Below are 144179 nucleotides of genomic sequence, written 5' to 3'. Positions count from 1 at the left end.
GTACGGGAATTGGTCAGCGCTGAGCGGTATGCTGATGTACAGGCAACCCTGCATCAGCCACATAGGCAACAGAATGCTGGTCACTCTGCGCAGGTACGGCGACGACACCAGTGACTTGAAGCGGGACAAGAACGTAGAAGACTGCTTCTCCTCACAATTTTTCTGTGGTTTAGGTATTGAGCTTCTTTAAATCGCAAGTTAAACCTGAATTTTAAAACACAGGAAACACAAGTAAATTCACCATATGATCATTGAAAACATTTTGCAGCCAACTCAATCATTAAGTGAAATATATAGAGGATACACGTAAAATCAAAACAGGGAAGGCACATTTATGCGAATAAGATTACAATTTACGTATCTAAAGAACGTACCAAGGAACATAAAAACTATTGATAATAGCAGAAGTTACTTGGCGCATAATTGGTTATTAAATTCATTTGATGTTTAGGAATTTGCTGGGATCCTTTTGATGATCATTGAGAAGGGAACATGATTATTTTCTTATTTTTCGTGTGATCACTATCCGACAAATATACGCTGAATCGATAAAATGCTATACCAATAGACAAAAATTATATTCTTAGTTAGTAAAAACACCTTACACTGTATCGCTAACACTCGTGATACTGTAAGCTAAGAAACAATTTTAAAATTGGCGACCGTGTTCACCCCTTAAATGATTACCGCATAAATGCCTTCCAGGACGCCCATCAAATTGTCCGGCCAGTTGTACGTCGTTTTGTTCCACTTCGCGACTCGGAGCAGCGATGCTTCGGCTTCTTTAAGCCGTCCCCGACTAACTAGCCAACGTGGAGATTCTTTCAGTAAACTGCGCATAGAATGGAAAATAATGAAATTGAGATACAGTTTGATCATATCTATCTATGTTTTTCCATAAATAATTGATGTCATTGAGTTTTGGATGTTTTTGAAGTTTGCCAACTTGTGAGCATGAGAAAATACGTTAATCATGGGCCTTCGTGAAGAATGGATACTAATATTAGTAACGTGAAGGTTGACAGGAATAGTATAACACATGCATTTACTCACAGATGATTACTTAAAAGAAGCAGCAATACAGTGGGGAAGGAACCAGCTAGTTGGAACGTCCGCCAGTCCGGACATGCATAACCTAGTCCGGCTAACAGACTGATCATTATGGCCCACGGCAAAGATACGCACACACCATAGGTGGACCGCAAGGGCATCGGGCAGAATTCTAAACCTGCATAACAACCCGGATTGAGAGAAGAACAATTACATCGCAATAACGGTCAGTAAACATTTTATACAACATAACTCATAATAATAATATTAAGTGATCTAGTGGTGTCAGCATTTCTTAGAGTAAGTTGGCCTATTGTCGATCCTTTACCACCCGGCCACCTTGCTGATTTCGACCAGAATTGTTCACAACCAATTGCGGGTTTCAAACCCACAACTCGCTGCTTCAAATTCAGTAATAATAATCATTCGCGCACCTCTAGTTTGGAACTCCTCTATAGAAGTGACTCAAAGTTCCAAATATTAAGAAAGTTTGAACAGGTTCTTTGTGTATGCTAAACAACGTAGCAATTTATGTGCTGTAAAGTAATACATCCCATCAACACCTTGGAGGTTAAGGGCATTGTCACATTGACAGCCCTCTCTACATGATGAGCGCATGCAGTAACTTACCTATGATGTATACAGGCGAAGTTATAAACATTGTGAAGAAACCGATGAAGAATCGGCAGACGAGGATGCTTGTCAAGTTCGGTATAGCGACTAGGAGTGTGGTGAAAAATGCCACCAGTGCCGAGCCGTACCACACGGTTGGTTGTCGGCCGAGCCTAGCGAAACACGTGCATTATGAAGCGACATCTTGTAACTCCTACTGCAATTTTGAATAGCATTCCATGTCGATTAAAGGACATCTAAAATTTTAGCTGTAATATCTATTTCTATGATATTGGGATTAATATGGGTTCATTTGATAGTTAGTCTAGGAGAATGTCAGAGTGTATTTTCTGCGATAAATTGAATCGCTCCATCTACCGACAAAAGGAAAGGTAACGACGAGTTGAAATGCTATCGATAAATTGAATGACTATGGAATGACAAGAGCAAAATAAAATGACTACGATATTGTTTTTGTGACTTGTTTATCTTTTAGCAAGACCTCAATTATTATTATACTTCAATTACAAGACCTCAGGATGAAGTATGTATGGAAGTCTAACTTTCTCATTAAATTCAGACCTATGCATACGGCGACTTTTGCTCCTGCTGTGTAATATGACATAGTATAAAATAATTATGCACGACTGGGTTCAAATTTATACATTAGTTCAATGAATGTAATCAGTATTTGAATTACATGAAGTATTCAGTCTTGGATTCAGAATTTGACTATTGTTCATAAAGTGTTCGCGATCGCTGTGTATGCCTTACCATTTTTGGCGTTCATCCTTCCTTATTATAAATCAAACCAGAACTATGGGCTATGAGCCATAGAGCACCACATAGATCAATTAATATAATTCAGAATAATGTGAATTGATTGCACGGATATTTTCGACAGATCAGCCATCATAATATGTCAAAAAGCAGGTTTTTTTTATATAAGGCTATAATCTCTTTGACCTTCATGACGCACAAAAATCCATGAACTTCTTGGCTGAAACTAATCAATGCTAGTCCCAAATTCGCCATACTTCCACCGACCTATACGGCAATGTACCATCAGTCTAATTAATGAAGTCTCATAATGCCCTCTACTGACTTACCGATGAATCACGAATGATTCAATGATTTGCAGCAGAGTTTGTCTGCACATGTCATACAATACCCGGACCTTAAGGGGGGTATTGAGAACCGCCCGAACTCCAGAGCGAGCTTGCGCGAGTTTGCTTCCGAGATGCGTGAGGGCGGACCACAGTCCACCCTCACAACAGTGCACATGTCATCAATGAGCTTTGACTACTGCCAGCAAATTCTTTGCTATTTACAGCGCGATTTGAAAAAACAAATAAACATGAAACAATATGATGTGGCGTTAATTTTAAATATTTTCCATGTTATGAATTTCATTTGTCTGGTTCAAGCAAGGACGGGATTATTGCAAAGTTCATCCTGCAGAAAAATTAATTTAGGCTTTGATACCCATTCTTTCAACTAAATAACATATTTTATTCAACTTCTGATAAATAAAGTGAACAAATTATATTAATAGAATACAACTTGGATGTGCATACACCTGGGCAGAGGCGCCACGGAACAAAAGGTGCTAGGCAGCTGAGCTGATCCCTCACACCCCTCCCCTCTCCCCCCACCACCGATGAGCGGGTATCCCTTTTGGGGGCCGCCTGCCGACCCCCAAATGTAACGCCCTGTACTGCCCTGGATGTAATGGACCATCATGATTCCTGCCTTCCGGAACGTAGCCTTCAACACTTCTGGACAATCATATCTAGGCCGTGCGTCGAACCAGCCCTAGATCGAACGGCCACTCGTCGAAGGACGATAAATTTTGGAACAGAACTGTGCATAATGCTATCTGAATCCTAACCTCAAATGCGCTGAACGTAAAATTACTTAGTTTAACCATGCCCGGAAGTCATATTCGATCAGTGGCTTTGGTGGTGCGCGGCAGGTTTTATGAAAGGCCGGAGGAGGACAAAGCCGAGTGGTTCACGGCTGATTGGTGGATGTCCGGAAAGATCCAAGGCGTTCTATTCAGGGCTTATTGGTGCACACAATTGGTGGTGCTCCCCCTTTTGGTAATATGAGCCGATGCTTCAGGCCAAGAAGACTATTTTCTAGCAGTTATATTCTCATCTCCAGTATATAAATGCATAATATTCAATACCGAAATTATGTCGATGATATTTAATTTAGATAGTATGAATTTTTTAACGAAAGACAAATTGTCGCTAGATTATTAAATATTTTTCTTGGTAACGTAAATACTATACGCACGTAAAAAGAAGGTTACAGAAACGCGTCGAAATTCTAACGTTAACTGATATCTGTGTGATATTAACTAATATTAACTGTGATGTTGGTATTATTGTTGTTGATTTTGAACCGATGTTTTGGCTCAAGCGAATGGAAGTGCAGCTTACGAATTTCTACTCAAACAACATGTTACCTTGCATTGTCAATGATGATGTTGAATATTGAATAGCTATTGAATATTCGTTATACGGGTCATTGTATATTCAGTCGAGCGAGCCTTGACCATATGAGAACAAAGAGCCTCACAATATTTTCACCTCACCCCTCCCCCTCCTATAACCCCTAAAGCGGTTTCACAGCTTCCCCTTCCGTCTCCTACCCCATGGAAACAGATACTGCGCTGCAGTGCTGTTGTTATGCCGGCGACAGCCAGTTTCGCTGTTGTTATGAGTAATCTCTTGGTCTGTACAGTCTGAACTTGTACAGTCTGAACTGTACGGTCTCTGTAGTTTGATAGATCTTGATTAACAGCAAAAGTCAAAATTTTGTCGCCTTGCAGTAACCTTCCCTTGACATGCCTATATCAAGAACAAATAATTAATAGTCTAGTGACAACATGTCTTTCGTTCAGAAATTTGTACTCTATGAATTAAATATAATCGAAATGATTTAGGTATTGAATTTGATGCATTTATATCATGAAGATGAGCATTACACTGTGTGAAAACAGCCTATTTGGCTTGAAGTCTAAGCTCATATTACAGTGAAAAACACCGGCATATCTTAGACGAGGGGGAGAGAGGAGGTGTTTCAGACACTAGGGTGTGAGGTGTAAGGCTGCCCGCTGTTCCGTAGCGTCTCTTCTAAAGTTGTGTTATATTAATATAATTAGATCATTTATTTTGTAAAATTAAATAATATATGCCATTTATTTGAGAAAATGGGCATCAAAAATTGCACTACTTTTTGCACAAAAAACTATCATAATTACGTCTTTTAACCGGATATATGAAATCCATAAAATAGAAAAATAAAAAAGTTGAAATTGACAGCACATCATAATGTATTATGTTTATTTCCATGAGGTCGCGCTGTAAATAGCAGAGAGTTTGCTGGTAGTAGTCAAAGTTCATTGATGACATGTGCACTGTTGTGAGGGGTGTAGGGTAGTGCAGCGTGGCGCAGGCTTGCTCTCGCCTGACATTCCTGTGGCACCACGCCGGCCAGACGTAAGATAGGTAGACCTTACAAGACACGGCAGTAAACAAGGGCTAGCTCGCTCTGGAGGTTGGGCGGTTCTCAATATCCCCCTTAATTAAGAGGCAGAACATTCCATTCCCTCACTTGTCGGCCAGCAGCCCTCCGACCAGACAGCCCACCACGCAGCCAATTGTGAACATCATTTGAAAGATCTCTCGGACGTAGGCTTTCGAACACACCAACTCGAACTGTAGTGAGATATTCCATACGTTACAATGGCAATTAAAATAAGATCATAATATTCTATTAATTTCTCAAGATCCTATTAAACTACTTTTGGATACATTGACTCACAACATCCATCCAAAAACGTCTACAGTTTACAATGTTGGTATTTTAAACATATTAAATGCCATTTAAAATATGCAATTTTATTTGATCAATTATAATGGCTCTAATGTTGAAGTGTTTAGGTTAAAATGTTAAAATTATAAAATTCAAGTATTTAACAATTCACTCTCATCTTCGACGAATCTAAAACTATTTATAATGTTAAACTTCTGACATTCCACTGAAGGCCATGAAATTACTTGCCTCTTCTGTCAGAGTGAAGTGATAAATTTCATGCGAAAATTGATAAAGTTTGCAGCTCCGTGTTTCGTTTGACTCTCCTCCTGCCGACGCCACGACGCATTCCGAACTGAACTTAGGAATAAATAAGATTATTTTACTCATTCAATTAGAGATTTATTTTGGGGTGAAGAATATAAGATAATATAACTCACTCAAGTTGTGATTTATTTTGGAGTAGGACTATGATCATGAAAATTCTCGCTTAGCACCTTTGAATTGATTTACGTAACGGGTTTGTTAAGCTAATTTGCGTATCTGTCCTGCGCAGCGGACTCCATCGTAAGACTTGGGTAGAGTGAAGTGGACTTGGGCATGGGACTTAATGTGAAAGAATTTGTAAGTAGCTCTTACAAAATTTACATTTAACATGAACTCGCAAGCAGGACCTATCTAATTCTTTTGTGTAGTTATATGCTAAAATTCGATTATCTCAAATACTGAGAGCTTGTTTCTCATCAAGTGCCTTTCATAATTTTGTATTGCTACGAGATCAAATAAGGCATAGAGTCATTATCTCAATCAACACGTTCATATTACAAATATCGTGTAACGGTCTAAAAAAACGATCAATTAACGAGTGATTGCCCGTTTTATTCCGTGATTACTTTTATTACATCCAGACTATTTTGACCCTTCAGGGCTCCGTATTCGAATACCTAGTCAACTTACACAAAATTCAATTAATTGTTGGAGGATTCTTCTGAATTTTACACTACCCCCTTATATATATAATGATTTATCTTAATAGTTCACGAATCTCCTGAACGAAGCATAACATCTAATTCAACATTATGTCTTATACACAGTAATGTAAAACTTTACTAAATGTTGCCTGAGAATTCCATTGATTAGGCCACTCGATCCCGCATCGCTGCTCTATCAGCGTGAAGTTGTAAACTTAAAAGTGTAATTTTATTACACTATAAATTATGACATGGTAACTTCCCTCTGCCTTTGCCATGCTTCAATAATTTATAGGGCGGACTCACGTGTTGGTTACAATGACGTCCGATTGATGGAGGTCGAGACAAGTAAACTGAACTGGCGGAGATATGAACTGGGATCCCATGAGATTGACCACCTGCGACACTGGTCCTGTATGGTGCCCATTAATGCTTTAGATTCGTAGATGTTTATGTTAAATTCGTGAAATGGGTTGAATTACTGTGCAGAAAAGCAGAAATATAATGGATGGGATATATTATTTTATATAATTATATATAATGGATTATAGTAGTTCCATTAGAAGTTGAAACATGATAATGGAATGACTTTTTTTTCAAATCGGGCTGAATTTTTTGCATGAACCAAGTAATTCAGTCAAGCAACAACATAGATATTTTTGTTACACAGTCATCTTTTGGGCGATTACGGCTGAACAAATTAAACTGAACTTGAGAAAATTAAACAGATTTAATTGAAGTTTGAGTTTCCACGACTCCCAAGTAAAGTCAGGTTCCGGGTATACTCGGCCGCACTCTCATGCAGCTGCATCAGGATGCTCAATGTGTACAAAGCAACCTAGACACTTGGTTTCCATTTCGTAATTTTTGGTGTAGAATTTTACGGTAGTAAAAAATTTGACTTGACCGATCATACTCTTTTTATTTTTATTTATATTATCAGTGAAAAGAATTTAGCTTTAGAAATTTATTGAATAAGTTATTCATAGCCACTCGGCCACCTAGCCGATTTCGCATCGAATTTTCACAGTTATTTGCGGGTTTTTAACCCCAACTCGCTGTCCATCTTTGTAATCTTAACCACTCAACACGCAACTGTGTATCCAATAAAATATGTATATTGAATTGGACATGTTTCCTACTGCTTATGAATGTTTATCATGTCAATGATACTTAAGTAGAACATTTATTCATTTATTCCAAGTCGGCAAAATTGCATGTTGGGAATGATTTAAGATTTTATGGCTGGAGATCAGTTGCAATCTGCATGGGAATGGTGCGAAAATCTCAGGGTAAACAATCATTCAAAATAATATAACCACTGTAATATTCATTGCGAAGTACTTACTGTACACGGGAAACAAGGAATTCAATTTCCGCTGTAAAACACGTGACTCGATCAAGTGCATATTGCATTTTGAAAGGGTTAAATGAGCGATTCGGATATTTACATGCTGACGGGCTACCCATGGGTTAGTCATGGTTAGTCATGAACTAATGATTTTTCCATCCACTGCCATAACAATCATCAAGACTGTCATCAATAATATCGTAAATCATATTTTTAACAGTTGTGTCAATATGCAATTGCCTAACATCAGTTTATCACTCAATCGATCAACTAATTAAAGGTCTGAAATTGTATGAATATGACGTATAATAAATTCCTCACAAAGAATTGATACTCACCCAAGGACGCGACTGCGAAGTATAGGTATGTTGCTGGACCCACACCCAGCGAGGTGATGATCTCGTCCATGTCACTGAATCACAGTCTGTCGCCCCCGCCGGCCTTGTTGAACAGTTGTGTCTCTTGATATGGATCTGTCTGTTCATTGACTCGTTCTAAGAGTCGGGATGTATGATCGTCAATAAATTTTGCAAGCTGGTCAGTCCAATAGCATTTACTTATGGCAAATAGCGGGTAACGACAGAACTTATTTCCTGAGCTTCTTCTAAAAATAGTACTGGAAATAAGAAAATTAACCATATGAATCTTGATGCATAGCTCTCTGTTGAGCAGCTTTTGATTATTGTTATCCTGTTCCGGTTATGTCCCACTGCTCTCGCGAATAGTCCTAAAAATTATAGGGAAAATCAGTAGATTCATATTTTACCACGTTTTTCTTAGCTCGCTTTCGTGACCTTCTGTCTGTGATGATCAAATCTTGCAATCGATATTTCACCAACTTTCCCGCTAGCTAGCGCTCTGAAACTTTTAGGGAAGCTCAGCTCCCGATGACAATACAATACTCAATAATTTGTTGCACGTTTCCAGGCGTATTTATTCAATGCAATGTATGAAATGGAGTACGGGAACAACAATGTGTCCCCTCGAATACAATTTTCTACAGAACTTCGAAAAGAATTTTCTTTCGTGCATTTGCGTGGCCAACTGAAATAAAATGAACTGAAATTTTCATGTGTAGCAACGGACTAAAAAGGAGAACATAAAATACTTAAAAAAAAAACTTTTCAAAAAACCACGTTTTTCTTGTGGACTAAAAAGTAGAAAATAAATTATGGCTCGCCCCAAAAAACGAGGGTCGGGCTGTACGTTCACCATCAAATTTCCAAAATTCGTGTGTAGTGTGCTTTTCGCTTTAATCATAAATCTGCCCGACCCACGTTTTTAAGTATTTTATTTCTTTATCAAATACCAGACATTACCGCGTTTGCCGTATTGGATGAGTCATAGGACATGACTGAATTTTACTGTAAGTTGACTTATTAGTCGCGTAACTGTCACCAAAATTGAATCAGTAGCGCAAGAGACGTGGTATTTTCTGGTATGAAATTAATGGAAAAAAATATAACTCGGTACTCACTGCACTGAGTGACAGAGCGCATTTCTCAAAATCGACGAAAGCGTGGAGTCACGGACAGACGGACGGACATGACGAGCACAATAGGGCATTTTTTCCATAAATGAGAAAATGCGCTAAAAATATCAGATTTCTGGTAACCTTTCGGTTCTGGTATGAACCCTCAAAAACCCCGACAGGTGGATTTTTTATCTAAAATAATAGTTTTACACAGTTAAGAAAACACGTAAAAGGTTATTTTACATGTAAAATTCATACGTTAGGATTTGAAAAGGTTAGGTTAAGTTCGGTAAAGTTTCTCTACAATTTAATATTGCAAAAAATAACTATGCTGCATTAACCTAACCTGTGAAGATAGTTGATGTAAAAACTAACTTTGTAAAACACTATATAGGCTGGTGTAAACTTAACTTTGTAAATAAGAACGAACCTCGTGGGCCTGGAGGAGAGAATATTTTGAACCTCGTACCCGACTGGTAGGGTTGAGGAGGGAACGATCTGACTGGAAGACTTAATTAAAAAGTTGCGAGTTCGAGACCCAGATAGCGGTGGCATTTATGGTACTGCTGTGTCTAGAATCGGCAATACACCTGACATAGCCTAGTCTTTACTTTTTATCGGCAGGGTGCCAAAGTGCTTATAAGCTAAAAGCACCATGTTTGAAGCAGTGAGTTTTTGGTTTAATCTTGTCTACCTGCAAAAATTATGATCGAATACAGCTCGTTGGCTTTTTGCTGATGTGGCCGGCTAATTAAGAACAGCAAGATTCAAATTAATCATTTGATTAATCTATTTAAAAAGATCTTAAATTTCACATTGGTGACATGCCTGAGATGGCATATCCAACTCGATGCCTATATAACAATTTAGAAAACATGATATACCGTATATTTCCAGCCAATTTTGAACAGGAACCATTCAAATTGTGGAACATTAATTTATACATTAATCCCTACTGGGGATTTATAAATAATTTATTGCAAACGATTTTAATAGCGGTTTTTCTATCTAATCTCAAAAATTAGTGTGCGCAAAGTGGAGTCAACAAGTGATGCGATCATGCAAATTAACATTCTTCATTGTCCTGCATTCGTTTCAGTGCACCATACCTTGGGGGCAATTTTGAACCTTAAATAATTTTCCAGTTCGAAGATCTCGTGCAGAGTTTTTAATGCATATATACTCTTTATTGTGATTCACTTTCCATTTTTCAAACATTTTATTCTGAAAATGTTATCAACCATATACGGCACAAACTTTGCACCGAATAATGTATAATAACATCTTTTATTTTTTTTCATACTGTATATGCCTCAAATATATAGGGCGGTCACCCAGAGGGGCAGAGACCATGCGAAAGGAGGCGTGGGAGGGCTGGAGGGCGCTGGCGAGGAACTGGGCGCAGGCCAGGTCCAGGTGCTCGGGCAAAGGGAGGACGCCGGTCTCCTGGTGCAGATGGGAGATCGGGGCCATTTTGAGGCAGCCGGTGGCTAGTCTCAATGCGGAATTCTGTATAGTCTGCAGGCTGGCAACTGCTGTACGGGAGGCAACAGGATACCAGATGGGGGCCGCGTAATTGAGAATTGGGCGCGTGATGGCACGGTAGGTGGCAACTATGTCCTCCTTGGAGAAGCCCCAGTTGGTGCCAGCAAGGGCTTTTAATATGCGGAGAGAGCCCGTCGCTTTCGTGGCTATTCCTCTTGCATGAGGGGAGAAAGTGAAGTGTGTATCCCAGGTGACGCCTAGGATTTGGGGGGTTTTGTCCAGTGGGATGATGCCGTTGCAGATGGTGGCAGCTGGGTGGTAACGGGATTGGTGCGTATCGATCTGGGGTGAAGAGCGTGACCGAGGACTTGCCAGGAGCCACGGCCAGTTTCTTGACTTCCGACCAGTCTGAGACGTTACGGAGGAGCGAGGCAAGCTCGGCCTCTGCAGCGTCAAGTCTCGGGGACGACACGAAGATGGTTAGGTCGTCCGCGTATGAGGCAATATTGGGGGTAGGCACTGGGATGTCGGAAATGAAGTGATTAAAGAGGGCAGGCGAGATCACCGAGCCCTGGAGAACGCCTGAGTGAATGGCTCTGAAAGGCGATTGGATCCTGAGATAGAGGCATGATGCCTGCCTGCCTCGGAGGTAGCAGCACAGCCAGCGGACCAAGTTGTGATTTAGGTCCGAGGCCGCGATCATGCTCAGGAGGAGGGGGTGGTCGACACTGTCGAATGCCTTCGAGAGGTCGACCGACGCGGCGACTGTGCGGGCTGGAGGGCGCCGCGAGTTAAAGCCCGTCGTTATCTGGTGCGCGAGCGGGAGGAGGGCGGTGACAGTGGAGTGTCCCGGCTTGAAACCATGTTGCGAGGGGACGGTGGTGAGAGAGCCCGAGATGTAAGGAAGCACAAGTCGCTCTAGGATCTTGGCTACAGGGCAGAGGAGGGAGATAGGGCGGTATGAAGAGCTCTGGTTACCGGGTTTACCCGGTTTGAGGATTGGAATAATTATTGAATTTTTCCAAATGGATGGAATAGAGGCTGTGGCGACGGAGATATTAAAAATGTGGGTGAGGAATTGGATACCGCGTGGTCCGAGGTGCTTAAAATGCAGGACCGTGAGCCTGTCCGGGCCTCGAGCGGAGGAGCTCTTGGCAGCCGCGATAGCGAGCTTCACCATGTCGGGTGTGAACGGGGAGAAGTCCCTGTCAAGGGGATGTTCCGCCCGGATTCTGCGTATGAGGCGGCGGGTGGAGGGGCTCTGGGAGTGGGGGGCAAGCGAGGTGAATAACTTGCAGAAGGCTACATGATCAGTCGACACAAGTGTGGACATCGCTCGGTCGACACAAGTGTTAGATAAATTTCAACAGTTGATAAAATTAATTCTATTATTGACCAAGAGGTGTTTCATCATTGCTCTCTCACATGTGCTGGCATTTGTTTTATTTAGTTTAAAGGAGTTCCCTAATTGGAAATTATCCAAGTTTGGGCTTCATTCATCTTTCGATATTTGCTGGTCATCTATACTCTCAATGTGCGAAAAAGGCAAGCTAGGGAGGCAAATTAACAGCTGGAAATATATGTTACCACGAGCCAATTCTAAATATTTATCTAACTAATAACTCAGCCATATTTATTCGAAAAATTAACAGCGCTACTTGTGGGTGGTCTACTGTTGGAATTGGCTATCTTTTAGGTTTGAGATTTTCATTTTTTTCATCATAGTTTTCCTTAACAATCCAATAATGTGATGGTAATTCCTATAACAATCTTGAACAGTTATAAACAAAGAATGTTGTTCTTTGCCACCAGCTTGATTTTCATTTTGATCTTGATATATTTTGGGAAATATATTTATGCTTGATAGTCTCGACTAGTAGTCAGAAATGACAGTTTTTTTTAAATGTCGTTTATTTTCATACATAACCGACTCAACAGAGGCCATTATGGATACATCATCGATTTGAACATGTGAAGACATATGCACAGTCGATAGAGGGAATATATAAAACACGTCTTTGGAAAAAAAATGAATGAAACGCATCAGTTGGGAGAATGAATGAAACGGACAATTGGGGGAGAATGTATAGAACACTTTTTTGCATAGAATGAATGGAACGCGGTTTGGGGTAGAATGAATGGAACGCGTCGGTACAATTGGAACGTGTCTTTAGTGGAATGATTGAAATGCATCTTTGGTGGAATGAATGAAACAAGTCATTAGGTTGAATGAATGAAACACGCCTGAGCGGAAATCTTTTTGGCAACGAGATTATTTTTCAATGAAAATTTTCGTCGTCCTCGCGTTCACAAACAATTATGACTGGAATTCATTCGTTCTCATTCTTTTTCAAGCGTTTTGTAGAATTCATAATATTCTTTCCGTACAGTTAATTGGTTCTACTGCAGTCAGGCTATTCATTGGCATTCATGGTAATTCCATCATTAACAATATTTATGCAAACACCGAATGCTATTTGTGAGACCTCTGCAGACAAATCCCTCATTTGCATAAAATTATTACAAAATTTTGTTAAATTAATCATAACTCGAATGCATGAATAGCATCAAAATACAAATTAAAATTAAAACTGTACAATATGTTTGTTTATACCGTCTAATGAATAATTTCTAAGCCTATCTATGGAACTGTATCTTAAGTTCTTCATTCCATATAATTAGTTCAGCTTTTCCTGGTCTAAATAAGAAACTACGAATATTTTACCCAGGTAAATTTCACATGTTCATCAAGTAAGTTGATCATGAAATACTATGCTTAAATCTTATTTCTGATAAGCAAATTGCTTTCCATTACTGCATAGACGTTATGAGGCATAAAATATTAAATTACTGACGCTAGTAATTAATTTAAATAATTTCTAAGCTTAAATTGTATCGCCTTTTGGTACAATATTCTTCCTGCAATCTCTCAATTTGCACTTTTCTTTTACTAAATCAATTGCTTATCAGCTCGAAATAATTGCTTCAAAATTTCACCATTTCATGACTTGCGTTACACATATGTACTCGTTTTGAATTAATTCATTATTCCGGTGCTGCGGTTGAATTTTATTACATTTCACATTCACAAGTTCGGTTTTTCGTTTGGACAGCGAAGAATTGCAGTAAACATTAGAAATAAATTTATCTTGCCTTTCTAACGAAATCTTATTGCATTAATAAAATATTTGAATACTTTGACCGATGCTATTTCTGCTTTCGCCACCACTCAAAAAAGCAAAAAAGTAAGCTTTTAGTTTACTTAGAATTTTTTGTGCATTTCAGAATTTTTCCATGATATAATCACATCTCTTATCAGCCACTATAATCTTCAATTAAAACAACCAACAATGATTTACTTTCGAATGAGTAAATGTTCGAGTAGTCATAAAATAATGTGTTGAAGTAAATCAATCTTGACAGGCCACTGTAGCTGTGAATTTTCTTCGAATGACTTTCAATGTTTCGATTGTTACGGGGGATCTTATTGAATAAATTTTCAGTCGCATTGAATTAACATCAAGAAAATCTCAGATGTTTGAATGAATTCATCAATGCAAATGGTTCTTGTATTCCAAGGGGTACTTGCCAGGAAAATATTTAAGTTAATATTTTCTTCAGTTACCACGTAAAGTTTCTTTGCCAGATAAGTTCGTTCACCACCAACCTATACCAAGCAGAGAGAGTGGACGACTGCAGAGCTTGCCGAGCACAAGCAAATGAACACACGACGAGATGTTAGATGCCACCGTTCCCCTGTCTCATTTTTTTTCACCAGAAATTATGAAAATTTTATTTTATTTCATAATCATTTATTTCGGCATTTGGATTATTCATGAGCCGATATTGGCTTCATTCCATTAATATTGTGACTATTTATTCTGTTGTTACGTGTACTCTTCAATTTCTTCCTTCACTATACGAGTATACATCCGATTTTAATTCTCGCTCAGAGTACAGATAGTGAAATTATTCGCCAATACAATCAGCGTCATAACTCAGGCGGATGGGATTGTATGGCAAATTTTTTATTTTGTTTTCGAAATAATCATGCAACAAAATGTGATGAAGTGCATTTGGGCATCTCAGAAATTTCAGCTCTTCTGCATATGATTTTTATCTGTAATACTTACCTTGAACTAAATGTAATACTTACCTTGAACATTAACTAAATGAACTTACCTTGAAGAGACGAACTCACTTCGTCTCTTTGAGATGCTAACGCTGCTTCTTTCGAGCCAGCTTCAGCGGACTGGACAATTTAGACCTTTGGCCCCTTGTGGATGATAATTAATTTGAGACTTCGAATAATCGAGACCTTCTGCCTTGCTGGCGATGTTATTTTTGGACCTCCAGTGCGGAATAGCTTGCTAAGCTGAAGCGCTAGTGAACCATATTCTACTACTACTACTCAAGTTCAAACTGCAGCACAATTAATAATAAAAATTGGATAGTAACCGATTACTATATAATATACCCTTACAGTCACAGCATTATTATTATTTTTCTTTCAAGCACAGAGTAATTTTATGTATCCAGTGGATGAAGCTGTGAAATTTTTATCGGCTTTCGGCATGGACAAGTTTAAATCTTGAATTCGGATGCAAAAAATTAATTTGCACGACTGCCACACGTTATGCTTCACATGTGCACTGCGTTATTGGGACTTTCCTAAAGCGGGTTTTAATCACTCATTAGGACGGAATCGGACCAAAGACATTAACTTCTACTTGTCCATAAAGGGTGCTCGTAGAGATAAGATTGCATATCACTAATTGCATAGATTAACTGCCTAGACGATTGCGATTTTTTATTGTACAGTATTTACCCATGGTTGGTTGCCAATCCAATCCAAGTTGAAAAGATAACAAATACACTTGAGTATTGTTTCTATTTTTCAAACTATTTTAAGCCCGTATGGGATCATTTCAGTTAGTTGTTTCTTCGAATTAATGTAAGAGACAACTGGAAAATCGCCACCGCAACTGAATTGGTACTGCAAATCTTTTCACAAGACTTGGGCTTAGAAAGCGGTAGCTATAGCAACCGCAGGAGCTTGACCTGAATATGAATTCAAGATGCCACATCAGTGAACCTGAAAGCTTATAAAGAAAAAAAATAAACTAATTAGCTGAAAGCAATCCCGAATAACTCCGGTAAAAGTTGATTAATCAACAAGAAATTGCATCTCAGGAAACTATAACAGAAGCAGCTTCCTCATAAATCATAATTAGCGAGGGTGTTAGTGACAGGGCTCTTTTACAGTCTAACTTAACTGCTCACTGTGTCTATGACTTACATAATGTAATCAATTGCGGAATTTGGATGTCCTCAAAACCATTGCCGAAGGCCAACATCAAAATCTGTATTATGTGCGGTATTTTATGAATGGTAACTTTTGAAATGATGGGATTTTAATAGTGTTAGGGTTTATAGTCGAAATTAATTCAAATGATCGTTAGAAAAAGTGTTTAAGTAATGCGAAAGCTAAGATCCGTCAAGATTATTAGTATGATAGTATGGTGCTGGAATATTGGAAAATGGCTTAAAATTGGAAACAGGAATATAAAGGAAAAAGATGGAGCATTTAAAGCAAAGCCATGTGTATTTATTAGGTGATTGCAACTAAGCAGTAACTTTGCAAACTAATTTGCAACAGGACAGGTAGAAACTGGAATTACTATGGGGAAGACTGCATGGAGTGTCGGTGTGTATAAAGTGTGGTATACTGAAAAGTGTTTTGTATAAATGAACATTCATGACTTTCTTTAGTTGGTTATTTTACTTATTTATGCAGAGTTTGCAATGCTAGTTCAAGAGGTGAACTTTACTTCATGACATGGCTCATAAAACTACGTGCATCTTTTGACACTATATGGCTGAAAATTCTGTCTACCAGGCTGGAAAATATCTGCTCATTAGCATTATTTTCAATCTTACCGCGAATGGTAAGAAGTATAGGCTGAAATTAACCTTTGCATGAAGTAGCGTAAACGGCTGAAGAAGATAAAACTTAGTTAACGGCTACTTGAGCATTCCAAAAAGTATCTGTCGTTTTTCCTGTCTAAATAATAGCGTTAGGAGGTTAGTACACTATGTTTTACATGCTAATATTATTTTTTATCTAATAGTTTGAATAATAAATATCTTCTTTCATTCTCTTGAGAATTTTTGATGATAATCTCCACGTATAATTTAGAGCCTGAATATATAATGGATGTTAAATGGGATTTACTTTTGATTGCTCATGTATTCCTCGTGTGTAGCTGAACCTAAAAACTCGTTTCATTTAATCTGAAACCCTCTCTGATATCTGATGAACAATGTGCGTAAGCTTTAAAGAGACCGGCTTGGTCCCGGGAAAACTTTTACATTTACTAACCGATCTATCTGAAATTTCACACATATACGTGAAAGGTAAAATAAAAAACAATTTGCTCGTATGAATTTTTCCAAATGAGAATAGAAAACGTGAAATTAACAGAAAACGGCAAAAAGGGGCGTACTCTAAAAAGTTTATAACTTTTGCAAATCACACGCTACAATATCGAGACACATTTCATTCGATTCCTAACAAAATTATCTAGCGGCTCTGGAGCCCCGATTTTCAATTTTCCTCATCGTTTTTCTTTTTTGCGCGTTTGTCCATTTTTCCACATTTTCACCCCCCCTCACCCCCAATCCCCCCATATATAATTCAAACCCTGCACAAATACAAAAAAAGGCTCCTAGAGTCGCTAGGTAAGGTTTTTACGAATCGAATGATATCTCTTTCATTGCTGTAGCTTGAATAGTGACCAAGAAATTCCTTCCAAACTATTGAACATATTTGAACGAAACTTTGAATATATCTACATACAAACCTGACTTGCCAACGGTGATGTTTAGCGCCTGAAATTTTTTTCCATTTCACCTTCATCCCTCAGTTATAAAGCAATTCGGGCCGAAATTTGCAGTGACCAAGAAATTCCTTCTAAACTATTGAACAGATTTGAATGAAACTTTGAATATACTAACCTAACCAGCCCAACGGTGATATTTAGCTCGTGATAATTTTTTTTTATTTTGCCTTCGTTCGCGAGTTATACGGAGAAACGACCGGCATTTCTGAGACAGATTTTTAAAGTTTAATTGACAAAAAGCCGTATACGTAAAGCCGTATAACTTGCAAACGAAGGCAAAATCGAAAAAATTGTCGCGAGCTAAACATCACCGTTGGACGGTTAGCTTTGTATATTCAAAGTTTCGTTCAAATCTGTTCAGATTTTCAAAAGCATGGACGAGATCATAACCTTGCTGGGTGTGAGACCATCAACTTATTTGATCTTTACTGTCGCATCACTAGGTGAGAATTTATAATTCTTTGTCCTCTTTCGTTTTTCGTTTGATGCTTAATGACGGACAAAGATTGATTGTTGGAAATTGCAGTTGTTAATATTAGTGATGATGATAGCTGAATTATTTGCCGAGTGACTGTTTCGTTAATTGGTAATGATATGCTTGGTGAGACGGTAAAATCATTTGTTAAATGATAATCTTGACTAACCCTTCAATTGTCTCTTTACGATCCTCTTTCAATATGCGATGTGTCTTTGAATCAAAGCTTTCCTAATGAAAAAACTTTACAGTTTTTTGCGGGGAAATCAATCATTGCATAGTAAATAATACGATGTATAAGCAAATAAGTTGTATTCTAGGGTTTACACGTCCTATCCTCATTGCGATTGCAACCGATCTCTACCCGTATCATTTTATACGAATAGAGATCGGGTAGCTAGCCGTGTACACGGCTCTACACCCCATATACGGGCAGAGAGCCGTGTGCGATCCATTTAATTAATGGATCGCACACGGCTGTGCAAAAGAAAACTTCCGATGTATATTTATTTAAATCTCTGATTAAGCATTTCTTTGTATGCTTGGTAATCAGAAGTTAGTTTATTAAAAAGAAATTTAGGCTCGGCATTTTTTCTGCGATACTATAAGTAAATTTAAGGCTCCATTGTTGCTGGCTCTTTATTAGTAAGGCAATTATGTCAATTAAATTGCATTCGTAGATTCGTACAGTGCATGAAAACTCAAAAATTAAATGGTTTGACAAAGTCTAGATTTTTTGTCTAAGAATTTACGCCTGAATTGATATGTAGCCATTAGTAACTATAAGTAAAAAAATCCTAAGAAGCCAAAATAACTACTTTTTCAAAATCGAGTACTTCCTATATGATCTGATGAAAAATTAAAATACTTGTAATATAAAATTGTATTCGTGCCACGCCGAAAGTTTCAGCGATTCCGCACCGTAATTTCACTCCTATCGCATAGTAAGTATATATTATATCTCTTGACAGATATAAATCATTCTTATCAATGGACATCACACAGGACCGATGTCGCATGTGATCAATCTTCTTGGATCCAAGTTCATAGCTCCACCTGTGCAGTTTACTTGTATCAACGCACATCAACCGGACGTCATTGCAACAAATTCGTGAGTGATTAGCATGGCTTTCACTCAGTTCCGCTGAATTGCCAAATTGTTCGATTGCTAGGGGGTCTTCGATGATCACGATGCTACTTTGGATGGATTTTTCGAGTCAATGCCTTTAATTTCAGTTTAAAATTAGCTTGAGATTTAATAATACTAAAGTTCTACGACTTCACAGCAATTGTCGTTGTAACGTATGTTACGCTGCACTACAGTTCGAGTTGGTTTGTTCCAAAGCCAACATTCGGGAGCTCTTTCAAATGCTGTTCACAATTGGCTGCTTGGTGGGCTGTCCTGCTGTCGGGGGGCTGCTGGCCGACAAGTGAGTGGGTGGAATAATCTTGATCCTCAACCACACAATTCGTGAGTATTACGCATATTAATTAGAATTGAATCAAAATCTTGCTACAAAGCTGGGTTGTCTGACGGTATTTTTTTCCGGACAAATTACGCGATTTAGTTTTTTCAATTGCGTTTGCCGGCTGAAATTTATGAAAGGAGTACTTCATAGTTAAATGTAAAAAATTGAATTTTTACACAGGAACCTACAAATATTCAAGTATATATTGTGTTTTAGGCCTTTTTCAACCTTCTTTGTTCGCAGACAATTGGCCGTTTTTTAGGCCATCTGGCAACCCTGCTACAAATCATGGGTGGTTCATCGCTAACATTCGGCAGGCACTGAGGATCATGTATCGGTCAAGGCAGCCTCATCAAGGAATTGCATGAGCCAACCTTCTGAGTGGAAGACACCTCAGATTTGTGTTTATTTTTTTAATATTACAAGAAACTATCAATGTAATCAACCGATACAACATTTTAAATAAATTACCAAGCTTTGAAGTAAAGTTACGAAGTTAGTAACGTATTATTCTGAAATTTTCGTTTTGAAGAACGAAAATTAAAGTTCAAACTTTATGAGAACGCTGAAAAAAGGCGTAACATTGAATTTACAATCACAGTAAAATTTCAAGATGTCGCTTCACAATGTACCTCTTTGCCAGGCTCGGTCGACAACCCACCGTGTGGTATGATTCGGTCGACAACCCATCGGCACTGGTGGCATTTTTCGACTTATATAGTCAAGGTATGAAGTGATGATTCGATGCTACGTTCAGTGGTTGACGATCATTACACTCTAGGCTGTTTGTTCCAGTATATGGTGATGTAAAGCTCTCAATATTTAAAACAAGATGACATCGCAGACTGATGGTTACTGATGGCACGCTGATTGCTGGTCATTCGGAAATATGCTAGGCGTTCCATTAAGCTGATTGGCGCACAGAATTGGAAGTGCGCGGCTTGCGGCTGATACGTGCCACTGTCCTTGATCACTTCTAAATTTATTCGTGCTTAACGCTATAGCATCACAGTGCAATCAACTTCTAGTTAATAGTTAATTTACTTTCAATCCTTTGTGAAAATTCTAATGAACGGAACTTATTCAGAATAGAGAAGTTTCCATTCTAGAGACATTTGGTTTTTCTGAACTGCCTTTCTTGCAATGGTTAATAATTGTTAGAAGTTAGTGAAAGCATTTATCTTGATGCGTTGGGACGTTTACCTAACACTATTCCGCGAATTATCACGAATCCTGTAGTTTTCAACTATTTTGAAAATCAATATAAAATTAGGCACACTTACGCTTTAAACACAGATGTACTATTTTAGCAACTGGAATTTCAGAAATTTGAGAACATCCAATTTTTTAAGATTTGGAAACTCTTATGAAAACATGCTATTATTGTGAAGAGGTCGGTGATTTTCCTCAAAAATTTTATTATTTTTCTATCCAAAAGCTGTATTTTATTTGGTTTATTTATTCATTTTATTTATTCTCACGAAATGACTTCCATCGATAGTAATGTGATGGACATACCAGGAATAATTCTGTATGAAATATCACCTTGGTTTTTTATCAAGATCTTGAATCGCACTTTAGCTATTATTTTCTATTTTATCTTCATTTTGTATCGCAATTGGAACACGGCATGCCATTGTTTTGAATGTCCATTCGTTCCTTAACTGCTTGCGTATTCATCCTGTAAATTCGTTATTTTCCGTGAACGTTTTTCCCTAGTTAGGCTGTCTAAAGTTGAAAGCTTGGTTCAGTTTTAAATTTCGCAGGTGCGTATTTCGCACGAAATGAAAACCATACTCACTCAACAAGCTTTTATTTCGCGTTTTAGTTTAAGTGGCAATTTATAACCAATTAAGCATTCAAGCAGGTTGAAGTCGATTTGGTTTATAATTCAAAAATTTCCACGCAACGTTCCACGTTCTTCTGTTAATTGTTAAACAACTCTGGAAATTCGTCATCATCATGATTTTACTCTATTTTCGTATATAGCGAGCAGGGCCGGTGCAGCAGACGTAAGGGTGCACTTCGGCCTTTTGTCAATGAAGCCATGGACTTCGCGTGAGTCGTCGATGCTGCTTCTCCAAGGATTTCCTTACTTGGTTAATAATTCCAAGAAATGACGCTGAAGCGAAGAAAAATCGAAGATCAACTAACCGCAAGTTATCGAAATCACACCATGCAGCAGCAGTTGGCCAGTCGGGGAGTCGCAGGACAAGTAAATAAGGAAAGTCGTGAACGCAAATTCAGGGTTGTAAATATTCATTACAATAGTTTTGTAAGTCCCAACTGTAGACAAAACGTTGCAGATTGATTGCATGCAAAATCTGATTTTGTTTGGTATAGAGGATCGATCTTCCAACTGTAATGGAGAACAATTGTCCAGACATTCTACATAAAGTTGAAACTCGAGCTAAATAATTGTTGGAGAGGATTATATTATTTGAATTTCAATTCTTTGGTTTGAACTGTTCACACAATTTGAGCTGGGATCAGTGCATCTGAGCGGCAACTTTCGGGGTGCAGCTTCATGGGGCTTAATTTTTCAAGGTACCCACGTGCAGAGGGCTGGTAAACTCGAATCGATTTGGTGTGAATTGTATCACCCAATAGTATTATAGATAACGTACACATTCAACTGTCTCCCCGAGCTTTACTTCAAGCATGTCGCATCCGTTGATTGTTATTGAATAAAATGGTGTTCATGCAATCATTGATAATACCAATTAATAGTTTCCAGAGATAAAAATCACCGTGTTCATGTCTGCAAATCTGCTAAGGTCCAGCATGTTTCACAGCTATCACCAGTCATTTCGTTTCCCTAATAAATGCTAAGCCGAGAGAAATTCTTGAAGCAAAACCGTTTGAAATTACTAATGTTGGTGTAGTGTAGAGCATGGAATCAGTTAATGAGTAGCTGCTGTGTAGACATTGTGAAGAATGTCAAAAAGAATTCGAAAGTCTTCTGGGCTTGATCGATCTCTACGACAAAAGACTGTTTGTCTTATCTAACGTAGATCAACGTAAAATGTTCTCTACTGTAGGCTAAATTTTCTTGAATATAACCTAATTTTCATCGACAGAGGGCAGTGTCTTGTGTAATACTGGCAGTGTAAGTTATCCTTGCGACGACATTTTTTCCTCGTTAATTGTCACTAAGAGGAACAGACTTTCTGCCGCCGTCGCTGACTCTCCGATTATAATTGCGTTTAAGAACCTATTATGATATACATTGTCTGTGCAGCTTAGTCTTCGTTTCAGTGAGACATCTTCAATAGAATAATTTTCTTACTAGTTGAAACAAATCTAGATCAATACAATTATCGATGGAAGACTGAGAATTCCGAACATTCAACTGTACTTAATAGTTTTACTCGGAAATCATTGACTGATCAATGATTTCCTGCTTCTTAGCTTATACATCCTTACTCATAATACAGTGAACCCTCAAGATTATCTATTCAGGCAAACAATACCGTAAAACGAATTTGTTTTATTTGATAAATTCTATCAATATTTTACCCAATTAACATGGTCTCGCGATGAATTAAATGTATAGCACGTATAAATGTGTACTTTACCACGAGAGAGCACCATATCTATATACCATCCCTACATGTAACGTGAGGCATGGCGGCGGGAGCTTCAAAATCTCTATACTGAGATCGAGTATGTAGCGTCATCTTGTGGACGAGTTAGAAGCTTTTAGTTGGATATTTAATTCAGCAAGAGATGGCGCCACAGTCGCTTCATGTGACGTGACGACGCTGAGATCCAGTATGTGGCGCCATCTTGTGGGTAAGTTAAAAGCTTCTCGATAGATATTTAATTTAGCAAGAGATGGCGCCACCGTCGCTTCATGTGACGTGACGACGCTGAGATCCAGTATGTGGCGCCATCTTGTGGGGTAAGTTGAAAGCTTTTTGATAGATATTTAATTTAGCAAGAGATGGCGCCACAGTCGCTTCATGTGACGTGACGACGCTGAGATCCAGTATGTAGCGCCATCTTGTGGGTAAGTTAAAAGCTTCTCGATATATATTTAATTTAGCAAGAGATGGCGCCACCGTCGCTTCATGTGAAGTGACAACGTTGAGATCCGGTATGTGGCGCCATCTTGTGGGGTAAGTTTAAAGTTTTTTGATAGATATTTAATTTAGCAAGAGATGGCGCCACCGTCGCTTCATTTGACTTGGAGACGCTGAGATCCGGTATGTGGCGCCATCTTGTGGGCAAGTTAAAAGCTGCTCGATATTTATTTAATTCCGCAAGAGATGGCGCCACCGTCGCTGCAGGTGACGTGATGTATCCTGGGGAGCGCCTAAACCACCATCGAGCTTTTGTCTCATTTTTAGCAGTTTTTTTTTGCAGAAACCTTAAAATAGGTTAAACTTTACACGATGATTTATTGAAAATTCATCCGTATTTCCCGTTCATTTCACAATCATCGACATAACTAAATTACTGATACAGTTGATGGGAAGAAACTTATCAAACTAATGTGGATCATGTGCTTTAACGCATTTATTGGGATTGCGATTTCCTTCCGTACGGGAATTTAAGGATATGTCAAACAAATTCATTGAGGCTATAAATTAAAAATCCTTTCTAAGAGATTTTTAATTTAATTTCGACTTATTTTTATTGGATAAGCTGGGGCCGTCATAAGACGATCAGCAGCTCCTCCGTCAAAGTCTAGAGCGAAGGCCGTCACAGGTTAATGTTCGCACCGGACCGCGAAGTCATTAAATATTAATCATTAGTTAAGGCTAAAAAACGCGAAATGGTGGAAAAATCATTGTTATACGAACATTCACTACAACATTTATCCTATCACTTGACTTCCTTGGAGTCAAATTGCAAACCTCTGGCCTAGAGAAATCTTAGAAGGACTTACGAAAAATTGGTAACGGGAAACGCTTCTCACCATATATTCCGATACATGTAAAATCTCAATAATTTTCGAAGCACTACTTTCAGTTAGGTAACCGATTACTGCTTCACAAGCGATTATTATATCCAGCAGAGTTTTGATCTTTCTTAAAAATCAAAATTTTAATGCAGAATTGACGTCTCTTGATCCTTTTTTCTTGAAGATAGTTGAATGCCTTCCTTCTGCGCCAGGCTTGAATTCTCCTGACTTCAATACGTAAGCTGTAGTGGCTTTTTTCTTCTCCGCGCAAAACTTATATTTTCGGACGAGTTTATAAAGGTTAGAAGTGTTGAAAATTCTCTTTATAATCATCAGGGACCAAGGCAAGCATTTTCTGGATATTCGGAATCTGTCAGGACGTAAAGAACGGCCAAATAATATGGTTTATTTGGTGATCGATAAATCAGTTGCATTCTCAAGCTACTACGCCACATTTTCCGCATCAACTTATAATGTATAATCATGTTGTTTAAAATAGTTATAACTATTTTAAAATAAAATAAATAAAAAGTTAAATAATTAAAAATAGCTAAATAGTTAACAAATAAATGATTAAAATAGTTATAACTATTTATATAGGATACCTATTTTTCTAACAGTTACACAGAAAACTATTGTTATGCAATTTTTTTAACACCGCAAAAATATCGAAAGTCAATGCACAAATAACCCAAACAAATATTTGACAATAGTTACAGGTAGCAGAGACGCTTAATTGTGAAGGCAAGGCACAACTCTGTGGAATACGATGATAATCAACGTAAATAATAAAATTAATTCAGCCAGATAGACAACGTAATACATTGTCTATGTGTCCGAGGAAATTTGATTGCATAAGTCACTGAATGCCAGTTTGCACGCTTACGAAGTTCATTTGAAATAATAATAGCTATAAATTCTTACAGGGTAGCCAGTTGAGACTAATACAGTAATACATCGATTAAACCTCATGCGCTGGTTGCTATACAAAGAAGGGAAAACTCAACAAATCTCTCACGAGATGAATTTTACCTTATAAATTCTCTGCAGGAGTATAAATATCAACAAACGAAAAATGTATGAAACACCAATTGATCGTTCTAAATATTTAATCAAATAATATAATGTTCATCCGAACTAATAAAATTGGGGAAAATTTATACAAACTGAAATTAGTGCGCAATAGCGAAAAAATTACTTCAAATAAAATTTAATACAAATTAATAACATGAAGGCAAATAACTGGAAAGACATGCATTACTGCTATGTACGGTTTAACTTACCATGATATGAAACACTATTGATAGTTAAATTGTTCTTTGATTATATTGCCAATGTCTCCACTCAGTAAAACATATGGACTTCTCAATAGTTGTATATTTTCATACCCTCGCATCATTTTGATAAAATCATTCATACCATCTGGCGACGGCAAAAAAATAACGATCTTTGAAAACGTTAGGGTTAGCAAATGACCAGAATGAAAATTCTGAAGCCAAAATTCTCTCGATAAAATCGACATTATACATGAAGATTTCATTGTTTTTTTATACCAACCTCATTGGTTAAACTAAAGATTTTGTGTCATGAGTGAGTAAAGTGTTAATATTAATATATAAAAAATATTTGAAACACTAAAAAGAGCTGAGAATAGAGCGTGACGAGAAGAATTGGATTGACTATTTAACGCAAATGGTTGGCTGTTGGGAGTAAAATAGTGCAAGAAGGAATTTTAAGGATAATTTTAAAAATATCTCCTCTACTCGACCACCTGCGAATGTTATTTGCATGTGATCTTCAATTGGATTTCCTCTGGGCAAACGATACTACAATAACATTGATTACGAATAGATTATGTCGAAACAACTTTTAATATACGTTTACTCAGCGTCAGATGCTATCATGCTAGATGGGAATCTGTATTAGATAAACTATCACGCACGCTCTTCATACGATGACACATATGTTGTAAAATCTCTATTACACGAGTGCGATTATTATTCATCAAATATAGAGAGTTCAGAAGGTTATTTACAGGTAAGAACAAATTATGAAGGACAATAATTTTTTATGTGAAGCTCCTTGAAGGCACAAGTGAATACTATGCTAAAATGAACTACTGATTGGACTAATAGCTATTATCATAGTTAATTCTAACGAATCGTATTTCTAACAAATTGCATTACAGGAGTTGTTCAGGGCAGGCTGTGGAAATTCCGCTGAATAAATCAAACGAGTTTCGCAACTCTGCTTTACCATTTCTACACTGCATGGCTTCCAGTAAATGCCTGTACCAAGTCCATGTTCGGATCAAAACAGGGACACAAAATTAGCGGAATGGAAAATCTTCATAACGCAAACCGACACATTGATGTTAATCTAGGTAGTAAAGTGATTTTTTACGCATGCAAGCAGTGAAATCACAGGACAAATTGACATAATTAACAATTACCGGACAAATAAAGGAGCTTGTAGGTAATTAGGAGCAGACATGCTGCATTTCTCGCTCTTCACTAATAACATAACATAGTGATGTCGGCGCTGAAGTGTAGGCTTGATGTGGCCTGTCGCCGATTCTTGTACTTTTCGTGCCTGGTTCACAGAAGATCTAAAATCGTGTCATTTGACCGGATCTTTTCAGGACTGACGATAGTTTGAAGTAGCTACCAGACTTCAACCGGGTTCGATATGGTGCTTAGCATTTCAAATCTGAACACATATATTTACATAGCTTTATCTAGTCTTCTTGAACGCTTTCATTCATATTCGGAGCGCCAACGATGTCATCGGGGAGGCTGTTCACTAATGATCAAACTGACTGGACTAATGAATCATTCTTGTCTGCTTGAGATATTTAGGTGTTGACCTGTTGCATATCTTGTTCGTTGCCAAAATGACAGTTTCAAATTACTAGGCATGACTATTACATACGTAACGAAGCATAAAATATTATGGCTTGCTTGAACACATATAGGGTTGCTAATGAACTATGGCAGTTAAACAATGAATTTATCATTAAACAGGATAGCATAGGTATAATTAGGCCTAGTTTCAAAACATGTTCCATTCGTAATAAAATATTTCAAAAGATTTAAACCTTGTGAGCAAGAATAATATGCCTACCACACCACCAACCCATTACATTAATGGTTAAGCCATTGTGTAATTCCTATTTTATTCGCATGTGGATTCAGTACTAACCTAAATTCCAAGTCCAAATTTAGGCAACTTGAATGACTTCTGATGCCATTCATGCAAGATATTGAATATCCAGAGAGCAAAGAATTGACACAAATAACAATCATTCTCTTAGGAACAATTACAAAACTGTTCAGTCAGTAGACCCCTTTACTTTCCCAACAGTGACGCTTTCACTATTCGACTGCAAAGACTCTGATATCTAAAAGTTACTTTTTAAATCATAATACTTTTAGAAATGGAAACGCAAAATTGCACTCCACAGTTATTTTAGTATTCGTTAATTTAATAAGCAGATACACATAAAATTTTTTAGTTCACCATTCTTGCCACAATCTAGATTCTAGACCGCAACCCAGGGAACTGTGAAATTGCTCGAACTAATTTTTTTTTCTTCGTCGTCCAAAATGAGTATGTTGCGGATCCATTGAAAAAATATAATTGATAAATCAGCTTAACTGCGCTAATTATTCGATGAATGGATTAAATTATTTTGTGTGCATTCAAAAAATGCTAGGTTTAAAAATATAATTCGTTACAATATCGTTTTTATATGTAATCTAATCTTGTCATTCAAACTATACTGGGATGCAAGCTAGAGGCCAGCACAGCCAAAGACTGTACTCCACTACATACAGGGTAATTCACAGAAACTTCATGATTTTAAAGCTCAATAAAAAAGAATTCGTAGAAATATCATTATAATAAATGTTATTGAAAAAACATTACCTGAATTTTTGTGAACGTACGGTACGCCTGGCCTATAGAGGGTTAATACAGTGGGGGGAAATAAATATTCGTACACTTGAAAAATCGTATTTTAATGTATGTAAGTACACAAACTTAACAGGAAAAGTGATTTAAATTTTCCTGTTAAGTTTGTGTACTTACATACATTAAAATACGATTTTTCAAGTGTACGAATATTTATTTCCCCCCACTGTATGTTTCAGCTTAGTTCATGCAATACGTATAAAGTTTTCTACACTTTTGTGGAAACACGCAATTCTAATCACTCGCTAACATGAAACGGTTTCGTAAACGGATCCAACGTATCTACCTTTAGTCATCGAATAACAGAAAACTGAATTCTAATTTCTAGCCTTACAGATCAAACCATATATCTACTCCGATTATGGAATCGTAAACTACAGCCACTGCAACACTCGTGCATGATGTCGTTCACGTCGTCTGCCGGCTTTTGCGACATCATAGGAAAATCCATGGATTGCCACGATTGAAATACCATTGGATGCTGAGGTTCGCAGCCCTCCATGCAACACGAAGTTCCATGAGTGGAGGCATGCATCTATTAAACTTCAACCGCCTGACATGAGTAACCGGAGCAATATTGTCACAAGGTTACTTACCAAGATGGATACGTTCTAGTGAGTAGTAGTAGTATAATGGGTTGCTAGGGCTTCTACAGCTATCAAGCTATTTCGCACGGAGGTCAAAATATAATATCGCCAGCAAGGCGGAAGGTCTCAATTATTCAAAATCTCTAGGTAATCATCACCCACAAGGGGCGGAAGGTCTCAGATGTCCAGCCCGCTGAAGCTGGCTCGAAAGAAGTAGCGTTAGCATCTCAAAGAGACGAAGTGACAAGGAGGGTCAGGTGACAAGCAACAGATGCCAAGACACTCGAACATGAGGTCGCTTGCACGGGACGTCGGCCGCCCGCACGAGAGAGACAGAGAAAGGAAATGTAAGGAATCCTACCTACATAATAACTTAATGTAAGGAATCCTACCTACATTATAACTTAACCCCGCAACTGAGACCTGCAGTCAGGCACCGCGAGCTCAGCGGTGGGGCGCTCAGGAACAATCCCCTAGGAGCGCGAAATCCCATAGAACTTTTGACGAGCACAGACACGAGTCAGAAGTCCCTCCTGAGGGGACGTTCTAGTGAGTGCAAAATGACTTGCACTGATTGTTGCCGCCACGTACAACAACTGTAAAATGTTTTCTGTTGCGTACAAACGTCCTATAGCCCGCTACACTCAATAATTTACGTGTAATTCAAGTTAAAAATTATGTTCCCGGAGAGCAACATAGAGGGTTAAATCCGTACAACCATGCTAACTTTTCGCTTGATGTATGAACCATACCTTAAATTATTGAATAATTCAAATGAATAATCAATAGACATTCGTTTTATTATACGTAAATAATACTGCCGTGCATAATGTACCACTAGATGAAAATGAAGAAGTTGAAAACACACAGAATGATCAACTTTTTAGCCCATTTTTAACAAATTTTTTAGTTCCTTAAAACGGCATCGTAGAGCTGGACGGTGAAAACACTAATGGACAAGCCTGAAATGTTATCAGAGCAACGTCAAATGTAAATATATATCCAATTCAATTATAATAGTAAACGCTAAGTAGTGAAAAATCCAGTCTGAGAACAGAGATGCCCGGATTTGAATCGCATGTTATAATATGTCTTTAGCGGAGAGCAACAAAAAGAATGGAACGAAGGTAAAAAAATTGCACGAAAAATTTACAAAAAAAATAATGGGACAAAGATCAATGAAAATCACACTTAAATATTTACTGCGGACTAGTATTAAAAAGTATAAAGGATAGTGTGGCGGTATTTCTTGCGTACAACAAATTTTAATATTTGTTCCTGCCATTTCCATCGAACGCCCCCCAAGGGTTGGTTGGAGTATATGAAGAATAAGTAATGAATACGGTAATATTTAAATTACACAAGCGAAAATTAAGTCGTCTTCAAGAGTTTCATCATCACAATAAATATACTTTTAACCATTATCCTAAGCGACTACATTTCGATATTATATAGCATATAATTCGATAGATATTTAGAAGCAAATTCGATCTAACTAAAAACACATGAATATTTTTTAGAACTAAAAAGTACAGGAACATAACGTAAGATCCGCACAGCAACAGTAAAATATACAACTAAAAGCTAAGTTACCAAGTGAACACACATCACCATGAGAGGAAAAGCAAACCATGAAATTTTATAATAAATTGCAACAGTGATAAGGTGATATCTCTTACTATTTCTTTCATTACAATTACCACACTAATGATGGAAAAATAATGTTCAATAGCAAAATAACAGAAGCTGTTGAAACCGTTGACAATGCAATGATGAGACATATTATGCAAGAATTTTACTAGCAAATTTATATGTCGTGTGCCTAATGGTACTCAAGTTAAACATCTTGGAACATTCCACGTAAAACCTTGAAATTACAAGCTTTCTAAATGTACCGGATCGTTTTTATATTATTAAAAGCATGCGTCATTATTAGTTGATTTTGTATCATTAATAGTATTAATAATAAATGTATCCAAGACTTTTGATTCAACCTTTATAGCTCGATGGAGCCATAAATGAAAATAAATTGCGAACAATCATTGGCAAATAATGACTGGTACAGATAATGACTGGTAGATAATGATACAGATAATTACTGGTAGGGACGAACTTTTTCCTATTTGTTAACCAGTGAATTTCTGGGACAGCCTTCAAATCACCCGTATTTGCAATGCGCAATAATATTCAGCTAATGAGTGCAAATATGCGGCCCAATGTCTGTTTAATTCTAATTGTATACATGGAATATTGGTCTCCTGACCATGTTAGAAGAAGGCTTCCAGGATTAGAAGAAGGCTTCCAGGAAGGCTAATTCTAATTTTATACATGGAATATTGGTCTCCTGACCATGTTAGAAGAAGCCTTCCAGGATTCCTCAAACGATACGATAAAATGGCGACTCTGTAGCAAAATAATCCATCTAAGAAGTAACAAAAGTCAGGCAGAAGAACTGTATATCTACAATATATTACATTAATACAAAAGAACTAATAATCTACTCAAAATTTAACGTTTTTCACGAAAAATGCAAATAACACTGATAAAATTACAAACGTCGAAAGCTAGACTAGATCATTGATGGTCAAGCGATTCCCGAATCGTTTCTTAAGGAACCAAATCAAAATCATAGCTAAATAACTTGAACAAATATATAATGGGTTAAGGAACTACAGTCTAGAAACGGCTGTGTATGCGATTCAATACGACAATAATCAATAGTAACAATGAATTGTTTTTGATCAAATAATTACAACATTCAACATAAAAAATTTTCAGAAACGTGACTTTGCATTCATAGTTATGAACGAAAACCATTCAACTGTTTCACTACACTGAAAAATCAACTAGTGAATAAATCAAAATCCAGGTAAGGCTGGTAAACAGGCTACGAAAATTGATTCAATAACCAACGCAGACTAAACTACGAACACTCATTTATCCCTCTAAAAAGAAAGGCTTCAGAAGTTGACTAACAAGGAAGCCTCAAAGTTGAAATAGCGTCAATATTACTTTCGATAAATAATATCGGTCAAGAAGACTTGAATAAACACGCTTACAAATCAAAACAATATGTCTATCTACCTGTTTTGGAGTCCTGTTGTTTTATGCAGTATACTACGATAAAAATTACCCATACTAATTTCGCAATGATCTACCCATTAGCTTTGTAAACACATTAGACAGTAACTATTAGGTTAACTCTATCATTGCACAACTCTTATAATAAAATAACCAATTCCACATAGGAGGCATCAGCGACATTAACCAAATGAAGGTATGAAACAATTTATGGCATTACGGTTCCTTTATCATTTCTTTGAATATTTCTTCATTAAAATTAGCATAAATTTAGGCAGAAAAGACACCGGCCACGTTGACGAGCAGGAAGGCCACGAGCGCCCCGATGAAGGACCCAGTCTGAGTGGACACGCCTGACCAGAAGAGCACGCGACTGCCTTTCTGCCCGCCCGTCATGCGTAGCAGGTTGTTCACTTCCACGCGTACGAAGCTCAGAAGATATGTGAACACCACCCACGACAGCACCTGAACAGCATTAAGGTAAATGTTAATATTTGAGAATTATTAACGAACATTACTAACTATTAAGCTTATTTTCTTTTTATGTGGGGTTTATATTGGGCGTAAAATTGGTTCAATTGATTTATTAGCCCTGCGAGTCCAACAAATATGTTGCTTAGGTCTGAATTTTTTATTTATTCTTATTTTATTAACAATCGGATCAGTCTGATGGCAACCCCTGAAAACCTTTCAAGTTTTAAGCATTAAAATTCACCCGATATGGATTTTAACTCAACTATGATAGTAAATGATGAATTACATAAAAATATGCAAATCACTCGAGTTCATGTTGGAAAAGGGCAATCCAGTTTGAAAATATAATTAATTTAGTATTGGGTCTTTATTTAGTTGACCATGCAGACCCCATCACGCGTCCTCAGATAATATAAGCGAGATTGCAGTTATGTTGGAGAAATAATGCCTCGATTTAGCTTGGTCATCAATATTATCACGCGCCGATGTTTGTTCTCGCATTGCAAACCAAAGAATGAAATTAATTATCACTTGCGTCATGAGATTTCTCACTCCATCACACAGTGTGACACATCACCCACGAGTAGACGATTAGGTGAAAGAAATTGCACTATCAATCACAATCGTGTCAACACTCTGGCATCGATATAATATCCTCTGTCAGGGCACACAGATATCAAAACAATTTCACAAAGGCTTTTTAGGTGTCTTTCTAAAAGATTTCTGATAAAGTGTCACAAAGGCTCTTTCCACTACAAAGAATTGTAATTGTTGTGATTCGCTCTTGAGGTTTCAAAGAAACCACTTTAATAAATCTGTATTCATTTAACCGAAAGATAGATACTAGTTCATCGATTGACAATTATATATCAAAATTTTATGCTTATTATATCACATTATCAGTTCTTCATAACACATGAATCTGAGATAAAAATAGTAATGAGGTACTCTACAGAAGTAGGCCAATATTGTGCGCAGAATTACCAGCCAGATAGATAACTTTTATCACCCAATAAAGTATTCATACATATAATTGGAAAAGTTCAACAGTCAGGCGAGTTCAAATAGCAAGCTCCGTAGAATCTCAGGTTACAGAAAGCGTTATCGTTCAGTGAAATAATAGATGGGATAATTTTCAAAAGAGAAATTTCAACATGACAGATTCAGTTCTTCGAAAAATTATCATGAGAAGTCTGTGCACAAAGAGGTCACCTCACTTAGTCCAGCGCAGTGATTTACCAACTGACATTGAAATTGAGCACCGATAAACTCCGGACCGAGACTGAAAAACTAACACAGGAGTGCAAAGGGTTCCGTGGGGCAGGGAACTCTGTAATCCGATTAACCCAGCCTCTGAATGTCATTTCATTGCCCACAATCTTTACTGATATCAATAACCTTTAAAACTGAAAGCAACAAAGAGATACCAAAGAATATATTACAGAGAGCGTTCTGTGGTGAAAGAAAGGCTGACATTAGGATTGACAAATTCGTTACGCACAAAGCAGAGGTGTTGGACGTGGTGGCACGCAAGCATTAAGCGATTCCGTGACTTGAATCATACCTGTGGAATCACTTCACAAAGGAGTCCAGCATTGCGTTTTACTAGGAATGACGAAAGCCTTTTAAATTCTATTCATCGGGTATACATAGGGATATTTTTTCGTCGTCATAAGTTCTATATAAATCTATTAAAAGGTCCCGTCAACCCTCGTAACTCTAACTCCTAAATTTTGTAACTAAAATTTAACTGAAAAAACTTCACATAGTGAAACTCGCGGAAAATACTGTTGATTCAGTAATTAAACAAAAAGGGTGTTCGTGGTATCTGAGTTATAAAAATTTAACTCATTAAAAAAATATCACAATTGACGCTGAGTACAGGAAACAGCCACACTGTCCGCCGATTGTTCATATAAATAATTATTCTAACAGAAGTGGCAACTAGGTATAGCGGGTACAAACTTCAGTACATCTCATTTCATGGGCTAGAACTGAAACGAGATTTTAATACAAAATTGCATTACGTCTCGCAAATCATCTGGCATTAGGAGATTGAAGGTTAAGAAACTGTCGCGAAATAAATTTTCATTCTCGGCAGATTAAAAAATGTCATCCTTGCCTAGAAATTATAATGGATTAGTTCATACTATTCAATGAAAGTTGTCGTAGCTTGTTAGCGAGTTCCAACTAAAATCCTCAGAAACCTTCACTATTGCTACTTTTAGAATTTTTGTTAGTAGAAACGAAAAATGAATGAAGAGTACGCCGTTTTCATTGAAAGCAGCTTTGCAAGGATATCAACTATAATGAAGATTCTGTAAGTGATCACCTCTAATAAATTTTTATTATATTGTGTTATATGAAGACTATCAATTCAATATGTAGTTTAATCTCTCAAGATGCAAGAAAAAGCGTTTCATTTTGCGATTAAGTATGATTTGGTGGAATATATAAATTTGGAATGCGAATCTAACATTGCAAGATTTGATAAAGCAAAGTAATTCGTGGAAATTAAATGAAAATATAAGAATTGGTTATTCAAAAATATTTTCAAGTATTGAAAAAAAACTATAAGCATGTTAAAAAGTTTGTGAATATGGAAGATCAGCAAACTATCAATATTAGAGAAAACAAATAAAAGTTATTAAAATTAAAAGAAAATAAACTTACGACTATGATGGATCCCGCCAGCGTGCCGACGAGAGGGGGGATGGGGCTCATGGCAGCGGTGGTGATGGCGTAGGCAGCGAAGGCCGCACCCACCGCCAGCATCACCGCCACGACGCTCAGCTTGGACCGCCTCACGAGCGCGGTGGTGAAGGCAGCGCAGGGGTTGGCGAAGGCCGAAAGAGCGGCTGCGAGGTGGTAGGTTGTGGTGCCGTACGGGGCGCACGAGTACGACTGTATGGACGGTAGGAAGCCGTTCATGAGGAGACTAGCGAAGAACTGCGCGGCTAACAAGAACGAGAACAACGGAAGAGACCACTCGAAGGTGCCGTTTTCATCGACCAGTAAACTGTTGGTGCCGTCAGAACTGTTGCTTGGCAAGTCAGACGAAGTTTCGTGCGTTTGTTCGACGTTCTGTTGGTCATCAAAAGGTGAGGGCTGTTTTCTGATGTCGTGTTGGCCGTTTCGGTAACCGTTATTCGAACTACCGTGACCTGATGCTATCGTTGGCAGCGTTTTGCAGCTTGCGTGCTTATAGTTAATGGATCTCTCGTCTTGAATGCTAGGAAGCAAGTCGAGTGTAGAAAAGGCAATGGAGCTCACAAGCATCATGAAGAATAGTATCAAAAAGAACACAGAAACGGAAAAATTGGGACCGGTGTTGGAAGCGCTGTCCGCTTTTTTGTACACTCCAGTAAGTAGAGAAACGCTTGCAACAGTTGTGCTCGAGTTCGGAGTTATTTCTCCACCGCCGTCATCTGAAGACCCAACGCCCTGTGATAAAGCAACTACAGCTGGCAAGAAGCCCGAAAGTCCTTCCCCTACAGAATAATAAGGCAGGTACAGGCTCTTCCAAGACGCCATGTATGGTAAATAGAGCACGGATGAAGTACAATCTACGGTGGCCAAGAAGAATATGAGGATGAACAAGGCGGTGGAGTGTTCTTCTCCGTTGATGTAAGTCGTGGTGTCCCAGAAGAAGAACAGGAGAAGGGAAGCAATGCATCCAATCGTCAATAAAAAGTAGACAAAAGCTGACAATCTCTTGACAGGTCGCAACAATTGCAGAACGGAGTATGATATGGGACCGATGTTGGCGATCTGAAAGAAAATGAACATTAATAAAAGAATTTTCTTTATAGATACGTACGTAAGAGTTAATGTACTTACAGCGACACCATGAGTGGAAGTGGCAACGTGCTTTATCACAACTAATGAAACCTACATCATCAATATTATAACCACGTCTGAAAATCAGTGTTATATTGTCTCCAAAAAATTGTTGTTTAAGAAAAGTATTGTTCTAGATAATGCTAAACGAAAATAATAAAATGCATACGTAACATTTTTTACTGCATTTATGCCCTTTCAGACTTCCTCCCATAAAAAATCAATTTAAAACCATGCATGGAAAATAAATGGTTCAACATTTTTTTTATAGCGGAAGAAATCCTGCTCCCAATTACTCATTTAGATGGTCAGTTTACAGGTTGTGTTATATAATCATCATGCTGTTTGGAATAGATCCAAGAAAAAACGTATTCGATGAACGACTTGTTTGTAATCATTATAATAAATTATAAATAATTTGTGGCACGGACTGAATTAAATTTCTTTATTCTAGACACATATATCACAGAAATTTATTTATTTTACGTATCACAAAGAATCAGTTTAAGGAATGTGCGCTCCAATGCACTCTAATTATTTTTTTATTCCTCTTTATGGATTCATTAAATTTAATTAAATTGGTCAATTAAATAAATTCAACGAATTATTAACAAAATTCAGCGAAATTATGGTATTAGTAATATCATAATTTATCACGAGTCAGAAATTTGAAGAATGTGAGAGACTTTGAATACCTTAGGCGTAAACGTCTAGCGGATGAATTTTCACGATAGCATTATGCACGGCTGAACTTTCTGTATCAAAAATGTATAATTTTTAACAAATTGTACACCCAGACCTCACAAATAGAGATAAATAGGAGAAGATGGAAGAAACTAACCTTCAGGCAACAAAAAAAAATATTTTTCGCTAATTTCGCGTCCAAACTTCTCCTATATTACGATGGTCAGATGATAACAAAGTAAAGCCCAGCCCTCGTCAGTAACTTTCTACAATAAGAAAGTATATTTTTTACCATTTTTTGCACATATTTCACCTGTATTATGACAAAGAGATGAAATGGAAGATCGCAAGCTTTTAACAGTCACTTTCTAAAATTACCAAGAGAGTAATTTTTCACAAATTTCACGCCCATGTCTCACCTGTATTATGACAGAGAGATAAGATGGAAGAGCCCAGCCTTCAAGTAGTAACTTTAAACAATGAAAGAGTAATTTTCTACTAATTTTATGCTCTGATCTCACCTGTATTATAACTGAGAGATACGATGGAAGATCGCAGCCTTCAGGCAGTCACTTTCTACAATAAAAGAGTAATTTTTCCACCAATTTCACGCCCATATCTCACCTGTATTATGACGGAAAGATAAGATGAAAGATCGCAGCCTTCAAGCAGTCACTTTCTACAATAAAAATAGTAATTTTTCACCTATTTCACGCCCATATCTCACCTGTATTATGACGGAAAGATAAGATGGAAGAGCCCAGCCCTCCGGCAGACTGTCCACCATGAGAGGCAGTTCCACCCAGATCCCATTGACTGACACCCAAGCTCCCACGCCGAAGAGTATGGCGAGTGTGTTGATTAAGTGGCGTTTCGACATTGTGGTTGCCTGCTTGAGTTCAACGGCAACCTACCTACTAATATTGTTTTAATATTACTGTTTATTTAGGGTATACAAATTAGTTCAGTCTGAACATGAAAATTTCTATACTTTATAAACGTTAGTAAAAGTTTATAATCTTGAAGTTCTGTTCCAGCTTCGAAGAGAGAAATTTTATCTCGAAGAAAATATAGCAATTTTTTGGAAGGTTTGCATAATATCTGTAGAACATATATATAAATAAAATCGGAAAATAATAAGGAACAATTTTCACACTCACCTCTCCATTCCTGCAATCACATGGTTTTTTATATTAATCTTCATGAACGACATTATTTCGTATACATAAGTAATCCAACTGAAATTACGTTCTTATATAGAAAGCAGGAAACAATATTTCAGACAAATTCAGGAACAATACAACAAATTGGCAAATACTCAAAGAAATAAGTGAGACTTTGTCAGAATAGCGATGCAGTTTATTACACCCTTGTGCCGGTCATCCCAAACCCAGTTTGGCATGACAAAATAACGTATCTGTGCTACGTCTGGTTTTCGCTGTGCGTGAAAAAATTCGACACTATTAGGGCAGTTTTACCCATTCATTTCTCTAAGTGTAACCTAGCAATGAAATTAATACTGTATTACGAATGAAGAAAGCCATTCTCGGCAACGTACTGCATAGCGCATGATAGCGCAACCTCTCAATGGATGAGCTTGTATGAAGTAAGATTATCTGTTGCAGTTGCATTACAAGAAGTTATTCATTGGCTAAATACTGACGATCATTCATAGGAAAAACAGATCAATGAACCTTTTGCAAGAATTTGGCTGCGAAAATTATTGAAGTGAAAATGCAAATCCTGTTCCTATCATATAAGCGGCCGCTGTCGCTTGAGACCAAGAAAAATGGACTAAAAATTAGTTTGTTGGGCATAAAATTGTAGGGTTTCCAGCATTAATTATCGAAAGCTTTATTTATTGTAGAAAAGGTGAACGTAAATAATTAAAGGCAGCTAGGCGCATTATCTGACAAATATGAACTTTTTTACGATGAATCAATCGGAGGGTTGCGTCGTAACTTTATATTTATATATACAAACTAAACAAATGAAAAATTCAAAATCGCCTGAAAATGGAAAAATTTGAAAATGAAAAATCGCTTGATCAGGCTAAAATATATTTTCGCCAACTGCAAATTTTTTTCATATTATGAAATGTTGTCATTCATTGAAATCAATCTCAGATTTTGATAAAAATAGCTCTACATTCAAAACCATGAAAAATGCATACCCCAAGACAACCCAAGTAAAAATAAAATTATCGCCTAGACATTTCCATCTCAAAAGAATCCGTATATGTGTCGCGCATGTTACGCAACTGCTCCTGTTACAGCAGCGCAACATCTACCAACTAGCCCGTCTGACACAGCGTCGTCAACCTTCACCCAAGTACATTCAGCCGGCAGCGCCATGAACTTGTAAGAACACTTTTACAATATTATTTGTACGGCAACATTGATAATAATATTTGTACGGCAACTTTGATAATAATATTTCTATAGCAACTTTGATTATAATGATTGTACGGCAACATTGATAATAATATTTGTACGGCAACATTGATAATATTTGTATGGCAACTTTGATAATAATATTTGTACGGCTACTTCGATAATAGTATTTGTTCTACAACAATGATAATAATATTTCTACGGCAACTTTGATTATAATGATTGTACCGCAACTTTGATAATAATATTTGTACGGCAACATTGATAATAATTTTTGTATGGCAGCTTTTATAATAATATTTGAACGGCTACTTCGATAATAGTATTTGTTCTACAACTTTGATAATATTTCTACTGCAACTTTGATTATAATGATTGTACGGCAACTTTGATAATAATATTTGTACGGCAACTTTAAAAATAATATTTGTACTGCAACTTTGATAATAATATTTCTAGGTTAGCTGACAATAATATTAGAAATCCCGTGCCATCAATGAACTTTGAACAGCCACCAATAATGTAATGTGATCAGATTATTATAATTTTCTGGGCAAGAAGGAATCGTATTTTATTTATTAAGTACTCTTGTCTCCATAATCATTGGGAAAAAAGTGTGCCTTCAGCAACCCTAACATGTTGACATTGAAAAAAAAAAACATTCGATAACGAGCGGCATATAAATCGAAAAATAGCAGGAATGACTATTCATCTACTGAGCCATCACACACCTAGTTAATGTTATGTTTACTAGAATTTATCAATATAATACGTATTTAGCATTAAAATTTAGATTTTTTTTTTTTGCTAAAACTTATCCCGTGTATCCGGCGTTTACTTTAAAACTGTACGAAAACATCGCATAAACTCGTTAAAACAATGCAACATCGTTAGGCTGCGGGTTCTATGCGGAAGATGTTGCGAATATTCAGGGGAATTTCCACACAAATTGCTGCTTTTCCCGCTACATTCAGTAAAACTCGACGAACAAAAAAATTGAGTGCGTTACAACACAAATTTCTAGTCTATGAATGAAGAGATTCAAGTCAGTCTAGCAGTTAATTGTCACTGAAATGATGAAAAATTTTTAAATAGTAACAGGACAATTATTAACTTAAAAATAACCTTGCATATAGCTTTATATACCTTCCCTCAGCGGTGCACAAGTTCAAATCAAGGTCCAGGATATTGTCAATCACAGAAAACAATGTGATTGTTTTCTGTGATTGGCAATAACAGATTTCAAAATCACCATTACAATCTAAACGACTAGAAGGCTATAGGGCAGCATTCATCGTTGACGCTTCACCTGTGCTTCTCAAATTGTATTATAGAAACTTAAAAGCACATCCGTCAATGCATAATTTGGCCTTGTCATGCTGATTATAAGTATTTTCCACACCATAGAGACGCTTCTGATTATTAGAGATAAGTTTGCCATAGCTATAAACGACAAAAGAGATCACATGTCGGGTAATTTCTCCCTACATATCGTTTGTTAGGTGGTGTCTGAAAAGTGTCTGAAAATTGATAAGGTTAATCAATGAACCGTGGGACCAAGAATTTATATCATTGTTGCAGATGAAAATCGTTAAATTTTCTCGAAGCATCTGCCGATACAGGTTATATGATATTTTATCATATTTCATATTATCATATAACTTGTATTGGTTATTGGTTCATATAACCTTCATATTTATGATATGAAGAGACAGCAACAGCTGTCACTCCTGGTAATTTGTAATAAGTCCAACTACAATGCAATCCGTTGGGCTAAAGACGGAAGAAGAACTGAAATGTTTGAATATTTCGGAAAAAAATTGCAAATGAATGCTGAATAAATAGTTATAAACAATTTAAGAGTTAAAAAATATTTTTCACCGCGTTTTTTATTCATTCACATATTATAATACCTATAATAAAGAAGAAGTCTCTCTTGATTTGCATATCTTTTTTGTCTACAAACTCCTGACGAGCGGTCAATACAAGAGAGATGAGCTGACACCTGCGCAGCTGTACAAGTGTCCGCACTTGTGCCGCTGCTCAGTGAACATGACTCGAGAAAATCAAATAAATTCCCAAAGATAACAGGTATACTAGTAAGAGGCACGAAATTCATCGGAAGACCTAGTTTTGCCTCGCAACTCATGTTTCATATTGTATGTTCATATGAAATCTATTTCTATGTCCCGAAATAAATTTTTAACGAAAAAACATTGAAGGATTAATGCATTTTACGAGCGCCCACCCCAAAATGAGTTCAACCATAGTCATGCACTTGAGTTGAAGCAGAAGTTGAACGAGATAAATTTTGGTTCATAGTGTATGACTAAAAATCTGAATTAATTTCACAGGAATTGTGCGAAGTAGGATTAATATTTATCAAGCATGGAAACCTAGCAATCTACAATCTAGTAATCTACAGACAATCCACAGCTCAAACCACAACAATATGCCTCTCAAATCGACATATTAATTGATATGTAATGAACAAAAAACTAACCACGAATTGATCGCAAGTTCTTGTGGCCGTATTGTTTTTTGATTATTTTGATATATTTTACCCCTGTCCTGGATTACACGTGTTCCACAACCATTCAGATTGCACGTGTTTCTCCTCATCTACATTACACGTGTTCCCCTCGCCTACATTACACGTGTTCCCCTCACCTACATTACACGTGTCCCCCTCACCTACATTACACGTGTCCCCCTCACCTACATTACACGTGTTCCCCTCACCTACATTACACGTGTCCCCCTCACCTACATTACACGTGTCCCCCTCACCTACATTACACGTGTTCCCCTCGCCTACATTACGCGTGTTCCCCTCACCTACATTACACGTGTTCCCCTCGCCTATATTACACGTGTCCCCCTCGCCTACATTACACGTGTCCCCCTCACCTACATTACACGTGTTCCCCTCACTTAATCCGGTGACGATTAACTTTATGTTCTTAATATGACTTAATAACTTAATAACTTAACTTAATTATAGAAATAAATATTGGCGGCGCCGCTACGCGTAACGGGCTCCGTTGAGGAAGGTCAAGGCGACGCAAACACTTCCTGATAACTGTGCTCCTCAGATGCCGTAATTTAAGTATTTCTGCTTTATCATTTGAAAAATTCACACAATTATGTAAGAATACAAGTATTTGTGTAGTTTGGCAGAAGCTGTTCTTTTATGCAGGTTTCATTGAAGACTAGAGAGTATTTCTTGTTGACAATTTTCTTGTTGTTTTTCTCTATTGGGCGAATTCGGCTCTTGATACAAGTATGTACATATATATACCACGGGCATCCTAGAGTGCATCAACATAGAAATATAGACACAGAAAATCAAAAGTTCATTTTCCCTTTCAATGAATTTAACACACACGGGAAAAAGTGGTTATGCAAGTCATTTTGAAAAATATATTTCAATCGCGAAAGATACCCTCATAGATCTGAATTGTATGCGGTATTTTATGCCCTATGGTTCAACATTCTAATATTTTCAGACACGCCACCTGTTTACGAATATTGAGAGAAAATTTAAACTGCAATAACAATTCAGTGTAAAAATAAAACTATTATTCCTTTCATTAGTTCTACGCGAACAAATTCATGTTAAATTCAGTTCTGAAATCAATACCCTGATACTGAATTGCCACTAGAAACTTATGAACTTATTCCTGCAACTAAATAGAGACATATGCTAATAAAAAGTTCAATGTCTGATAAGCCTGGTAATCTTTATCATAGAAATGTACAGAGATATTATAGAAATAAATCACGCCTGCAGCCAAACACGTGCGTTTTGTGCGTTTTATCGTTCCCTGCAAGCAGTCTGCTTTAAATAATGGAAAAAAGCCTCTCTCTGTAATTAATTTGCAGTACAACGTGCGCTTGTTATTTTCAAGGGAGATATTTCCACTACGTAACATTATGGTTCTCATTTAAATATATTGTAAGATCACTTCCTATTAAAAAAATTGACAATCCCGGAACCCCTAAGGAATATAAACAGTTCATTTGGCCGTAATAGTTCGTTATGAAGATCGTATTTTGGAAGTTTTTAAATCATTTTTCGGAAGACGCTAATGATCAGAATGTCATTCCAATCAGCCGCAGCAGAAACATTTAAGAAACAGAAAAAAGAGAAGTTCTTTTTATGAAATATACCATACTAAATGACACGATATTAGTTTTAACACCAATAGACTTTGTCATCAACTAACCTATGTGCGAACTTTATGAATAGTTTGATTGTGAGTTCTATGATTGCGATGAAAATAATGTTAGAAGATGCATTAATATACATTGTATCTTCAACGCGCTTGGTAGGAATGTTTTCAACTTTCTATTAGCTATGGAACTATTTACTTAAGGAATTAGACCTTGCCGAGCGCATTCATGTTACTCATGCAGAATAATCAACAGGCAATGAAGGCCACGTGTGCGTGCGTATCACAATGATAGGTTAGCGTACGTTAGTAAACGCACCGAGTTATCGGCAGAAACTGTTGGCAATTGAAAAACAGGATGGCAATTGATAACAAACTGGATGCCTTCCCCACAATATAACCACGCGTAGCCAAGTTTCACCGTCAGGTAAATATTTTTATCTTAACAATGCTATCTCTAGAATATAGATGGCTTTATCATTTGCGTCAAGTGCACCATGTTACCAATCTTATTGCATTGCTACTCGACTCCAAAGGCTTCAACGTCACAGACTCTGAAATCTTTCATCGTCACCGAGACTGTCACCGAGTAATCTTGTCGCCGAGCTATCGTAACGGTAATCGTAAAAATACTTAACAAAGATAGCGGGATAACACATTTGTTCTCTTGACACAGGTTCTACACACTAGGCAGAACTCAACAGGGTACGATGAATGCAAGTGACGAGGTTGAGCATCTTTCTTGTCAGTTTTTTGTACTATAAGGTCATGGACGCTGTTGTGGTTTGAAATATACAACACGCAATTGAACCTGTTCTACGGAACTTGGGCAGTCAAAGCCGTCAAAAAAATGTACATGTACATAATTTAGGTCTAAATGAGATGATCTAAAATCCGACAAATGAGTTGCAGTTGTTTTCTGAAGAAGTTATAAATATCACAGTGTACTATTTACTAATAAATTTACCACCTCGAAATGATGATCTGGTAAAAATTGCTAGAAAGGTTTTTACGAATAAATTAAATTGGCACGGCAGGTCAATTCTGAGTTCAATTTATTTCTCACATATTAATGGTAGGTGTAATTTGTCAGTAAGGTTCCTGAATCAAGGTACAAAGTCCAAGCATGTGTAAATTTCTTAGCTCACGTTTGCCCAACTTGTTGGGCTGAGATAACGGAAAAAATGATTAGCCGTCGGGAATTTCTAGACACCTCTTGATATGATTGCCCAAATAAGTAAGTATCTTTGCAGCTAAGGTTCTGTTCCTTAGCTTAGCTGTTAGAATGTTACTACTAATACTAAATAGTGCAAACTTCTTCCTTAGTTTTTCTTAGCTTCATGGAAGGCTTCAACGTAATGTAATTTTACGATAAATTATATTATATTTAATTCAATTTTACACAGGAGCACCGAACTAAATTCTTGCATAAAAATCATAATTATATTTAGGAAACTAAACTATTTCAAATTGACACAAGCAAGGTCTAAAGGGAGGAATGTGAAATTAGTATCTACGGGCCTATGTGAATAGTGTTCACTCGAATTCAATTTGCAAAACTAAGAGATTGCCGGAAATAATTCGAGGTTCGCACTATCATATAAAAATGAAAACGACTAAACTACGCCATGGGCTTGGTCGTATACATGAAATATTCGTATAATGGATATAAGATGAAAGGTAAGCTTTTGCAAATTCACAGTTAAATCGTACGTAAAACGAATTTAAGTTCATGTCTCACATACAATAACGTTTAACACTTCACCATACAACATTTTAATATCAGGTTAGACATGCTGTGGCATTGAATCTACGCAATTCACTGGTACAATTCACACTATGTATATGCTGGACACTAGCACGAAGTGTGTAAGAACAAGCAAACATTATAGGGTATAAGTACATTCTGCGCTCAAGCAACGCAACATAGTCTCTAAATTAATGCGCTTAGAAAGAGAACCCTCGTAATTTATTAAAATTCATTATAAATTTCACTCTCTGTACACTTTCCTAGCGAATCGCAGCTTGTCCAGACTCCCAGTGACGCACAGGATCGGAGACAGCGTAGCACACCTCACCTCACAACCTCTGCTCCACAACTGACATCCCAGGGTATAAATTAAGTGAATAAATGCGCACCGCGTACAGCATCCCTACACTGCGGTGCTTCCATGCTAGTGTTGGGTTGTCGAAGTTAAACAAATATATAAACATGTCGGACAAAATTTCCTGCCAGTGGCTTGAATCACAAGACACTGCTGACTACATCTCGTTGCCGCGTATCGTTCGGTAATTTAATTATTTTTATAAGCAATTTCTTTAATAATATAAAAGTTGAATTTGTAGGTTAATCGCTATAATAGGCTTAGAATAATAGAAAGCTCGACAAAATTTATTGAAAAAATATTACTCGCTCCAATGATTAAAAATTATGGCTCTGCGTATATTAATATTCGGTGTATGACGGATAGGAAAACACGTTCAATTTCTAATCTTTGTTTACTCTCAACAAGAAGAGAATATTTCAAGATTCTAGTATATTTTAGAGATCACAAGAGAGGAATGAAACACTATTTAAAAATCTTCCACACAGTAGAACATTTTTCACCTCAATCACCACTCGACAGCGAGCAGCAGGCGATTGCGAACAGCCTTGTACAAATTGCCGAGGATAAACGATAACTGACGCATTCGAATACAAATTAAAACATAAACTTACGCCATTTCATCTACGCTTTTTCATTTCACCGTCCTGAGACAGTAACATTCAGACTTTATTCATCAAAGTACACCTGTATTATCTAGCACTAGAAGATGATGATTTTAAAATTTGAAAGTGCAGCTATGATGGCATTAATTCCTTTTTAATTGATATATTTGGTAGAGAATGAGATCTTGAGGAATAAATACTGTAGAATCCTGTAGACACCTCTCCTGTATAGGTTTCTCTTTAAATCAGGACGCTGTATAGAGAACAATTAAATCGCAACAATATGCATGTTCCTATTAATTTGTTCCCAGTTTGATGAACGTTCGTTTTGGTGTGAAGGCTCTCACCACACCACCCGGCAAGCCTTTGAACAATGTTCACCTGAACTAATTTTGACAAATTTTGGTGAACACACTTTGCATGAATATTTTATAAAAAAGCTGCTGCATCCCAAGTTACTAAAATCTCCGGCATTTGATTTAGAAGCATTTGGTGACTTTACAAGCAATATTCTAATATGAATAAAATTATTTCTTTTTGCACTCCATAAACGAACTCTCGTCAAGTTGCCAGATTTAACAATAGAGGCTATGGTTTTTTACAGGTACGTAGAATCATCAACAGACATTTTCATTATATAAGTAATACTCATCACTTATCAATATTAATGGCACTTTCAGACAACAATGAAACGAGAACAATATTTTCCATATGAGATTCTAAAGACGCAATACTAAGTGTAGTTATAATTAACGGATGTGACGCCATTAGCAGAAGAATTCGACATTTGTAGAGACAAAAACATTCATTTCATATGTACGTAGATGGAGCGCAACACGGGACGGGCTCTTCACTGTTCACTTCAAAGTGCACTTGTTCATTATTATTCATGATTATGTTTCGTAGTGAAGGCAACGCGATAATATTTTAGAAAAGACAGCGAAAATTTTTGAAGCTTTCTCCGAGATAGATTTAATGACGGTAGATTTATGACGGTAGATTTAATTGAAGAAACAGCTGTAGTTCAGTTTGAAGGATGACTATCGTATTATTGCACCCGAATTTATTTATGTATTACAGTAATCGAACTATCGTCAACATTGGTCCACCAGCTAGTTTTTTTACATTATAAGCATATTAAAAAATGGTGAACACGCGAGCCCTCGAATTTTCCCCTTGGTTCAATCCACATTCACTTCTCTCATGTTGAATTCACACTTTCATTCAGCACCAAAGCGGCATAAATATCATAGAAGATATAAGATGAAGCTAACCACTTATACCTCTGGATTAAAAAGTTCCAAAATTCCAACAATCATGAAAACTGCAAGTCTTTGGAAACTTCACTAGCTTGAAGGTCCGTCCTTCGAATTCAATATCAGTGAAATGTTTCTCTTAAATTCTGATCCCTTTACAGAACCAAGTGATAATAATATAAAAATTATTATTATTGAATTAAGGCAGCTCAAAATTTTCGTGAAAATTGTCGATGAAAGTTTTCATCAATAAGTCTTCAAAGCATTCATGATCATTAAAATATTCATAGTCTGCAAAAAAAACACGAATTAATTTTAAGCATGAAGTTTTCGCAAAAAAATATTAATATTGAAGTTAGTAGACAAATTATGATTTATTTGAAACCTAATTAATGCCTTAATAGACACAAGTTTATGATGTGAGTAAGTATATAGAACTCGCAATTGGATGAATATTAGCTGGAAAGTAATAATAACTCTTGTTCAATATTTGAAAATTCAGAGAACATACGAATAGAATTAATTTTAATCTATGTTCGGAAATTTTAAGTAAATTTATCATTTTGCTCAGTACGGTTCTTGAAACTATAATAAAAAAAAACGTTGGAGGAGCTACAGGCTAAAAATAACTATTCATCAGAGAATGACGCATTGATCAAGACAAGGTCTCATACAACGCACATATAATGAATGAAAAATGCTCTACAACCACGACTAATAGATTCTCGAGACGAGCTAAAGAGCAACTACTATACTAAGAGTACTAATAAATTGTACATACCGTCTGAAGAGAGATGATTGCCGCCTCAACAAATGCAAACATGGTAAATATTCCCTTGGGTTCAACATTGTCTACCAGAAGGAAGTATATATAGAGGATCTTAACAAGTGCAAACAACGGACAGCAACGCCGACACGTAAATAGAAGATATGTTGGTCGGTTCAGTGAAGATAACATGCACAAGAATTAAGTAAGAGGCGAGATTTGAATCTTTAAACTCATTTTTATTTTGATGTTTAGTAGGAAGCTAGATTTGCATATTTAAATTCACTAGGATGTTTACGAAACTCTGACATAAGTTGACAAACGGGAAATCTAGAGTCATCGTAATGCTTATCATGGAATCCCTACTTTCCAGAACTGATCTGATGTTAGTATTCGATTATTTGCACTAACGTCATTAAGGAGATTATTTTTATTACGAGATTACTTCATCGGTTGTCAGAGATGAAGGTCGCAGATCATGTCAAATTGATATAACAGATAGGTTCATATGAGTAGTGAAAGTATTAGAAAAAAAGACTTCACTACATATGAGTAGTGAAAGTATTAGTAAATTTTCGGCAGAGACTTGAAATTTGTACGGAAAGTTAATGTAATATCTCAAATAAAGATTTTCATTCGTTACTGAATAATACTGAATAAATATTTTCGTTGGTTTTAATTTAAAAATCCATTTGACAATGGCCATCTCCAAAGAAGGTGAGAAAATTCTTCGTTTTGTTTCCTCTACTGACACGCCACACCTTGAAACCCTTATTTAATAATTTACATCAGAGCATTTAAATATTTTCTTCTTCGTAACTAAAGAAGATCATTGTCAGATACCATGCGCTGGTCCTGCAAATATATGAGCACAAGGAAACACAGCGTCCAGTTAACATGAACATTCTTCATGTTTGTCTTCCAAATTCACCTTCAAGAATAAACATATGCTAAAATTAAGCAAATGATTACAGTTAATTTATTTATATAATAAAAGATATTTATAATAAGGCATTTGCTGCCGATTAGTCGCTGTAGTAACGAGAACATAAAGTTAGATATCATGCACACAATACGAATAATTTTAATAAGATATTTAATGAATAATAATTTTATAGCAATGAATAATTTTAATTTCAGGTTTAAAAAATGCAAATTATAACATTTTTTAAGATTAAATATTGGTTGCCTTGATACCTATAATGACGCGGGAAAAATCAATCATAACAGTGTTTACTTCTCGGTAGCTATGGCTTAGGGTCTTAATAAAATAACTTAAAATTGAAACGTCTTTGGATGTGAAGGTTACTTTTGGAGCAAGCTTACGTTGGTATCTCAACTCAAGTACTCGATATAATTAAATCTACATCGAAATATATTCACAGGCGATACAACAATCAAGGGCATGAAAGAGGAAAACTTTTGAACAGAGGCGAAAAATTCGCACCATAAATCGACAATGTGACGGCAACTTAACGATAAGTTCTTATATAAACGCGAGATATGTCATTGAAGACGTGCAGTAGTCGAAATAGAGCAAATTAGAGATATCACTATTACATTTTCCTTGATATAAGTAGCCCTAATTAATCAAGTCTAAATCAAAGTAGAATTATTTAGAATAATCGTAATTAAAGTAGTTAAAAAAAAGATTTCCTAATTCATGACGACCCAAGGAGCAGAGCAGGATCGAGATAGTTTCAGTTATTTGGTCTCATGATATTATTTATTTAACCGTTAGCCCCTCATTAATAATTTGGAATAGTTTCGAGGTAGGAATGGCACTACAACAGAAGACAATAAAATGTTTTGCCTTTGGTCATAAAGATTAATTCTCAGACGACACGTACTGTGTAAAAGTAGGAATGAAGCATGACATCACGCTTATAAGATGATATACGTGGTTACATTTCAGAATAAGCATGCAAAGAAGAACATATCACAGCACGTTACTATTACAAATATAGTGCATGACATAACAAGGCGAAGAATAGGTGTGATATAGGATTTAGTGTAACGAGATTATTTTATGCTATATTTTAAATATTTCGTAAAATTTAGTTAAAAACTCACTGCGCTAGGCAAAATGATTATTCTTAATGGGATGTTTTCATTAATAACTTCTCTCTATCATTGCTTAATATTTACAGGAATGATAAATTGCGCTTACGCTATTATAATATTTACTTCGGTAAGATAAGCGCTAATTTTCTACTTGAAAACATAATTTAAAATTTGCGAGTCTTTATTTATCGCTACATTAAATTGTTAGCTTCTGCAAATTATTAAACATTAATTCCGTTTACTTCTTTAAAAATTGATCATTCGCCAATTGTAAATAATTTTTAGATGCTAAAATTATTAGCAATAGCTGGACCATCGAAGCCTCGAACAAAGCTGGTTGAACATAATATACTTATCGCTGCTTGAATTCAAAAGTTGAACTCGTATATATGCTTTCAGTATCAAAGAGCATCATAGTTCCGCAAGTACATATAAATGAAATTTTTATTTAACAATTTGAAAAAAAGAAAGTCAATAACAGTAACAATAATTGATCCCATCATTTCGACTTCATGGAAACCAGGTATAATCAAGAATAGTTATAAGTAAAGTTAAGTGACTACAAAAGACAATGGTTAAAAAATATTAGAAAAATAAACAGTTGGCATCACTAATGCCTCCTATTTAAGTCTTAGGGCTGAACCAAGTGCAAAATATCACTGAAATACCAATAACTTGATATTCAGAATAGAATTGATATGAAGAAGCTCTTTCATCGTAAGAAATTCACTACATTTACAATTCTTAAATTCTGGAGACTATGCGTGCGAAGCTAAGTATCGTAGATACACGGATTAATATGTTTGGCTTAACATCGGTCACCAAAACCCTAACACAAGCAAAATTCACACAATTGAAAAACTTTGTTCACTTCTATAACAAACTATGCGGTTTAAAACATCGTGGGAACGTCCGACTTGCTGAACGATAACAAATGCGGTTTAAATACTGAGCAAACCTTCGAACAACTGGGAAATATAGTATAATAAAAAATACGATTTAAAAATCCTTAATGCTTGAATCAAAATTAAGGATTTAACAATTTTATTTCTGGTACGGAAGATAGGTCTGGTGTAAATTTAAGAATAATATGAATTCAAAAGCAATTACCAAACTTTTGGGACATTAGAATGAAGTTATTTAATTAAAATGCGAACATCGTTTTCATGTATTTTTATGATGCGAACAAGAATTATGAGAAACCGGAAACAATTTTTCACTCGCAACATTAAAAATATTCCACTGCGTTTCATGCAGTCATAGTTGAGGGAAAGAGTTGACCCTGTAATAGATCAAACATTCCTGCCGTCTATTCTACTTACTTGACAGAAGGCCGTAAAAGATTTCTCCTGGGAGATACGAGGAAAAACTACAATAATAACTAGCCGAGAAGTTATATAGATAAAATTTCGATAGATAAAGACACCCAAACAATCAGTGTTGGGACATGGTCTTACTGAGTCTAGGAGGAGGGGGAGGAGCGACTGCACTGACTCTCCTCAAAGGTCGTTGAGTTCGGTTGCCAGTAAGTTGATTGTCTAGTAAGGTTTCAGGGACTTTACTAGACATTGTAGTAGGTGGAAGCCGTGCTTGGACAATGTCAGGCGACTCATGATCAAGGACTGGTAAAATGGCACTGGTGGACGTAGTAGAGGGATTCGTCAACACGGAAGAATTCAGGGTTGGTACTTTTGGTAGTCTTGGTAGAATTCTTCTTGGAGGTACAGGCACGGTTGTCGTTGCGGTTGTTACGTTAGTAGGGTAAATAACTTCATTGAGGTTATCAGTCACAAACTTGGTACAAATATCGTCTTGAGATACTCTATTTTTCTCATGTTCTGTCTGCTGCTGTGAAGTTCCAGCGAAATAACCCGGGCTTATCTTCTCTTCTGTAAGAGGGTGACGTAGACTTTCACGGTTTCCCGTATTCGGCGAATCGTCATCAAAACTATAAGCATACTTAAGTTTTCTCTTAGGTACTTTCGGAGGAATAGGATTAACATTGTGGCTGTGGCGAACTTGTGTCTCAGTGATGCCAGGAACATGATTATCGGGAATATTATCGTTTATAAGGCGTTTTGTGACCAAGCTGTCTACAACTTCACAACCAACATAAGCGTTTGAGGCATTTATGGAATCTTTTGGGCGAGAAGTTTCAGAACAACTCTCATTAGATTGTGCATCAATAGTACATCGCCGACCGAGTCTCGTTGCCGATAAGTCTTTGGTGCGTTCTTTATCCACAGAACGTGAGGTACGGAGAGGCGGCTTAGGAGGGTTGCATGTCTCCCACCGTATTGAAGAATCAGGCATATTCTGCTGGTGGCTTTGACTGCCAGAGTTACCCTCCATGATTTTATCGGAAGATCTTTGGGCAACTTCGTGATCTGCGGTTACTTCAGCAACTACAGGGAGCTTCGAACTCGCGTCAGAAAGACCATATGGTCTATTTCTAAAGATTTCATTTTCAATATCTTCTGTAAGCACGTCATCATATTTTGCTTCCGAGTGAGGGTTATTCGCGGATCTGGCTGGATGTGATGCAGCAGTTTTCTCAGAATAGTTGGAAAGCTCTAGGGCATCTGTGAGATTTTCCTGTGGAGATTCTTCAGACAAACGGGGATACAGACAACTAGATTTGCGACTACTACAAGCAGACTTCTGGCGCGTATTTTCTTCGGTAGCATGACCACTCCTTATAGAAGGTTCGTTTTTAGAAATATCTTCTGAACGGAGATGACGACTAGCTTCAAATGCCATTATTTCAGGTATGGAAGAAGTTAAGCTAATTGCCTTCATGAGAGGATTGGGACCTTTCAATGTTCCCATCAGAGCTCCCAATCCGGGGTAGTTGCCACTGGCCTCGGAAGAGGGGGACATAAAATTGTGGCTAAGCGAGGAACTCACAGAAGAATCATGGTACATTTTCATAGAAGTGGAAGGAGATACAGAAAGTTTTTGCTGAGAGAAACAGTTAGGAAACATAAGGTTTGAAAAGCCGGCATATTCACTTCCTTTTCCAGGTGAAGCTTCCATGAGCTTATCTGAGTCTGAATGGTCAGGCTCTCCTTCTTTTACCACACAGTTTACAGTCGAGCCATCGTTAAGCAGCATGGAGTACAACGACGTTTGTTTCTGAACCTTGGTCGTCGTAGGAGATTCTTTTTCTTTAGCCATGGGGGAGCTCTTGTATTTTATGGAGGAATTCGGAGTGTAGAGTTGCGGGTAGGATGGTATGAGCGGGTCCAGACCGTTCTTACCGTCACCGGGATTGCCTGAGGTGCCATCAAAGGGCTCATCTACGGCACCCTGAGCCACCTGCCGAGCAAGGGTCGTGGAATCACTGGAGAATTTAGACATAAAACAAAAAAACTGCAACACAGAGTCGCACTGACAGGAAATAATAGAGTTCTGTATCAACAAATAAATAAATGCACACAAAAATACTTGAAAATTTTAAGCTTTCCTGATCAACAAAATTTCCTGAACAAAATACAAAATTTTAAGCGTGTACGATAAACGAGACGGAAACAAATACTTTTAATTTTGGCCAGGAAAAAGTATTAATTATTATTTTAGTTTATTGTTTAAATTAATTGCACTGTCGAGAATAGCTAAAATTTTCGAAATGGTCGGAGCTGATTTTTATACTTATTTGAACCACTGTTCATTTCACGTAAATAATTCAGCTGACAAATAAGTCAAAGAGCTACAGAAGAAAGAATATAAACGGCACTTGAAAAGATTTAGACATAATATTCTGCCTATGCTCCTTTAGGTTCGGCAGTGTGAATTAAACTTTCGTTATTCTCAAAAGGTTCTTAATTAGACCTATTTAATTCATGTGTCTGATTATGTCTTTTCCAGATTTGAATCGGAAATCACTCTGTGAAAAATAATTATGCGTTAGGGTAGTGTTCATTGAGTGAAGGCATTAATTTAAGGGGAGCGTCTACCCTAAAATTGAAAAATTTTACTTTTTCGGTTTTCATACTAATTTTAAAGCTGACATTCTGCCCTATCCAACGGTACCACTGCCATCTCTCTACGTTGATTTATGATTTCACTATTAGATAGGAACTAATTAGCTGGTGAGCTCTTTATATATAGTGTCTACTTGAGTTGTGCTGCAGTTACGTGTTTAGTCTCATCTTAAAGCTGACATTCTGGCCTATCCAACGGTACCATTACCATCTCTGTACGTCGATTTTTACGTACACGACACTTCATGAAAGGGGGGTGGGGGGGGGAGTTCTTTCAGTAATTAGATATGAGATAATTCGCTGTCCACCACTACAAATATAGTATTTTTGTGAGGTCTGACTCAGTGTGCCTCCGGGCTTTGTAGGGAGAGATGCGCATGTAGTTGCTCCCATCATCCTTGAGTGGAATCAAGCTCCAGAAACGTTTAGTTTGGTATCTATGCTACATTGAGCGCATATTGTGGTGCGCGCGGGACTTTGTCGCGCTCTCCTCACCATTCACACTTATTGTCACGGAAAACCTATCTCCTCCTAGAGTTTTAAAGCTACAACAATGAGACATATACCATTCGATTCGCAAAGAATAGATCTACAGAACGACCTAGCCGTTTTTTCAATTTCGTCATAGTTTGGATTTTATTCCTGAAGAAGGGGGGTGGAAAGGGGTAAAATCGAAAAATTTCCGAAAACTTTACGAAAAATGCTCCCACACCCGCAAAAATTAGAAATTCAAAAAACGGCTAGGTCGTTTTATAGATAAAGATTTTGCGCATCGAATGATATGTGTCTCGATGTCGTAGCTTTAAAATCCTAGGAGGAGATAGATTTGAAAAGTACCCCCTTTTTTGACCGTTTTCTATGAATTTCACGTTTTCTTTCAATTTTTTCGAAAAAATTCACAGGAACAAAATGTGAGTTTTTTTCCATTTTACATATGTGTACCAAGTTTCAGAGTGATCCGTTTGTAAATAGCCGAGATGATTTTTGGGGTTGACGCTCCCCTTAAAGAGTTTCATAAAAGTGCAGTCTAGACAGCCTTATCCTTATTTTCCTAAAAGAGAAGAAAAAGTGATTTGAAAATTTTATCGATTATGATCAAAAATAGACGAAGCCTAGAGATGACAAGGCAAGTTTTTTCAAGCTGACAATCAAAAAATAAACAGAGCTCGGGACGTGATTCCGCACTCCCCTCGACACTCACTTGTGCTGTCATGCCTAGTAATCAGAAATACATAATTGATGATCACATAATTGTGTGGATTGTACATTAGTGCATTCTACATGTAATATTATAAGTGGCGATAATTAGTATTGACGTAAGATAAGTGGCCTTTATCGAGAGGGAGCAGTGTTTGATATACACTGATTTGCCCACTGATAATGAGGGCGATCATTTAACATTATCGATAGGCTATCATCTACGTAAAGCCCAGTGTAATACTCTCATTTTAGAGAACTTCAAGAAAGTGCATATGAATCTTTTAATTATCTTTTATTGTCACCAAATTTATTAACCTGTCAATCTTTAACGATATGCTTTGTGTAACCTAGTGAAGGATTAACCCCTCTCAATCAAAAAATATTTCAAATTAGTAGTAGGATTCTCAATTCGATAGATGTTTGCAATATTATACGTTGGTAAATTAAAGTACAAAGTATAATAATTTCAACATGAAGAGTGAACTGTAGTAAACAAATCAAACCCTGCACGTGAATAATTTCGTTTTAAACCTATTGCTTGTCCTGACCAGGGTAACTATTATACGATGAATTAGTACAATAATTCATCAATAATACAATTCATCAGGCAACATCTGAATAAGGATATTTTGCACCGTGAAATTATTCAATGTTTTCGCTCATATAAGTAGCATCGCTCAAAGCTTTGATAACGCTTACAGACCGTGAATATGAGATACCTATGATATAGCCTTGCTAATAGTCTAATACTCAATACTGATTCATCGTACGAGGATGAAAGCCTTTGACTACAAATATGATCTTGGAAAGCGAGCGCTGATCTATCTCAAGACATCAATGCATTATTTCAAGGAACAGAAAAAAATTTTCTGAATTTCTATAGAAACAAAATAAGAAAAGTTGAGGCCTACGAATGATGAAAATCAAAACAAAACCATAACGGAAATGTTTTACTAAAAAATGTCAAACAAATATTCGTACACAAACAAAGCAAAATGTTCTTTAAAATAAAATTGCCCTCGTTCATAAAAAAGTTCAACATATTCTATACAAAATAGAAATCATAATATAAGACATTAATAAGCTGTCAAAAATATTTACGGTGCACATGAAGAGCGAAAATTTAGAAAAAGAATCGATTTATATTTTTTTAATTAGAATGGAAATCAAGACTGATCATTATTTTCATGTTTTTCTTTTCTAAATCGCGACCGGATTTGTTTCAATTTGATTTGATGGAAGATAAATTTAAAAAATTACGATTTTTTACCCAAGAAGATTTTCAGCGAGTAAGTAAATATTCAATTTATTCTTTTCGCGCTAGCTTAAAAATTTTTCTATCTTAATGCTATGTCATGAACAAATCTCAAATGAACAGGCATGAATTTTCTCAAAGATGTTGAAATGAGTCCCGATATACAATTGAAGCTGTATATACTAGAGATATCATTTAAATTGAATGGCACTCGCATCTAATACATTTACAATGAGAGTGTGTAATGTGAACCCAAACGTTTAACAGACGTAAATTCAATTGAAAAATTCTCGTTAATTTTCTATATTATCCCCGACACTTTTCCAAAATATAAAAAGCAAATGTAAAACTGAATCCACCAACAACACAAACTACTTACTTAACCTTGCCAGCAAAACACAACATTTCAAACGCAATTTTTAACCTATGCAAAAACAACATAGTGATAAATGATAAGTGAACATGATCAAAATGCAATACTCACGTGCGCATTCCTCAAAATACACTGTGAAATAGAAGGAAATAATGCACAAAAACATAAGATGCAAACACACAAAAAATTTCTTAAGCAACATGCCACGACAAACGGAAAACAAGGCATATATGCTGAGTTCAGGTAGAAAAAATACGATTAGAAAAACTAATTTATTGACTTGTTATTTTAATTGGCATTTATTAACCACGAATTTTCTAATGAAACAATATTAATCAGCATTCACGATCATTTTTATGCAAAAATTATTATACCAAATCACGATAAAAATCACAAAAGATCACATGGTCATGATTATCATTTTGATATGTGAATCCAACAACTAATAATCAATTGCAATCACTATCATACACAGGTACTGCGCTTGGCCAAAATTCATAACTTGAATTAACTCAAATGAAGAATTTCATAGTGATATGTGCGAATTAGTGAAGCATCCAAGAAAACTGATGTTATTCCAAGAACCTCTGTGAGAGCAGTGATCAAAATCAGTTGATTCTACGTACAAGCATTGATTACAATCCGCACCTAAATGAAATAATTAGTCAACAATATAGGTTTATGACACTCGGCAGAACACGCCACGTGAGTTAGAAAAAAAGAGGGAGTTACAATCCACTGGGAAAATGTGCTCGTAAGCAATACTAGCATAGAGGACGTACATGGTCAATAATGCATCGCTTATTTGAGTACAAAACGTGTAAAACAAAACAAACGGACTGTTTAATCACGAAAACACAGAGACGTTTCCGTAATCATTTCAAAGTTGACAAGCGGGTCAAGCTAGTAACTGAAACCACTCAGCTCTCAAAGTTCAACCATAAAGGATGGTCGTTCAATGTTCTCCTGTTATCCGTACTGTTCGATCACCTCCATGTGCAGTTCTGGGTCTAACAAACCAATTCATTCATAGTTATTCTCCCTCTTCATAATCGTATGAAACTTCGCAACACGACCATGATGTCCAACGTTGCAATGATTATAGAAACGTCTCCGTGCTAGAAGACAAAATGCCATATTTCTATACGCTTGTACTATTTTAGTAATTTTAAAATTATCTCTTGTAACCAAGTCTATTGTTACTGAAATGAAGCCTTTTAGCCTTTTAAATGAAGCCTTAGCGCGCAGATATTTCAACTTTTCACCGGAAAAAAGTTTTTCTCCCTCAAGGGGACTATATCTCAAATCATCTATACCGCCGCTTTATGTATAAATGCTTTGTAGTGAAATATCCCATTCCTTAAGTTTCAGTTTAAATTGGGGAAAGGTTAATACAGCTGAAATTGGAGGGAAGTCGTTCAGCTAAAATTACTAAAAGTTTTTCAGCTTAGAAACGTCAATTAGAAAATCCGATACATCTATTACCCGCTTCACATTGTTTTCAGCTGTCACACTGACGTAAATATGTATTTAAAAATGTCTTACATAATAATTAATGCTTCAGTTCAGGTCATTAACTCAAGTCTGGTATGTTTCACTCAACTGACACACTCCGACTTTAGGAATGAAACAATACTAAATTAATGTTTCCCAATTATAGTGGGTATAAATTAATTCAATCGATTTATTCTTAGTAAAAAAATTTTTAAAAGCTGAACGAGAATCATTAAAATATTAAAAAAAAGACAAAGCGAAATTCATTAAAATACTTTTCTTAAAGGAAGATTAAATGAGAATCATTAAAAAAAGACTAAGAAGGATTCATTAAAATACTAAAAATAATTAACGAGGATCTAGATGAATTTTTACGAATTGTTCACCTTCAAAATGGTCTCTGAGTCAGCGAGTGCCTGCTTGGCCAGGTATCGCTCTCGCTTGATCTTGATCTCGAGGCTCTGCGGTACGTCTGGCACCAGCACATCGATGAGGCGGCACACACCGAACACCACGTGCTGTACGACAACATCCACAACTCTCTGATTAATCACAGTTTTACTTTCGTATCTTTTCGTATAAAATGAAATCACATTCAAAAATTTTCAGATAAGAATGTCGTGTAAGTTTGTCCAGTGCATAAGCTCAAATATTAGCAAAATGTGATACATCAAATGGCTGAATTTCGCACTGACCTCAAAAGCTATCACGAAACCGAGTCTGATGGCCAGCAAGCGCCAGAAGAAGGTCGTGTGGAGGCCTTCGTGATCCCGGTATCCACGATACCTGGGGACAGAAGACGTCATCGATGCAAAAGGGTCTTCCAATTTAGATTATTTACTGGAATAAATGAAAATAAATTTACAGAAAAAGCACACCATCAACAGGTGAAGTGCATTTATTCTTAACCAGATCTACAGGGTTCCAGTAAGTTCACTAGATATTGCCATTAATTTTAATATATAAATGCTCGAGGATATAAAACCGGAAATATATATTTAACAATCATTGATTCTTCACCAAAAGAAAGCCATTTTTCATCACAAAGCTAACAAGCTGCGAGGCTCTGGAATGTTGTTGAAATACAATGATATTGCTACCTGAATTGTTCAATTATGAAGCAAACGCAAAATACAATGATATTCCTACCTGCATTGTTCAACTAGCGAGCAAAGGCTAAAATACAAGGATAATCATACTTGCATTGTTCAACTATGAATCAAACGTGAATTACAATGATATTCCTACCTGCACGGTACAGTCATTAATAAAATACAATCAAACTACAAAACAATGAAATTTCACTAAACTAGAGTAATGATATTCGTACCTGCATGGTTGACTCATAGTGCCGTTGGGTGCGGTTGCGAGGGTGAAGTTCACGTAGCCACGTAGGGACCAGTCGTACTCGTACTTGTACAGCAGCCTTGGTAGGAACTCCGACGTGAACGCGATCAAAAATGCCTGCACCACACAGAATAAATCAATAAAAATTGTCGTAAATAACACAAAATCTGAATAAATTCATGATTTAGTTTGTTGACTGTTAAATTAATGCGGGACCGAGCTTTGCTGCTGATTTAGAACTCGAAATGAGTGATTATAAATAATTGTTGAAGTAAAGTTATAGATTAATCGAACGACTTCCGCACGACATTCAAATGTCAATCAAAGAATTCTGTGAGAAGATAAAAAAATCCGTGAGGCAATTGAAGGTTTGTCCATTGAATGTAAACCGGAAGCTTTGTTTTGTAGTTGAATTTCCGGTTTAGTGTATTTCATTTTCTTTCATTTTTGCAGTCACGCTCTCGCAAGATTGATAAAAATTTCAAATCATGGAAGAAGGAGACTGATGAAGAGAAATATTTTTAAAGTTTTACAAGAATGAAGGAAGAATAGTCTTGTTGTGATAGTAATGGATAATCGAACATAATCATGGTGCTATACCGTTACCACATAAAATGATTTTTAACAATAATATACTTCAAATAGTAATAATCATTAAAAATTATGCTTTTGATGTTATTTGAACCTGAATTGCTGAAATTGATCATCTATATTAGTTGTTTAATCCGTTTATCATTATGCAGACATATGAATAATTATATGAAGCCATGGATAATTACTAGAACTAATTACTAAAAGCATGAAATCAATAGTATTTTTTCTGGAGCCAAAGCCTATAAGAAGTGTGTGGTTTATTGATATTGTAATTATAAGGCAAAAACTCCCTCAGACAGCCTAGTGGCGGCGATAATATGCCATTGTTCTAGATTAATTAGACGAGGTTTACCTTGACCTTGATTCCAACGTAAGTTGTACTACAAAAATGAGTGACGTCGAGACTTGACATGAATGAACTAAGACACGACTGAACACGAAAGACTTTAGACACGACTTCGTCTTATGACCAGTTTAATTTAGAGATAACTGCGCTCGAGACGAAGCTACCGCCTCCATATCCTGACATCGATTGATAAGCGTTTCACACGCTCGAGATAAATAAATGAAAAGGAAATGCTAATTCAGCAAAAAAAGTAGGAAATTCAGAAAAAAATGAATGAGAAACGGCAAGAAAATTATGAGAAAATGCAGGGAAAAGGAAAAGAAAAACATGAAAGCGAAAAAAATAAGGCGAAATGCAGCGAAAACGAAAAGGAAGCGAAGAAAAATAGGGAGAGATACAGAAAACTAATAGTGAAACGAAAAGAAAAATATAAGGACAAAATGCAGGAAAAAACGAAAAAGAAAGGACGAGGAAGCACCCGAAACTGAAGTTAACATGGCTGTAATGTGAATATTGGTTCAGAGAAGGGAACTGTGTTCAGTAATTGCTAGTCTAATATTTCTACTTATTGTTTTTCTTTTAGAAAAATACCAAGATGAAAGAGTTGAGTATATATATATTAATGATGCCATGAATTAATAGACCCGCCATGAAATCAAGGATGGTGAACCAGATACCAATATTCAGATCGAGCACAACATGATGATGAACTCACATTACTGATGACGGCGAGATGCGCCATGAAGTCAAGGATGGTGAACCAGATACCAATAATTCTGATCGAGCACAACATGATGATGAACTCACATTACTGATAACAGCAAGATGCGCCATGAAGACAAGGATGGTGAACCAGATAACAATATTCTGATCGAGCACAACATGATGATGATGAACTCACATTACTGATGACGGCGAGATGAGCCATGAAGTCAAGGATGGTGAACCAGATACCAATATTCTGGGCACGTTCAGCTACGGGCCGTCGGGTCTCGCACACAAACTTCTGCGCGTCGAGCCTGATCTCGACCCAGTTGTTGAGCAGCGCGAACAGCGGCGCCAGCGGGAACGCCGCTACGAAGATCGTCAGGAAACCGAACTGCAAAACTGCCATCGCAACAACAGTTAATGATAATGAGGTAGCGAAAGTGGGAAAGGATTACAATGCAATGTGGAGCTACGAAGTGGAAGTTATGTTAATAATCAGGTTGGATAGTGATCGAATGGAATCGTACGGGATGAGAAACTGAAAATTAACGGGATTAAAAACAAGGAAAACTGATAAACTAATTTTTAAAAGAGAATTGGAGCGCTTCTAATGTAAAATTTGTGAACATGAAGAACGCTCCGATTTTCACTAATTTTGAAATGGGGATAAAAACGCAAACATAGAGGAGTTAATATTGTTTGAATGAACGAATTGAAAAAAATTGTGAAAAGTACCCAAATTGAATGACGGAAACATGAAAACTGCATCTGATTTACGAACACCATATGGATATATTCTTCTTCCTAATAAGGTCTCACAGAAAGACCATTGTCTAATACATTTCATAGTATTCTCTACTATTTTGATCATTTCGGTCATTAAAATTTTAATCATCATTTTTCATTTTAAAATATGATCATTTTGTTACAATGGAAGAAAAATCTCACCCATTTCCAGGTACTCTTCGAAGAGGCCCTCGTTGTCGATGAGAGCGTAGTCTGCCTCCCAGGGGGACCTGGTCTTGCCGCTCAAGTTAACCTGCAAGCCAAGCAGGCGCTAATGACATCAAAGTATTATATTTTATAGCATTCTACTCCTATAAACAATCAAGTTAACCTGCAAGCCAAGCAGGAGCTAATGGCATCAAAGTATTATATTTTATAGCATTCTACTCCTATAAACAATCAAGTTAACCTGTAAGCCAAGCAGGTGCTGAAGGCATCACTGCATTGTATTTCATAGCATTCAACTCTTAAACAATAAAGTTAACCTGTAAGCCACACAGCATGTTGAGCTCTTAAACAATTACGTGCTGCTGTTCAACGATGACTAAATGTTAATTAGTAGTTGCAGTGATTAAATGTTCTGGGGTCGTAAAAACTTGTTTGAGTATACGTTGCGGTCGCTTTTAGCGCATTTTCTCATTTATGGAAAAATTGCACTATTGTGCTCGCCATGTCCATCCGTCTGTCTGTCCGTCTGTCTGTCCCTCCGTGACTTCACGTTTTCGTCGACGAGAAAATGCGCTCTCTGTCACTCACTGCAGTGAGTACTGAGTTATATTTTTTCGTCTATGATTAGTAGGTTTAGCTTGTAAAGATGTCAGTGATTGGTTGACGGAGTTATGAACTCGTAACTATTTATGATAGGACGGCCTCACGAGAAAAATCATGAGCAATTTAATAAGTCCAATTCCACAAAGAACAAAATATCATTCATGGTTTATTTGTTTCTAAACTAAGATTACCATCTTCATTTTTGAAATTTCACAATAGAATTGTTAACCATTCCTTAGATGCAAATCTAGGGAAATGTACCTGTATATAAAAAATTAATACACTACGAGAAACATCTAAAGACAAGCTTCATTATACTTTTGAAGCCGTAGGAAATGACCAATTACGAATACATTGTCACACAAAAAAAACATCTGAAAACAGACCAACATGCCACCAAAAGCATATGGAAGCCATCGAAAAGAAAACCAGCAAAAAATTAATCCTATCACTACTCAGAAAACTCAATCACTCGAAATTACAACAGGAGTAGTGGATTGCGATAGTGACTTTTTCGCGGATCGTAAACTTGGTTCATGGATCATTAATTGGTTGGTTTAATCAAAAAAGCAATGGTGATTGGGTTATGAATTAAAGATTGTGCACACATTTTAACCTCATTATATGTATAATTTGTGAATGTATTAGCAAAAAAATGAATAAATTAATCGGAAATTTCTAAGCAGATCGTAGAGGAACAATCGCATTCGGAACACTTCGATTCCACGTCACTAAGAAAAATATCCTTACTCAAATTGCAAAAATTATAATTAGGATTCATGTAGAAAAAAAAATAAAACAAAACAAATAAAAAATTAAGTTAAAAAAATAAAATAAAAAAAATAGAGATAAAAAATAAGATAAAATAAATAAATAAAAATAGAAAAAATAAGATAAAAAATAATATAGAGATAAGATAAAAAAAATAAGAACCTTCTTCTTGTGCCACCAGGCCTTGAGTTTAGGCACCAGGATCTCCTGAGCGTTGTTGACGACCTGCTTGCCTATCATGATGACTCCCAGCTGCTGCGCCAGCTCGATCAGACAGCCGCCCGCCGAGCACTGCGAGCAGTAAACAAACAATTTGCATTACTCGTGAATAGTGAATAATTTATATCATAATAGTGATTTAATAGCACTGCGAACAGTAAACAAACAATTCATTACTCGCGAATAACAAATAATTTATATCATAATAGTGATTTAATAGCACTGCGACCAGTAAACCAACAATTTGCATTACTCGTGAATAGTGAATAATTTATATCATAATAGTGATTTAATAGCACTGCGACCAGTAAACCAACAATTTGCATTACTCGTGAATAGTGAACAATTTATATCATAATAGTGATTTAATAGCACTGAGAACAGTAAACTAACAATTTGCATTACTAGTGAATCGTGAATAATTTATATCATAATAGTGATATCAGTGATCCCTCGCTATATCGCGCTTAACCTACGAGGATTTCACTTCATTGAAGATTTTCACCCAATATTAATGAGAAAATCTTTCCAGGTTTAACATTCCGCGGAACTCGATCTACAGTAAGAAAGTGGGAAGGGGTTGTTAAGATTACAATAATGTAAAATATCAGACAGTTGCAATACAAATACTTAAATAAATACTATCAGTCGATCAATTCCCCATCGTGGATTTCACCTTATCGCAGCCGAGGTAATAAAACGTAGGAAATGAGATAACTGAAGGATTACTGTATTTTTGACATGATTCCGACTTTTTGCTGTTGCACATCATATGCCATGTAAAAATAAATACTGATTAGCAATCGTACACTCCGATTATGATGAGAATTATATTACCATATAAATATGACTTTACGAGGACATTATGAATTGATTGAAAGATAAAGTGAGGTATAAAAATTCTGACTTTCTTGACAAATAGAAATTATTGGTTTGTGAAATAATGAGACCTTTTATACTGTTTCGACGAAGCAATAAATTATAGAATTACTTGTCTGTAAGCAAAGGTAATTTAATTCTAAACATTGTCTCCGTCTTATGTCGAGACGAAATCAGTAAAATTACGGAAAGAATGAACATATATGAATGGCGGTATGCAGACAGCCTATAAAAACTATTTGTATCAGAAAAAATATGAGCTTGCTTATAGTTTCGGTATGTGTTGCTTATTATTGATAGTATCGGTATCAGTGAGATAATTTGGTCATTTACGTATGATCAAAAACTTTAAATGAATGTAAATAACAGTTGGAAACTTAACGCCACATACAATATAATGCAACGCTAACTTCTTGATAGTCCCTCAAACTATACAGTTTCTTCATTAGCGACCTCGAATTTACAATGTAAAAGAACACGGGAATAAAGGAAATTTCTTTTTAACACATCAATTTCACATCATTGGTTAAATCTCTTTCGAAATATGCTCGTTTTCAGCATGGCTTTGCTCTATTATTAATTATAGCCATTAATGTTCATTTAAGCGCATTTGACGCTCAGTCCGCAAATTGAGTCCAAATGGTGAATGGTAATCATCCTTACTAAGCACATCAAACTTACCACGCACACACTAACATCTTATTCTAATAAAAATTTTCCTTCCTAATATAAAAAATGTCTCGAATATCGTTGAAATTCGTTGAAATATTTGCTTACATCTTCGTTGCGGAGGCCGAGGATGTGTTTGTAGTGGCCAGGGTAGCCGACAAAGCGGCCCTTGCAGAAGGCGATGTAGAATATCGACGAGTAGAAGTTTACGAACTGGAAGATGAACACCTTGAACGTGAGGTTGTCCTCGAACTCCGTCTGGGTTCGGTGCATCTCTGGGTTGAGAAAAGTTTATTTCTTATACAGGAAACTGACAGTAAGAAGTGAGCGTCTGGATTCGGTGCATCTCTGATTGGAGAAAAGTTACTTTATTACAGGAAACTGACAGTAAGAAGTGAGCGTCTGTGTTCGGTGCATCTCTGATTGGAGAAAAGTTGATTTCTTATAGGAAACTGACAGTAAGAAGTTAGCGTCTAGGTTCGATGCATCTCTGATTGGAGAAAAGTTGATTTCTTATAGGAAACTGACAGTAAGGAGTGATCGTCTGTGTTCGGTGAGGAAAAATGAAAGTCCTGATGAAATTCACAGAAGGAAATGATGTGATCGCTTTTGGGTAAATTTAAAGAGAAAACTTACAATTTGAAAGGAAATTTTTACTACCGTGGTCAAATTGACTGAGACAATTTGGAGTATAAAATTAAATTGAAGTCTGTTTTGTTACCAAATTAAATGACATAACCTAAACCATGAGTCAATGAAGTAAATATTTGCATGAAGAAGCATGATGAACAATAATTTTAACGCATGGCATCTTGCGAAGTCTTATCACAATGCGACATTTTCTGTGCATAGGACAGCACACAAAAAATAGAATTCACAGGGAGCACAAATGAAAAAATATTCAACAAAAACCTGGCGAAAAGCTTACATGATATTCGTGAACTTATACGCCAGTTAGGCATCACTCACCCCAGTTGGTGAGTCTGTACGCCAGTTAGGCATCACTCACCCCAGTTGGTGAGTCTGTACGCCAGTTAGGCATCACTCACCCCAGTTGGTGAGTCTGTACGCAAGTTTGGTGTACACTCACCCCAGTTGGTGAGTCTGTACGCAAGTTTGGTGTACACGCGTCCCATGCTCATGATGATCATGAAGTTCACTACGGCGCCTGAGAGCGACGAGATGGCCTGTGCCTGTAAAAAATTCATATAATAAAATACAATTCAATACAAAATTTATGAAACATTTTAGTCTAATACATGTGTATCAAAAAAGAATATTAACTCATATTTACTTTTCCCCTAAGCGAAATTAAAAGAGTTGGAGCCTTAAAGTTTTCCTTAAAGCAAAATTAAATATTGAAGCCTTAAAGTTTTCCTTAAAGCAAAGTTAAAGGAATTAAAGCTTTAGAGTTTTCCTTAAAAGGAAATAAGAAGAATTAAAGCAATACAGTTTTCCTTAAAATGAAATTAGAAGAATTAAAGCAATATAGTTTTCCTTAAAGCGAAATGTGTTGCCTTGAATGGGGTTAAGTCAATGGGAATTTCCCTCAAAGGAAAAGAAGCAAATAGTAATTTCCAATAAAGGGCGAAAGCAAGAATAATAAATTTAAATGTGATCGATTCAAAAATAACGGATGACATATCGTACCTGTGACCTCAGTGCCTCGTTCTGGAACAAGGGAATGGACACGAGCACTCGGTAGATGATCACAGCCACGATGAAGATAATCACCAGTGACATCTGGTGAACAGAGGAGATAATCACCACGATGAAGATAACCACGATGAAGATAATCACCAGTGACATCTGGTGAACAGAGGAGATAATCACCACGATGAAGATAACAAGTATCATTTGGGGAGCAGACAAACAACAAAAACCTAAATCAAAGGCGTATTTACTTATCTCAGTATAAGTTCAAAGCCTGAATATGATACGTTACGTTTTAATTATTTATAATAAATAACATAATGGCCACTCCATAGCCCACTAGCAATCCATTTGGGTGCTACTCGCCTAACAGAGATAAATAATCAACAATAATTGAATATTATGATTAACAAAACAACTATGACACCAAAATGAAAACTCCATTTGTAAAATAACTTAATGCCTTCAAATACCAGATAAACAACCTGCAAATCAAAATCAATCAACCCTCATGAGATGACACAGTAATCTTTTGGGAATCGGCTGAACCCTTCGCCCCTCTTACCGTGATAAAGCTGAGCCCCACGCCCCTCTTACCATGATAAAGATGAGCCCCACGCCCCTCTTACCATGATAAAGATGAGCCCCACCTCTTACCATGATAAAGATGAGCCCCACGCCCCTCTTACCGTGATAAAGATGAGCCCCACGCCCCTCTTACCATGATAAAGATGAGCCCCACGCCCCTCTTACCATGATAAAGATGAGCCCCACGCCCCTCTTACCATGATAAAGGTGAGCCCCACGCCCCTCTTACCGTGATAAAGATGAGCCCCAGGCCCCTCTTACCATGATAAAGATGAGCCCCACGCCCCTCTTACCATGATAAAGATGTGCCCCACGCCCCTCTTACCATGATAAAGATGAGCCCCACGCCCGCCACAATCCTCTTGGTGCGGATGCTCTTGGGGAAGGAGGGCTCCCGGACCCCGGTGATGGGGTTCTTTTGCAGCGTTGGGGCCTTGGCCGCGAACTCGGGCCTCGGGCGCTCCTCCTCCTCCTGGAAGTCCAGGCTGTCCCAGTGGTGCGCCAGCGAGGCGCTCTTGCGCTTCCAGTATTCCAGGAACGACACCGCTGGAATGGCGGGAACAGTCATTGGGAATTTGGGAAAAATTAGTAAAATTCCAGAAACGACACCGCTGAAACCGGGGGAACCGTCATTGGAAACAATGAATACAATTCTAGAAACGACACCGCTGAAATCGGGGGAAGAGTCATTGGGAAAAATGAGTACAATTTTAAAAACGAAACGGCTAGAATTAGGGGAGCAGTTAATAGTTGCGGGGAAGCGAGCATCAACTAAATAATGAGTGTCCTGCCGTAACTCAGTTTTCACGGGTTAGGAGTGGCTACTTAACGTAGGAGTGAAATACGATAATATTAGCTATGATGTATAGTTTTAAAAACGTCAGAAACAGCAAGATAATCACAACGATGAAGATAATCACCATAGCGTAATCACCAAGAATTATACATTTGATCTAAAGAAGTGTCGCAACAAACTGAATTATTCAGGGAAAGTAACTAACGCTGACACAATCGGCTAGGATATTCTGTATAATCAACCTGGTTTGGAAAAGACATAATGCAATGAATGAAGTTGACCCGTGACAGGCGAAGTATTTTGATGACCACTACACCTGGTATCTAAGGTATAACGCTGGGGCAGATGCCGAATTATTTCCAAAGATCCATATCCACGATCTGGCACTAACGGTCATATCACACCTACCTCAGCCGCAATAAGAATACGACTACAGTCAATCAGTTAGTGGCAGGAATTTAGTGTCTAATATCCAGGTAACCGTTAAAGAAGAATTTATAATCGTTGAAGATCACTTCAAAAAATAAATAGCCTAAAAAGCACCAGATATTTTCGACAAAATTCAAGTAGGTTAAAAGTGGAGTTTTGAATGGTAGAGATCAAAGTGTTGGTAATAGAGAAATGGTAGAGATCATTGGTTTCGCCGTTGCGAACGTAAAGTGCCAAACCCCAAAAGCTATGAGAAAACCTCTGGAATATTGTTCAGTTAGTGAGAACAGTCAGCAGGAATAGTCAGCAAGAACAGTCAGCAGGAACAATGAGTACAATTCCGGAAGAGCCACGGCTGGAATTGGTGGTGCCGAATTGAGGGAGGTCGAATTGGGCAAGGTGCCTAGGCGGTTAAAGAAATGGTGAGAGGCCAACAGGCCTAATGAAAGCTGACCCATTATACTATTATTATCGGGTTTATTTTTCAACATTTCTCACCCCAGAATGAGATAAAAATTGCATAGAAGACGGTGCCGGGGTGGTCGAAAAGGTAGGATATCATGGCGTAGGGACAGATGTCATTGAGATCCCAGTGTTCACACCCGAGTTCTTCGTCACACAGAGGACACATCTTGAAGCGACCTCGCGTCTCGCAGATCTCGATGGCTGGAGTGTTCAGGTTTATAGTGAACAGACCATACAAGAACACCAACAGCCCCACCACCGCTGCCGGCAACAGCCACCCCGTGTAGAAACCTGGTGGCGGAACCTGGTTAAGATGGTACACCCGCTAAGTGAAAAAAGTCTACGCTACCACAAGGCCAAAAAGTGCATCCCTATTTGGACAAAAACTCACTAATTTTTCTGAATTTAGTAGGAGACATAGACAGTCTTGCTGGGTTTACGCAAAACTGGTGTATATATCATCAGGAACAATCAACTTTCACTGTATGTATTGTCGATGTATTGACGTAGTGGAGAACTGTGAGTGTTAAAATACATGAGGATGTGTATGAACATAGCAAATAAAATTCGATGCACCACAATAGTTGTTGATATTCGCCACTCGGGGTCAGTCTCAATAGCTGCTGCAGTGACATCTGCAGCAGATGTATAAATCAAGACGGAAAAGAAAGGTTGAATCACTAAACAGCTGATGATATCTGAGAAATATAGGTTGAAAGATGAATATTGACGTGCTCAGTCAACCCAGTATGAGTATGTCACTCTATGAACAATGGACAACCGACAAGAATTATTGAGAAGATTTAAGTTATGGTACAAAAAACTTGAATTTCAAGGACTCCGATGATACGGCATCGTATCATCGGAGTGCTTGAATTTCAAGCACGCCGATGATACGATGCCGTATGTGTACACATCATAGAATGATCGAAGAAATTAAATGATACGAAGCAATGATATGCGCATCATCGAATACGTGGATCAAGTTGGAGACTTAACACTACTTTAATCGAACGTAGAGTAATGAATCATACGAAAATTAGTCCCTTTGAACACGGCTGCCAAACTAGTCTCTACAACAATCATATTTAACGAATCTTTTATGTTACATTAACTCCATCTCAGTGTTAATACAGGATTATCAACAGGATTGTTATATACACGAGTAGCTAACCATCTGCACGCACTAATGGCTAGCTATCCAACGCAGGAATGACTAACTATCCCACTCATCCACCAGGCAAACGACGTTGAAACACCGTTTAATCAACGTTAATTCAATCAAATGAAAACGTTCATTTTAAAGTTGATTCAACATCGTTTGCCAGGGTGCGGCAGGAATGGCTTACCATTATACATACAGGAATGGTTAACCGTCACACGCAGGAATGGCTAACCATTACATACTGGAATGGTTAACCATCGCACGCACCGAGCCAGGCGAAGTATATGCCGATCTTCTCGCCGAAGTACTCGCGTATGTGGTCGAGTGGTTGGTACTTGTACCATCGCCCCCACCGAGCCCAGTAGTGATAGAGCACCTGGCGGGGATTCAGCAGGCGAGGGTCCTCAAAATTCGGGGGAAGTTCGTACGTACCCTTGGGGGAGGAGTGGGGAATAAAGTAACATGTTATTCGGGAGTAATATAAGTTGCTAATATTGGTCTAAATTGTTTTTGTAGGTCATTTTAATAACGTTAATCATAGTTGAGTGGCAGTTCGTACGTACCCTTGATGGGAAGATAGGGAGAGTAAAGTAATATGTTATTATAGATTCATACTTGTTGCTAAGTTGCTACTACTCATCTATATAGGTTGTTCATCATGTTCATTCCCTATCTTCATACTTATTATTCAGACATAGCAAACATACTTTTCATTCATACATATCAAACATGTTCATCAGTCTTACACTTCATTCAAACATAAAACATCGATGAATGCTACGGTAAGATCATTAGAAGGAGATTTACAGTTTTTCAGAAATTCAATAATTTAAAAGTTTCTTTATTCAGCACGTTTGCAAACGTTGAACGTTGAATAACTGAGACGGCTTTAAGAAACTTGGAACGAGTCTCATAACAAAGATATTCACTGTGTTTTTGGTCTTCCTTCTCATTAATTCACGTCTTTACATCCACTTCTCGATTATTTACGATCCTACGAAGTTTTTCTTACAGCCACGGTTTTCGAAATTTCAAGACATTCCTCTATATTATATCGCGGCTTTTCTCTCTGCACCAACAAACTATATTCGCTATAACGTTCCTTCATCGCGTTTAGCAACCACACACCAAAATCTTTGTTCAGTGAGAACATTAAGCAATTACCCACCTTAATCCTTTTTATTTGAGAACAGAGAGCCACCACACACCCAAATCCTTGTTATGCGAGAACAGAGAGCCACCACACACCCAAATCCTTGTTATGCGAGAACAGAAAGCAATCCCGCATCCAAATCCTTGTTATTTGAGAACAGAAAGCAATCACGCACCCAAATCCTTTCAATAAGACAGTGCTGCAACCGTGCGTTGCCGGCATCAGACTCCAGACACCCTTATTAATCAACAGAGCTGAATCAGCGCCGCCAGACGGGCGTCCAAACAACTGGCCAATAAAATAAGCCTGCAAGGTTCAGGGAGCTGAGCAGCTATTCCGAAATTCCAGATATCGGCATTGCTTCGGGAGGTGACTTCGGGTATTGAATGTGCATTGAGCCAACGTATGGACAAGCATTACGATGGCGGTCGCAGCTTGATTAGGCATCCTTAAGTGTAAAATAATTGTGTCTTTATGTGTAAAATTATTTTGCTTTTGTGTAAAATAATTGTGAAAGTCGTTGATTTTGGAATCGTAATTTCCGGTTTTATGGATTCCTTTAGTTGACAGCCTCATTTACAAAATCCATAGATCTGGACCAATTCCAGAAACGTGGATATTCTCGGATTTTTATTTTCGTTATTTATATATAATATCATCGTATATTTATTTAATATCGTTGTATATTTATGAGTCAAATATAAACTGCAAGAACACGAAAACACAGTGATGGAAATGAAAGCAATACAGGAAACGTTTCATCTGAGGAGCGCCGTAGAACCCGTTATCTTCGTGAAACTATTTCCTACTGATTCAATCTTCCTAAGTTGGTATCAAATTAGAATAGAATTTTTCTATACATCGTAAATGATGGATACATACATACTTACAACACATTATGCAGGGTACACATCTCTAAAATTACACACCCCTGACATCACACATCATTTACATCACCTCATCATCTATTCCTCATAACCAAAATCATGCACCCCTCACACCACGTACCTCTCGTGGCTCAGGAAGTTTTTTGTGAAGACCACCAAACACCTTCACGCCAAACATTTTCACACCAAACACCCCTCACACCTAATAACACCCCTCACACCTAACACCCCTCACACCATACACCCCTCACACCACACACCCCTCACACCTAACACCCCTCACACCTAACACCCCTCACACCACACACCCCTCACACCACACACCCCTCACACCTAACACCCCTCACACCTAACACCCCTCACAACTAACACCCCTCACACCTAACACCCCTCACACCACACACCCTCCACACACCCCTCACACCTAACACCCCTCACACCTAACACCCCTCACACCTAACACCCCTCACACCTAACACCCCTCACACCACACACCCCTCACACCACACACCCCTCACACCACACACCCCTCACACCTAACACCCCTCACACCACACACCCCTCACACCACACACCCCTCACACCACACACCCCTCCCGCCCTCACATCGTGCAGAGGGTACGCAGCGGAATACACCCCCTCTTCAACCAGCCTGTCGACGCCGATCTCTCCCTTCTTGCGCTTGCCGAACGCGGCCGTAGAAAGGATCTCGTAGACGATGCGCGAGCGCTGCGTGTTGCTGAAGTACGTAGCCTCGTGACCAGAACCTAGGAACCTGGGCACGGATATGTGGATTTGAGTGGGTAGATATGGTGGGTATTTGTGGGTAGGGGTGTGTGGGTATGGGTGAGAGTGTGGGTATGGGTGGGAGTGTGGGTATATGGGTGGTAGTATGGGTATGGGTGGTAGTGTGGGTTAGGGTGGGAGTGTGGGTATATGGGTGGGAGTGTGGGTATGGGGTGTGTGGGTATGGGTGGTAGTGTGGGTTAGGATGCACGGTTATCCTGTAGTTGGTGGTGTGGGTATGGGTGTGTTGGTGTGGGAGACATGGGGTGTGTAGATATATGAGGGTGTGGGATTTGAGAGTTAATACGGTAGTTTAGGTATAAGTGGGATGTGGAAGAGGTTAGGATGAGGTGGAGGCCAGTAGGCTGCACTGCAATAATGTATAGGTGGGCATGGAGACTGCAGTATTACCGGCAGAAAAGAATAATGTTATCACATGAAAGCCTTGTGGCACGGGTACTCTGAAATCATATTTATTTTACGCTGCATGGGTGAGACTGTGACAGATTCGCACGACAGTGATGCCCGATAAGGAAGATACGAAAGTGATGCCTGAGATAAAGGAGATATATTGTCTATCTAATCTTGCCCTCACGTAGTATAGACTTACAGACCGCATATATCACAGCTTAATTAGGATTTAATGCACGATCCTGGTATCCAAGTAAATGATTATTAAGTTGGATGGAGTTTGGGCTACTTATATGTCGCTATAAAAATTAGTGGTAATTAGAGTTACAGCGATTTAACATGTATGAGCCATGTTTACCAGCTCAAAACTCATATCTATGACAAGTATATATCTTATTAACACGCGTGCAGATGTTGTTTTTAGAGGTATATTTAGGCTGACTATACTGTTCATCCGTTGAGTCTATATTATACATTGTACAATGCTTCAAATAACTACTCTGCAAGTCCCAAGTTCAGAAGTTGATATTGCTGACGTCAAAATCTATCAAAACGGGATCTAAAAATTCTTCAGTTTTATACCCGTCAAATGAGATTTTCAAAGAAACGCTTCTGGTCACAGGTATTGATTACGATCCAAAGCGAAATCAAAGTTTCCCATTTAAAAACTATAAATAACAGCATAAAAAAAGCATAAATAACAGCATAAAATTCTGTGAAAAGTAGTTAATAAAGAGCTTACAGTGCAAGCATCGAAACCACTTAATCACTATATGGTATTATTGCAGATTAACTACATCCAAAAAAAAGGGTGTTTTTTTTTTAATTATATGTTTTTTGGGGTGTAGATTACGAATCTGGGTATTATTGCAGATTAACTACATCATGTTTACCAGCTCAAAAAGAATAATGTTATATATATATAACATTATTAGGCTAGTACTATCCCTGTGTACAGGCACCTTAAAGAATAAATACTACTGCAAACAAACTTGGATTGTTGGATAAAAATATATATATATATAATAAACATATCTCTTTATATATCTCACTATATAAAGAGATGATAGTTCAAGCATTGTAAACCGTTCGTTACTATAGAGAGTTCACCACTAATTAGTTCGTCACAAATAAGGAGTTCGTTACAACAATAGCATTCGTCAATGAAGAGCTATATCACTGTTAGAAATAAATGTGCAAAAACAGTCTGACAACGTTCTAGTGACCGGCCTCCCCGTAAAAATAAACGGTTTCGCAGTTTTTTTCAAATGCAGTACAAGTATTTACTGTTAATTTGAAAAAAAGGCGACACGGGGTGTTATTTTTTCACATGCCGGCCGATCACTGGAATGCCGGCATAAGATCGTTTTATGGTCATTTTTCGAACGGTGTTTTGTGGCCATTTTTCAAAGTGTTTTACTGTCATATTTCGAGCAGTGTTTTATGGTAATTTTTCAAAGTGTTTTACGGTCATTTTTCGAAGTGTTCATTTTTCGAACAATGTTTAATGGTAATTTTTTGAACAGTGTTTTATGATCATTTTTCGAGCAGTGTTTTATGATCATTTTTCGAGCAGTGTTTTTTTATCATATTTCAAAGTGTTTCAAGGTCATTTTTCGAACAGTGTTTTATGGGCATTTTTCGAACAGTGTTTTATGATCATTTTTCAAGCATTATTTTATGGTAGTTTTTCGAGGTGTTTTTTGGTCATTTTCGGCAGTGTTTTAGGCTAAAAACCAGGCCTCACCGGTCGATCTTGCTCTTCTTGAAGGCGCAGGTGAAGTAGTCGAGGGGCTTGTTGGGCACCTCCTGCGACATGAGGTTAGGCAGCCGCAGCCGTCGCAACAGGTCTTCGCTCCAGTTCGTCGCAGGGTTGTTGTGCGCCTGTGAACCCATATTCTTATTCAACATTATTCAATTTAAACCTAGTAAAAACACTTAATTTGCTTTTCCCAGGGTGGAACACCAAAGAAAAAATGCACTTAAAAGCATAAGAACGTAACTTTTTGGGTGTTTGGAAAGTCAATTCATTATTGTGGCTTGTACAAGGCTTGGTGCAAAAGAAAAAATACATTTAAAAGCATACGAACGAACTGTTTGGGTGCCTGAAAAGCCATTTTAGTTTTGAAGTTTTGCAGTCAGTGTGGGATACTAAAGAAAATATACATTTACCAGCATCCACGAACGAAACTGTTTGGTTGTTTGTAAAGCCAATTCATTATTGTGGCTTGTACAAGGCTTGGTACCAAAGAAAAAATACATATATTTAAAGGCATAAGAGCGAGACTGTTTGGGTGTTTTTAAAGCCAATTCATTAATGCGGTTTGTACAAGGTTTAATACCAAAGAAAATATTAATTTAAAAGCATACGAACGAGAAAAATAGCATGTTTAATCGCCTGCGGAGTAATTGCAATTTTACACTTTTCTTCAGGGTGGAATTCTACTAAAGTAAAAATTGTTAAGAACATCAACGAAATTGTTCTTGTATTAGGGAAGGGAAAAAACATGCGATTGCTGGAGTCAAAAAATCAATCAAAATAAATATGTTCTGATGCTTGATAGCTTTAATAGTACAGCGAGCTTGCTTTAACGGCATCTGTAGAAATAAAAAGGCGAGGGCACTAATTTACTCGAGTTATAGCAAGGAAATTAACTGTGAGGCATTTTATCGACGTCGAGGCATTCAATTTTGAAATACCTCGTATCGAGGCATTTTAATGCGTCGTGAAAGTGAATTTTAGAATATCAGATTAATGATTAGAAGGTTAAAAGGTTCGGAAATAACATTTCATGGTGTACGTGTTGGCTGGAATGAATTAAAAAACTGGCATGAATCCAAATGGAAGTTTTTAAAGTAATATGGTAGTCCTCAAGTTGAATAAGTTGTTTTTATAACTCATTTTATGAAAGCGTGATGCTTAAATTTAAAACGGACGTAAAGAGCATTTTCCAGCAATTTCAAATCCGCAGTTCTGTATTTTTTCGAGTGAACCTAAGTGGAGATTTAACAAGAAGAAATGCATTAAATATTTTGAACGCCCAAAGTGCTCGCTCCAAGCTGAATCATCGTCTTCAGCGCCTAAGGCCTCTTTTGAGGAGCTGAAATTTATTTAAAGGTTTTTGCCTCACATTTTTGGCCACATTTTCGTCTGGCCACACTGAGGACACGAAAAAAAGAAGGAAGCCTCAGTCGAGATAGTAAAAGAATAAAAGTATGAACCGCTGCTTGGAATAAGATTTGAATTAGTTTACAGTTGTATTATATTATATGATGTTTTACATTTATAAAAATAAACTATGGAATTCGAGTTATAAATCGAATTGTTAATGAGACAAGAGTGGGTCCGGGGATTTTTTTAACGCGGAAAATTATAAATTCGAGACACTCTCTACAGGAGTCAAAGTTACGAGATAAAAGCTCATTAAAAAATCATTGTTGTCATCAATAAGAGCATTTGCAGGTGCATCGTGAAATTCTGAAATAGCAAAAAAAATCATTATCTGATACCATATTTCTTCATTTAGTGTTTAAATTGGGAACTGGGTGCAAGCCAAAGGATGACGCGATAAATATTTAAACTGTTAAAAATATAAATTCAGTACAAACTTATATCTTTACTTTACTTAGATCAACAAGTTATTGAACAATTATTTTATAAGGTGTATTTCCATCAGTCACCGCGTGGTGGTTTTCATCAGTCATCGTTGTACAAAATTTTCGGAGCACATGCAACAGCAGAGAACATATTGTTGACATATTGTTAAGCCACTTCCACCTTCAATGATAAAATAAACATGCTAAGTGTCGTTAAATTTTGAACAGATTACTGGTATAGACATTTCGGTACTATGGGCACCGCCCGTTAGCCGACCAAGATAATGGCGGAGGAGTAAAGGCTTTATTATGCGCCAAATAAACATTGAAGAATTTGAAAATAACTATTATAAAATATAGGCTCAACGCTACAGCACAATTAACGAGAAGAAACCATAACTCTGGCTCCCAAGTTGCTCATTAACGACGAAAGTTATTTGATGAATCTTGGATGAAATTTCATTTTTAAATCCAATATTTTTCACAATTGCTGAAACAAAAAGCAACACTCAAAAGAAATAATTGCAACGCTCCATTGGAATACATGAAATAAATTCTATTTTATTGCAGCGTTTACCTTATCAATTGCATGGGACTTCTAACAATGACAAAACTAAAACATAAATGTCATGTTTGTTGTGTTTGCATAAAAATTCATTATTTAAAAAAATACAATAAACCAAATCAGCGTTAATGTATTTATGAATGTGATATTTAAATAATATTTCGTTTTGAAAGTTACAGAGACTCGTTGAACTTATCTCGGATTTCAACAATCGAAAATGTGTTAATGTTGAAACTTATCTCGGATTTCAACAAACGAAAATGTGTTACTGTTAACAGCATGTAAAAGCGACAATAGGGATTATTATTATCAACCTAGAACTTGAATCATCATATGAAGTTCTTGTAGCCTGCACAGAATATCATATAGATGAGAGGTATTTACGAGTCCGTTGAAAACATATTGATTTTAAATAATTTTCTGCATAAAACATCTAGACAATTTTTTTAAATAATTTGTACGCATTGAAGAGTTGAGGAGGAAAGTTAATTACCGAGAGTGAGGCTAGTGTGTGAAAAGTGAGGCAACACACTAATTACGAGCTCGAGCACATATATTTACATAGACAACACAAGTGTCCATTCAGGTAACACGAAAATCCACCAAGATATAGGCCAGTAAACATTTTTAATCGTGTTTACAAATAAAATTTTTGTGCGTGCGCCGCTATTGTGCAGAGCAGGTTCGGTGCAGACCAGAGACATAGGCTGTGCAAAGGGAAACATATCGTATGTGCTGTGCAAATCTCAATAGGATATACGGTGAATTTAGATAAAGTTTTCATGCATAACAATAATTTTTGGGAACTTAACGTAAAGTAATTTAAAATATGTATATATTTTATTTGATATGTTTATAAGGTAATTTAAAGGAAAGACCCCGTAAGGAATCCTAAATATTTCAGGAGGTTAGAGCCAACGTGAAATCGATGCTTGATTTCAAACGATGAGGATGGATTCTAGTCTCCAGGTTAACGATTATTATTTACAGGACTTAGTGTTTACGTCAGCGATGCGAGATCCTACAGTGAATGGAGGATTTAAATGAAGCATTAAAATTAAATTTACGCGAAATTGTGCGCGGAATTAGTTCTGTACATGAATTACATGTGCGGCAGGAGAAAATGAAAAATCTTCTCCGTGAGATTTTTTAAAAGCGGCAGACAAGAGTAAAATAAATCATTCCATGGCAAAGAATCAAAGATATTTGGGCGTTACAACGAAAGAAACTCGAATGAAACGACACCGACGTTTGTTCAAAAAATGACGTTTGTTTGTTCAAAAAACAAAGTTTGTTTGTTTAAAAAACGATGTTTGTTTGTTCAAAAAAACGATGTTTGTTTGTTAAAAAAACGACGTTTTTTTTCAAAAACGAGTCACAGAATTTATGGAAAAAGTCACCGACGTTCGTTCAAAATTCCATAAATTAGCATTAGATGGCAGAATTTTCTTATTGAAACACGTACGAATAATGACCAGAGAATGCATTAAATTCCAATTTGCAAGGAATCTGATTTGATTCAAATTCGATTCCTTGCAAATTGGAATATAATGAGTTCCATAAATATCCAGCTGCGCACAACAACAAATTGTTTACCAATTTCGCGCGAATGATTTTGTTCACAGTGAAAATTATAAAAAATTCAAAAATTATGAGATTCAAGTCACAAATTTTATTATTTCTTTATATCAAGCTGATGATCACCTTTTTAAGGAACATGTTTTTGAGTAAAACTTTTAAAATCTATATAATAACTTCAAAAAAAATAAAAAAACAGATGAGGCAACAATGTATTTCCTCACTAGGCGGATGCTAAAAATTAATTTCTTAGATTAATGTCTGTGCCCAGTAATAACGTAAAATTGGTAATTTAAAAAAAGAGAAAGTATTTTAAAAGAATTACCAGCCAAATAAATAAAAAGAAATTAGAATAACTTTAGAAGCTCTAAAGTTTGCAGGATATCGGGCCGCAATCGCATATTTCTCCGGCGATCGTGCCCCGGACTCTCAAGTTTCACTGGGGAGACAACAGAATTTAATTATAATTATAAAACTTTCTTAATTGGAAAACTAACAAAAGTGCCTTGTAGTTGATGAAACCCCAGACAGCTGCGCATACCAATGCCCTGACGCTCGACACTTTCTCTTGAAATGCTCAAAATAAAACTTTATTAAAAATAAAAATAAAACTTTATTATAAAAATTCCAAACATAATTTTCATTATTCCTCTGATTTTCTATACATTTTCAATAACACTTGAAAACACAGGAAAAAAGGGAAGCGAATCTTCGACCGATTTGGCTTCAATTCGCGTGCGAACTTTTCCCGTAATAATGAAGTAGGAATTCAAGATTTAAAATTGATTTTATGTGAAATGATGAGAAAGTAAGCAATAAGTTAATATAAAATCTCAACTTACTTATGCGCTATAGTCATCATTTGTGAAGTTTAACTTGCCCTCAGAAAAATCTATTAGTCATATTGTGCAAATTCTCCACCACTGCACGAACGGGCGGCGAAGGTAGCACTGAAACATCATTTTTCCGGACACAACTGGGTCAGGATGACCCACAAAAGTGCAAAAAGTGCATCGCCATATATCGGGAAAATATCTCAGTAATTTATCTGAGTTTATAGAAGAGCCTGTTTTTATTTTGAATCCCCTGGCCTTGTGACAGAGATTCCGACCAACGGCAGAATAGGATAGATAAGAAGATAAGGATCCGAAACGGGATGAGGATAAGGATGTGAAACGGGATGAGGATAAGGATGTGAAACGGGATGAGGATAAGGATGTGAAACGGGATGACGATAAGGATGTGAAACGGGATGAGGACAAATGACTTGATAATTTTTCCTATCTATAGCCATCTTTTTATTCCAAAAATAAATTAAAATATTTATAAAGTAAATATTTTAATTGATGTTTGGAAAAAGTCCCTTAAAATATTAGATCAAAATATGCATAGAATATTATGTATAGAATACACGTAGCTGATATTCTGTATTTTTTACATAATATTACAATTTTATTTATATGTATATATAGATTTTATAGATTATTGCAGGAAGAAAAACTTTCCAGAATTTTTACCAAAATCACAATTGACACGTATAACTTAATATTTAAAAAACTTATGTAGATAATATCACATGAAACAAGTTATACAATAACAAGTAGATATAATAGATAATAAGATCCAAACATAGGTGTTATAAGAAGCTAAAATATAAAAATATTTTATTATATGTTATCAGAGAAAAATCATTGTACGAAAAGTCACTATTCCGTATGAATACGGAAGACAAGTTAACAAACACGGACATCTGAGTAACGAATAACGGGTTAATGAGGTGAGTAAATGTGAAACAGAAAGTCCAATCTCATAAATGAATAAATGGTTAATTATATTGAAAATTAACACAAGAAGTTCGATCTCAGCAACGAATATACAGTGTATAAGGATGATGGATGTAACACAGAAAGCTTCTCATTAACCAATAAATGGTTGACAAGGTTGATGAATGTTACACAGAGAGCCTTATCTCATTAAGTCATAAATGGTTGACTAAGTTGAATGTTACACAAAAAGCTTGATCTCATTAACCAATAATTGGTCGACAAGGTTGATGAATGTTACACAGAAAGCTTCTCATTAACAATAAATGTTGACAAGGTTGATGAATGTTACACAGAAAGCTTCTCATTAACCAATAAATGGTTGACAAGGTTGATGAATGTTACACAGAAAGCACGGTTGAAGGCCTGGTCGGCAGGGTGGTAAGGGAGGTGTCAGGTTGACGTCGTTGATGCACCTGCGATCTATTGTCCTTGTATTGATCAAACTCAGGATAATCGCTATTTATATTTATATTACTATATGCTTCATACGTATATTGAAATGCACAAGTTGTGTATAATATTTTAAAAATATATTCAATTAATCACGAACGATTGTTTGTCGGTATGTACAGCTTTCGGATGATTGTGATGATCAAAAATGGCATCGTTCAATTTTCAATTAGCAACGGCAATTCGATTAGAATTGATAACCTGACATGTATTCTCATAATCAAATCAAACCACGATGAAAATTTCAACTTATTTTCCGTCACTTTAACTGACATATTATTTGAGTTGAAAGCTCGAAGAGAAACTCTAATTAATAATTAAGAACACTGTTTAAAAGTCATTGCATTGCAATGAACTTAATCATTATTATTATTAATATATTAATGATATGACAACCATCGCGGTGCATCGCAATAGGCGTCAAATGATGCGGGAGCTGGAAGGGTAAGGTGGTAAATACGATAATTATAATTAAAAATTTTTGAAACATATTTCCATCGGAAGAGTGTAGGTAAAGGTTATTACGATCTCAACAAGCAGACATACAACGTGTATATGATTTCATTTCGATCAGTCAATTAAACTTTCTTGAGCTATTAACATTAAAGGAAAAGGTTTGTTGGTTATTTTATTTTATTTAAACGGAAATTGAAGCAGATATACATTCATGGTCGTAAAAGCGAGGAAGCACTCATTTATAATTTTTAATTGATACAAAAGTACTATAAAAACAATTTAATTGATTGTAATTATTGATTGATTATGATTATTTGTTTGATTGTAATTATTTAATCGATTGTATTTATTTGATTGATTGTAATTGTTCGATTAATTGTAATAATTTAATTGATTATAAGATATTTCATCGAAATTATTTGAATGAATGCATCATTTAAATAATTCACGCTCATTCAGACGTTGATACGAATTGCATGGGTTTAAACAATTAAAATTTGCATGATATTCTACTTAAATAAAGTTGAGGGAGAAGCATTCAAAACATGTATAAGATAACAAGAACACTGCGCACCTGTAACACTATCTTATCATCCGCTGTAGGTCTGATCTGCACAAGAAACAATTTATCTTTACGCGTCGTTAAATGTTAATAAGAAGCAATTATTTCCCTCGGCTGCTCGATAACTAAATCATTTCTCTTGATTACTCGGTCACCACTATTACCTTCGGTTACCCGATCACTCCACCATTACCCTCAGTTACTCCACTATTCGAGGGCACGAATATCCCGACGACCTGCAGGCTTGAATATACTGCTGCGTGCGCTCCTTCAGCGTATCCGCTTTAAATACATTACCCTAAATTCCAGAGAATTATGAATGGCAGGGCCATGGTTAATATAGTGGTTATGGCAAATTATAGGCGGGTTATCGAATAATGGCCACTTGTAACATAAATCGACGATGATACACCGATAAATCCCGAGGATGGTGAGTTCATAAGAAGTTTATTGGAGGCCATCGATGATTTAATTTATATGAGTCTATATGCATGCGATGTCGTCTCTTATTGCCTGCTTTGAAAATTAAGTTGAAATATCAGTGCATCGAATAGTCAGCTTTAAAATGCATTATTTCGTGAATCATTTTGTTTAGAGGGATCTGGTATAAACTAAGTACGAAGACATTATTGATCATTTCGAAATTCGGAATGACGGTGTCACGCAAAAACATATACTGTAACTTCATCAAAACATTCGCGGAAACGGATTTCGATGTCTGGAGAAGTACACGAATGCAATGACTTTCAGTAATGGTTACAAAAAATGCCAGTAATAGCAATTTAACGAACATTTAAAACTTTCGATGATTCGAAAGCGTTATTTCGAAAAAAAAATATAATTCGTTGCAACACAAGTTTGAGTATATTTTATGTGTTCCGCGTTCAAAAAATATTTTTTTTGTGATGCCTGAGGTCATATCGTACTGGTATATAATATAGACTTGAAAACGCGGCTTAGGAATAAGATATTTAAAAGATGCCCAATAGAAATTGCACACCAATTTATATTAATATTATTACCTACAAATAAAGTCACAAAATATCAAGTATACAAATTTATACTATTATGAAAGACGGCTCTTGTGGAGCCTCAAAAGATTATCGTAGTAAAAATATAACAATTCTACTATCACTCATTTAATTCAACGGGTTTAATTTCTTTTAAATTTATATAGTCTGATGAGTAAGGTCCAGGAATGCATGTTTAGTAAGAGGTGATCGCTAAAATACTATAATAATGCAGTAAAATCAAGTAATAAGATACAAAGCATTATGCGTGTTGGTATAATAACGAAGAAAGCAGCTTATGTCTTGCAAGTGAAACGATACTAAAGATGTAAAGTAACAGACCTCTTCAATTCCATTTAATCATCAAGCAATGTAGCGCTTAATAAGATGTGATATCAAATTATGGTGCTGTGGAAATGAAGCGTTTTATTAAATGGCGTGAGATGTGATCCAGCATTAGGAACATTTAATAATAAGCCTGAAATTTATTGACATTCTAGCTGCTACAAAGTCGAATTCAGGTGCTGCGAAATGAAACGTTTTATTGTGATTGGTGATAAGTGGTCCAGCATTCGAAACCTTCAATTAGAAGCCTAAAATAATGAACATTCTATTCATATAAAGCCAAATCCAGGTGCTGTGGAATGAAACATTTTATGGTGATGGGTGCAATTTAGCTGCAACTGAGGCCAGCGCTGGCTTTATTTGAATGAAGCGAGCTCAAGCAAGGATATCCTTCCAATGATAATTAAACTAATGATATCGTTCCAATTAAAATTAAACCCTTCGTAGGAAGGAGAAATAGATTTTAGCGGTCACTAGACTAAGCTAAATCACTGTCTTTACTTTCAAGGTTCAATTTTGAATAAATTATTGTTCGTGGTCCATTGTGCTGAGTTTAACTGTGTTAATATGTGAGACGAAAAAGAAAATTGTGTGAAAAAACGTATCAACAAAAATTGATCATACAAAAAATTTCGAAAATTTGAAGAGCACTAATGTAAAATTTAGCAAAAAGATTTTCTGTGAAAGAAATAAGTGCAAAAATCGTGAGATTTTGATTAAAAAGTACATTTTTACGATCAGGTTAGAACGAAGGTCCCAATATGAACTAATTATCGCCAAAAAATCCACTGGTTATAGTGCTCTCTTTCCCCAAATCAACGCAGTTCAAGTTCAGTTGCAACTTGAATGTGCAAAACATTTTCAATCTTAAAAGTTATCTAAATAACTGCAATTCATTGCACAACACGCAAAAACATCATCATAACGCGCCACAGGCATGAGCAGGCAAACTTTTATGCCTCTCGTGCAGGCACAATATCAATAACGCATGGTGGCGTAAAAGCTCGTAGATTTGATAGCTTTTGACGAATTAACGCCCAACATCGTTCATACAACATTCATAACGGACATCGTTCATCAAGGTGCTTTTATATTGAAGCTGGTGCTTCAGCCTTTGATTTGACCTTCTCATTTGCGCATCGATTTACGATAAGGGGATAGAGCTCGAGTGCTCTCAATGACGTCACTTATGGCGGTTAAAGATAAATGCCGTCACGTCTTTGGGTGGCCAGAGTTTTGGTGAATAATGTAGTGTTAGAAACTCTACAATCTAATATATTTGGTATTCTTTTTGGATTTCAGATATAGCACTCGATAATTTCTCAATTTCCTTTCTAAATTTCGATATTTAAAAACATAAATTGCCTGGACATAACATGAATACAGGCGGGAAAGTGAAAAACTCAAATCTCGTAAAATTGACAAAATAAATTCGTATGATCATAATTTATGGGAATACGTTTAAAGCTGCAATCATTTTCTGGTGGGGGTGGGATGTTGATAACAACTTTCTCTACGCGCGAAAAGAAATGAATTTAAAATTTGATTGCAACCTTTCAATTAACCTGAGCCGATATTCCATAACAAAATTTGGTAATTGATTGGGATTTAAAACATATTTTAAATGTTGTAAAATAATTCTTGAATAATTAATGAAAGAATTGAATTAAAAATTATTAATTAGGAACAAAGCACACAAAACACATAAAACACACCCCAACACACACACATAATAATAATAATAATAATAAATAATAGCGGTTTCAGCGTTTATTAGGCCGTAGGCCTGTCGCCGATTCTTAACATCGCAGAACACTCACAGCATTTTGCGGTCTCGAACTCGCAACTCACTGCTACAATTATGCTGTGCTTAACCGCCCGGCCTCCTTGCCGATTCTGACCAGAAACTGGCGCACAGAGCTGGGATCGAACCCGCACCTCTCTGCTCCAATCTTGGTACTCTGAACTTTAACCACTAGGCCACCCTGCCCATTATATAACATGAGGCGATATTCCATAACAAAATTCGGTAATTTATTGGAATTTAAAGCATATTTTTAAATTAAAAAAATATTGATTAATTAATGAAAGAATTGAATACAAAATTTTTAATTAGGAAAAAAGCACATGAAACACACCATAAAGCGTACACATCACACAGAACACGCACAAAACTGGACACACAGGATAGACACGACAGAACACACCATACACACCACACAGGACACACAACACACATGACACACCCCACACAGGACACACGCCACATAGGACACACCCCACACACCACACACCCAACACAGGACACACACCACACATAACTCACCCCACACAGGACACACACCCCACACACCGCACACCCCACACAGGACACACACCCCACATTACACACACCACACACAGGACACACACCCCACACACCACACACCCCACACAGGACACACCCCCACACACCACACACCCCACACCCCACATAGGAAACACCACACGCCACACACCATTTACAACACACAGGACACAAAGAACACACACCACACATTACACACACCACACATCACACACACCACACAGAACACACACCACACACCCCACACACCACACACCACACATCACACACAGAACACACCTCACACACCATACCTGCAGAGGGGCGCGCATGTTGAGTTCCTCAGCGAAGTGTATGAGCACCGCCCAGGGCGCGCTGAGCTTCATGAAGCTCACGCTGCGCCGCCCCAACACCTCCACGTCCTGGGGGTTAGAGGGGTGTTGTGAGTGTTGGAGGGGGTGTTGTGAGTGTTAAGAGAGTGTTGTGAGTTTTGGAGGGGTGTTAGGAGTGTTAGAGGGGTGTTAGGAGTGTAAGAGGGGTGTTGTGATTGTTAAGAGGGTGTTGCGAGTGTTGGAGAGGTGTTAGGAGTGTAAGAGGGGTGTTGTGATTGTTAAGAGGGTGTTGCGAGTGTTAGAAGGGTGTTATGCGTGTTGGAGGGGGTGTTGTGAGTGTTAAGAGAGTGTTGCGAGTGTTGGAGAGGTGTTAGGAGTGTAAGAGGGGTGTTGTGATTGTTAAGATGGTGTTGCGAGTGTTAGAAGGGTGTTATGCGTGTTGGAGGGGGTGTTATGAGTATTATAGGGGGTATTGTGAGTGTTAGATTGCGAGTGTTAGAGAGGGTGTTAAAAGTGCTAGACTGCTAGAGGGTGTGATTTGAGTGTTATAGTGGGTGATGTGAGTGTTGGGAGAGGTGTTTGACGTGTTAGAGTATGTGCATCTCAACATCCTGGTGTGTTTGAATGTTGGGGTGTTAGTGTGTACACATTCATCTTGCAAACATCATATTGCTAGAGTGTCGGGGATGAGTGTTGTGTGTGTTGTATAGATATATATGCTGGGGTTTGTTAGGGGGTTATCTTATGCGTGTTAATACGTTTACACGTTTAGTTTGAACACCTCTACGATTCGTTTAGTGAATTATACGAAATAAAAAACTTTAATTCAATCGTTGCAGCTTAAATGAATGTAATCTGAGAGGCGGAGCAGTACAAGAAATTCGAGACGCTGTTTAGGCGTTTGTATGCAATACCCTGACTTGATAGAACTATTATTCGCCAGCGCAGATGATAGTATTTTCAAGATTTTGTTAGAATATTGAACATATGATGGTATGTTCATGATATAGTAGATAACACATCATTCATCCAATCTACATATCGGAGGGATATTCGAATAGGCATTTAGGGGGTATATGATTAAATCTCACTACCCGACCACTATACACCACAATAACCATCATCACATCATGTGTATGGTGTATCATCAGACACAATGTATCACCTTACACCACAATAACTCACCATACATCACACAGGGTATCATCACACAATGTATCACTTTACACCACAATAACACGCCATACATCATACACCATACATCATATGGTGTAATAAATCACCATACATAACACACACCATACATCATATGGTGTAATAACACGCCATACATCACACACACCATACATCATATGGTGTAATAACACACCATACATCACACACACCACACTAAGCCCTAGGCCCCACCTCCTCCATGAGCAGACCAGCTCGCTGCAGAGACGCCATGAATTTCGCCCTCCAGAGTTCATGACGCTCGCCTTTCTTGCTGCCGCCCTCCTTGCCGCCCTCGCGCCGTGCCGCCCGCCCCTTCCCCTTCCTGCGGCTAGCGCTGGCTGAGGACGCCACGCTACCTTCGTACACCAGAACGTAGTCCACGCGCGTGCAACCGTCACGGAAATACGACGCGTGTGAGTCGCTGCTACGAACTCCTACACCACATTCACCTTCATCGTATGAATCTGTTTTGTGTCCCACAGGACGCTGGTCCCGGTTTTGGTCACGGTTTAGGTGGCCATCGGCGGGTTCACCACCTTGATCGTCGTCAGTGCCGTCCCGACCGTCTTGAGAGTAGCACGCGTCTGCTCGGTCCTCGCTGTCGTCGCGGTTCCACTGCTCAGTGCGCTGTGGGTGTAATATTTGAAATTTTAACGATGAGATGATGACTTTAATTTGAAGAAAAAACACAATTAATCTTAAAGAGGAACATTCTACATTAAAAATATTTCGTCTGATTTTTTATAGGATTTTGTGCATTTAGAGATGCAATTTTCCGGTTCTCTCGAAAAAGACATTAACAAACATTTGTATAAAGATCATGACTGAAGCCAAGAGTCATCAACATTCCAGAATGTTGATGCCCAAATTTTTCAAAATATCGATATTTTTCACCGCCAACTTAATCAGTATACAAACTTCATTATGTTCAAAGGCCCACAAATGTTCGATGGCAGATAAGATTAAGGGACGACTTCACAAACTAATCGAAGCATATAATTAGGAACTGAATAATTTAATTACACTCTAAAAATATCCAGTAAAATAATCAAGAAGTGCTCGTACATCGAAAGCTCGATTCACAACAAAATTCAAGCTAATGCAAATGAATTGCAACCTTCTCTTGAAGTTGTAATTTGATATTTAGAACTTCAAGACAATTAGAGCTTCGCCCCACTTTTCTTAATTAGTTGAGCCGGCAGCTTTTATGTGAATAAATTTGAGCAAGTTACATTCAGGTTTAAATGAATATCGTGCCTCAAGGAATATTCGCTGCTCTATCGTTTAACCTTATATTCTAAATTCATTTTTATCGCACTTAGAGAAAGTATTTTATAAACATGCAACCTGGAAACGATTGCAACATTAAACTTGTATCACCCGCACGTCATTTTAGCACGATTCAAGTGCATGGTAAATTTAAAAAATTTAGAGTGCAATTCTAGTTTCTTTTAATCGTTTAGCAAACATAACAGGAGTTGAAGCAAACAATTTTTATCTTCTTTTTATTTTTTCCCTCAATTGCACGCACTTATTCACCGTTGATCGTTATAAATTGTAAGCGTTAATTCATATCAATCCCTATCGTTCCATCTACCATCGGCGACAGAGCGTTCCCGGTCGCCGCCTCCAGAACCTAGCTAGAACAGTCTGCCGACTTCCGTAACTTCGGCTCATTCGTTGCAGGGCCTATACTTTCTAAAAAAGTTAAGAGATCGTAAGTTCATCAGCTAATCATTGATGGCCTTTCAAGCAAAATCCACCAATAATAGACAAGAAATTAGAGAGTAAGTACTTACGTTCACTTAACGAGTTTTGAAAGTATGGCCCCAGGTGTTTCGTCGACGCCTAAAGACGGAACTATTTAGAAGAGCCTATGAATCCAGTGCTTAGTCATTTTATCAGTTCTCATCCTTTCAAGTGAATTTATTTTTCGCTTGCTATCAATCTTATGTGTCACGTGCCCTCGAAGTTCGTTTGAACCAGACGCCACGATTAATGCTTCTTAGAATAATAATAATAATAATAATAATAATAATAAGCGTTAAGTGAAGCGAAGTTTATTGTAAATTTCAGCCGAGCAATAGATGTAACTATTTAAACTATAGGAAAGTTATCTATTGTTCTTTTCCATACTTCGGCCCTGCGTCCGAAGCTATGTCAAGAGAATTAAAATACTTGTTCAATAGATACTTCCCAAATGTCAATCTTCATATTGTACTGGTAAACAATTTCACAATCGGTTCTTTCTTTCGATATAAAGATATGCTCCCTGTTCATATGCGATCGTCGCGTACGTCGGGATGACGTCACACAATCTTTATTCCAGGGTCTCTGAGCATAAGGGCAGGAGTTGTAGAACCGGACAGTTGCTATCGCGCCCCCCTCATTCGGCTGTGCGCGCTCACGCCGAGCAGTGTGATGTCCCTATTTCTGACAGTGACTTTAGATTGTTAGCTTATACCTCTGGGACTTCCGATTTGCGCATTTTAGAATCATTGTACATCTTTAAACTTAGGCCCAGTTTGAATTCAGCTGTTAGCTCCTATCCCCTTGAAATTGTGAATAGATCGTTTTTTCTGTGCTCCATCTATTACTTGTAAATTTAGGTTTTTAATTTAGTTCTGTGCTTTCAATGTATTAATTTGTGACTTCTGATTTGTGATACTAGATTCTACGAACTGACGATGTAGCTGGTCTCCGAAACGTTTTCTATAAAGATATGAATTTTTGTGGACTATCCATTGCTTTTAAATTCTTAGTTAATTTGCGATTTAAGCAAACAAGTGATATCAATTCTATATCAAAATGCACTTCAGGCGACCATATTCCTAAATGACATCAATCTCTAAATATAGGATAATTACACTTCATCAAGGCAATCAAAATTACATCAGACATACACCCAATAATTCCACCCCGCATCTGCAGTCTATTACACGAATAAGAAGCGACCTCGGCGCACTGCAGCGCCCGCTTACAGCGCCCAACTGAACGAACGTACACTCAGAAAAATAAGACAAATTATTGTGTTATTTTTATTTTGTCCAAATAGTAACACAATTTCTTACCCATCCCTTGAACAGAGAATAGACGTAGCACTGATATACGCTTGGTTGACGGGCCAAACAGGGTTGAGATGGCCCACACAAGGACAAAAAGTGCATCGATATTTGGACAAAATCACACTTATTTCTCTAAGGGTTAGGTTGCCCGAGAAGGCTCGGAAAAAAGGCACGGCCGCAGGGCTGCAGCGGAGGTCATGTACGGCCGGCACGCAACGGGCGGTCACGCGACGGTGTTTCATCGACAAACTTCTGGTAGGAATAGCGTTGTAAATATCATGAGAAAAATCATTGGGTAGGAATAGTATTGTAAATATCATGAGAACTATCGTTGGGTAAGAATAGTATTGTAAATATGATGAGGAAATTTTGGGCAGTAGGTACCAATAAAAAGGTTATTTACCATTCAAGTAAATATAGCGCACTGGATATGAAGAAGAGTTTGTGTAGAGGGAAAGTCTAGTGTAACTTTTAGGTAGTGAAAATAATGGAAATTTTGTGTAGAGAAAGTTTTTTTAGATGAAATTACGGTGCTGTGAATATGAATTTGAGGATGTGAAAAAAAAATGAAAAAATGTCAATTATGCTTCGTAAATATGAAGAAATATATAAAGCGAGTGTTTATTAAAATGGTATCAGCGTGCACATAGCACAGTATGTTAGCGGTCAGGATACTGCCGACATCTATTAAATGCCTAACTTTCAAGTCGTGAATGTGAGGGGAAGTTTTCGTCAAGAAAACGCGAAATATAACATGTGAACCTACATGAAGAATTTCGTTGCAGTAAAGCTAGAAAAAATCAGTCATAATTCAGACCAGAAAACTCTTCATTATAATTTTGAATTAAATAAAGACTTATTTTTCCACATGAAAAGTCATTGAAATGAACAGTGATCACGAGAAAACAACAAATTGCCAGGATTGGAGGCAGGAATTAAGCCAGGAATGGAGGTAGGAATGAAACCAGAAATGGAGGCAGGAATTAAGCCAGGAATACCGGATGGCAGGAATGAAGCCAGGAATGGAGGTAGGAAGGGAGCCGGAATCTGGTCAGGAATGGAGGCAGGACCAGGAATACTGGATGGCGTCAGAGAATTCAGGTATCGTAATAGTTGCCGACAGCCTGGCCTATGAAAAAAGACGTCATTCACTCAGAAAACAGAATGACTCATATTGTCCAATTAGTGACACGCATTCTGCATGTAGCAACGATATATCTTTTCGCTGGGCAAAACTGGGTCAGGATCGCTCACACAAGTGCAAGAATTGCATCGCTATTTGGACAAATGCTTATGACTTTTCTGAGTGTAGGTTAGGATTCATTGTCGCGCTGGCTCTTAAAGACGACAGCAACATAGTCGCGGTGGGGTGCGATGCGAGGGGGAGTGTGGAGAATCACGTGCAACGAATGATAATAACAATCCAAGTGTTTAATTTTTATCCAATGTGAATTTCAAAGGAACAATTAGGACTCCATGATATTTTGATGTGATAGAGGTACAACAATATTGCCAACAGTCTGTTATCACTTCTGCTGAAAATGAATGTGCGAATTCAAAATAAAATTTCAGGGTGGATAGAAATAAACTAGAAGAAGAACAAGGTAGCTATTTAAAGAATTATTATGCCATAGAAATCAGCGAAATTGTGAAAGTTAACCTAATTTTGTAATTTTAATCTGTTTATTATCAAATAGAACATCAACTGGACAGAAATACACCACCTGGCGAACGTTTAAAGCCATCAAATCGCCACATCGGATACCTGTTATAATACAAGCTTGGCTGAAAACTTTACAAACGACGCTCTCGAAGACATCAAAGTTTTCTCATAAACGGGCCTCTCTTCAAATGCAGGCTATTGAGGATCGACAATGGGTACCTAAAATCATTTAGGATGAAACGAGTCCCATTAATTTCATTACCCTTAAATGTTAGATGCATGATTGAACTAATAATATTAATTCAACCATGGCTAGATATGCAAACCTGAGATGCTGCTATATATGCAGGTTTAAGAAAGCGATATAGCTACAGATGTTAGGTTAGAATATTCTGAAATACCAAGTTATTGGTACGTAAAAAACTTGATTGAAAATTATGACTTTGAAACAAACTAGAAGAAGATAGTGACGAGCTTTCACCCCTAAGGAAAATAGGAAAATAGATCAGGACTCACTGCAGTGAGTGACAGTGAGCGCATTTTCTCGTGTGTCCGTCCGTGAAGTCACGGACGGACGGACATAACTAACACAATTAATAGCGCCTTTTTAGCGCATTTTCTCATTTATGGGAAAAAAAGGCTCTATTGTGCCTGTGTCCGTCCGTCCGTGACTTCACGTTTTCATCGACGAGAAAATGCACTCTCTGTCACTCTCTGCAGTGAGTCCTGAGTTATATTTTTATCCATAAATGGGAAAATGCGCTAAAAATATCGATTTTTCAAACCAATACGCCGGTTGTCCCAGATTATAGCTAGAAAGATTGATGAAAGCGTTTTTCATATGTAAAACCCATCAATTATTTATTGGTGCATTTACACTTCAAGCTATGATTTCAAAGTAATAATCGCAAAATTATCAATAATTAGTAACTGGTGGTGACATTATCAACTTTTATTAAAGAACAGCAGGTTAACGAGCACTGCTAGGCATGTATGATTATGGAACATTGAGAATGTAATGGTGAAGTCGTCCTTCTATCAATCATAATTTCTCTTCCGATAAATGAATTGAGCCCTTTCAAAATGTATTACCTCGTAGATCCCTTATTCAACTATTTGTACATAAATTTGCAGGAAATTTATGCTCATGATTTTATGGAAAAATAAAAGCTTTATCCATCGTTGCACGAGATAGATAATTACTGAGATTTCAAAATCCCATTCCAACTATCAATTACCGAGAATCCTTCCTTCGGAAATCCCTTGTCAGTGCCAAACTATCAAATCCGAAAATCCAGCTTTTGGCATTGACGAGAGTAAGCCAAGGCCATGGCTTTGAACTCTGTTAGGTCACCAATGGGCTTGCGTGATTAATAAAGGAACAAAAATTGTTCCTTTATTCTGTATATTGAACTTTCACATTCTTATCTAGCTCTCGTGTAAGGGTTAATAAATTAATATTAGATACTCGACGGGTATAATTTGGACATGAAACTTAAATTCCAAATGTCCCAGGTTAACTTTCCAGCCTCTGTACACACTTAATAAACAAGATCGTTAATAAGCAGAGAAAGCTTTTGATTTACATTTTCAGGTCGAACAATAATTCTTCGCATGACGTTGATAGTTCAAAATAGCATGTTAATACCTGTGCCCTAACGTCGTTTGTAGATTAAAATTACTCTAAAAAAACTGTCTGTCGCTCTACTAACGCCATCCGAAGAATTGATTGACCCCTGAAATTTTTTAATCAAATTCTTACTCTGTTCATTAATTTAACTAGTATAAACAATCGAATTCGTACATCTAATTCTAACTTTAGAAACATTGCACTAGTATAGACAGACATTCATTTGTACCTGCAGGCAGGTAGAGTGATGAAACTGGGCTAATTGACATTCCTTCAGTATTTTAATTGGCTATTACTGTACAGCTAGAGCAATCCATTTTCGCATCCTAGATTGATTTCGCATCGTTCAGCTAGCGATTTGAACACATCGCTACTTTGCAATTCAATTAACTGATGTCAACCTGAACGCAACATTCTTGGTGTGATCTTTTTCGGATGAGGGATTTTGAGTGCGATTTTTGAGTGAGGTTTTTTGAGTGGAGTTTTTAAGCGAGGGCTTTGAGTGAAGTTTTTTTATTGGAGGTTTTTGACTGACTAATTTCCGGAACCAATCGTTACTTACGCAGTTGTAAAAATAAAACGATGAATTAAGTTTACACGAAAACGATTTATTATTATTATAAAATCTCTGTCTGAAATATATGTTCAAGAGTGGAACACGACCTTTCCATTGCGTGTATGGGATCGGATGTGAAAAATTTAGCATGTAAAGACATTTGATCGAGAAACAGTAGCTCTAAGCTCGCAATCTCGAGAGAACCATTCAACAAAAAACCGAGAGAACGCAATGGTTCAAGAGAACCATTCAACGCAAAACCGAGAGAACGCAATGGTTTGAGAGAACCATTCAACGCAAAACCGAGAGAACGCAATGGTTCGAGAGAACCATTCAACGCAAAACCGAGAGAACGTAATCTCGACCATTTTAGAGAGAAAAGCTAAAGTCTGCCACCGAAACAGAAAACGGAACGCGAGAGAAAACGATTCGTATTCTAGGGTAAAATCCTGTATAAAGACGAATATCCGATCTGGCTGATGATCACCCTGAATTTTCGTTCAGTAAATCCACTGTAATTCGTCGGCACATTTTATACTTGAATTCATTTTCCCTATCTCTTTAGAGGAACAAATAGTCATCAATTAGTGAAAATAACACGGCAAAAGATCTTTTCGAACACACAATAAGAAAATGCAAATACAATCGCGCACATAATGGAATATTATTCATTTCATTATTTGCATTTCTGAAAAACACTGTTGTTTAAAAATTACGCTGTGCAAGATCTTCTCAATATATTAAGAAAAGGCTAATGCAGTAACACCCTATATGGGTGTTAACTCGATAAAAGTTCTCCTGCAACATCTCCAACAAATAGCTACAATCGTATTCCAAGCCATGCCAAAATAAGTGACTATTGCAATTGAGGAAGATTTACACTTCTGTTCAGCGAAAGAAACAAAAAGTCTGAAGTCAAGTAGAATTTTCCAACTGAATATATATTATCAAAATACAAGGATGAGCAATGCCTGAATGAAAGCGATGTATTTCATTGAATTCTTAACGATGTTGAAAATAATCATCACCAACATTTTTATGCAAAATATAGCATGTACAATTAAGGCAACAACAATGAAGGCACCAATTTACTTTACATTAATAAAACAATCACGCTTCCATCGTTTTTATACAATTTCTAATTCACAAGCGAAATATAAGTGACTATTTTCGTGCGACTGTCCATTTTGAGATTTATGTTCTTAAGAGAGTGTTAAGGAAACTGAACGACAGTTGCAGGACTCACACGAGGCCGAGCAACAAATTGCAGAGGCGCAAGCGGTGTCTGCCATTCGAGAGAATCCCAAATATTTCTACAAATATGCCCGGTCAAAGGCCAAAATCAGAGCCGCAGTGGGGCCTCTGAAAAATAACGATGNGCCACAGGTGGCCCAAATGAGGGCAGATGAACGATAATCAGAGGCGGCGATCCATCGTGGCCTGGGACTGCTATGTCCCAAACAAATACTAAGGATACTAAGGATAGCATATTTTTTTGGTTGGACACTTAAATTTTCATTCAAATGTATTCAATTCAAAAACATTATTTAAATGATCTTCGCCGTTTTAGTCATTTTCCTGCTACTTTAATTACTAGAGAAAAAAACAATGTAACAAAGCACAGCAAAATACGAGTATGGTAGCAATCTGAGGGCACGACGCGATTTGAACGTGAATTTAAAAACTCATTATTTCTTTCACGCATAAAAAAATCTTGACGTAAGCTCCTTAACTTGAAGCCGTGATCAAATTTTCATAAGTTTTGAAGATCAGTGAAAGTCCGCCGGCCAACTTGGCGATGCAAAGTAGCCTCAAGTTGAAAACACATTCAAAGTTTGAAGCTTATATACGCGAAGTTTGAATGAGCGGTGCATGACGGTACGTTTAAAATAAGCTAGGGGAAGAAGTAAGGAACATAGAATTTCTTCAATGAAAGACAACTTTAACTTTAAATGACCTGAGATTGGCAATGCTTTTATTCAAAGAGAAAACTTTAATATCGAGATGATATTTCGCAAGGAAATGTAGAAAGGTTCGACTAAAATCACAACAATAAACAATCTCTGACAAAGATTTGAATATAAGGAAGGGGGCAATCTTGAAAAGTTTTCCGTATCAAGGGAATTTAAGAGAGGGAAATCGCGAAATATTTTTCTTATCATAATTTTTTATACTTCTCATTCACCGTTCATATCAATATCATATAGATATTCATTAGGAGTGGAAGAGAGACCGTGGTAACGTGCAGCTTGCGACATCAAATTTTTCTACAATAGATTAAATTTCATTTCTTTTTTTACAGTGATTTACAAATTTTTTTATTCGATTACTTCCAGGGGTGAACGTCACATAACACACATTTTATCATCTATTAATTTAAAAATTTCTACCCGTTGATTGTTCATTCCCATTCCTCGTAAGCGTACAAAAATCTGATTTGTTTATTTTATTTGCCCATTGAATTTCATGCACGGTTTAAGTTACTAGAATTTGAATGAATTGCTTCAATGAAATTAGTATTGCTGTTGAATACTTAATTTGGTTAGAAATTTTATATTTTCCGAGAAAACAGCCAAGTTCTAAACTGACGCGGTAGATAATACATGCAGGGTGAACCAGAATTAAGTAACCCTTTTAATTTGTTAATAAATAAAAAACTAGGAACGTTATGAAGTTGAAACTTGTTTTATTTAAAAGAAGAACATTTTTGTGGTAATATTTTATCATAGTTACGTCATTATCCTGTATAGCTTGCTAAATTTGTGTTTAATCATTAAGCCTTAAATTTTCATCGTGATTCGCTACAGCAAAGAAGAAAGAACGAAAATTCTGCAAACCTACATCAGGACGATGTCAATAACAGAAGTTCAGCGTGATTACAGGATCCATTTCAAAACAAGAATCAGTCCTTCAAAAAAAAACAATTAAATCTCTTTATCGAAAATTTGTGGATACCGGGAAATTACTAATGAAGGTTATGAAAGCAACGAAGAGAAGAGCCCTATTTTGTCAAAACAATTGTGGTGGGCATTTAAAATATATTATATTTAAAAACTAGGATACAATATTACCATAAAAATGTTTTTCTTTTAAATAAAACAAGTTTCAACTTAATAACGTTCTTAGTTTTTTATTTATTAACAAATTAAAAGGGTTACTTAATTCTGGTTCACCCTGTACAAACATAACTAACACAAAAATATATTTCAGTACTCACTGCAGTGAGTGACAGAGAGCGCATTTCTCGTCGACGAAAACGAGAAGTCACGGACAGACGGACGGACAGACGGACATGACGAGCATAATAGCGCTTTTTTTCCATAAATGAGAAATGCGCTAAAAATGGCAACAGATTGATAGATTTAAGTGCGATCAGACCATTGTATTCACACTTCAAACAGATGAAGTTTACGCGAAACTTCTCTCTTATCAATCCTTATTCATCCAGATACAAATCAGACTAAAATTTGCATAAGTAAAGTTTCTGATTTTTTTCTATTGTATAATATTAGCAATGCTATCAATGTGCGAACATGTTTATTACTCAATCAGGCAATTATTGCTTTGTATTAGCGCTTTACACTTTCGAATTGACTTCGGCGATTGTGAATATTATGTAGTTACTCGTAAGGTCAAAGATCTTAATTCAAATTTGAACGCGAGTAAATCATATATAAGCTTCGTCATTAAATTCATGTGGGCAAATCCAAACATACGAAGAGCAAATGAAGGGCAAATCTAAACATATTCATCTAAATGTTGAATAATTCGAACATGGACGACACCTGCCCCAGGCCGACGATGTTGAAACAACAATTGAATCAACCGTTATGTTGATTCAATGAAACAACATTTAATTACACGGAATAAATGAAAGAACATTTATTTACATTGATTCGACGAAACAACAGTTAAGTACGTTGATTCAACCAAACAACATTTAATTACGTTGGTTCAACGAAACGAATTTAACTACGTTGATTCAACGAAACAACATCTAATTACGTTTATTCAACGAAACAACATATATATAATTACGTTTATTCGACGAAACAGCATTTAAGTACGCTGATTCAGCGAAACAACATTTAGTTACGTTGATTCAACGAGACATATTGAGTTCAACGTTGATTCAACGTCAGCATCAGGTTTCACTAGCATTAAATAGCAAGTCTGTAACAATAAATCTAAAGTCGCACAGACTCGGGAGAACTGATTTGGTTGCCGCGCTGAAACCTGTAAATAAAGCTGCGCCGAAACATGTAAATTAAGCCGCGCTGAAACATGTAAATTAAGCTTGTAAATTAAGCCGCGCCGAAACATGTAAATTAAGCCGCGCTGAAACATGTAAATTAAGCTACGCTGAAACCTGTAAATTGAGCCGCGCCAAAACTTATGAATTGAGCAGCACTGACACCTCTAAATTAAGCCGCGCTGAAACCTGTAAATTAAGCCGCGCTGAAACCTGTGAATTAAGCCGCGCTGAAACCTGTAAACTAAGCCGCGCTGAAACCTATAAATTAAGCCGCGCTGAAACCCCCAAATAAAACCATGCCGAATGCAGCACGGATGGCCATCAGTTTTGATTGTCTCGACAGTTTGGCATAGCTGCCAGCAATAACAGTTAATGGGGGGCTGTATAGGCATGGACTTGTGTAGTTCTGGATACAAATATGCTGCATAACACTTTATTCGGGCCTTGCTCAGGCCCGAATATTGGCTATAATAATTAAATAAATTGAAATGTATACATATAACCCTCTTTTACATTTATGTCCTCTGTAACTTTTAAAAAACTCTGTAAAAAATATGTTGTAAATGTTGTAACTCTGTAAAAAATATTATCTCGGTACAATTCTAAACGATACATTAACTGAGTGAGAACATTAACAACATTTCCAACAGGTTCTAAAATTTTTAGATAAGGTGGAATTACGATCAGGAAATTTATTAGGTTTCAATGAGCCGAACCACGTTAAAAATTGTTGATTCTGTGAAGCGCAAAGATCACAAGTTCATTTTTTGTGTAAACCGAAAGAAATAACACAAGGGAAAAACGTAGATTATTGTATGCCCATTAATTACAAGAAACTAAAACACAAAAAAAAATATCTTCAAGTTTCTGTGTACATTTCATGGCAGTTCGAAAGCAAAATGAAACTGGTTCGTTTCCAAGTGTTTGCAGAAAAAAAGTTAGATTAATCGAAATTAAAACCTATTGAGACCTTCAAAAACAAATTCATTAAGAATCAACCAAGCCGCGAGCCAGGTACAAAAAAAGTAATTAATTTCATTTAAATAATGGAATTAATGAATAAAAATTCATTGTAGATATGAATCAATTATTCAATTAAGATAATAATATTATATTAAAATAATAATATTAGGCCTAATTGACAAACACCCACCAGAGTTTTCTCCCGCTGTCGCCGCTGCCACGGAAGCTCTGGGGCAGACTCGTCAGAGCTCGACGACGCCATGTAAACTGTCGCTGTCATGCTTTAACCAACGTAATTGCTACATATCTAATAAATTCTCCATCTCGGATTATTGAAATTATTATTTATTTTTTATTCAGAAGCAAAACTGCAATTCTGTTAAAATTAATATTATTTCCTAATTCATTTATTTTTTCATTCATTTTTTTCTTCGACATTTATTCAAACGCCATACTGCAATATTATTCTCGACTTTTTAGCAATGAATTAATCTTATTTTAATGGAAAAGACTTTACACTTTAATTATTCAGCCAAAACTTGCTTGACTTTTATTAGAAAAAAATTACTTTTTCAATTTCAATTATCCATATATATTTTCCATTGATTGCTGAGTGTTATTTGCTATTTTTAAGGTATTAACGCAACTACTGATTTTTTCAAACTGAATTCAGAGATGCTTCATCACTCGACAGTTATAATTCACAATTTTGTCAATTTGAGTAACAAATTCATTGCTGGTTATTTTTCCGCCACACAGCATAAACACACAAATATTCATTATATATGAGGTAAAGTTAAATTGCTCATTAAGTTAGAAGAAACAAAGTATTTTGATTTTTGTCCCTCAGAAAGCATCGTCAAAATAAAAATAAAACATACAAATTAGCACATATAAATTCGGACATTCCTCTTATGCAACAGTTTTTTTGCGACAATTATTTTCAATTATTATATGAAATGAAAGACACACGATAATAAAAATCACAATAAACGGATTCTCTTTATGAATTCTTATCATTTCCCTCACCCGATCCCACTTTCCCTCGTTTCTGACGAATTTATTGCTATGTTTATTAAATTATAATAATAATAATTATTATTAAAGTTATTGTTATTATCATTATTATTATTATTATTCTTTGTTTTGTATACGCCTACACGTTCAGCGATACTTCTTATATTAAAGTAAAATAGAGCGTCCATCTTATATAAGCCGTGCCTGTACGTGTACAACACCTGCACTGATAAGTAGACGATATTGAAAATTTTAACACAATTTGGTGCGAGTACAACATTTAAAATTATAAAAAGACGATAGTAAGGTATTTTAAAGCGTGTCTAAGACGCCTTCACTTTACAAGAGAAGATACGAACTAATTTGCATGCCGCAAATATCCAGAAACTGCATCAGTGCGCAGCGCATTTATATAACGCATTCCAGAAATCCCGGTAGGCACTCCGAAACTAATTAGGAATAATTGCGTAATTAAAGAGAGGACTAATGAGCCAGGTAATGAAGCGGTGGGCCTTCATATATATATGATCTAAAATTGAAAAATAAATAAACTAATTAGCTACTAACCTTAAGAATCGAGTAGAAAATTTGAAAAGAATACGGTTTTGTTGCAAATTTTCGAGTTCAGCGCACCCAATATGCTTGCCAGTCCGAACATCTCGTTGAACTATAAGCGTGCTGACCACATTGACTAAAAAATTCATTCAATTAAAACGTTATTGGTAAACCACAATGCAAACCACGTACGCAGAACGCAATATGTGCAATTTGACTTGATGAAAAAGCAAAATTTGACGTAAATAACGAGTTATAATCGTAGATCACATTAGCAATAGATTTGCAAATGACCAACACGAGGCGTTACACCATAAAATTGCTACGCCAAAGGTTCCATTTACTATATTACACGTAATGTAATCTTACAGATAATTCAACATTACATATAATATAATATCATATGAAATCTAATATTCCATTGTAATGTAATATGGTTTAAAATTTCATCCTTTAATGTTTTCGTCCCATTCGTGGAAGTGAATCATTGCCGGGATTTCCAATTTGATCAGAAAATAAAGGTCTACGGAAATTTTTTTACATTTTTTGACGTTAAAAATTAATAAGCTTACAAATGGATGATATAAATATTAGTTATAATGGGCATGGATGATGGTCGCGCGAGGGCAGGTCAAATTAAACAGGTAAGAAAATGTGAAGCGGAGAAAGAATATAACTCAGTATATACTTACTGCAGTGAGTGACAGAGAGTGCATTTTCTCGTCGACGAAAACTTAAGGTCACGGACGGACAGACGGACAGACAGACGGACATGGCGAGCACAATATTGCATTTTTTCCATAAATGAGAAAATGCTCTAAAAAGGTGAAGGTGATACTAACAGGTGAAGGTGCTGGAAATGAAAACTTTCCCCATCTTTCACCGGACAAACAATCATTTTCGAACAGACAATAAAAAATAATTTCAACTTTTATTTCAAAATATAACGTAGACAGGGTCGTAGTGTCGAACATTCACAATGTTGTCACTAGTTTTACGACGGCTGCAAACCCGAGTGCCACGCCAACGCTTCGCCGCTTCATAGTTTTCAATCTGAAATTCGTTTAAATTGTTGGACGTAGGATGTCATCATTACTTTTCAGAACCTGCAACTTGACAGTGTTTTTTATTACAATTTTCTACCGAGTTGAAGAATTTTCAGCGAATTTTAAATTCGTTGAATAAAAAACTATTTCAAAATTAGAGAAAATATTTTGTTGTATGTTTTTGTATCTGATTTCGGTATTTCAGAGTCTTTTTATATAATTTCACAAGGCAGAAAATACAATATCAGTTTTAAAAGAGGTAAATAAAATAAAAATATCATTTGCGTATATCCAGATCTGAGTTAATTCAGATAGGTAGGCAACTCGGCTAGGTCGTGTGAATTCAACATGGTACATAATGCGATGCATACATCATAGTACATAGTATGATGCATACAACATAGCTCATAGTATGATAAATACAACATATTATTATACATACAAAATAGCTCATTGTATGATAAATACAATATATTATTATGCATACAATATAGTACATATTAGGATGCATTTAACATAGTACGATATATACAACATTTTATGATATATATAACATTGTAAAACAGCACATTTGAATCGTTGTATTTCAGATAACGTCACCGAAAAAAACAAGATTGCAGCACTAATAATCTCTGAGATCCAGCTAATTAGATACTCACAGAAAACATATCAATGAATTACACTAATTACTTTAGAATTTATATATCTAAAGTTCATCAGGGCGTTAAAATTTGCAAAATTGATTAGCAAAGGACTGATATAATGCATGAAGTAAGGTGTTCGTTAATGAGCTTTGACATGATAATTTTAATCAGTGCGCATTTGAAATCATTGAACTAATTAACAGACAGGATGTGGTGCTCCTCATTAGCCACATGAGCTCATTAACACCAGCTAGCTAATGAAAACACGATTGTGCGATAATTAGCACCCACTGGTGTGCTAATGGGAATGCACTGGTGCGCTAATGAGAATGCACTGGTGCGCAAATGAGAATGCACTGGTGCGCCAATGAGAATGTGCAATTGTTCGCCAATGAGAATGCAACGGTTCGCCAATGAGAATCCAACGGTTCGTCAATGAGAATGCAATTGTTCGTCAATGAAAATGCAATGGTTCGTCAATGAGAATGCAATTGTTCGCCAATGAGAATGCAACGGTTCGCCAATGAGAATGCAACGGTTCGCCAATGAGAATGCAATGGTTCGCCAATGATAATGCACTGGTTCGTCAATGAGAATGCACTGGTGCGTCAAAGAGAATGCAATGGTTCGCCAATGAGAATGCAATGGTTCGTCAATGAGAATGCAATGGTTCGCCAATGAGAATGCAATGGTTCGCCAATGAGAATGAATTGATTCGTCAATGAGAATGCACTGGTGCATCAATGAGAATGCAATGGTTCGCCAATGAGAATGCAATTGTTCGTCAATGAGAATGCAATGGTTCGTCAATGAGAATACAATTGTTCGCCAATGAGAATGCAACGGTTCGCCTATGAGAATGCAATTGTTCCCCAATGAGAATGCAATGGTTCGCCAATGAGAATGCAATGGTTCGCCAATGAGAATGCAATGGTTCGCCAATGAGAATGTAATGGTTCGCCAATGAGAATGCAATGGTTCGTCAATGAGAATGCAATGGTTCGTCAATGAGAATGCAATGGTTCATCAATGAGAATGCACTGGTTCGTCAATGAGAATGCAATGGTTCGTCAATGCGAATGCAATGGTTCGTCAACAAGAATGCAATGGTTCGCCAATGAGAATGCAATGGTTCATCAATGAGAATGCACCGGTTTATCAATGAGAATGCACCGGTTCGTCAATGAGAATGCAATGGTTCGTCAATGAGTATTTACTGACGTGTCAGCGAAAGTTCACTAATTCGCTGACACGACTTCACAAGATGCTATGGTTTTACTATTAGTCAATCTCTTGCAATACCAAAACATTGCTGCACCTAGCAACTAGGCATATACTAATGGAATAATAGTCAGAAAATTGAAACGAAACTAAGTTAAGTCAGTTTTAATCTGCATATTACTAGAGTAAATTATAAAATAGATTAAACTTACTGCAAAACTCAGTGTAGTGTTTGATTGGTGAACAGAAATTTAACGCAATTTCATCAAAGACTCCAATCTAATTCATGTTTCAAATTTTCAAATCGAAGTTCGATGGAACGTTAAGAATGTACACGATATATTCTCTTTTAATTAACTCACTCTATTTAAATATTGATGTAATACGAGCGACACAAAACAACGACACCATTTACATCACACTTGTACAGTCCATGGCACATCTACTGCATCGTGTACACCAGTGGTTCCCAAAGTGGGCGATATCGCCCCCCTAGGGGCGGTGGAAAGATTTTGGGGGCGGTAAGGAAGAAGAGGGCGGTAGGGGGGCGATAAAGGGGGCGGTAGTCCGAAGTCAGAAGTTCGAACGTTTGTTTGACGATTTGTACACTACACGTGCAGCACATGACTCCCAGCGATGTTTTTCAACCAGATCTGTTTTTTTAACCTCTCCTTGGTTTACGTCTCGGACAAATTAACGGGCCGGACTCGCGGCCGGTCGCACGGCCAATTTCCGAATTCAATGATCAAGAAATATCTCTCAAACTAAAGAACTTAACTCGATTTAACTTGGTGCACGTATTCATTAGGACCTAACGATAATGTTTTGCTCGTGAAAATTGTTTGAATTTTGCCATCGTTTGCCATTGTTATATGGCAACACGGGTAGAAATTCACAGTGATCAAGTAATTTCTTCCAAACTACTGAACAAATTCGATCGAAATTTGGAATTTACAGTCCTAACTACCGAACGGTACTGTTTAGCTCGGGAAAATTTTTTCGATCGTGCCTTCGTTCGCGAGTTTTGTATTTATTTCACCTTCATTCATGATTTAAACAACAATACGTGCTTTAATTCGCAGTAATCATGAAATTTTTTCCAAACTTCTGAACAGATTTGAACGAAACTTAGTATTTAAATACCTAACCTCAGCAACAGTGATGTCTACAATTTTTTCGTTTTGCCTTCTGTTGCGATTTATACGGCTATACGTATAAGGCTCTTGGTTAAACCGGCCGGTAGAAAAGCCGGTCGTTCCTCCTATATCTGTATAACTCGCGAACGAAGGCAAAATAGAAAAATTGTCATAAGCTAAACATCATAGTTGAGAGGTTAGGTATTTATATACAAAGTTTCCTTAAAATGTGTTCTGTAGTTTCCCAACCTTCTGCTCACGTTGCGGGCTCGGACCCGTAACGGTTGTTTTCGATCTACTGATGTTGGGGTTCGAGCCCGTAGCGGTAGTTATCGGGCTACTCATGCTGGGGGCTCAAACCAGTAACGATTAAGTTATCGGGTTGTTCGGATTATTAAGTTATCACTTATCAGGCTACTCGTGTTGTGGACTCGAACCCGTAACGACCATTATCGGGCTCAAATCGAGGTCAAAATCCATTACCCATGTCCCACACATACCAGAATCCCCCCCCCCCAAATATACGGCCTAGTATAGAAGTTCGAATAATTTTCAATATTTTATGTTCTTTTCGTTTTAAGTAATTGCCGATGTAATCCAATATTTATAATTAAATAACAATACATTTAATACATTGAATAAAAATACATTTAATACGGTAAATAACAATACAAATAAAACATTAAATAACAATTCATTTATTACATTAAGTAAGAATACATATAATACATTAAGTAACAATACATTTCAACCTTACACTCATTCCCTATTTATTCAAACTAACGACATCTACCAATTTAGTCGACATGGAGGAGTTAATTCATTCAATTTAACGTAATGAGTGGAAGAATTAATTAACAATTAAATTTAATGAGGGAGAACTGAGGAAATGGCAGAATAACAATTATCGACTGTATTTGCGCGCAGAATAATAGATGAGCTTCGGTAGTGCATTCAGCCTATTTCTTAGAACTTTCTTTAAATAAATCAACTATAGTGTTGAACATTTTAGATAACAACAAACGTTTTAATAATCTTACAACGGTTAGTCTATCAAAAATTGCAGTGTTAATGAAATAGAAGTTATAAACAACTATACTCTTTTTGTGTGGCAATAAAAAATAAAAATATTAAAAATAATGCACGTATAAAACATCAATAAATAATACGCATAAAAGTAAGACGAGATATTTTCCCACTAACAGGTCAAAGCCTTCATGGATTGATGATTAACAGGTTAAAATTTTCATGGATTGATGATTAACAGGTTAAAATTTTCATGGATTGATGATTAAGAGGTTAAATTCATGGATTCAATTCTTCATGGATTGATGATTAACAGATTAAAACTTTCATGGATTGATGATTAACAGGTTAAATCCTTCCTTGATTGAGGATTAACAGGTTAAATCCTTCATTATTAACGGGCAATTGGAAGGATTAGGCTACCAACACAATATTGCACTTACATTGATGGACAGACTAGACTAGACGATGTATGGCTGGCAGATGGATTTTGAGTCAATAAATGCAAATCCTTTACATAAAAACCGTATGAAATAAATTGATTATTACACAATAACAAAAACTTTTCAGATAGATATTCCCACAAAACATTATCATCATACCTTTTTAAATGCAATAAATTCAGAGACCTCAAATAGTTTGAAACATTCCAATTTTTTGAAGAATTTTTACTACCTTAATTTGAAAAAGGTTAATTTTTCTTAAATTAATTCATTACTAAATTAATAATTGAAAGTCAAAATCGTCAAAAATTTTGATTTCTATCGCTAATGGGACAAGGTCTCGGAAAAAAATATTATGGACGCACTTGCTTGTTTTTTAAACGAAAATCTATGTTCACATGTAAGGCGCAATGTAATCAAAATAAACGTTTTACAGATCGTTAACGTTACGCCATTAAAATAAACGTGCTGATAGTCAAACCGAAAGTTCAGCAGGACAAATGAAGCGTTGCACTTGACGCACTTTGTACGTCGATCACTAACAGCGGGTCACGCTCTTCGTTCATAACTCATTCATAATTTTCTATGAAACAACAGATCACTACTTCTTTATCGTTAATCAAGATAGAATACTCATACGGCAATATTCTAACAGAATAATGTACATGGAACACAAGTATTGAACTATAACAGAAAACGAACGACGGGAAAAGATAACAAACATTGAAAAAAATGAGCAACAAACGGAAGAGTTACACACACTCCTTCCACCGCCGCGACCAGCGCAGCACTGACGGTTGCCAAGCATCCAGCCGCGTTGCCATCACGCCGCAGCCAGATTGACCTCTTGCTACCAATACACGATACCCAATATTGTAAATTTACGATTTATCGTACATTTTTTGGGGCCATACAGCTAAACAAGGACGTATAATCAATAATATTTACGAGCCGGTAACTCCGTCAGCCAATCACTTGTGGGATAAGAGTCATTTCCCACACAGTAAAACAAGAATGGAAATGAAAGAGACTGGAGCTGAGATTTTAATGTAAGGCAAATTAACAGCAAGGTGGGCTTTGGATATAAATATTAAGCTATGGAAAAATAATGTAAATAATAATACCCTTGGCAACGTGCGTATCTGTTGAAGAGTAAATCTAATAAATGATCGGCGTTGAAGATGAACAAAGAAATAATAATACAATATAACAATTATTCAGATAATAAAAAGGAACCTATTAGAGCTTAAACTAACATGCAGCGGGATCAGACGAACGATAATGATCAACGAAAAAATTGTGCGCGCGACGTTTACTTCCGAACGGTGTTGCCAAGGTAAAGGTAAATTATAATTTTATTACAAAATAAAAGTCGAAAAAATGTCTAACACTACACACTGACAGCTTTTCAAGCTATACCTACCTATTGATGACGAGAAATCGGCCGCTACGTGTAGGTACGTAGGCCGTTGATATCAACTAAGGTTGATAACATTTTCTACATTGTCCGTAATGTATCCGTAGTACAAATTCCGTGCTACAATTATCGTCGTCTTTAAAATAAACTTAATGATTTTTGAGAAATTAGTAAACGTGTAATTTTTGTCAATGCCTTGAAGGAAATTTTTCGATCCCATCTGCGCTTCCGAAAGTTTTGAGGTTGTTAATTATTCTTAAATAATATTATACATGCTTTAATTTATTCATGATAAATCTGGTAACAGAAAAAATTTCATTTATTACAGTCGTTTGAGGAGAGAGTTACTAAGACACGAAAATAAATTAGAATAATACTCACCTAGGCAACTTTCCCGAATTTTTCAATCAACGCGTTCAACTCCTGAACGTTTGTTTATGTATTGTTGAATAAATACTTTCAACAAAAAATACGTCCAACAATAAATATGTAAACAAAGGAAATTATCCTTAATTAACAATAGTTCGCTATTTCAATATCACGCAAACGTCTTTACAGTGCAGGTACAATAAATCGACTTTCCCTCCAGGCAAATGACGGTGAAACGACGTTGACACTCAGAGAAATCAGGAGACTTTGTCCTAATAACGATATATTTTTTGGCCCTTTGTTGGTCATCCTTGCCATGTTTGGCCCGGTAAAAGGGAGTATCAGTGCTACGTAAAAGAAGTGTGTCACTATTTGGAGATTACGGCCCATTCATTTTTCTGCAGCGTGATTACGAGTTGATTTTAATAAATAGGCGTTATAAAAACTTTATTTAAACGTCAATAGATTAAGTAATGAATTTAAATGTCTTAATATGCCTATTGTTTTCAACGCAATAGTGCTCTAAATGCCCGTTCTACGTACAATAGAAGCTCATAATACAGCAGGTATAATAGCTTATCTCATTATAGTATAAACTCAGGTAATGTGTTTAGGAAATAATATGCGACTGTTAAGCTGCATGCAAATGTGAATTACATAATTTCAGCAGCAGCACATTTACAGAGAATACATAGCAATCCAGTAGTCATTACTTACAGCCGATTATTCAGATAAGTACTTACCATTATGCTTATTTATTAACCATTGTTTTTGCTTATTAAATTACCAAATTTTGAATAGTACTTACGATTAGGCTTACTTTAGAGGTTCAACTCAAACACGCAGGCTTACTTCACTGGTTCAATTCAAACACGCAGGCTTACTTCACTGGTTCAATTCAAACACGCAGACTTACTTCAGTGGTACAATTCAAACACGCAGGCTTACATAAATAGTCAACATCTAACACAGTCTCGCCTCAATGGTGCACTCGCGAGAACACGCAGCCCATATTCAGAAGATTGAATTGTTTTCAATATAAGTGGGAGCAAAGGCACAAGTTCGGGAAACTGCCTCGTTCGTACGGAATAGGAATAGGAAAAACGGAATAGGACGCTTCTGGAACACGCGATTTCTGCTGAGCATCGTATAATGGATGTGGATTTTCGGGAGAATTCTGCGGCATTCAGGGTAAAGCACAGTGAGCATCCAACAAGAAATTACCAGTGGGCTACATGCGGCCGGCTATAACACGGCTGTAATTTTTAAAAGGCAACAGCGGTCGCATTTGAAGTGCAGTTATTTCTAGGCAGCAATTCCTATTGTGTGGTTTTGACAGCGTGCATTGAAGCCTTCCCAATACAAAAATTGCAGCTTCATAAAGCATTATCATTGAATGCATGCAGTGCCTTGAATAAAGTATTCGTAACGTCATAGAGAAGATATTATATTGGATCGGTACATGGACTGTCTAATGTCATGAAATGCGCATTAAAAATTGATAACGCATTTATCGAACGGATAGCCTACGGGAAAATATTAACATTGAAAATCATTTGCTAAAAGCTATGTGAAGTCTTTTCATTTTGTATCATTTAGTTGCATGTCTTTCTGTTGATGAATATATTTTGAACTTCTTTTTTGGCAGATTATAAAATTTTGCTCTTATCTTTCCGAATTCTTCACACTCTCCAGCACATATTCGTCATCCAAATAATATATTTTAAGGATCTTCATTCCAACTCCAGTCTCCAACTCTTTCGTTTTCCAACTTTCGTTCCAGTCATCCTCCCAAACCGATGGCAATGGCGGTGTGCTAACAAAGATATAAGAAAATTTCCTCATATTTTTAAAAGTTATTGTTCTTTTTATGACGCCCTAGTCCCCGGTGCGGGCTGATAAAAAGCAGTGCTAAGAAAATAGAGCTGCCGTTCCTGAGCATTGCAGCAAACATGGCGATTTTTTGCTTGTTTGCAATATTGGTTTCATGCCGACCCATATTAATGCCGTTATTGTAGAGAGATTAAATTCCATTTCCTTCTCACCACAAACATGGATCAAAGTGAATTAAATATTATTAATTCACTTTTTTGACATTCATTCAACTATTTTTTTGACATTTATGTAGCCAACTTTAGGCGAGCAACAACACGATTTTTATTTTATAAAGAAACCTTTGTACAGTATTCACATCAGGCATCAAACGTTAAAATAATCTTGATCAAACGTTGTTTCATGGAAAGCCACTTGTAATGAACGTCGTTTCAAAGTAATTTTCCTGGGATGGATTATCTCATTTAAGCGACTAATTTAATCCAACCTAGGTCGTTTCACAAACTAACTAGGTTTGTGCAGCTAGCCTGATGACATCGACCAAATTTGATGAAATTGCCGCCAAATTTTCCGTTCTCAAACTGATATTCTTACGCTTGATTGATGATTGAGAGAGAAAATTTACGGTTTCATTCTCAGAGTACCTAAAAGTAATTAAAATCATTGTGCAAATAACTTTTAGTTTTCAACTGCGCCACGAGTCTCGGTACGAGAAGACGTTGATTGCATCGCAGGACAAACTTTGCCAAGCACACGTCGGCCAACAGGTATCGTCTTGAAAGTTTTCGAGAGGCCAAAATGCACTACAAAAAAAATCGCAAGCATTTTCAACGTTTTGAGTTCGGAGAAAGACGATGTCAGATGTCAGAGATTTACCACGATCATGCTTTGAACAATTGTCGAAAAAAATCACAATCTTGCAAAATCTAAGAATAAAGTTTCAAACTTATTTTAATAAACACAGAATTCACTAGTAAAAAATTAGCAACATCGTGTTGCGCCTTGGGCACATTTCCCCACAGCTGCTGAAGTTGGTTCATCCCAATATTTTCGGAATTGTTGTTATACAACAATTCTTTCTGGAATAATTGATAATATAATATACATACTAAAAATATTATAATTAATAATAATAAATAATTCGTTGGATGCTTCTTATAGTACATAAATAAATAAAAATAATTTGCATGGTAAAATTTTTCATTAGCTTAATGAATACCTACGATTGAACTCCTGTGGGACCGGTAACAGCAAGAGTCATCATATACGTGACGTTTTACAGTTTTTGAACTCCAGCCATAACTCGGCATTGAGGAGTATAGTTAAGTGTATATCTTTATGTCGTCATATAAAAGTTTTCTCCTTACTTTGCATGCTAGAATTTTATTGCATATTTTTCTATTCAGTATTATTCTTTTCATTTATCAATCAGAGATTGGACGATCAAAAAACGACGACTCCAAAATTGGATTTGGACGACTCCAAAAAATACACGTAAATTGAATGACTATTTAGACACATCCTATCAACAGAACGGATATGAATTATATTATTATTGCAAATGCTAATATATAATAAAGTTTCCCACCTGTCGCTCGAGATCGTCGTGTTGCAAATGTTGCTGTGTAGCCCCGATGTTGCAGAACGTAAAGTCCCCTGGCAGCACGGAGCCGTGAGCTCGATCTCTAGAGTTACTCTTCTCCTTTCTTCTATGGGGTATTTCTTCGGGCTCAAGATTACCAAACGACAGGTGGTCACTAGCCAGAGATTGCTTGTCTGGAGACTCTCGGTCTCTCTCTGTGTAGGCATTGTCTGGGCCTTGTAATTTTCGTCGGATGCTGCGCAGGCCTGAACTTGTTTTGTCCATTGCGCTGCCGACCGCTGCGGCCGCGAACTGCGTTGGTCCGCGTCGTCTGCTGCCTTCCAGCTCCGACGAAGGGCTATCCAGTGCCCTCTTGGGTACTCCAAAAGGCATGACTGGGAAGTCCAGCGGCCGTGAAACGAGAATTGTTTGGAATTCAGAAAGTGAAATGGCACCGATTGGGAGCTGAGGCGACCGGGTACCAGCTAGAGATGTAAAGAGCCCTTACAAGGTCAGCGCCGAGTCATATATTGAACGAATCCTTAAATTATTTTAAAGGCATTAAAAGGAATCCAAGTTTTCATTATTGCTTTCAGAACAACATCAGAATCGCGCTAAACATTGCTGTCATCCACAAACCGATCTATTAGGTCAGTCTCTTCCTGCATTCAGTAATTCTTTGCGTGCATATTGGTAAGAATTTTTTTCTGTTAGCCAATTATCAAGAATATTGTAAGTAGGTCCTCGGACGCTACCGTACAGCCGCCAACTTAAATTATTGCCTTCGCCTGCACCAACTTGATATCCACTTCCGATATTATCTTTCTATTATCTGATAGGAATATTTTGGTGACTTTCACCTCAAAAATGGAACATTGGTGTCAATATCATGAGGCCATCAAATGTTTTTCTGCGCCTGAGGAAACATACTACGAACACCTCAGGAAGACGAAGGATGACTCGACGCATGTTCAGAAAAATTTCGCAGGATTGCTTTTGCGTACGAAAAGGAAAGCTCGAAGAAAATCGGTGGGTATCGAAATGCATCCTGCTGTTAAGCGGTCCGATTGCCAAGGGTACGCGAAGCTGCGTGGGCGACGGAGAACACTTTCACTTGAAGAAAGAAAAGAATAAAAAATAATTAAAGTTACCACTAAACCAGAAGTGGTACAAGCGAGTGTAATGGGAGAGGAAGACCTGTGCGAGCGAGGGAATTGAAGGGCATTGTTGACTGACTGGAATTTATCTGAAATAGTTTGGACGATCATTAATTTTACGATAGAAAACCCTGGACCAGAGTTAGTGGAGTGACTGAAGCCAAGTTTGAATTCGCGGAATAGAGAAGCTGGAAGTGGAGCCCAGTGACGCAGACAAGTAAAGCAAAAAGATAGGCAGGAAATGATGGTCATTAGTGGGAACAGCATCAGGGATAGTTGCATCTACCGACGATTAATTAGAAATTAAAAGATTAATAACTAATACAAGGAGGTCTTTTACCGACGATTAATTAGAGATTAATATGATGATAACTAATACATGGAGGTCGTTTAAATGAAAGGCATTTTTGCACTAAAAAGTTACATGGTCCTGTACTGTTTACACAGCATAAAAATCTGTTTGCTCACTTAAATCGTGAAATAAAGTTTGAAACAAAAAAATTCGTTGAGGAACTGAAGAAAATTTACGAAAAGGCTGAGTTGGGACTCAACCACGATTGTAAGTTGTCGCTATGTCGACTCGTGTCATTAATTGCCGTGCAAAATTGACGTTGCTGTATCTAAGCAACAGACAAATTGAGTATAGTATGACATGAAGAAAGAGAAGTTGTGATAAAGTTCTTTAATAAATGTTAATAACATGTCTGAATCTTTATTAGACTGAATACGTTGTTCGATGTTAAGGTTGGTTTGGGTGAGGTTAGATTAGGTTGCTGTTAGCATAAGTGGCTCCAGGGTTGGTAGAAATCTTCACTTGGGGTTTGAACAGCGGGATGAATCGTTGCCTACGCAGGAAGAATTTTTCATGTGAATATGAAGTTTTAATTTGTTTTGCTTGTTCACAACAAATTCAGTACACAAATGTGGCTAGTGAAAACTGTGGAATGTCCAATTTATGGCACCGTTTTCACGCTTTCCAGGTGCCGTCAAAATGATGGAAAAATGAATACGATGTCTGATGAGTCGTTGCTCATTAAAAGCATAATTATCCAATATTTTCAATCACAGATTTCACCAAAACACAGTTTTCCTTTTCACTGTCGTAGGGGAAACTACTGTTAATCTTCCCATTAATATCAGACTGCACTTAAATCCGTTCAAATCACTTAATAAATCTAATTTCTAAAGTGATTACCTGCTCAAAAAGAATATAAATACCTTTAGTGATATCAGAGCTAAGCATTTATTACAGCTTAATTGCATGTAATTTCATCCCGTTTCGCCCAAACTACATGTTAATATTATCGTTACTATGTTCATGGAGTACACTGATCATGGGTGAAGTTCGGATCACTTTTTCTTCTAAACTAACTTCTTATAATTCTTTATAAACACGACAGTTTTTATCGCAATTTACATCAATTTTAATAATTCTTTACAACCACAATGGTAATTTTGAAATGTATTATTATCACGTGCATTCAAGTGCCGATTTTTACCTTGATACGATGCTTTTAAGTTCATATGTTTAACGAGGCTTATTATTATGTTATTATTATGTTATTATGTTAAACGAGGCAGATCTATGTTTATTTTAGCCTTCAAGCAGCTGAAGGGCTTCACCAAGCGTGCTTAACAAGTTTTTTTATTCTCAGTCCTTGAATAAGAAAGTAGTATATAATTAGGAGCACTAAGCTCCCTTGACACAAAGAAATTTAATTAAAATAACCTGAGAGAGCCAAGTTTCCACCGACTCTGACATGATAAACACACTTTGCAACCACGCATGATTAATCTCGTCAATTTCACCATAACACGTTTTAATAATCCGTGCAAATAAATATAGCATCTGTATATGTTACTAATTTCTATCACTTTGAAATCCTTGCACCTTTACTACTATTTTATAATCAGTCATGAATTTCTAATATCGGTCATGTTTTCTAGTGAAATCACTCGTGCAACGCTCACTAAAATCAACATAACATGTCGTTTAATTGATATCCAAACTGAAACTAAGAATCCATCGCGTAGGCATCTTCATACGTACGATTGTGTGGTCGTAACGCCACTGCCAGCCTTTGAAACCTGAAAAAAATTACAAATTTATTACCGAACATATATGTAAAATTGGCTACGGGACAAATGTGTTCATGATCAGTCGTTGAAGCAACTACATCGAAATTGAACATAATAATAATAATAATAATAACAATAATAATAATAGTAATAATATTAATAATAATAGCAATAATAATGATAATCATGATATATTGACTATAAATTTTGTGAATAGCGTCATATGAAAAGATCGCGTTCACAAGCTGAGCAAAAGAAAAGTTTGGTAAACATGTAAGGAAACGTCCATACATGTTTAATTTTAGAAGAGTTTAATTAAATGCAATACTGTCGTTCCTCCTGAAATGAACCCTATTGTTGAAATGTTTCAGAATCGATTTTCTGACTTGATACGAACATTTAACTCTGATATTTTAGATCTATTATGAGACTGTGCAAGAAAAATATTGGTTTTATAATTTTTACCTGTAAGCATTATAGCATTGCGATACTTGCAATTAAACAACAATTATGTAACGATTTTTATTGCATGCAACAATGTTTCTAAAGTTTGTTTTTTTAGCGAGAATTGAGAAACCCATAACAAAACTGAACTATTCATACAATCTGGCAAAACATAATGTATACAATGGTAAGCATCGCATGTAATGCAATACATTGTATGTTATACAATGCTTACAGTTGATCTATTACGTAAAAATTTCCAGAGTATCTAATTGCTCTCAATTAAGGTTTAAATAATCATGGCATTATCAGGCATGTGAATACAGTAATGACATCCTGTGGAATTCATGAACAGAGAAAGCAATTCCCTTTAATAATGCAAAGGACGTCAGTAAAGCGCATTAGCGATCCACACAAGAGAATGATCCATTCAGGAGCCTCATTTTCCCGCTATCTTCCACTAACAATCATTCACTATTTCAGTATCATTCTATCATCCGTAAGCTAATTGTGCCTTGCCTCATACCCTGCGTGACGTCACACCTGTCGTGCAAAGTTGTAATACTATATATTTCATTTTATAATGAAAGGAAGCAATGAAATAACTGATCTCGTTATATTTAATAATGATGACGACAAATATTTCACACAATTCATAATTATTATATTAATTTATGTAGAAAAAGCCGGTTAAAGCTTGCAAGTGAGAAAATGAAAATAGGCTAAAACCTTAATGGAGCCTCTATACTCTCTCATAAGTAGACTGCTATATATTATTCTATTCTGTTCAATATTCTGCAGAATACCTCGATCTATATTCTCACAGCAATAGAATACTCTGTCGTTCTATTCTATCATATATTCTAATGCAGAATATCTCTATATTCTCACTGTATAATGAACGATATGTAACATATCGTCTACGTGGTCCATTAAAAATCAAGATTTCGTCACAGATTGAAAGGAACAACTTTGTATCACTAGAAGCAAGTTTTTATCATGACGAATAAGTTCCTATCATGAGGAAAGAGTTTTTACCATGAAGTTTTGCCAAGTTTTCTGACCATATAAGACTCCATCTAGTCGCGGGTGACGACTAAAAAAGGGTATTTATAAATCCTGGAATTCGACATGATGAATAATCGTTGAATTTAATTAGGAATTATTCCAGGGTGAATAAATTTACGAGCTGACATGTTTCATCAACTAACCTTTAAACTGAACCACCGAAACCAAAAGATTTTGTATTAATGAGATCAATTAATCTGATTAATTTGATTTTATCTTCTCTTCTTTCAGATATGGAGTGAGATATCAAGATTTAGTCTTCAAACTATTGTTATATTTCCAAAACAGGCGTGACCGCCAAGCAGCTAAAATTTGTCCATCCGGAAATGAACAACGAGGTACTTAAATAATAAAATTTTACACTAACCATGTGTTCATTGATTAACAATCAAAAAGATATTAAAAGGACGTGGTAGCATAGACTTTTTCTATAAGCTAATAAAAAATAGAAACCACTGCACTGTTTGATTAAATTTGCCTTAGCTATTCAAGCTAAAACGGCATCCATTTTTCCAAGAAATACTCGAGAATATGAAAAGGAGAACCGAAATCTGGTTATTTCGTGCGTGTATAATATTCATCTGCGGAGTGCATGTTATGAGGGCGTGGTGGCTGCCAAAACTCTTGGAACTGCATGCAGTGCAGTTCTCAGTCAAATAGCACTGCCTTCTGCCTTTGCACTACACACGGCCCTGCAGTGGCAAGCACACAGCACAGCCAAACTCAGCAAAAGGTAGTGCAGTGCCCAGCACGAACACGGCACTGCAGTCCAGCATACGATACTGCATGACCTAGCACACGGCACTGAAAAATCCAGTACACGGCACTGCCAAATCCAGTACACGGGACTGCAGTGCCCAGCACACGGCACTGCAAAATCCAGTACACGGGACTGCAGCACAAACGAGCTTCTGCGCCGTTTAGCAAACTGAACTCACTAAAATATCTTGTATTATTCTAAAACTTTTCATTATTTCAAAATTCGTATCCAACAATAATTGCTGTTTTTAGAATTCATCCATGGGACCTATCATTATTATCGTAATACGCTAAATACGTTCACGAAAATAGATTTGATCTCAATATATTATGTTGTTATGTTGAATATGTTAAAACCGCATGAAAAATTCAAATTATTCGTATCTTTGTAGCGGCGGCACAAATGGTGCGAAATTGTACACTCAGGAAAATAAACGAGTCATGTAGTCCAAAGAGTGACCCACTTTCTACATGTAGCACAGATACGTCCTTTTAAGGACCCAAAACGGGCCGCAATGCCCCAAACAGGCACAAATAGTGCGTCACTATTTAGACAAAGCCTCACTCATTTATATGAGTGTAGGCCAAGCTAGCCCAAACGGGCACATAATGGCCTTCATTGCACCATTGGCCGCTGTATCAAAAAAGGAATGGAAGGCTAAAGGTTATCCAGAATTAAATGCTGAATGCTGAGGCCAAATAGTGCAGGCAGATTATAGATGACCGAAAATAGTGAGGTATATTGTACAGCCAGATTGGATGGTCGAATGGTGAGGAAAGAATCAATAGGAAAATGGTGAGGCTAGAAATGGGTTTTGTTTAGGGGCTATGTTTACTGTTACATTGACAAGCCAATGAGATTTTTGTGAAGCCAGAGCAACAGTTTGTGAGGCCAGAGCAACAGATTGTGAGGCCAGAGCAACAGATTGTGAGGCCATATCAACAGATTGTGAGGCCAGAGCAACGGATTGTGAGGCCAGAGCAACGAATTGTGAGGCCATAGCAACAGATTGTGAGGCCAGAGCAACGAATTGTGAGGCCAGAGCAACAGATCGTGAGGCCAGAGCAACAGATTGTGAGGCCAGAGCAACATGATTGTGAGGCCAGAGCAACAGATTGTGAGGCCAGAGCAAGAGATTGTGAGGCCAGAGCAACATGATTGTGAGGCCAGAGCAACATGATTGTGAGGCCAGAGCAACAGATTTTGAGGCCAGAGCAACAGATTGTGAGGCCAGAGCAACAGATTGTGAGGCCAGAGCAACAGATTGTGAGGCCAGAGCAACATGATTGTGAGGCCAGAGCAACATGACTGTGAGGCCAACATACAGGTCAGGTTAGATGGTCAAATGGCAAGGGTATTTTGGTAGGCTAAATTGTAGTGCCAGATTGGAATGGCAGACCGTGAACAGACAGAGAAACTGCAGGTTAAATGGCTTAATGGTCGTGCAGCATTAGTAAGCTGGAGTGCTGCGCCATGTTGATACGTCAAATGGACCCTTGGGTCTCACGAACATGCTTAACTACACGGAGCAGCCTAAGTGAACATAGTGACCTAAATACTCGTAGCGGCCTAAATACACGTAGCGTCCAAGTACACGTAGTGGCCTAGGTACACGTAGCGGCCTAAGTACACGTAGTGGCCTAGATACACGTAGCGGCCTAAGTACAAGTAGTGGTCTAAATACTCGTAGCGGCCTAAATACACGTAGCGGCCAAGTAAACGTAGCGGCCTAAGTACACGTAGCGGCCTAAGTAAACATAGTGGCCTAAATACTCGTAGCGACCTAAATACACGTAGCGGCCAGGTACACGTAGCAGCCTATGTACACACAGTGGCCTTAGTTCACGTAGCGGCCTAACAACTCATAGTGGCCTTAAACACGTAGCGGCCTAAGTACACATAGTGGCCTTCTACACATAGCGGCCGGTATCTCGTTTGTGATTGCTGGGTTTTGCTCGACAAGCCGCCAGTGATTGGCTGACGGAGTTCCGAATTCTTCACTAATTGCGGCAGTAAGCAGACTTCGTACTCTGCGGCAGATAGGATGATGGTGCAATAATTAAAGCCACATTGTTAAAAATGTTTAACTATATATATATACGCAAATCATGCGAGAAAGGATAAACACATTCAGTGAAATAAAAATGGATAAACTACCTGAGTAAACGACTTTATCGCATACGTATATATTATTGACACAATACCAACTAAAATCCAAACAACAGCGAAACTCGCCCTTGATACGTAGAATGCAACAGCTGGCATCAATTCTTTAACAAATGAGGCGGGATTAGATCGCTCAGAGGGCTAGGCTTTGAAGACAAATACGAAAGAAGTCGCAGGAATTTTCGCCAAGCAGGACTTCCATGTAACTGCTTACGGAGTGTAAAAGAAAGTATCCAACCTTCAGATTAATTAACGGATTTGGGCAGTTATTTCAACCTTGAATTTGTTGCCTTCAGGAAAACGTAATCAATAAAACATGTAAATTGTCATTCTCTGTACGCAGGGCAGAGTGGCGATCCTGCATGAATGTTCGCACTAGGATTTCATCTCGTTTGCATCCAAACAAAGAAAAATTAATTAAAATCGTCCAAGTCAAGCTTTTCCTTAAGTAGTGGAGTATGAAAAACCGGGACTGATTGATGCCAGCGTATGTACAAAATCATGCTTGTACTGAGTACTCGTATGTAATGGGAAAGGCAGTAAGTATAATTTTTTACGTTTTAAAGGGACAAATTAATTTACTTTACTCTGGTGTGGAATCTTTGTTGCAAAACAAGGCTTTGTTTTTTTTTTTACTTTGTTCATAGAAAAAACTTCTTTTCCATGACGTTTCTAAAAATTTTGACTTGCTTGTAGTGAGAATCCAAGCTGTAAGTATATTATATATATGTTAACCTCACACACGAAAAAAATACAAGAATAGAAATAGCCAACAAACGCAACTATGCATTCAGCACAAAGACAATTTTTCAGACCTCGTTGCATTAATCCGGCTTCCACTCTCGCCCAGCATTATATTTGCATGCGGCAGCGGCCCAGTAATGTTAAAGGAAAGACACTTGCAACTTCTTGAGAACACTGCTTACTAACGTCTTTATCGTTTATTTTTAACACGTCTCACGAACACGGCTTAAGACTTCTTTATCGTGGTGTTTACGTTGTCTTCGACGTGGTGTTTACGCCGTCTTCGACGTGGTGTTTACGCCGTCTTTGACGTGGTATTTACACCGTCATCGAAGTGGTGTTTACGCCATCTTCTACGTGGTGTTTACGGTGTCTTCGACGTGGTGTTTACGTTGTCTTCTACGTGGTGTTTACGTTGTCTTCGACGTGGTGTTTACGTCATCTTCTACGTGGTGTTTACGTTGTCTTCGACGTGGCGTTTACGTTGTCTTCTACGTGGTGTTTACGTTGTCTTCTACGCGGTGTTTACGTTGTCTTCGACATGGTGTTTACGTTATCTTCTACGTGGTGTTTACGTTGTCTTCGACGTAGTGTTTACGTCATCTTCTACGTGGTGTTTACGTCATCTTCTACGTGGTGTTTACGTTGTCTTTGGCCGTCGTGAGACTTTTCCTCATATCAGTTGGCCGTCGTGAGACTTTTCCTCATATCAGTTGGCCGTCGTGAGACTTTTCCTCATATCAGTTCGTCATCGTGAGACTTTTCCTCATATCAGTTCGTCATTGTGAGACTTTTCCTCATATCAGTTGACCATCGTGAGACTTTTCCTCATTTCAGTTGACCGTCGTGAGACTTTTCCTCGTATCAGTTGGCCGTCGTGAGACTTTTCCTCATATCAGTTGGACGTCGTGAGACTTTTCCTCATTTCAGTTGATCGTCGTGAGACTTTTCCTCATATCAGTTGGCCGTCGTGAGACTTTTCGTCATATCAGTTGGCCGTCGTGAGACTTTTCCTCACATCAGTTGGCCGTCGTGAGACTTTTCCTCACATCAGTTGACCGTCGTGGGACTTTTCCTCACATCAGTTGACCGTCGTGAGACTTTCCCTCACATCAGTTTACCTTCGTGAGACTTTCCCTCACATCAGTTTACCTTCGTGAGACTTTCCCTCACATCAGTTTACCTTCGTGAGACTTTCCTTCACATCAGTTTACCTTCGTGAGACTCCCCTCACATCAATTTACCTTCGTGAGACTTCTCCTCACATCAGTTCGCCACCGTATGATTTTTCCTTAAGTTTTCATTCACCGTATTTTTCCTCACTTATTAATCGCTTGAATTTTCTTCGAGTCAAGAGAGTTATGCATTGAAAACAATTGCTCAATTGCATTGGATAAACTTGATGGCTATGGTCAAAATCAAATAATCATAACAAATTAACATGAAACGACATTGTGACCTTCAAATTCGTTAGAATTGAAGTTATAAACCACAACGCCTTAATAATTACATTTGCAAGGGAAAAATACTCTAATCTTGAAAGCCGGCTTGCTTTCTCTTCAAGTAACTGGCACATCCGATGCCCCGCGACACAACAGCATAAAGCAGCCAGTAAAGTGCCCGAGTCGCGCCACCAGCAATTGTGTTCCAGGGACCATATACTTTCAAAAATATAACTCAGTACTCACTGCAGTGAGTGACAGAGAGCGCATTTTCTCGTCGACGAAAACTTGAGGATACGGACGGACAGACGGACAGACAGACGGACATGGCGAGCACAATAGTGCATTTTTTCCATAAATGAGAAAATGCGTTAAAAAGTTAAGAAATCGTAAGTTCATCAGCCAATCATTGACGGCCTTTCGAGTAAAATCCACCAATCATAGACAAGAAATTAGAGCGTAAGTACTTACGTTAACTTAGCGAGTTTTGACAGTATGGCCCCTGGTGCTGTACAGAGACAGCCCTACAGGCAAATGGCGTTGAAACTATGTCGAATACGAGTTGCTTTTGTAGAAATCAACTCCAACCTATAAGCCCCTGTAGGAATAAACTAACCTCCAACCTATAAGACTCTCATGTTCTAAACTAAGCTCCAACGTCTAAGCCCCTTTAGGAGTAAACTAAGCTCTAACATCTAAGCCTCAATAGGAGTAAACTAAGCTCTAACATCTAAGCCCCTATGGGAGTAAATTAATATCTAACGTTTAAGCCCCTTTAGGAGTAAACTAAGCTCTAACGTTTAAGCCCCTTTAGGAGTAAACTAAGCTCTAACGTATAAGCCAATTTAGGAGTAAACTAAGCTCTAACGTATAAGCCAATTTAGGAGTAAACTAAGCTCTAACGTATAAGCCCTATAGGAGTAAACTAAGCTCTAACGTATAAGCCCCTATAGGAATAAACTAAGCTCTAAAGTATAAGCCCCTATAGGAGTAAACTAAGCTCTAACGTATAAGCCCCTATAGGAGTAAACTAAGCTCTAACGTATAAACCCCTTTATGAGTAAACTAATCTCCAACCTATAAGCCTCTTACGATGCAAACTGAGATCTAACTTCCAAGGTGAACTAAACTCCGAACTACATTCCCCTGTAAGAGTTAACTAGGCCCCTACCTATAAACCTTCTATGCAGTTAGCTATGTTCTGACCTAAGTCTCTTAGGAGCTAACTAAGCTTAGAATAGCAAATTAAATACACCTAAGCTTGCCGGAAATACATTCCTACAATCATCCTATTGGTGAATCGGTACTATAAAATTTCGATAATCGGGTAAGCAGTGAAAATTTTTAGTTAGTTTTTCTGTATTCTCATTTTTACTCGAGTCTCAGTAACGTCGTCGCAGTTTTCCAAACATTTATTTACAACCGTCCAATTTTGTCCCTTGTGCTATTTTCTCGATACAGTTGTACCCCGGTATAAAAATGCATTAAAAATCGGTCATATAGGATGTGGCTTAGAAATGTAAAAAATCAGCCTTGATATTCGATCACAATTTTAAAGTCGACTACACTTTGGTATGGAACATCGGCTCTAAAATCGTTCTAACCCTCTTTTCTTCCCTGGGCCCAGAAAACGTGTTGTCAATGCAAGTCAATAGGTAATTGTAGGAAAAATCATGCCGAGTGTTTTAAATATTTTTACATTGCGCTGGACATAAGAATTTTTTTAACCCTAAGACATTGGAGTAAAGAAAGCAAGGATAGAGTACATCAAGATAGGAAAATACTCTGAGAACAAGTAATCAATTGCACAATGAAATAATTCAAAAAATATGAAGAGTTCCTGAGAGACTAAATTTTCCTTAAAACTGATTTATTCGAACGGTTCACATTATTTCACCAAGAGAAAAGTAATGAGTGTCATTTTAATTACATAATAAAAGTTCCACTAACTGCATCAATTTTGAACTCTTAACTGGACTTGAAAGCGTCGGCAACGCATCAGTCATGCAAAAATAGAACAGTTAACTAGCTGATATAACACTCTAAATTTACGAAAGTCGTCTAATTTACGGTCATCGAGTTACGCTAGATTATTGAGTAATTCACGATTACATGCAGCGTAACTAACGCACGATTATCGAGTTACGCACGATAATCGAGTAACGCATGCACGATTGTTGAACAACACATGATTATTTAACAACGCACGATTGTTGAACAGCGCTCGATTACTGAACAACGCACGATTATTGAGTAACGCACGATTATCGTATAGCTTCTAACAATTGTGAAACTCAATCATATCGTATAAGTAATGATCACCGTGCATAAATAACGGTCGCCGTATGAAATGTCACGAGTGCAGCAGCAAGCGGTGGGACTTCACGAGCGCAATTTGAAAGTTTTTCGCAAAAGTTGAGGCTAAATGCTACTCTAACTTTTGTCTCGCTTGTGCAAAGTTTACTCCAGTGCAAAAAATGCACGCTTTTATAACACGCTGGAGGATATCATAGCGCTTCAACCTATTTAACTTGGAAAATTTGGGATTATTGTATGAGAACTTTGGAATTGATGTTAATTAAGTTCACAGTTGCTATTACTATTACTATTATTACTACTATTACTATTATTATTACTATTACTATTACTAGGAATATTGGTTAGACGTTAGTTCAGTCGCTTCAATATCGGACGGTGATCGTAAATTGTAGCGTGATCGTGCATTCAAACTAATAGCTTTGATTTGTTAGTTCAATTTGCACTCTGAATTGATTTGATAGTCTGAGCGATGACCTCTCATGTACGTAATTTGTATAGTGTTCGATCGACCCGGCCGGTAATCGTATCTTTAAGCACGTAAAATTTTTTGATCACTCTGAGGTTCAATCATCAGAGTACCACTTAAAAGTTCTCCTGAATGTCAAATAATAGAACATTTGGTCCAGGTTTTATCATTCATTAAATTTTTTAGCTTTAGTTTCTCTGCTTAAGCCCACATCGCCTGTATACGCAGTGCTAATTCGTTACGCCGAAAAGGCGTAACGAATTTTTCTTACATCGAATACTCAGAAAATTTCCCAGGACCAGCCCGGCAACTCAGTCAAAACTGACGCTCAATTATGCCAAAGTTAAAAAGACTTGCTGGATTTTTTTTCTCGAACTTAAAAAATTAAAAATTTTTACTAATTTCTTTTTCGTAGTTTCTGGAAAATCTAATTTAATCTAAATTAAGGCATTTTTATACCCAGAAGCTAGTTTCCTAATCGTGATATTTAGCCTGAATTTAGGTTATTTAACACGCAGATTCTGAAAATTAGACACACGTTTCTCTGTGTGGCATTGAACAGTTGGCGACGCATTCAATTGGTAAGTCGTGCTGCTGTCAGTCGTACATACATGTCTGTACCTGTTCGAAATCAAATACAGATACGACTGTATCTGATTCGTATCTGTATCTGTATCTATTCAAAATCAGATACAGAAACGACTGTTTCTGATTCGTATTTGTACCTGTACCTGTTCGAAATCAGATACAGATACCACTGTTTCTGATTCGTATCTCTATCTGTTCGAAATCAGATACAATTCGTATCTGTATCTTTATCTATTCGAAATCAGATACAGGTACGATTGTATCTGATTCGTATCTGTATCTATTCGAAATCGGATACAGATACGACTGTTTCTGATTCGTATCTGTTCGAAATCAGATACAATTCGTATCTCTATCTGTTCGAAATCAGATTTAATTCGAATCTGTATCTGTTCGAAACCATTGGTGGATGGGAACCGGATTATCAGCGGCCAACAGGGGACTGGCCTCCCATGATTCACCGGCGATGTTACACGTGAGTAAGCCAAAGCCTGGAAGAACGGTCTAAGCGCTACCCTCACTCGCGTGGCGATCGATGGAAGTGAGGGACTGAAGAGAGGGAAAGAGGGTGAGAGGGTCAAGTTCTTGTACTTCTGAGTCCGTGAGAGGGTCAAGTTCTTGTACTTCTGAGTCAGTGAGAGGGTCAAGTTCTTGTACTTCCGAATCAGTGAGAGGGTCAAGTTCTTGTACTTCCGAATCAGTGAGTTCAGTGAGAGGGTCAAGTTCTTGTACTTCTGAGTCAGTGAGAGGGTCAAGTTCTAGAGTACATGGATTGGTGACGGCGGTGTGTGCAAGTTTTTAGAACCAGGAACTTGGCCAGAACCTGAATTGCCAATAGACATTCGGGCAAGGAACTTGAACTTATAGAAGCAAATTAAACTAGCAGACGGTCTACGAATTATTTATGCTGAAATCACTTCGCCATTTTATTCAATTTAATCTTGCTCAAGTAAATGAAATTTTCATTATTAACTTTTCAATCACTCATTTCATTTTTAAAAAATTACGGAACAAGTTTTGTCTAAAGCGCTTCAAACCATTAAAACTTCTAGCATTAATCATTTTAATGCACAAATCAATACTGAAACAAGTTATTTACTGAGTTAATGTACCTAAGAATAAAATGTTTTGGAATTAATTACATAATTGTTTATTTATTTGAAAGTTCATTATATCATATTACATAATTTATTAAATTTATTAAACCCAGCTCCTGTAATTTTTCATTCCATTTCACTGATCTTTATTTATGTGCTTTAACAAGTCACAGTGATTAGTCAATTACGTATAGTATTTATTCATCATAAAATTAAAAATTATTTTCATTCTAAAGTTCTCATTTTAGATAATATAAGCAAGGACTTTATTTCCAATTCCCACTGATTCTTTTATTGATCTCTGAGAAGCATCAAGTCATTAATCTCAAGTTATATATAGTTTACAGTCTTAAGTTTCATGTCAAAGAAGCTTAAATCCGAATGAATCGAAATCTCAATAAAGGAACCACCCTAGAAATGTATCTTCCAAACGCACTTTCATTGAAGTTTTAGTTTTTTGTTGATATTTATATTATCGATAATTTTCTTAATTGCGTTTGTTCATTCAAAACAAACTCAATTAAGCAAAACCTTGACGAAAACCTCAAAAACCTTGACGTTTTATTCTGTTAAGTTAATTCTGAGAATTTGTAAACGATGATTTCGTGCTTAATGTAGGAGAAAAGCTTGAGTAATTCAAGCCGGGAAAGTGTCCAACAATTTTTAACTTGTTCGAAGGTCAGAACCAGAGGTTTATTTCATATTCTATCAAGATTAAAGTACAAATCCCCATTAATATTGTTACAAACTAAAGATGAGGTTTTTAAAATTATTTTAGGGAAGTTTAATTGTGAACAAAAAGACGTAAAGAATTATTGCGTTCATGACAGTTGCTTTTTCTCGTGTTGACACCGCTTCAGAAGACGCCAGCGGTAACGCAACCAAAAAAATTACATCATCAGTAAATATCCCAGCCTTCTCGATAAAATCTTATATCCTCTTCAGGCCTTATGCACGGTCATGTTATACGTGATGAAGTTGGAAATTTTGGTGAGTTTATTTTCAGTGCGATGAACGTCACAGAAAACACTGCAACAACTCGTGTGCAGAAAGCACCGCAGAGAGTCGTGTGCAGAAGGCACCACAGAGAGTCGTGTGCAGAAGGCACCGCAGGGAGTCGTGTGCAGAAGGCACCGCGGAGAGCCGTGTGCAGAAGGCACCACAGAGAGTCGTGTGCAGAAGGCACCGCGGAGAGTCGTGTGCAGAAGGCACCGCAGGGAGTCGTGTGCAGAGGCACCGCAGAGAATCGTGTGCAGAAGGCACCACAGAGAGTCGTGTGCAGAAGGCACCGCGGAGAGCCGTGTGCAGAGGCACCGCAGAGAATCGTGTGCAGAAGGCGCCGCAGAGAGTCGTGTGCAGAAGGCACCACAGAGAGTCGTGTGCAGAAGGCACCGCGGAGAGTCGTGTGCAGAAGGCACCGCAGGGAGTCGTGTGCAGAATGCACCGCAGGGAGTCGTGTGCAGAAGCCACCGCAAGGAGTCGTGTGCAGATGCCACCGCAGGGAGTCGTGTGCAGAAGCCACCGCAAGGAGTCGTGTGCAGAAGGCACAGCAAGAAGTCGTGTGCAGAAGGGACCGCAGGGAGTCGTGTGCAGAAGGCACAGCAAGAAGTCGTGTGCAGAAGGCACCGCAGGGAGTCGTGTGCNCCCGAAAAGTGAACATGTTGCATTGTTTTTTGTTGCATTGAGATTTAATTTCTTTTGATAGTATTTTTGAATACTATGCGTCTCTATACATAATTTAAATTACTTTTCCTGTTAAGTTTGTGTACTTACATACATTAAAATACGATTTTTCAAGTGTACGAATATTTATTTCCCCCCACTGTATGTACACGTATACTGAGATAGATGAATTAGATGTATACAAATTTCAAGGTAGATGAGGTACATATATGTACGTACCCATGATTCGAGAGAGATGTCGTACATGTACCATATTTCGAGGTAGCATCGAGTACGTAATTCATTCCATGAAGAGATCAATAGAGTAATGAATCAGATGAAACTCTGTTCCTTTCATGACCTTTCAAATAAAATGGGGACTGAAGAATTTTTATTGGAAAAATGGCCGCATGCGCATTTATTAAAAAAGGTGTCATGCTCTAGATATCCTCTCGGTGTCAGGGTAATTAATTGGTTTTCAACCCGAGGACAATCATGATTTGTTAACGATCAAGTGAAAGTTTGTCTCATTCACGGCAAGTTTAAATGAATCATGCAACAACAATACCTGAAAAAATTAAAAGTTTGAAATTTATACCAATATTGATCAATCAAAATATTTTTAGCAACAAAAACATTTCCAGCCACATATTTAGATTTTGATGTAAAAATATTCTTCGTGTAGAGTAATAGAACCTCCTTGCATATTCCAGTGCGCATAGATAAATACGTGATAAAATTAATTTCTAGTAAAAGAAGTTTAATTCTTAATTCTTCGCTGCGAAAATCACAAGCACGACGTCAAACTAGTTCCACCATCAAGCAAACAAACGCAAACGGGTAACAAACGCAACAAGGTTGCCCCTCTAAACCCAATTACAGACGCGATTCCATCATGAAAAAAAAATCATCATCTTTGAAGCGGTGAAGGTGCGCAAGAACAACAAGGAAAGTGTGCGCGCGTTATAAATTGCAGATCTAGCATGCGTTTCCCGCCATAACATCTACGGTAAATCCTTTTGCATTTTATACAGAAGAAATATCAATTCGGCCAGAATGTTTCACTCGTCGACGATGAGTGAAGACATATCGAATGATACCCAAAGAAATGCACAAGCCTCAATTATACATCTTTAAAAGTTATGCACACATCACATATCTTAAATTTTGATGCTCAAATAAATGCATCATCAGCTGTCAGTCCAGCCTCACCAATAGAAACCTTAGCAGTGATGCACCCCACATCTCATATCTTCTGATGTACAAAAAAACGCATCATTTGCCAAGCAAGCCTCAATCACGACACCTTAAAAATTATGCACGCCGCACATCTCTTGTGCTTTGCTGCACAAAGAGTGCATCAGACATCAAGCCAGCCTCACTCACAGAACCCTCAAAATGATGCGTCACTGTTTTGGATGCCTTGAATCTCTTATCTTGTGATGCACAAAAAATGCATCAGCTATTAAGGAAACCTCACTCACAGTAACCTTAAAAGTGATGCAACCCTTAAGACCAGACCGCCATGTAGTTCGTCATCAGTTTTTTCTAACAAATTTCCCGTAGCGAAGTGCAGCGCTGAATTTCAAAGCTTACGATGTTTGCACGCGAGAGGGCGCTGAAATATACAAGATCTACGCAGGCTGTTGTGTTGATGTGGAATGGAATATATATATAACATTGGTGGGAATGGAGATTAAATTAACATACAGTTAATAAATAATAATAATAAATATTGATAAACATGCATATTTGAATTATATGTGTAAAATTATACAAGAGACAGAGTCCGATATTTAATGAAATTAAAATTATGTCACTAGGCGGAAAAGTTTCCAATCCAAATCACATCATTTCTTTCCAATTTTGTTCAAATCACATCAAGTTTCAAGTTTTCAATCCACTCCCAGACTTTATATGGAGGAATTTGAGTCTCAAATAAATCACAAAAACTTAGAAAATTAGCGAGATCTTATGCGTGTGCATCGGATACCTGAGGTGACTGCTGCGCGAAAAATTTGACAGCGGAAATTGATTCGCGAACAAAAGCTTGCCGCTCACTGGACGGCCAATAACTAACAGAAATAATGTTGTAAAATGTAACATTGTTAAGGTAAATAAATATAATATAACGATGAGAACCATGCCTGCTTATTAGCATACTCAAGTTGTGTGGTGAATTATTAAACAATCGAAATGAATGCATCATTTTTGCTAGCAGATTTCGAAGTTGAAATAGAAAAGCCTTTTTATTTCCGATTTTTACATCAATTATTAAATAGGAAAAGGAAAATATTTTCTTCAGTCTTCCTTAGAATTCCGTTTTTATGGAACAACACATTTTTGTGGGGATTTGAAACACTGTAGCTTCAATTTTTTTATTTTTATTATGAAATTTTAATGAAAATTTCAATTTTATAGAAATTTTTCAATGAAATTGAATTTAAATTTCAATTTTATTTAAATTTTGAAATTTCAAAGCAATTTCAAATTATTCACGCTGTTTCCTTCGTCTATTAGATCAAGTTTTTTCCTCGTCTCTTTAGTCCCATGTATCAATAAATGTCAACGGATAATGTAATAAGCTAACGAAGAGTGAATAAGGAAATAAGCTTACGCGAGGGCGAGTTTAATGTAGGTTATGGTCAGGGAACATATTGGCATGTGGCTCTTATTCCGATGTACTATTAGTACGTATTTTATATTGTACCATTTCGGTCAAGTTTTGATAAAGTACATTGACTGATTATGAAACGCTATTTACGACTTCAAAATTTGGAAAAGTTATTATATTGACGCTGAGAGAGAATAACTCTTACAATAATTTAGTAATGTGAACTACTCTGCGTTCAGAAAAATCAGAACGTTAGCAAACGGTAAGTGAACTTGACTTTTCCGATCAACTTGAATGAAGAGTGCGAATTCTCGATTCCTCTAAAATTTCGGCATCGATTATTTATAGAATACCATAGGACGATTCAAGTAAAAAATATTCCAGGATCAGGATATCTGGACATAGATTCAAGGCAAGATCCTAGGATGACGGAAAAACGATTCCCGGCAAGATTCCAGGATGATAGAGAAGCGATTCAAGGCAATATTCCAGGATCAGGATATCTGGACCATAGATTCAAGGCAAGATCACAGGATGACGGAAAACGATTCAAGGCAATATTTAGAATGACGAGAAGACGATTCAAGGCAAAATTCGCAATGATAGGGACGATTCAAGGCAAGATTCCAGGATGGCTGGAAGACGATTCAAGGCAAAAATCCACTTAGTGAGAACACAACAATCAAGCCTTTCATGGGGTATCGATATAAGCATAGTATTTTAAACTTTCCCAATAATATATACTATGAGTAATCATTTTACATTAAACAAATCTGTGCTACCACAGGTAAAAAGTACTGTCACTACCTTCACCAAACTACAACCGCAAAAAAATGATTTAAAAATAGGCAGAAAAGAAGCGGGTCGCGATGTCGGAGCCTACAAATCATTTTATAATGCAGTGCCATTACTATTGGTCATGACTCTGTGGTACAAATCATTCGCCGCTGGAGTGCCTGAGACAATATATAAGGAGGAGTGCATGGACAAGCGTCGGTGGTTATTATTGCGACACTCTCTGTTATCCTTGGTGTACTCAGGAGAATTATTGGGTCATGCTGTCCAAATAGTGACATACTTCCAGAAGCACATACTTCCAAAGGAGTGTCACTTCCCCACAGGGTGACACACTTCCACTGGTAAATGCTCTTGCCAGACCAAACTGGTCGGAATTGACCTCAAGAAGATAAAAAAGCATCGCTATTTGGACAAAAGCGCAATAATTTCTATGAGTGTAAGCAATGCAGGAAATGTGCTTCATTTTTTATTGAGTTATTCTCAGATGAAGGAGTGACATTTTCTAAATAACGATACACTTGTTAACATGTGTTGTTCATCCTGAGCAAATATACCCACAAAATGAACGAATCAGAGCTACATGCAACAAGTGTGTCAACATTTGGACAATGTGACAAACGAATGCGCTAAACAGAACCCATGCACTCGTGCGTATTTAACGGGCTTGGAATACGCACAGTATGTAGAACTTGTGAAATTAACTTTCACAATTAATTAACTGTGAAATTAACTTTCACAAAAAATACGGTCAAATGACACGATTTCGATCTTCTGTGAACAAGGCACGAAAAGGAAAAGAATCGGCGACAGGCCACATCAGGCCTACACTACAGCGCCGAGATCACTATGTTATGTTATGTTATGTTAATTCTAATTTATAAACAAACAATGAATTAGTCTTGACTCTCCCATCCTGCTCACTTTTGAAAGACACGAGCGTAGCCGCTTTGCCAGCAGAGGCTCAGGCTTCATTGATTTCTCGTTCATTTCGTAAGACCTACGCATGTAACAAGTCAAGGTTGGCAAGCGGCCATGTGACGTTCCACCCACACTAATAACCGGCTTTTCCATAATGATATGCGACACATGCTACAAGACATAGGATTAATTTCAATATTTATATTATTTCACTAGTAATTGTTCACATTTCATTTTGAAGGCATTATCCCTCAACTCATTCTCACCGACTGAAGTGAACTTACTAAGCAAGGATAAATCGCAGACGTAACAGCAATGTAATGAATAATATATAACATAAATAAATAATATTATAAAAATAATATAAAACAAAATACGGGAGGAATTTTAGCACAACGTGAAGATTTACAAGTAAATTCTGCAAGTAAAGTGAACGGTAGAAGTTTAATGCAGGTGGCAGCACGAAGAAGTTCAATTGCGTGGGCAGCGAAGGATGAAATGAAATGAGACGAGGGAAGACGAAGCTCCAGTCATGCGTCATAGCGGCGTCTGGGACCTCGTCGTCCCTCTGAGGGCTGCCACATCGTCCCTCTGAGGGCTGCCTCATCGTCCCTCTGAGGGCTGCCTCATCGTCCCTCTGAGGGCTGCTTCATCGTCCCTCTGAGGGCTGCCTCATCGTCCCTCTGAGGCTGCCTCATCGTCCCTCTGAGGGCTGCCTCATCGTCCCTCTGAGGGCTGCCTCATCGTCCCTCTGAGGGCTGCCTCACCGTCCCTCTGAGGACTGCCTCATCGTCCCTCTGAGGGCTGCCACATCGTCCCTCTGAGGGCTGCCTCATCATTCCTCTGAGGGCTGTGTCATCGTCTCTCTGAGGGCTGCCTCATCGTCCCTCTGAGGGTTGCCTCATCGTCCCTCTGAGGGCTGTTGAGGCTGCTTCATCGTCCCTCTGAGGGCTGCCTCATCGTCCCTCTGAGGCTGCTTCATCGTCCCTCTGAGGGCTGCCTCATCGTCCCTCTGAGGGCTGCCACATCGTCCCTCTGAGGGCTGCCTTATCGTCCTTCAACGTCAATTTCTTAGTCGACACCGCCACGTCACTCCGAGGGTCGGCATCAGGAAAGTTATTGCGGCGATCGAGGATCGCAATTTCAATTCGTCGGCAGGAATAGTTCGAGAAATGATAAGAAATTCCTAGATTTCTCTGGTGATCACAAGACCAGTTAGTCCATTTAGTTGAGCAAAGATGATTTGAAAATTATACTTAAAAAATTCAGATATTTGTTCTGAGATCCCACTTAACCATCTTAGTTTAGCAGAATAAATAAGATATAACGCGTAATTAATTAAGAAATGTAAATTAATATTAAAATAATACGTAAAAAGTTAAAAATTTGTCTCTGTGATCACGAGTCGAATTTGTCGTCTTTGTCTGGCAGAATTATTAAAAAAAAATTCTGGAAATAATAACATTCAAAAGTATCGCAGCAATCATTGAACATTGGATCAAAATTGTGCATATAAATTACAATCAAACTATATTGTCTGTTTTAGTATTCAAACACAACAAACTATTCAAATCAAATAAAAACGGAAACTGAAATTTTTGTAAAAGCAAACAACGCTCAAGTCGCGAAATATCTTTTCGGTGAACTTTACTCAACTGGGGAACGCCAGCCTCGACAACACGATTATGTTTGAGGGAAAATCGCAGCTGAGTTGCCCGAGGGATCCATGTTTGAGTTCCCTCAGCTGCGCAGCGAAAAACAGTAAGCGAAGTATCAGTTAACTCAAACAAACTGAACTCCTGCCAACAGTGGATTACAAATTACAATTGTTTTATTTCAGATAACAAACATTGATTGATTCTAATGAATCGACATGCCCATTGCCCTGTCATATAATAACCTATTTTTGAATAAATTGAACATTTGGCATTTTTCATAGAGCATAAATCAATATATACGAGTAGTATACATCAATCAATATACGAGTAGTGCACCAGTATAGAGTGTATAGTAAGTAATATGTATAGTGAAACAAATGTTACCTTGTATTTTGGATCCAATGTTAAAGATTTGGTCATGACTGGCCTATCGTCGATTGAATACATAGCAGAATTTTCATGGCGAGTTGTGGGTCTCGAACCTGCATCTCACTGCTTCAATCTCGCCGCTATTACTCCCTTAGCCACCTCACTAATTTTGACTATAATTTTACAGCTAGATACGGGTTTCGAATCCCCAACTCGCTGCTCCATTCTTGATGATCCACTCAGCCACTCATAACACCGTGCTTTAAACGTTTGTTCATTCCAAGAGACGTATTAAAGTATTAGAAGAAGTGATTCATCATCGAGAATATAAAGCTGAACTTTTGTATGTTGGATGTCATTAAGACAAATCTACCGGCCAAGTATTCAAGAAAATGAAACAAAATCTCAATACATGTCTCAGACAGGAAAAATTTCACTGGCACGCAGATTAATCAGATTAATCTGGGTACATTAATTTCACTCAAATTAATCTTAGCGAATAATAATATTTGCAAACGATACGGTTAAAACTCCGATTTTAATCTGTATCGTGCTGAGTTTTCCAAATCAATTATATAATATAAAAAATTGATGTGAATTTAAGATGACATTGGCTTTTATTTGCCACTGCAATCAATTTGCATGTCATTTCTTATACGAGACAGAATAGGTATAAGGAAATGAATTCCTTATATATTCCGCACTACCAATGCTTCAAAAATAGAAATAAATAAATTTGAGTCGATATGTAGTGTTAACTAGGAGTTCAAATATTAAAGGAAAATAATATGTAGAGTGTAAACAAGGAGATCAAATATTGAAGGGAAACTGTCCTCCGCGCTGTGAAAGCTCCTAAAGGAAACAAAATTTTTCATGAAAAATACAACAAATTAACTTATTAAAAGCAACAAAATTTTTCCGAAACAGGATTTCAGTTCTGGTCCGGATTTCATATTCTGAAATTAGTCATTCTATTAATTACATTTCACCCAAGCACCGTTTATTCTCATTTAGTTGACTTAATTTTTTCAGTTAATCATAGATGCAAGCATTTAGCTCAACAAGTCGTGTAAATGTCTATTAATAACAATCGCTATCCAAATTACGCTTTCAAAATTCTGCAAATAATTGACTCAAAATTCAGCATACAGTCTCAATGCTTTTCTCGAAAACGAAAAACTCCAGATAAATATTGACCAGTACAATAGATTTCCATGCGCTCATGCTAGATGTTAATTTGCATAAACCCGAAAATCAGGATTTCGAAATGTCATCTTTAATATATAGGTAATCCCTATAGGTGAACCTCACGTTATTTAGTTCATATTAAAAAAATTAAAAAGTGAATAATACAAAAAAAATGTCATTCGGATCTTGAAAATTTAAACATTTAGACCATCAAATTTAAAATCCATTACATTGATAGTTTTCAAACAATTATTTAAGTTTTCCGTCAGGGTTTTATTTTATTTTGCAAAATAGCTTCTCGTTAGTACTTAAACCGGTCTACTCCTACGCGATTTGAATTTTCTGTAAGATGTAATATAACACAAAATTTGTGCTCAATGACTGAAAATGAACTGGTCATGCAATATCCGCCTGGGAAACTAGTCCCCCACGAGAGCGAGTATCAGTCCGCGCATCTGAGGGCAGAGCGACAGGAACTTGAATTTCAAGACCTAGACGGCGACCAAATAAATATTTGATAAAAATGAGAGGAAACTGGGAGGTGAACAGTTCTACAACAAAAATAAGAAGACACTTGTCAAATTTATTTTACAGACAGAGAACGTATTACCATGGATCGGTTATTGTGATCATTCTATTCACAAGACCCGTTCAGTTAACATGCACTGTCTACCAATTTCGAATTCAACCAAAATCATGTATTCATTAGAGATAAAAAAAGACATTCTTAAGTAAGGGTAATCACTAATTTTTTAGGCATCATAAATTATTAATAGCAAGGAAATAATAGCGGTTCCATCGTTTATTAGCCTGTTTTTAACATCGCAGAACATTCACAGCTTGTTGTTTTCTCGAACACGCAACTCGCTGCTCCAATTTTGCTGAGATAAACCGCCCGGCCTCCTCGCCGATTCTGACCAGACACTGGCGCAGAGAGCTAGGATCGAACCCGCACCTCGCTGCTCCAATTCTGGGACTCTGATGCCATACTTTTTAAAACTCGCTAAGTGAACGTAAGTACTTACGCTCTATTTTCTTGTCTATGATTGGTGGATACTTTCAAAGCTCGCTAAGTGAACGTTAGTACTTACGCTCTATTTTCTTGTCTATGATTGGTGGATTTTGCTTGAAAGGCCGTCAATGATTGGCTGATGAAATTACGATCTCTTAACTTTTGCTGAAAGTATAGGCCCAAAACTGTAACCACTGGGCCACCCTGCCTCAAATTGATACTTATCAGGCTACTTATCCGTGACTTACAACTAGTTTAGTGTACTCCCATTTTAACTGAAGCTTGAGTGAATTTATATTGAGTATACCGGTACCGCTGTAAGCTAGGGAAATGCGAACAGGGAACCCTATGAGTAATTAAGAAGGCGGATGATACGAACAGTGTATTTGTGAGTATTAGTAAGGTAAATTTTGCACCTGTTGAATAAATGAATTCTTATAAGGCTAATTGCATAACTGTTTTAAACGATTGAATGAAGAATATTATACAAGAAAATATTACAAATGATATGAATATAACATGAGTTATTTAAGTTTTTACCACAAACGTTGGCGGTAAAGGCTGAAGTGTAATGACTGCTAACTGAACTAACGAAGAAAGTAATAATCTATCTATAAGAAGTTCGGATGGTTGGCTGACTGCTAATTTTTTGAGGAAAAATGAACAAAGAATGTATAACGAATATCGGTGATCCCTACAAATTATGTGTCGCCATTTCTTAATTAATAATCAAAAGTAATCGCTCATAACATAAATATATACGTTCCATACCTGAAAATCACTATAGATGCCCGGGTATAGACTGGAGGGCATCGCCACAAAATACATAATTATTAATTGGTAAATGAAGATGCCTTCTTGTGGTCGACAGTAAGCAAGGGCAGAACTTATCCTCGACTCGAAAAAGTTGTTTTTTTTTATACAGAATTTTTTGAAACCTACTCAAAAGACATGAATTTTGCTCGCAAATAAAAATTTTGCTAACAATCAAATCTTCGTACGGAAAAAAATTTTAAAATTGGAAATTCGCTCGAAAAAAGTCTAAATTCCTTCAGAAAATCGGTGGGAAATTAATGCCCCCTCATTCGCTCTAAGTTGGAATCCATTTGTTCAGAAACGAGGTTCCCTCGCATCATGTACGTGGAGGCCGGCAATTATTCAGAGATTATAAACATTCTTCTGAAATTAGGTGCCACTTGCTCGTAATGATGCGACATTTAGAGCAGGACGAGGTGGCATTTGCATGAACGCCGTACGACACACTCGAGAAAATAAATGGGAAATACTCTCCAAAAAGTGACACACTTTCTCGCCTGCATCACGAGCAGAGAACAGACGTAGCACTGATACAATCTCTTCCCGGCCCAAAGTAGGTCAGAACTCCCTTTTTGAAGTAGCGGTGATACGCCTAAACAGGGTCACTATGACCCACACACAAGTGAGAGGTGCATCGTAGTTTGGACAAAGTCTCATTTATCTGGGTGCATGCATGTGTTTGAAGCGAGGCCCCTGCATAAGAGGCCTTTAGGCAGCGCCCGTCACGGGTCTTTTCAAGCCCGCGTGATTTACTGGCTTGACTTTTCAAGGGGCGGGCTGGCCTTATGTTAACGGCACGGTCACTGCATGGTGCGGCCTTGTTAAGGCTGCTGCTGCACGCTGCATGCATGCGAGGGGCGCAGGCCTATGCGACCTTTAATAATTAGGCCTAAACTTAGCACGCAGGCCTACAGAATTCATAAAAGCAGGAGAGAATTCATAGCAGGACAGAAATCATAAAAAATAACCAGTTCACCTATTATACAGGATCTAAATATTTTAAAACTAGATTTTCCTTTTATACATAAGAAGTATTTCGAAACTGATCAAGTATCCATGCTGCACCGATCTTGAATATATGAACCCACATTTCTAAAAAATTCCACACTGACACTCGACGAGGAAGGCCTATGCGACGTTAGACAATTAAACCTACACCGAGTGAGGGAGGCCTATGCGACCTTGGACGCATAGGCCCACACGCAGGGCAAGCAGGCCTATGTGACCTTGGTTCAAGTCAGCGGCACTTTTTAGGGACACTAAAGATACTATTAAGCATATTATTGCACTTTTGTATTGTAAAAAATTTCACAATATTACGCTCTTCACAAATCCCATCATTCGATTTACTTCATAAGTTTGTTTGGCATGTGGTGTTACTTTGAGTTACAACATTTCTACGTGAAATTAAAATAATTGAGGATATGAACAAATGATCAATATAATGTGATTCAGTCAAAAAATTAGCAAGTAAACAAGAAAAAGACCAAGATCAATCCAAACCGCTCAAATGAAAGTCTCAATTATGAAAAATTTATTATTTGAAATGTCATCGATATTGCAAAAGAAAAAAACTGCCATTATGTCAGGTTATACCGGCCGATCCATTAGGAGGCTGCATGGTGGCAACAAAAGGCAGATAAACCAGGGAAACTCAAGTATTTATGAGCGTTATAATCTGCTATATTTTATGTTAGCAGTTTTATTTTATGTCTTTACGGGCCTTATAGTCCTCTGTCTGGCAGCCCGTACTGGCCGTAAAATGAAACGTAAAATGAAAATACTTCATATTTCAGCGTAAAATTTTAGCGTGTCTTGGGAAATTCTATACAGCCAGCCATGAGTCAAGCGCGACCGGGAACAAGTAGTGATCGCACTTCCATATAGCCAGTAAAAAAATTAAATGAAACAGGCTACAAAATTATAATTTGTTCATATATCCATGAAAAATTAAAATCGAAGTCGAATTACCTGCATCCAATATAAACTGACACAAGCTCAAAACATCATAGTCGATAACGATAGGTGCAGTATCGTTTTTCACGTTTACGGCGCGAGAAATGAACATAATTGTCTATAGTTGAAATGATATTATTTCCAAAGCTAAAGCACGATCAGCTGGTAAACTTGTGACTTTATTCGACGATAATGACAATGTTTGGACTTTTTCTACACCCACGGAATAAAGTAAAATAAATCATGTTAGAATCATAATTCGACGAAAATATTAAGAAGTTTAAGCGAATCACGCTACATTTCTCAAAAAATGCATCATCACTTATTAAATGCCTAATCACGCTACATATTCACTTATCACGCTACTTATTCACGAAGATTGGTTAACGATCCTTGAGAACATGGATTGCCGGACGATCCTTAACTCGGATACAAGGAATGCCGGACGATCCTTAACTTGGGTACAAGGATTGCCGGACGATCCTTAACTCGGGTACAAGGATTGCCTGACGATCCTTAACTCGGGTACAAGGATTGCCTGACGACCCTTAACTCGGGTACAAAGATTGCCTGACGATCCTTAACTCGGGTACAAGGATTGCCCAGACTCAACGAGGCTGCTGAAAAGCTCATCGGATTAGAGCTTTCCCGCAGCTGGCGTCGTGAACGTAGCTTGCGTTAATTCTTTCATGGCCGCCCAATGAAAGAAGGACTCTTTCGGCTTCACGATAGGAAGAAGGATATTCTCGTTTTCGCGAGTGAAAGGATTCTTTCGGCATCGTGAATGGATGAAGAATTCTTTCGGCTTAGCGAATGGAAGGATTCTTTCGACTTTGCGAATGGAAGGATTCTTTGGACTTTGCGAATGGAAGGATTCTTTGGACTTTGCGAATGGAAGGATTCTTCTCGATTCACGAATGGAAGAAGGATTCTTCTGGCTTTGCGAATGGAAGGATTCTTTCGGCTTCACGAATAAAAATATTTTGCATCTTCACGAATGAAAGGATTTTTCGGCTTAACAAATGGAAGGATTTTTGCAGCTATACGAATGACAGGATTCTTTAGGCTTCACGAATGGAAGGATTCTTTCGACATCGTGAATGGAAAGATTCGTTCGGCTTCACGAATGAAAGATGGATTCATTCGGCGTCACGAATGAAAAAATTCATTCGGCTTCAAGAATGATAGGATTCTTTCTGCTTCACGAATAAAAGAAAGATTATTTCATTTTTGAACAGCCTAGCCTAGCGATAATTCGCTTTGACGCACCCTCCCAACGTGCGGTTGTAATAACAGCTCTGGCAATCAACACAATAATTAATTGTGCGTGAGGCTCTGATGCCGAGGATGTTTACTGTAGCGATCATCATCATCTTCATCATTATTACAATTATCAAGCACAACATCAATCTCACCGGATTGCCATGATTGTACGGCTACGTAAATTGTGTAACCCAGTTTAATGGGATACCGAATTTAAGCACGCGGGTACACATACAGTATATAGCACGTTTGCATTAAACCGCCACGTAATAATTAGAGTTAAATTGACCTGTGCAACAGGATTTATTTTCCTGTCTGGTATTAAGTTCTCTTTATGTGTATTTTTTCATGCACCTAGTGGCAACATTCTAGGAACCGTTCATTAGCCGCTACGTCTCGCACGTCAGTTCTTTATCTCGACGCACGATGACTAGGTTATTCGGTGTTATGCCATTTTTCAGTATTCTAAATTTACTACTCTGAAATATTACTTGAGAAATATCATGACTATTATATGTATATTCACGTTCATTTATTTTTGTCATTTGTTAAGCCCGCAGCTATCAATCACTCAGTGTGCTAGTAAGACTTTTCATGTATTAGGGACGGAAATTCAAAGGTGGAAAAAATCTTTCATTCTGATTCAGGAAAGTAGGGGCCAAGCACATACGTAAGTTAATTTCGTGATGAATTTAAGAAGTTTTTCCTTACTGACATATTTGTCATTGTGATCATATTTGGTATATTGCTAATTTCCAATCATATTTAGCTAATTTTTGATTCCTTTGTTTGGTCATTATTTTCAGATCCACCGCGTTTTGAGGTGCGATTAAAGCATAATATCCAAATGCCTCATAATCCCTCCGCTGGCTAAGCCAAATAACGTTTGTGCCAGCGTTATAAATAAAGTTATTTCATATAATATTCTATGAGCAGGAGGATGTAATAATTTTAAATGGAGCGGACTAACATGTGGCTAAAAGCAGCGACAGTGTGCGAACGGAATTATTTCTTTGCATTAGTTATTTAACGATTTATAGACAATAAATAAATAGTTATTAAGTTTCAGGCACTCATTTGTCTTCTATATATCTTTTCTAGCTTGCAGCCTGATAGCCAAGGCGATTAATCAAGCGGATTATTTAAAATCTCTACTCCGTAAATCCATCGTTGACATGAGACATCGGATTAACGCACGCTAGGAAGGGATTGAAAAATATAAATTAACGACCCAAAATTGAGACGCCTGCGTATTATATTTTTAATTTATAGAACATAATTACGCGTCAGCATTTGGTCATAAAATGTTGGTGCCAATGCCGAATCTCGATAACACATATTTGGTCATTCATAACAATTTGCAAAATATAGATACAAATAGTTAGGCTATGACACGGAACGCTTCTAAATTGTTCGAAAGTATGACTAAATTAAAATGTAATTATGTAACTTTATAATAAATCTTTAACAATACAAGAAGTAACAGCAAAAGTTTAATTTAGGAGCGGTGAAATATGAACAAGTGTATGCATATTGGATCTAGCAATCTGATGCTAGAATTAAGTATGATATTTAACTTATATTTTGGAACTAATTAAGTTACTAAACTTGAATATATGAACAATAGTTTTTAGAGTTCCATCCAATTAGAAAAAGTTACGAATAAATTATTTATTCATAACTTTTTGAGAAGATTTCAAGCTCGATGGCCGCTTAACATTTTTTATTTCTCTGCACTTATTTGAAGGTAAACAATTTCGTCTATGATCGACTGATTCGATCTTCTAATTTAGATCTTAATTTCATGTACACTTATTTATTTCCTTCTTATATGTTTCGTATTTCTTGAAAAATAAATTTTAACTTGTGCATATTTTTTTACTTCATTTCCTGATACTTCATACCTCAAATAACAGAACAAGACTGAGCCTTACCTTAAATTCGCACTATTTATTCAGTCCGAATTCAACAATAAAGTGATTACCGATAACGTATCTTTCTTCCATGTTGTTGCACCACGATGAGTTATCTCTGCCATCCTGCAACGCAAAGTTTAACAAAGCTGACCTTGTGATGAGCCTTCGTAATAACCCGTTAGCCTCGCGTGAGGACTCAAAAGTGCTAGCTGTACTAAGTACACTCACCTCACGTAAAAAATACTGCCATGGTCTCTTCTAAGATAATAACCAAGCTGTTAAAATCCTGGGATATTCACTGAATTTTAACGTTAATGCTTTTCTTCATGCTATACCTAATCACAATGCAAACCACTTTGTCGTACAAAATTTGAATACTAGGAATGTTGCTTAAAATTGCGCCACATCAAAATATGTTCGTGAATTTTTTGTTTGCCGTGATATCGCCCCTGTTATCGCACACAAATGAAGAGGCACATGAACACGGAGAGCTCCTGAGTCCTGGAGCGACACCACCACACCTTCCATCACAAGGGCTGCAGCCACACTGAATGATTGTTAAACTGTTGCGGTATTTTGTTCCGTGTTTCATTCCAGCTAACGAATTGAGTGTTGGACTTGAATGCCGTAAGACATTGTCATGTTCGAACCTCATTAGGATTTTGAATAATAATTCGATCAGTAATATTGTCTAGGGTGTTTAAAAATGTAGTAATTATAACGTAATAAGTGGCTAAGTTATA

At 37.2% G+C, this 144179-nt stretch overlaps 3 protein-coding genes and 1 long non-coding RNA gene across 4 annotated transcripts in view; 1 reads left to right on the top strand and 3 right to left on the bottom strand.

Moving 5' to 3' along the window:
• The window catches only part of LOC108668801 (organic cation transporter protein), a 106476-nt gene extending 98068 nt beyond the window's left edge, over positions 1 to 8408 (bottom strand). Inside the window, exons 1-2 of the mRNA XM_047883987.1 lie at positions 8148 to 8408; positions 6765 to 6870 (exon numbers count right to left, since the gene is read on the bottom strand). Of these exons, the coding sequence (XP_047739943.1) occupies positions 6765 to 6870; positions 8148 to 8217 (176 nt within the window). The 5' untranslated portion in view covers positions 8218 to 8408. The remainder of the gene's footprint in view (positions 1 to 6764; positions 6871 to 8147) is intronic.
• A 10532-nt stretch (positions 8409 to 18940) lies between these two features.
• On the top strand, positions 18941 to 22065 carry LOC125178990. The gene is made up of 3 exons (XR_007157109.1): positions 18941 to 19089; positions 20258 to 20340; positions 21604 to 22065. It is a non-coding gene; the product is annotated as an uncharacterized LOC125178990 (long non-coding RNA).
• A 7801-nt stretch (positions 22066 to 29866) lies between these two features.
• On the bottom strand, positions 29867 to 38265 carry LOC108668800 (solute carrier family 52, riboflavin transporter, member 3-B). The gene is made up of 3 exons (XM_018156052.2): positions 37889 to 38265; positions 35311 to 36408; positions 29867 to 32628 (listed from the first exon to the last, which is right to left on the bottom strand). The coding sequence occupies exons 1-3, from the start codon at positions 38039 to 38041 to the stop codon at positions 32434 to 32436; spliced, it is 1446 nt and encodes a 481-aa protein (XP_018011541.1). The 5' UTR covers positions 38042 to 38265; the 3' UTR covers positions 29867 to 32433.
• Positions 38266 to 50841: 12576 nt separating this feature from the next.
• LOC108668798 (anoctamin-7) lies at positions 50842 to 101003 on the bottom strand. Its single transcript, XM_018156050.2, has 19 exons — positions 100838 to 101003; positions 88708 to 89142; positions 87283 to 87390; positions 76001 to 76137; positions 73663 to 73831; positions 71284 to 71449; positions 69885 to 70142; positions 68487 to 68707; positions 67571 to 67663; positions 67011 to 67113; positions 66029 to 66195; positions 64316 to 64444; positions 62774 to 62864; positions 62072 to 62224; positions 61833 to 61885; positions 60161 to 60294; positions 59526 to 59616; positions 59217 to 59348; positions 50842 to 53843 (listed from the first exon to the last, which is right to left on the bottom strand). The coding sequence occupies exons 1-19, from the start codon at positions 100925 to 100927 to the stop codon at positions 51960 to 51962; spliced, it is 4614 nt and encodes a 1537-aa protein (XP_018011539.2). The 5' UTR covers positions 100928 to 101003; the 3' UTR covers positions 50842 to 51959.
• Between the last annotated feature and the right edge of the window lie 43176 nt (positions 101004 to 144179).

The sequence above is a fragment of the Hyalella azteca genome, unplaced genomic scaffold, assembly GCF_000764305.2.
Source record: "Hyalella azteca isolate HAZT.00-mixed unplaced genomic scaffold, Hazt_2.0.2 contig14215, whole genome shotgun sequence".
NCBI lineage: Eukaryota > Metazoa > Arthropoda > Malacostraca > Amphipoda > Hyalellidae > Hyalella > Hyalella azteca.
This window is presented reverse-complemented; position numbering and strand designations above follow the sequence as displayed.

Bases quoted from the DNA above. Each gene is read 5' to 3' on its own strand.
- LOC108668800 (XM_018156052.2), bottom strand. From the start codon at position 38,041: ATGTCGAAACGCCACTTAATCAACACACTCGCCATACTCTTCGGCGTG. The intron at 36,409-37,888 runs GTGAGATATGGG...ATTTTCTTTCAG, and splicing joins ATCTTTCCGTCATAATACAG to ATCGCCAACATCGGTCCCAT. The intron at 32,629-35,310 runs GTAAGTTTATTT...AATGCTGTTCAG, and splicing joins TGGCGGGATCCATCATAGTC to GTGCTGTCGTGGGTGGTGTT.
- LOC108668798 (XM_018156050.2), bottom strand. From the start codon at position 100,927: ATGACAGCGACAGTTTACATGGCGTCGTCGAGCTCTGACGAGTCTGCC. The intron at 68,708-69,884 runs GTGAGAAATGTT...CCGCCATTCCAG, and splicing joins AATTTTTATCTCATTCTGGG to CGGTGTCGTTCCTGGAATAC. The intron at 67,664-68,486 runs GTAAGAGGGGCG...TCTGTTCACCAG, and splicing joins TGGGGCTCATCTTTATCATG to ATGTCACTGGTGATTATCTT.